General features: G+C 38.8%; 2 protein-coding genes and 1 pseudogene across 2 annotated transcripts; 1 reads left to right on the top strand and 2 right to left on the bottom strand.

Annotated features, from left to right (window-relative positions):
- Nucleotides 1-13,094: 13,094 nt before the first annotated feature.
- Nucleotides 13,095-50,792, bottom strand: rbm18 (RNA binding motif protein 18). Its single transcript, XM_060841059.1, has 6 exons — nucleotides 50,685-50,792; nucleotides 48,748-48,866; nucleotides 30,132-30,258; nucleotides 22,640-22,726; nucleotides 20,195-20,280; nucleotides 13,095-15,507 (listed from the first exon to the last, which is right to left on the bottom strand). The coding sequence occupies exons 2-6, from the start codon at nucleotides 48,858-48,860 to the stop codon at nucleotides 15,333-15,335; spliced, it is 588 nt and encodes a 195-aa protein (XP_060697042.1). The 5' UTR covers nucleotides 48,861-48,866; nucleotides 50,685-50,792; the 3' UTR covers nucleotides 13,095-15,332.
- On the bottom strand, nucleotides 40,433-42,745 carry LOC132826002 (kinesin-like protein KIF24; annotated as a pseudogene).
- A 129-nt stretch (nucleotides 50,793-50,921) lies between the features above and the next one.
- On the top strand, nucleotides 50,922-102,570 carry mrrf (mitochondrial ribosome recycling factor). The gene is made up of 7 exons (XM_060841058.1): nucleotides 50,922-51,006; nucleotides 75,552-75,763; nucleotides 76,542-76,697; nucleotides 79,831-79,949; nucleotides 85,319-85,410; nucleotides 91,413-91,572; nucleotides 101,520-102,570. Exons 2-7 carry the CDS (start codon nucleotides 75,580-75,582, stop codon nucleotides 101,595-101,597), a joined length of 789 nt encoding a protein of 262 aa, XP_060697041.1. The 5' UTR covers nucleotides 50,922-51,006; nucleotides 75,552-75,579; the 3' UTR covers nucleotides 101,598-102,570.
- Nucleotides 102,571-129,494: the final 26,924 nt, after the last annotated feature.

The raw sequence follows: 129,494 nt of genomic DNA, 5'->3' as shown, positions 1-129,494 counted from the left end.
TCTGAAACCAATATGCATCTTGGCCAGTACCTTCAAAGTGAAGTATTGACTGTTGCTAACAAACTCGCATCTTTGCCTTTCTTGATGTACCAAATACAGGTGAAATATTTCTTTGGTATCTAATATAGGTGAAATATTTCTTCATTGGATCATTATTTGCAAAGGTAAATCTGGTTTGCCAATACAAATTCAGAATTTTGTTAGTCTGATCACATTCTTTAGTTATCAATGTATATCTGTCAAATACAATGCACAGATTTAACTGAAGACTATGAGTTGCATTTTCACTTTTGGACATACGCTGCATTCCAGATCTTAGTTCATTTCTTACTGCTATCAGATGGCTTGCACCAAGCTATAGTTAGAAGCTTCATTTGGAAGCTTCAGTGTTCTATTGAATTACACTAATAATTTTGGATCAATTATAACAGAGTTTTATGTTTATATTGCTTCATTAACTGTCTTAACATTGAATTAGTAAGGAACTATTCATAATCGCTCAGCAGTATGGTGGCTCAGTGGTTAGCACTGATGCCTCATAGCACAAGGGACCTGGGGTTGATTTCACCCTTGGCTAAATGTGCATGTGGCATTTGCACATTCTCTCCTTGTCTGCGTTGGTTTCCTCCCACAAACCAAAGATGAGCAGGTTAGGTGAATTGGCCATGCTTAATTGCCCATAGTGTCCAGTTAGATGGGTTAGCATGGGAAATGTAGGGTTATAGGGTAGAGGTTTGGGTGGGATGCTCTTCACAGGGTTGATGTGGACTCAATGGGCTGGCTGGCCTGCTTCTACTCTGTAGGGATTCTATGATTCTAATATTTGGTTTCTGATACCATTTTGCACTTAAACAATAATGTGGGATCTTTATCTATATCTTGGATCTCACTGTTGTGTTTAGCTTTTCTCTACAATTCGATCTACAGTTGGTTATCAGACACATCACACCTTCATTACAGAGCTTCAGCATATTGTGTTCATAATCTATCTGAGATTCAGGTTCCATGGGAAATGTTTGGTTTACCATGTCAAAAAAAGTGAACAAAAATGTACATTAATGCAATTTCCCTTTCATTGGCCTTTGTTTGCATTACAAACAGAAATTCAGCCAATCCAGACTGAACTGAAAGTTGTTTGGGGTCCCTCAAGTAGTTTAACAGCAACTAAACTCGGCAAATAACAGCCAGAAACATTAATCCAGCTTTACAGAGCAGGAAACAGCATATAATTAAGTAGACCAAAGGATTAGTATAAACTTATTCACTAACCCAGCCATTTTCATATTTTGAAAGATTGATATGTTTATCTAGGGCAATAATGTTGCTCTTATGAGTGTAATCAATCTGTGGGTTTTTAAGTTAGAAGAAATTCAAAACTGAAAATTAACATGCATCTGCGTCTGTAGGTTGTCATTAAAATTATTGATGTATTAATCATTTTACTAATTATTTGAACATTTAAAAACTGAACCTTTCAAATTCCCGTAAAATTGTACCTGTGGAAAAGCAAAGTTGCACACTGTTAACTTTTCCTCGAAAGGTACAAAGTTCTGTGATTTCCATTATGATTTCTCGAAAGTTTCTGTTCAATCTTTGGGATGCCTTGTTACTTGTTCAATGTGTGGTGAAGTAGATTACTTAAATTATCTGGTGGTGGAATGACTTCTCAGTCTACAGTGGAATCTGTTCTCTTTGGCAGTCTGTACCTAGCACCAGCAATATGGAATCAGTTCATGAAACCCTTGTAGCAAAACTTACATAAATAAATACGTGTCAAAAATCTTAAGTGCTCGATCACTGAATTAACTACAACTAAGATAATTAATAGTTATTAATTTTAGTTTCTATTAATGCAACATTTCTGGTTAAACTAACTCTAACCATGAAATTGATTGTGAGGGAAATTATTATGAGCTAAATTTCATCCACTCTCTTTAGAAGGTGGAGCTGAAAATTAAGTAGCGCACAAAAGGGATCAACACTGGCACTTTTCATTCAGTTCCTGAAACCTCTGCTGTGGCTGCTTTTAAATTGTAGTGGGGAGAAGTCCTTCCTATCATACATCTTCAATTGTTTTTTGTACATCTATTGTTGATAGTGAGAGTGATAGGACTTTCACCTGAGCCAGAATGTTATTGGTCAGTTGAAGATTGTGCACCAAATACTATGTTGCAGTATTGAGGGAGAAGATTCCGTAGCAATATTCCAAAGTACTACAAAGGAGTTTTCTCCACTTCACAACATGGCCAATACCCATTCATCAAGCAACATTACTAATACTATCTGATACTTACACAGTGGCTGTTGGTGGGAGCTTGTAGTGCTCAATTTGGCTGTAATATTTTGAACATTATTATCATGACTACACTTCAAAAGCACTTCATTGGCTGCAAAGTGCTTTGGGATGTCCTAAGACTATGAAAAGTTTATAGAAATACAAGTTATTTCTTTCTAACATATCTATCTTATTCACTGACCTCCTAACATCTTCACAATCCTCTTAATTTGATGAAAAAAATATATACAGACACTTAGAATTATTAAATATGTGTTTTCCTTCAGCCATTTCAATAAGGTGAATTCAGATTCTTGAGAATAGGGCAAGTCACCCGATGGTAAGTTTTGTATTTAGTGGTAGCTTTGTTTATACCAATTTTTAATTTATATCAATACATTTCTGGTTTAACCAAATCTAAGCATAACATAGATTGCTTGGGAATATATTTCATCTCCCTTTCAAAAACTGAGTCGCACAGAAAGGGAAGAAGTTTTGAACTTTCCATTGAGTTTCTGAAACCTCTACTATTGCTGCTTTTAAGTTGTAGTGTGAAGCAGTCTATGTTAAGAATTGTATTTTTGTTGTATAGTGGTTACATTTATTGAATGGTGAAAATTAGTCGAAGACAGTTATCTCTTTTTTGGGAAGGGATGCTTATTCATGAAGTAAGCAGATATGTTAGCTTGGTGTGGGCAGGAATATCTAAGTAAATAGTTCATCTCCTTTTGCATTTGACCAGCATTTATGAAATTCTCAAGTTGAACAAATTAAATGCCACAAATGTCTGAGGGAAACATTTTTGAAGAATTCTATCTCCTTACCCATTCAATGAATTTAAAAACTTTACCAGCTAATCTAAAGCACCTAACGTTTTTAGGAAACGATCATCATCGATATTTACTGGGCAACTGGGAATATCATCAGAGTTAACATGAGTTCTGAGGAAGGGTCACCGTACCCAAAACATTAACTTTGATTTCACTTCACAGATGTTGTCAGACCTGCTGAGCTTTGCTAGCAACTTCTGTTTTTGTTTCTGATTTACAGAATCTTGGTTTTTATTGAGAATATCATCCACTATTGCATTACTGTCAGGGGTTAAATTGAATAACTCTCAGAAATGGCCACAAAGATTTGTTACAGTCATAGTGTCATAGAGATATACAGCACAGAAATGGACCCTTTGGTCCAACCTGTCCATGCTGACCAGATATCCCAACCCAATCTAGTCCCACCTGCCAGCACCCGGCCCATATCTCTCCAAACCCTTCCTATTCATGTACCCATCCAAATGCCTCTTAAATGTTGCAATTGTACCGGCCTCCACCACTTCCTCTGGCAACTCATTCCATACACATACCACCCTCTATGTGAAAAACTTGCCCCGTAGGTCTCTTTTATATCTTTCCCCTCTCACCCTAAACCTATGACCTCTAGTTCTGGACTCCCTGACTCCAGGGAAAATACTTTGCCTATTTACCCGATCCATGCCCTTCATAATTTTGTAAACCTCAATAAGGTCACCCCTCAGCCTCCGACGCTCCAGGGAAAACAGCCCCAGCCTGTTCAGCCTCTCCCTATAGCTCAAAACCTCCAACCCTGGCAACATCCTTGTAAATCTTTTCTGAACCCTTTTAAGCTTCACAACACCTTTCCGATAGGAAGGAAACCAGAATTGCACGCAATATTCCAACAGTGGCCTAAACAATATCCTGTACAGCCGCAACATGACCTCCCAACTCCTGTAATCAATACTCTGACCAATAAAGGAAAGCATACCAAACGCCTTCTTCACTATCCTATCTATTTGCGACTCCACTTTCAAGGAGTTATGAACCTGCACTCCAAGGTCTCTTTGTTCAGCAACACTCCCAGGACCTTACCATTAAGTGCACAAGTCCTGCTAAGATTTGCTTTCCCATTTTGAATTAAACTCCATTTGCCACTTCTCAGCCCATTGGCCTATCTGGTCAAGATCCTGTTGTAATCTGAGGTAATCCTCTTCGCTGTCCACTACACCTCCAACTTAGGTGTCATCTACAAATGTACTAACGGTACCTCTTATGGTCGCATCAAAATCGTTGATGTAAATGACAAAAAGTTGAGGACCCACTGATCCTTGTGGCACTCCACTGATCACAGGCCTCCAGTCTGAAAAACAACCCTCTACCACCACCCTCTGTCTTCTACCTTTGAACCAGTTCTCTATCCAAATGGCTAGTTCTCTCTGTATTCCATGAGATCTAACCTTGCTAATCAGTCTCCCATGGGGAACCTTGACGAAAACCTTACTGAAGTCCATATAGATCACATCTACCACTCTGCCCTCATCAATCCTCTTTGTTACTTCCTCAAAAAACTCAATCCAGTTTGTGAGACATGATTCCCCACGCACAAAGCAATGTTGACTATCCCTAATCAGTCCTTGCCTTTCCAAATACATGTACATCCTGTCCTTCAGGATTCCCTCCAACAACTTGCCTACCACCGACGTCAGGCTCACTGATCTATAGTTCCCTGGCTTGTCCTTACCACTCTTCTTAAACATTGGCATCACGTTAGCCAACCTCCAGTCTTCTGGCATCTCACCTGTGACTATCGATGATACAAATATCTCAGCAAGAGGCCCAGCAATCACTTCTCCAGTTCCCACAGAGCTCTAGTGTACACCTGATCAGGTCCTGGGGATTTATCCACCTTTACACATTTCAAGACATCCAACACTTCCTCTTCTGTAATCTGGACATCTTGCAAGATGTCACCATCTATTTCCCTACAGTCTATATCTTCCATATCCTTTTCCACAGTAAATACTGATGCAAAATATTCATTTAGTATCTCCCCCATTTTCTGCAGCTCCACACAAAGGCCGTCTTGTTGATCTTTGAGGTGCCCTATTCTTTCTCTTGTTACCCTTTTGTCCTTAATGTATTTGTAAAAACTCTTTGGATTCTCCTTAATTCTATGTGACAAAACTATTTCATGTCATCTTTTTGCCCTCCTGATTTCCCTCTTAAGTATATTCCTACTTCCTTTAAACTCTTCTAGGGATTCACTTGATCTATCCTGTCTATACCTTACATATGCTTCCTTCTTTTTCTTAACCAAACACTCAATTTCTTTAGTCATCCAGCATTCCCTATATCTACCAGCCTTTCCTTTCACCCTGACAGGAATATACTTTCTCTGGATTCTCGTTATCTCATTTCTGAAGGCTTCCCATTTTCCAGCTGTCCCTTTACCTGTGAACATCTGCCCCCAATCAGCTTTTGAAAGGTCTTGCCTAATACCGCCAAAATTGGCCTTTCTCCAATTTAGAACTTCAGCTTTTAGATCTAGTCTATCCTTTTCCATCATTGTTTTAAAACTAATAGAATTATGGTCGCTGGCCCCAAAGTGCTCTCCCACTGACACCTCAGTCACCTGCCCTGCCTTATTTCCCAAGAGTAGGTCATGTTTTGCACCTTCTCTAGTAGGTACATGCACACACTGAATCAGAAAATTGTCTTGTACACACTCAACAAATTCTTCTCCATCTAAACCCTTAACACTGTGGCAGTCCCTGTCTATGTTTGGAAAGTTAAAATCCCCTACCATAACCACCCTATTATTCTTCCAGATAGCTGAGATCTCCTTACAAGTTTGTTTCTCAATTTCCCTCTGACTATTAGGGGGTCTATAATACAACCCCAATAAGGTGATCATCCCTTTCTTATTTCTCAGTTCCACCCAAATAACTTCCCTGGATGTATTTCCGGGAATATCCTCCCTCAGCACAGCTGTAATGCTATCCCTTATCAAAAATGCCAACCCCCCTCCTCTTTTGCCTCCCTTTCTATCCTTCCTGTAGCATTTGTATCCTGGAACATAAAGCTGCCAGTCCTGCCCATCCCTGAGCCATGTTTCTGTAATTGCTATATCCTAGAACCATGTTCCTAACCATGCTCTGAGTTTGTTTGCCTTCCCTGTTAGGCCCCTTACATTGAAATAAATGCAGTTTAATTCATTAGTCCTACCTTGTCCCTACCTGCCCTGACTCGCTTCTGTTCTCAACTGTACCAGTCTCAGATTGATTTCTTTCCTCACTATCTCCCTGAGTCCCACCCCTCCCCCCCCCACCTTACTAGTTTAAATCCTCCCAAGTGGTTCTAGCAAATTTCCCTGCCAGTATATTAGTCCCCTTCCAATTTAGGTGCAATCCATCTTTCTTGTACAGGTCACTTCTACCCAAAAGAGATTCCAATGATCCAAAAACGTGAATCCTTTTCCCCAACACCAGCTCCTCAGCCATGCATTCATCTGCTACTTTGTCCTATTCCTGCCCTCACTAGCTCATAGCTCTGGGAGGAATTCAGATATTATTACTCTCGAGGACCTCCTTTTTAAATTTTTGCCTAACTCTCTGTAATCTCCCTTCAGAATCTCAACCTTTTCCCCTTCCTATGACATTGGTTCCAACGTGGACAATGACCTCTTGCTGGCCCCTCTCCCCTGTGACAACATTCTGCTCCCTCTCTGAGATAGCCTTGATCTTGGCACCAGGGAAGCAACACACTATTCTGCTTTTTTCTCTGCTGGCCACAGAACCGTCTGTCTGTACCTCTGACTACAGAATCCCCTAACACAATTGATCTCTTGGTACCCGACGTACCTCTCGTTGCATTAGAGCCAGTCTCAATACTAGAAGCTTGGCTGTTCATGCTATGTTCCCCTGAGAATCCATCACCCCCTACATTTTCCAAAACAGCATACTTGTTTGAAATGGGTATATCCACAAAAGACTAGTTGCCTATCTCTCTTATCTTTCCTGGAGTTAACCCATTTATGTGACTGTATCTGAGACTTCCCCCCTTTCCTATAACTGCCATCCATCACATACTGTTGCTGTTGTAAATTCCTCATTGCTTCTTACTGTCTCTCCAACCGATCCATTCGATCTGATAAGATTCACAGCCAATAGCATTTATGGCAGATATAATCCATAGTAACCCTTAAACTCTCTTTAAACTCCCACATCTGACAAGAAGTACACATCACTCTATTAAAGGCCATTTTTGCTCCTTCACAATCTACCGACCCAGTAAATAACATCGGCTTATTCCTCTACAAACACAGCCCCAGATTAAATTAATAGTCATGGCTTATATTTTAAGTTTAATCAAGAGACATATCTCCAAAAACATATAATCAAGAAAGAACCCACTCTACTCAATATTGCAGATTCTCTGTAGGCCACACTTAAAACAACGATTAACTTATCTGATTCTGTGCTATGAACTTCGCCCAACAGTTCCTCCAAGATTAGTTGTGAATTTCACTGTTTGTTAACTTTCCCAGATGCACTCCGATGTCTAGCAATGTATGATTTCAAACAGCAAAGGCAGTACTCTGCAGGTTCTCTCTCTCTCTCTCCTGCAATGACCTCACCATGTGCTTCCTTTGTCTGTTCTTTTTTAAACTGCTATTGTTTTGACTTTTTCTCCCCAAAGTTCCAAAACAATGTAACAGCATATAAAACAGTGATTGCTGCTCCAGGAATTCAAGGAAATCACCTCCAGCACCTAAACTACCTCAAAAAAAGGAGCAGCTGTTACAGTCAGAAATTTTTCTCATCCTCCATCTTGGATTACCCAGAATTTGTTATTACACCATGCGTATTGACAGAAATGCAAGTAAGATGCCAGCTTTATACTGCCTACTGCATTATTATGATTTTGGTGTGCTTTTTCACTGTTCATTGTCTTGAATGACTAGCGTTACTTAAAACTAGTTTACTCAGCTTAAAACTGGCTTGTATCTTTTAAAGGTAAGATACACTGAAACTGCAGAATGTGCAAAGATAATTAAGGAAAGTGCTATGCTACAAGTAATGATGACTGATCACAGAAGAGAGAATGGCCCAAATTTTCCACTAGTTGTTCTGCAGCTGGAAGAAATAGATTTACTGCATCTTCGAGGGACTATGCACTTGCACAGAAGATAAAAGGGATAACATAAACAGTTAATAATAGGATTATAGTCCTGGAAATCTGGGTGCAATGTAGAAAGTTTAACAATCTCAAAGGTCACCAATGAATTTTCAAATCATATATATCAAGTGCACTACTATCCTCAACACTGCTTGATTTGTTACATTCCTATCATTTATTTACTATCAATTAATCAGCATTTGCACACAATTTTCATAAGCTCCTTATCCTCACACATTTAGCACTGCTTCAGGTCTCAAATCCAGACCATAAAAATTGCAAACATCAGCAACTGTCCAAGTTTGCACGTTCTCCCCGTGTCTGCGTGGGTTTGCTCCGGGTGCTCCGGTTTCCTCCCACAGTCACAAAGATGTGCGGGTCAGGTGAATTGGCCAAGCTAAATTGCCCGTAGTGTTAGGTAAGAGGTAAATGTAGGGGTATGGGTGGGTTGCGCTTCGGCGGGTCGGTGTGGACTTGTTGGGCCGAAGGGCCTGTTTCCACACTGTAAGTCTAATCTAATCTAAATCAACCTATATATCTTTCATCATATTCATTGACATACTTCCCTCTCTTTCATAGGAGATGACACACAAGGCAGCAGGAACTGGCTGGAATGGGACGAGCATGTGTGCATGCTCTAATGTTATGAAGAGATGATACTTTCCATTATGGGAGGACCATCTAAGGCTGGTTTTTGATTGGGGAAGAGGGAAAGGGGGTAGGGGGTGAAGAATATTGCTGAAATAATGAGGCTGAGAGCTTCTGCATAGTTAATCCTCTTCCTCTCATTCCACATCTTCCTTCTCCTACAATTGTTTCTGAAACGGATGTTGTGGTAGAGTGCTCCCTACCTCTGAATGATGAGGCCCAGATTCAAGTTGTACCAACTCCAGATGTGTGCAATTATATCTCTGAACAGGTTGATTAAAAATATCTGCTATCAATTATGACTAAGAAACTGCTCATCCAGTAATACACACCTATTATTTTCTTCTTTTTAAATCTCACACAGCTTTGCTTCTTTTTCCTTTCAGATACCTAAGAACTGTAATTTGCCCAGGTAGTGGAGGCAGTGCAAGCAGCTAATGAAGATAAGCCACAAAAAGAAATCCAGATGCAGGAATGGTGCTCAGGCAGGGGTCAAATAATGTGTTTGTTGTCATGTAATACATGTATGCAAACAATCACTCAAAGGGATGTGATGGGTGGTACAATACTGAGGAACCACATTGTTGAGTATAACACCAGCAAAGACTACTGTATGAAAAATGCTTTGAATTCCTTTCACGAAGGTGGGCATTGTTACTCTTCATTATACAGGTCATTCTGCTATAAACACAGCAGTCGGGTTCTTGTGACCTCACACTGTGGAAAACTGCTATACCCGTTCAGTAGAACGTTCTATTCACTGCCAAGAGGAAGACCTACTCATTCGGCATGTCTCAAATTAACTGGGGGTCAGTGCTTAAGAGTTTAAGACAGCAAAAAACTTACTTCACAACTCTTTCACCATTCCTGGTGCACTACTGAAATGTCAATGAACTGGAGAAAGCACCAAAATGTGTAAAACTAAAGCAACGTAAAAGTGGTTAATGACCATGAAACGAGGAAAGCTTCAAACATCTGATTCCTTATTCATAGCAGATCACGCTTCATGGCCATATCTAATAAAATCAAAATTAAAACTTTTTGTGCTGTAAGTCAGATTTTTAGTTTCTCTTTGAGTTAGCTAAAGAACTAGTTCACAAAAATCAGATTGGTTTGATAATGCTCTGTGGAGACTTGAACAAGGTTAAGGGTGGCCTTGACTTTGTAAAGTTTCCTTCAACAAATGTTTTGAGAGAGTCATAGCTATTGCAGCTCAAGCATCCTCCCAGCTAGATCTGTCAGCAGTGCTGTCCAGTTTAACATTATGTACACAAACTTGCAATGATTGTGTCACCTTTTTAAAAGCCTATTAGTTTCAATGAAATTACATCTCAGCAAAAAACCTCTTAATAGTGTGAACAATATTAGTGAAGGTGAGCCCAAAAGGATAATTATATATTTAGGGTCACCATGTTCTTCATAATGTTACATATCTCAAACCTTCAATTATCCTTGGGTGATATTTGAAATAATTTTAACATTTCAAATTTCAAGAACTCACATGATTGCAAGTCATGCATTAACATTTATAAATAGATACACAGAAAATAAAGACAGGGAAGTCAAGTTGAATTTTTATAAAGCTTTGGTGAGCCATATCTAGATCTGGTTGCCAAATTTTACTTAGTTGAGCTTAATCTTCCAACTTTTCACATGCGCTACCAAACATCAGATAAAAGTCAATAGAATGAGTATGTACAGTCTTTCAAAAATTATTTGTAGTAGTGCCCAAATTAGAGTTAGTGGAAAGAAAACCTACTGTATAGCTTTAAAAAATTCCTGCAATTTTATTGTGCCCTTCAGGCAGGTCAAAGCTGGAGACTAGTTAACCCGATAGCACTATGCTGACTTTCCCTAATACTGTAGCAAATGTACACAAGTATTTCATTTACTTATTTTCGGAACTGCTAAGGTTTTGTATTATACTTTATAAAGGTCACATCCCTTTTTTCCCCCCCGGGGCAGGTTGCACACACCGATTCTTGCAATGCTAGAACTTTATCTACATATCACCTAATTTAATGCGAAAATAAGCAAATTTCAAAGTAAATAAAGGTATTACAATTGTAGCCTCAAACTCAATTACCACAGAATTTTAAAAAGCTCAACCAATACTGTCAGTAAAGATATGCTGTTTCACTTAAAGTTTGTGCTGACAGACATTTTATTGAGCTTTTTATTTTGAATTATTGTTTAGCACAGCTAGAATTTTATAACGCAGTTTATTATTCAAGCTTATTAAAACATGAATTACAAGAATACTTAAAATTAATTTTTGTTGGCAAAATTGGCATTGTGATTGCAAACTCACTATTTAGTTGTTAAACAGGGTCAACTGATTTTTCTTTAACAAATCCCATAAAGAAAGTTCCTTCCATCCAATTTAATTTCAAAGCACTCATTTGATTAGATTCCCTACAGTATGGAAACAGACCATTTCGCCCAACAAGTCTACACTGATCCTCTAAAGAGTAACCCACCCAGATGCATTCCCCTACCCATATTTACCCCTGACTAATGCACGTAACACTGGGTATTTTAGCATGGCCAATTCACCTGCCCTGTACATCTTTGGATTGTTGGAGGAAACTGGAGCACCCGGAGGAAACCCCCATGCAGACACGGAGAAAATGCACAAACTCCACACAGACAGTCGCCCGAGGTGGGAATCAAACCTGGGTTTCTGGCGCTGAGGCAGCAGTGCTAACCACTGAGGCACTGTGTCACCCCTGCGTTTGAATGCAACATTCTCAGTAAGATTTCATTGACCTGAGCAAACCCAGCTCAGTGATATTTAATCATTCAAGGAAAATATGGCATTGCACCATAAATCAAATGGACAGCTTTTCCACAATTTAAAGAATGAAATCAGCAAGAGATTGGTATAAACAGTTTGTTGGGGAGAGTTGACCACAAGCATGTCAATGGCTGTGAAGGGTGGTGATCACATTGTGGGGTGGTGATCACACTGTGGGGTGAGTATGGTGAGACCACTGGAGGATGGGGGGATAGCGATCATGGCAGTGATTTGAGCTGTATCAGGTGGGTGCGTTTTGTTTGGGGGGGGGGGGGGGGGGGGGGAAGGGCAGAGGGAGAGGGAAAAGGATGGAAACGGGGGTGGGGTGGCGGAAGAGGGGTATTGGGCAGGACCTGTGTTTACTGCGGCAGGAGTAATACACAGGAAGGTCTACAGTGTTGGAGCTGGATGCACAGTATCTGGGAAGTGTCTGTAGTGGATGGACTGCTTTGACTTTTCACCTGAACTACTGAATGATGTCTGAGGAATGGTTCTATGAACATCAGTCTAATCAACTGTTTTACCAAAGGGAAACAAAATTCACAGGCTTTCGAAAACCATGAGCAGTCCATCCTGATCATGGTATTAGGATGATTCTACCAAAACACTTGAGAGCATGATAAACTGATTTCTGTTGTGCCGTTTCTATATCATTTTTCTTTAAAGTAATATAGCATGATAATTTGCTTTGAATGGATGCTATGAGGTAAATCATTAGAATATGCAGCTCCCTGAACTGTTTTAACTGTATTTGTACCTGTACCTCTGTATTGATGACTAAACTCAAGATTCATGCCACTCATCTGTCAGTTACCACTGCTAAGAAATGAGCTCAGGCCAATTGCAATGCACATTTGAAAGCTCAAGTCCAAACTTGAAGAAACACGTTATACCAATTTCAGGTCACAAGCCTGATTACTTTAAAGTCTAAGACATAACAGTGACAACTTGAATGCTGGAAAATTACAACAGCCACTGACTTTAATGGGAGAAGGGGGCATCTGCTGTAGAATGGTCAAAGTACACAGCATGTTTGATGTGCTCCAAAAGCACTATCCCTACAAAAATAATGCACTTTGAAAATTAAAGCAAATTATTTTCCTGATTGGAATGAATTTAATGGACTGTTGGTAATGCAAACCATAAGAGCAACAGTAGATAAATACAACAGTAAACATCTTTTCAACAGATATGGAAGCCTGGATCATTAATACATCAACAATAGCCACAATGACTTCATGCCAGTTTTCCACATAAAATACCTAGTTTATTGAAAAGTGACGTTGGTGTAATCAGTGTTGATCAGATACACAGACAAATATAATTAAACCAGTTTGAAATATTTATTTTTAATAGTTTCCAAAAGATAACAGGTTTTACAATAACAGAAGAAATTTGCTATACCAGACAAAATCTAGAAAGAAAAACAACTAATACATTCCATTTACTCTTCAATGTTGAGCAACTCAAAGTTTAATACGTTTACCTAAAATATTTTTCATTACAAGTCATAAATAATAAATTTTACACAAAGAATGACATTAACATTTTTCCATTATACACAGACAACGTCTTTAAAAGGGGCTTAGTCATAAAATATATACAGTTTCTAATTCAAAGCATGATTTGTTCCAGGGATGACTCTTCAATGTACAAGTAAAAACCGGGTTAAGAATTGGCCCCTTACCCAACCTATAGGACTCGACCCATTGTGATTAGGAACATCCAGTCACTTTGGGCCTAATTTGTATACCAAGGATTGCAAAAAAAGGAAGCAATTTTACCACTTTGGGTGGTTTACATGAGGAAAAAGCCAGTCAGTTCCTGAGATCAATTTAGTGGCTTGGCTAAAAATAAGAGACTCAGTCTTCAAAAAGCTGGGTCATAGTGCTAAAGACATCTGGCTAGCTAAAACAAAATCTGCACTTCAACCCCATAATATTAACCAATTTAATTCCAAGGCTGCTTGAAGTAATAGTATCAATTTCTGTAAATATTTACAAATCCACATTCACACATTGCAGTACATGACTGATATGTTTAGGTCACTGTGTGGCAAATATTTTGTGACAAAGGATCAAAATTGCTTTAATGTCTTTCTGGTATGGGATGGAGATTAGTGCATCGGATGATAAACCTCTCATTACATGCAGCAAGCAGTGCATTTCACAATCCCCAAAACCCATACTGTTACAATTCACGTCCTCAGCAAGTATATGCCAGATCAAGGTCTTCACTAGAAAGGTATGGATATCTTTAAAAATACAATAGGTCTTGTCTTATTTAAAAAAGAAAGTATTTTTCACTTATTCTTCAGTGAGGTCTGTCACATGCTATATCTGCCAACCCCAATCCACAAGATTGTGAATAATGAATAAAAAAAAAATGGTTGACAGGATCACGGAAGATAAAGTTGCTTTATTTGTAAAGATTATGTTGGATCTATCATGATTCAGAATAGGCAGTGTAGTGGTAATGTCATTGGTCTTGCAATCCAGTCGAATGTCTGGGGATATCCATTCAGACTCCATGACACATGGCAAAATCTGAATTCAATAAAATGCACTGAATAAAAAAAAAACTTGCCAAATGGCAATGATATAGCCACCGTCGCTTGTCTTAAAAATCCACCCGGTTCAATGCCCTTTATTCTGGTCTACATGTAACTCCAAATCCACAGCATTGCCAATGACAATGAACACGATGTGCAATAAATGCTTACCTTGCCAGTGATGCCCACATCCCATTCATGAATAATTATAAAAAGATCAGTTGCGCAATACCAGGAATTTTGACTTCCAAGGCTTACGTTAGCTAAGTACCATGAGAGTTTACTTAATTACATTTAATTTCATGATATTTTACCATTTCTGTAATTGGATCATTACCAATTCGTACTTAAAAAGAAACTTTAATATGGCCATTTACAAGGTGTAACATGTGACCTGACAGTTGAATGTTTAGCATTGTCACATTAGAACAAAAAATTGACTTGTGGAAAAAATAGCCAGAACATATTATTTTGGAAATATCATCTTAAATTGAATTGCGTGTTCGATTGTAACTACACATTCCGTATAAAACTTTTATTTCATTTGCCAGACTTTCCATGATGTATATTGCCATCAAATCTGCAACTACATTTGCATTCTTATTCTAAATTTGCAAGCAAACAGAAAGGGAAATGTCACCATATAATCCAGGGATTTTACCAGCAAACCTTAGTTCAGTCGAGAACTGCAAGATTATGGATGCAACTTACATGATAAACCACAGCAAAATACCCTTGCACCACAAAATTGCAAGAAATAGTTGAGACCATTATTTAAGTAACAGCCTTATTTCAGTCACAGTCAAAGTCATGGTCTCAGTTTTAATTAGCATGGCCAAAATTGACACTCACATTAGAAATCAGCTTTCTAGGATGAAAGGTTGATGAGCTCAGCACTGCTAATTACTCTGCTGGCATACATTTGAACCATATGCTTTAAAGACCAACAGCTTAAATTTTAAATTTTGTTTAGAAAAATAAATCATATCATACCAAGTCACTGTGCAGTAATTATTGGATTTTACAGTTCCACTGAATATCATATAAAGAAATCTGATAAGAAAGACTCTGAAGTACTCATGGTGTTAGTCATTGCTTGGATTTCCGAACAAGTCTAGAATAGGGAGCAGTTCGTGATTTGTTGCCAGGTACTTTGTCTGTGGGTTTATTGTATGAGTAAGTTGGGGGCCCTGTATACTCCACATCTGGGTTTTCAGCCATCATTTTAAGCTTGGTTTCAATTGCTTTTATTTTTGCACTAATGCTGCAAATAAAAAGAGATGACCATTAGAACAAGATTAAAGCCCCTTAATCTACATTATATCCTGCGGCTTTGAAAAGTCAATGGCGAAGTGACTTTTGAAATCAAGTAGCTTGCTATTAACATAATAGCTTAAGATATTGTTTGCTGTACTTTAGAAAATATAGATACGTAATGTCAAGCATCAAAATGAAAGCTGTCCTAAAATGTTTGAAGTTTTCATTTGAATACAAAAAAATTAACAATGGAATATCCCTGGTGGCGGAAAAAGCTAAAATCTGTTGAACAGCAGTACCTAGAATTCAAACATCTATAATACAAGATTTGGGTTTTTGGTATCTTTAAATAACCTGCATGAAAAATGAACTGCAATAATGATCCAACTACATCTAGTAAATGGCATCTATTCTATTCCCCCTCCCATTTTTACATAACACACTTCAAATGATATCCACTGTAGAACTAATTATTTCAGTCTATGAAAGTACAATAGCAATCAGAGTACGGAATTTAAATCTTTTAAATTTACAGAGACTTTGAAGACTGTCCCCTCAACTTTTTAAAAAAAAAACGGTTTACAATTTTACAGCGGACCTAATGAAGCTGGAAAATTTCTATTGAGACACCTCCAGCATGGGGTCCATACAAGAGAAATACTATTTTCTATCTAATTTTGCCAAACAGGAACTCTAGTTCTTAGTTTGATTTTATAATAATATAAAGATTTGTTTATGGGATTAATATGGGATCTACAAATGTGTTAGATAATTTCAAATCTAGTTAGACTATATCACTGAATTTAATTTTCCTGTGAATGGCATGAGACCATGATCATTATTGCAGTCTTGGGTGCTGACTGGTGCTGCAGAGACATCTGAAAACACCAGCAGCTGAAAAAAAAACAAGGATATCAATCTCCCATAAACCTCACACCACTTATAGTTAATACAAGTTTTAAAGCACTGACTGCACAATCTTAGGTTAGATTCAGTGTAACGAAAACCTTGCTCATCATCTTCTAGCTAGTCGATCAATAGTGAACAGGTTTTTCATTAATAGGTTGTGTCCTCTGTTTAGTGATAAGAGTAAAGTTGGTCTCAAAATGCACTGAGCAAATACATTTAACAAAGTTGGACAATATGGAGTATATGTGGTACTTTAGAAGTGGTTGTTTTGTCCCTTTGATGTTTATAGAAATGAGTGAAGAAAACAATCAGCTGGTCAAAGCAATCATTTCACATCTGTAAAACTTACATTGGATGACTTATTTCCTTCCCACTTTTTTTTGGTTAATTCTGATCTTGCTCAGTTCATTATCATCATCACACTCAGATCACAGATCATAGAGATGTACAGCACGGAAACAGATCCTTCAGTCAAACTCGCCCCTGGCAACCAGATATCCCAACCTAATCTAGTCCCACCTGCCAGTACCTGGCCCATGTCTCTGAAAACCCTTCCTATTCATATACCCATCTAGATGCCTTTTAAATGTTGCAATTGTACCAGCCTTCACCACGGCAGCTCATTCCACCCTCTGCTTGAAAAGGGTATCCTTAAAGTCTCTTTTATATCTTCCTTCTCTGACCCTAAACCTGTACTCTATAGTTCTGGACACCCCCACCTCAGAGAAAAGACCTTGTCTATTTACCCTTTCCATGCCCTTCATGACTTTATAAACCTCTAAAGATCACTCCCCAGCCTCTGATGCTCCAGGGAAAACTGCCCTAGCCCATTCAACCTCTCCCTACAGCTCAAATCTTCCAACCCTGGCAACATCCTTGTAAATCACAACATCCTTCCGATAGGAAGGAGACCAGAATTACACGCAATATTTCAAAAGTGGCCTAACCAATGTCCTGTACAGCTGCAACAGGACCTCCCAACTCCTGTACTCAATGCTCTGACCAATTAAGGAAAGCATACCATACACCACCTTCACTACCCTATCTACCTGCAACTTTACTTTCAAGGTGCTATGAACCTGCACTCCAAGGTCTTTGTTCAGCAACACTTCCTAGGGCCTTACCATTAATTGCACAAGTCCTGCTAAGATTTGCTTGCCCAAAATGAAATCATCGCATTTATCTGAATTAAACTCCATCTGCCACTTTCCAGCCCATTAGCCCATATGATCAAGATCTTGTAATCTGAGGTAACCCTCTTCCCTGTCCACTACACCTCCAATTTTGGTGTCAGCTGCAAACTTACTAACTGTACCTCTTATGCTCACATCCAAATCATTTATATAAATGACAAATAGTGGACCCAGCATCCACCCTTGTGGCATTCCACTGATCAGAGGTCTCCAGTCTGAAAAACAACCCTCCACCACCACCCTCTGTCTTCTACCTTTGAGCCAGTTCTGTATCCAAATGGCTAATTCTCCCTGTATTCAATGAGATCTAACCTTGCTAACCAGTCTCCCATGGGGAACATTGTTGAATACCTTACTGAAGTCCACACAGATCGTATCTACTGCTCTGCCCCCAATCCTTTTTGTTACTTCAAAAAAGACAAAAAAAACGCAACAACAATTCAATCAAGTTTAGGACATTGATTTCCCATGCACAAAGCCATGCTGACTATTCCTAATCAGTCCTTGCCTTTCCAAATACTTGTAAATTCTGTCCCTTAGGATTCCCTCCAACAACTTGCCCACCACCGACGTCAGGCTCAGTGGTCTACAGTTCCCTGGCCTGTCCTTATGATTCTTCTTAAACAGTGGCACCCCGTTAGCCAACCTTCAGTCTTCCGGGACCTCACCTACGACTATCGATGATATAAATATCTCAGCAAGGGACCCAGCAATCACTTCCCTAGCTTCCCACAGAGTTCTAGGATAGACCTGATCAGGTCCTGGGGATTTATCCACAGCAGAAAAGCTCTAGAACATGTAGTTTAATCTTCTTCACCCTATGCAATTCAGTGAAGTTTGTGGAAATACAGATGATCTAAGTTGCTATTATTTATTATTTTGAAACTTTGTTGATGTCAATTGGTCATTTGACTGTGCGCATCCCAGCTGAACCAAATCCTACATCAACACGGACACTTATAACAAGGTGTGAAGCTTGGGCTGAAGCAGAAACGCTGGCTGATGACATCTCCTGACCTAACCCAATGCCTTAAGACTGATTTTAGAGACAGATGTACAGCACGGAAACAGACCCTTTGGTCCAAGTCATCCATGTCAATGAGTGCAGTTTCTCCAACAAATGAATTGAACCATATAGGTCTTGGATTTTAACTACTCAACGATATTGACTGAAGGTCAAAAATATGATATTCAACGTATTGTGCGAATTAAGCATAATTTAAATGTCAGTTGATAGCATCGTCACCTCAGTGGGGAGGTTTTGGGTTCAAACCTCACTTCAGAACTCAATATTACATTGAGTCTATGCTATGCTTTCAGAGGTGCCACCATTTGGATGAAACATTAAACCAGTGATCTGAAGCCTCAGATATTTAGAAAAGATCCCAATGGCAAATTTTGATAAAAGCAGGGGCCATCGTCCCAGAGACTTGACAATAATTATGCCTATACCAGGATCACTAAGCCAGATTTGATTGCTGCTACATTTGTTAGTGGAACCTTACAGGTTGTAAAAATTAACTAGTCTTTCCTACATTACAAAGATTACATTGCAAAAGTACTGCTTTACATGCTTTGAGATATCTGGAGATCACAAAACTTACTGTTTAAAAGCAATTGCAACCACTGTGCCATCAATTTAAAAGACTTCACTATTAAAGAATAACATTTTCTTTCTTAGAGACTTGTTAATTTGTTAGATGAGTGAAGAACAGAAAAATGCAATTAGAATGGGCATTCATTGCAGTTTGTATTGAATCAGTTTAGCTTCTGTCATTCAAAAAGAAAATGCGACAGATGCTGGAACTCTGAAATAAAAACAGAACAAACTGGAAACATTTAACATGTCAGGCAGCTTCTGTGAAGAGAGCAAAGTTATTTCAAGTTGATAACCCTTTGTTGAATAAAAAACATTGACGCGGAGTTTTTTCCCCTTCAAAGACATGACCTATGAGTAGCTGCTGTAATTGTTGAAATGTGCTACCTATACATGAGAACAGCAATGAAGCATAGTGAAAGACATGACACAGCTATAGTTTAAACTGCTTCAAGGCTCAAACCTACATTCAAAAGAGCAAAAGTAAAGACAATCAAGAAATCAAAGAAAAAAGAAAATATGCATTTTTATAGAATTTCACGTCCTTTACCAAGTACTGTTGAAATGCTGTCATTTGCTATAGACCTTGCACAGCAAGGTCTCTACAGCAATGGGGCAACTGATCAAATGACAGTTTAGTGTTTGGTTGAAAGATAAATAATGGTCTGGAAGGATAGAACTTTCATCCCCTTCTTTTAACAGTGTCATGCATTATTTCAGCTAATCTGAATGGGAAACCAGACTCTCAATTTAGTGTCAGCTGACAGACAGCAACTCCAGCTGCACAACACTCCCTGAAATGTCACCTTAAATGTGCTCAAGTCTGTGCAATGGAGTTTAAACTTAATCTTCCATAGAATAGAATACGGGCCACAAGAAAACTTGAGGTTCCATTCCATGTAAATATGCCTTAAGCTTGGATAGTGACTCTTTTCAATTTTGGAGACTTCAATGTGCTTGTGACTAAATGGCTTAAATAACGTTCGCTACATTACCTCAGGTTGGACTGCACTGGCTCAGTGCTTGAGGAAGGCTCCAGACTTATTGGAAGAATCTTGTCATTTTTATATTGATCATATCTCTGCATAAAACAGGAAAACGTAGACAAATTTTCATTAGATCAGAATATGCATTCTAATTTATAGCAGGAAGAAACAAGGCCTGCATAAACAGTTAAAGAAAAATACATGATACTGGCATGAAAGATCACTATTTTAGTCAAGTAGTTACCCAAGCTGCTAGTACAAACACCAATTATAATTAAATAAATTTCTCTAACTGTAAACAGAATGCTGCATTTATTTTGATCCACAAATGGAACCAGTTCTTAAAATGGTGAAACATTAACTAACCTACTTATGGGTGAAACAATGAACTGCAGAATTGAATAATTGCCCACAGCAACAACTAGATTTTCAAATGTGTGATATGAAAGTATCAAAGTTATCCTGCACCTTCAGCAAAAACAACAAAAAGTTATCAGGGATACAACATTGGATCTCTGTCCTGTGCACATGTTCTTGGCATTGGCTCTATCCCCATAATTGGAATGCATTTTATTCAGGCATGTTCAGATAAAGTTGACTTTGCAACACAAGATATATGTATTGTACATATGTATGTGTGGGGGAGGGTGAGGACATTGATTTTGCATAAATATAACAATTCTCTAGCCAGTGCAGAGAATCCGGCTCAGGTCAAAGTGAACAGGTCACAGTACCAATTCCACCAGACAATTGGCTCAAGAATTCCACAAGAAACGCATTTCCCCTGCTAGAAAAACACCCGGGTTCTGTATTGAGCTTGCACTTTCAATTGTTATAAGAGGTGTATTCTAAATAGAGTGATATATTTAAATAGAATTATTACATGCAATTCAGTGGAGATTGTGCTCCTAAATCATTTATACTCCTTCCACCTGTTCCTTAACTAATTTTGAAAAATACCAATGTATTAAGAAAAGGTTTTTAGCTGAGTACACTAAACCTTGTTATTTACCACTAGTTCTTGGGAGTAATAGCCTTTCACTATACATTAGATATTATTTGGGTAGACAAATGCAGTACAAATTGCAGTGCTGAAATGTTTCTCTAGCCTGACTCTAGAATATCATTACTTCAAAACATTTACAAAGAAAAATATAAAGAATGCAGTTAATAGATGAGTAAAAAACAATTCAATGTGTCCAACCGAAATGTACATGCTAAAGTACTGAAGCAAAAAGATATTAAAAAGCTGGTTTCGGTAATTATCAAAATAGAAGGTGCAATTTTCAATTCAGCTGTAGGGTTCCCTTGAACAGAAAAGTTAGAAACATTGTTTGGAATCTTCAGTTTCAAGGCCCCTGAAACAGCACCAGCATGTTCAATGCTTCCTCAAATGTTTTATTTGGCAGTTGTTCAAACTTGCTTTCTAGGTGGAACTTTTGAAATGTCCTGCAGCTGTTAACTGCTCCTTGCCCATGCAATTTTCATGAAAATAACCAGGATCCTCAATTTACCTAAGTTCCAGGTCACAATTAGAATGCTATAGAACGTTCCTATTATTTGCAACAGCACTCAAAACATAAATTAGCATAGTTCAATAAATTAATCAGTCTGGATGACTGCTGCAATCAAAAATACGGAACTTGACAAAAACAACCTTTGTTAGAAATCACATGAAAGGAACTAGATCCGATCTTATTTTCACTATTTCAAACCCAAGTTAAGAACCAGAACTTGCCAATTTGAAAATGTAATTAATTTTAGGGAAAAGAACAGCTTGCGTATTTTCTTCCTCACCACCCATAATGCAGGCTAAGACCACTGACCATCAACAGAACTCATTTTCTCACATTTATCGGAACAATTTTAATCTAAAAACACATTGCAATAAGAGCTTGATTTCTACTTACATACTTTGGCACATGAGAGACAACAGCTTGCTGACATCAGTATAGAGCACTACTGCAATATGCAATTCATTAGTCATAACTATTGGATAGATAACCAATGCCAAAAGTCTTTGAAGCTTTGGACACAATTTGTCAGCGACTGAAATACTTCTGCTCTATCCATGAGACTGCTTGTGGTTTACAAATGTTCAAGTACCAAAATCTTCAGAGACCAAAAATGGAAATTTACTTAACAAAAGGCCCTAACATATTTAAACTAAATGTTCAAAAAGTAAAACACTGCCACTAGAACGACAAACTGATCTCTAGGTATGAAATTTTGCGCTTACACCAGGATTGAAGGCAAGATCTGGATTATTTAATGGTGCCAATTACAGCATTGGTTGCGCTAATTTTCTACAGCTTTAGTTCATTCAGTTGGGTGCCAAAGCACAAAATGACTAAAGTATAAAATTATAACCCTAAAGATTAAACTCCGTCTGCACTTTTAAATCTGAAATCTTGCTGGAAAATAAGGAATTTTACATTCAAAAACAATATTCACCTTCACTTGTGCATGAGCCCAACGCACTACCAGTTTCTTGGAGAGCGCAAGTTTGCCATTTAAGCACTGAATGGCGCGTTCAGCTTCCTAAAAGTAACAAAATGATGAAACTAAGTTAATAGTGTGGAAAAATAACATTTGTTTCTTAAGAACCTCACTGGTGTACAGTCATCAAGTAATTTAAGATTAATAGTCAGTCTTAGCTTAGTTTGCAGTACTCCTGTGTTTTAATATGAAAGTCTTGGGTTCAAGCCCCAAACAAGACAAGAGTACACAATCTAGTTGGAATGTTTGTTCATTACAAAGGAAGCACATCTTTCAGTTGATATGTTAAAAAAGAGGCTCTGTCTATTCTCTTATGGATATAAAAATCCAACACAGCCTAAAGAGATGCATAGGATTACTTGTGGCTAACGTATGTCTATGAATCAACACCTAAAATAGTTAATCAATTGTCATTTGTAACTTATATGGACTGTGTCTAGCATCACATTAGTTGCTACAATTCATTCGTAATTGTGCACTTTGAGAGATCCTGGAGTTGTGAAAAGAGCTGCAAAGATGCAGGTTCATTATTTCTAGTTAATGAAACTATATAAAAATGCTGGAAGGGTTGGCAAAAATTGAGTAGTTCGGTATGTATTTGAAACTGTATCAATATTCTATAAGGAAATAATTTCAGAATCAATCCAGGAAGTTTTTTTGACACAGTTAAGTTTAAATCATTTTTATTTCTGAAACTAAGAAAAATTGCATGGCAGAATAGGACAAAAAACTATTCACTACAAGTTTTTGTAAAACTTCAGCTTTTCCAAGAACTAACATCTCAAACATGATAGCTATTAAATAATTACTCTGAACATCCAAGTAGAAGTCAAACAATTACAAACTAAGCAAACAACTTAGTTTAGGTAACAAAAACAAAACGATCTCAGTAAATATTCAATGTCATAGCACTACGTCTTGAGTACTTGCCATGCATCAAATAATGAAATCTACCTGGAAACTTGGAATTGAACATCTGCTTACGCAATCTGGACATGTGACAATTTCCAACAATCTTGTACAATTATTTGCAGAGTACTTTCAATGCAGTAACCATCAAAAGTATAGAAATAGCCCTATTGTTTGATAATGGTGAGCAGCAGATTCAAAAAGTGTGGTGCTGGAAAAGCGCAGCAGGTCAGGCAGCATCCGATGAGGAGAGATGGTTTGGGCAGAAGCTCTTCATCAGGGATGCAGGGGAAGCCTAAGGGGGTTGAGAGATGAATGGGAGGGAGCTGGGGAAAGTCAGCTGGGAAAGTGATAGGTAGATAATAAAGGTTTGTTTTGGGGGTGGGGGGGGGGGGAAGAGGTGATGGAGAGGGGTTGGAGTGGAGTGGAGAGGAAAGGTGGGAAGGAAGATGGACAGGTGGGACAGTGCCGAGTTGGAGGGTTGGATCTGGGATATGGAGAAGAGAGGGGAGATGAGGAAACTGGTATAATCGACATTGATACTGTGTGGGTGGAGAGTCCCAAGGCAGAAGATGAGGCATTCTTCCTCCAGGCACCGGGTGGCTTGGATTTGGCAGTCGTGGTCTAGGACTTGCAAGTCCTTGGTGGAATGGAAGGGGGAGTTGAAGTAGTTGGTCACAGGGCAGTGGGATTGTTGGGTGCATGTGCTGGAGATGTTCTCTGAAGTGTTCCGCAAGTTGGTGTCCTGTCCCCAATGTAGATGGGACCACATGGAGAGCAACGGACACAGTGGATGACATGTGTGGAGGTGCAGGAAAATCTCTAAATGTGGAAGGATCCTTTGGGGCCTTGGATGGAGGTGAGGGTGCAGGTTTTTATACCTCTTGCAATAGCAAGGGTAAGTGCCGGGAGTGGAGGGACGGTTTTTGGGGCGTGTGGTCCTAACGAGGGAGTCGTGGAAGGAATGGTCTCTATGGAATGCTGATGGGGGAAGGGGGAAGGAAGAATTTGACTGAGGTGGTGAAAATGGCAGAGGTGGATACATTGTATCTGGAGATTGGTGGCTGGAAGGTGAGGACTGGGGGCGGGGGTTCTGCTCTTGTTGCAGTTGGAGGGGTGCGGTTCAAGGGTGAAGGTACAAGAGGTGGAGGTGGTGTACTAGAGGGCATTGTTGACCACGTGGAAGGGGCAATTGCAGTCCTTGAAATAGGCAGCCATCTGGGATGTTCTGGAGTGGAAATGCTCCTCCTGGGAGCATATGAGGCAGAGGTGGAAGAATCGGGAGTAAGGGATAGTGATTTTACAGGAGGTGAAAGTGGGGGGAGGTGTAGTCCAGGTAGTGGAGAGAGTCAGTGGGTTTAAAGTACATGTCTGTACTGAGTCGGTTGCTGGAAACGTAGATGGAGAGGTCCATAACAGGTTCCAGGTGTCCGCGATGGTCCAGGTGAACTGGAGGTCAGGATAAAAGGTGCTAGTGAAGTTGATGAACTGTTCAACCTCCTTGTGAGAGCATGAGGTGACACCAATATAGTGATCAATGTAGTGGAAGAAAAGATGGGGAAAGGTATCGGTGTAATGACGGAAGACAGACTGTTCCACATACTTGAAGAACAAGCATAGCTGGGGCCCATGCGGGTGCCCATGGCTACCGCTTTGGTTGGGAGGAAGTGGAACCCACTGTGCTACTTGGACAACATTCACAAGTCATTTGAGGTTCAATCATTATTTAGGATGCTATTGTAACCCCTTAATTATTATAGCTTTGACAAACTGCAGGTCAAATATTAAATACACCAGCTCAATTGCTATTATTGTAACTCTATTCTGAATGGGTGCAACGAAAGATATGCAACTCTGAAATCTCACTTAAAAGACATGTGTGCCAACTTCACCTGAAACCTATATATTGCCTATTTAGTCAATTTAATGTGATAATATTGCTAGATTTCACAGCCAAATGATAAAGTCATATGATTCAGCCAATAGCAAACCGAATTGGGTAGGGGTTTGGCTAGTACTGCAAAGTTTCTCACTGAACTGTCTCAAAAATCTTTGTTTTATTGTTTTGGGAATTAATTTGTTTTTCCTCAATTGTTTTGGGAAATTGAGAATAATTGAGCATTCTGCTCTTAGTCAGCAGATAACAAATTTAGTAGAAATAATCCTTATTAGATCACCAATATTACTAAACTTCAAATGCTTACAAGATGCCAGAGAATGCATTTTAAAACATTTAAATATTGGAAAAATAGCTGTACAAATGAACCAGGAGCCAGGATTTTTATGGCCTAGAATTCATAGACCAGCAGCTAGTAATTTCACAAAATTAAAAATGGAAGAACTTGTCAATATATCTGTATGAAGAGAATCATCAGACAGGAGTGTGAAGATTCAAGGGTTGCATGCTTATTGTAAGAGCAGATATAAGTGAGCAAATTCATTGCCTCAGTTTTTACAATGAAGGCAGATACTGAAATTCAAACATTGGTGATTATTTAAAAAGAGAGATGTTTGTTACACGGTTACTTAACTCTAGATATTTAAGTAACTGGGATCTTTTCATACACTCATTGGAAAATAAGAATCTGGTTATATTATAATTTTCCAGAATACTTAGGAATGATTAAATTGTGCCAAAGTTAGCAAAAACAAAAGATTAGTAAGGAAGTTACAGATCAGTTAATCTCACATTGGTTATTAATAAACTACTCAACTGTACACATTACAAAGCTCACAATGGAACCCGAGTTATGGCATTTCAGCACAGATGTAAAAGCAAAAAGCAAGTTGCATTTGACCAGCCTCACAATGAATTGAATAAACACCAGTGGAAGAATGGAAGTTGAAATGGATTTTCAAAAACATTTGGAAAAGGTAAAAAGTTGACACTCAAGATAGAATTAAAGGGAATGTAGCAACACAGAAGTTGTTGGAGGGTGTGAGCAAATGATTTGAAAGATGTGGCAAGTAATATTTTCTATGGTTCTGGCTTGGTGATGATCTTACGTAGTACATCCATAAATGATGTAAACGCAGGCCTTGATAGATCAATATGATTCGCTAATGACACCAAATTGTACCGTTGATGACAATGAGTTTTTGATCACAGACCAAGTTCACTTCTTCCCATTTCTGTAACATCACAGAACTCTGCCTGATACTTTAGATCTACAGCTGATAACTTTTTTCATGCCTTAATTAGTTCTAGACAACTATTCCAATACTGGTGGCTCACTCCACATTCTGAATCCTCTAAACTGGAGGTCATCTAAAACTCTGCCGCCCGTACCCTGTTCACCAGAACCCAGTACTCACTAACCTAAACTGATTCCCAGTAAGCAATGTCGCCATTTTAAAATTTTTTAAATTAATGCCTGGCTAACCAACTCTAACCTATGTAATTTTTTTAGCATTACAATGCTCAAAAAGGTATCTACACTAAGTCACTTCTGGTCTCATGAATTTTTGATTTTAAACACTCCAAACATAACCACAGGTGAACTGCCAAAGACTTCAATCGCTGGAATTCCCTCTGAATCAGTCCAATTGCTTGTGCCTTTCCTTCAAGATGCTTCTTGACTATATTTGTTCATCTGTCCCATAGTCCCTTATGTGGCTGGATGCCAAATTTCAATCTCTTCCAACACACTGTGGAACAGTTTACTATGTTAAGGCAGCACATAAATACAAGTTTTGATTATTTCAGGTTGCAAAAAGCTGTAGCAGGACATGGACAGATTAATTAGCTATAAGAAGGTCAGAGACTGGGCAGATGCAGTTCACTGTAGAAAATAAAAATATATTTGGGAAGAATAAGGCAAGGAAATGCAGATTTCAAGATTCTAAGATGTTAAATGGAACAGAGAGATCTTATTTTCGGACAATCATTCTTAAAAAGATGGATATAGGGCCATCAAAATGGATAAGCAAATCCTTGGTATGTCTATAAATACAGAATACAAGAGAAAGGAGTATAGCTCTTGTGCTGCAGTGATAATGTCTGAGCCAGGAGCTCCAAGTTCAAGTCTCACTTGATAACATATCTGAACACCAAGCTTAGAAATATCTACAAAAGGATAAAAGGAGTAGCATTGGAACTACAGGACCACAATCTGAGATTACTGTGTAATTTTGAGCACCCTCAAAAAGAAAAGGTACATTGTAGATTTGCTATAATATCATTATGAACAAGCTGGTAGACACATTTGACAAGTTAAATATTTTCACTAATGCTGAAAAGAGCAAGGTACCACCCAATAAAGAACTTCAGAATTATAAAAGGTTAAGCTAAAGATAAAAATTGATAGATCATTTCTATAGGGTAGTGACAGTTAACAAGTGGACAGAAATTAAAAGGAGGTGGGAAAGCATATCTTATTTAAGACTGTGGTTATATGTTGAAGGCACTGCCGCAGACCATTGGTGAAACAAAGTTTAGCAATTCTCTTATAAGTAGGAATTAAGTAATTACTTGAAAAAATATAATGGGAGGGGGAAAAAAAGTATGCAGAGAAAGGAGATGCTCGAGATGACAATACTAACACAAGCTTCAAGCAAATGGCCTGTTTCTGGACCCGGACATTTTATAATTCTTTGAAAACAGGGTAATATACAATTATGATTAGTCAAATACCATTTTAAAATGCTTTATTAACTCATTGGCCTCAAGGGTGTAGCACAACCAACATGGATGATTACTGGAATGAGAAATATATATTCAAGCAGAATTAACTCCTGCTTGCTTTCTTTAGAATGGGGGCTTCTTGGTGACAATTTTATTTTTTAAGAATACTGAAGATGACTGACATAATTAAAGTCTCCTTAAAAATGTGGGCCAGGCAACATGAAGTAAATTTTCACATAAAATGCTAGGAAGTAACTGGTCCAATACGTTTCCCAGGAAGGCCACCAAAGAAAGAATAAATTGAGTGAACGTGTATCTAAAAACATTTCTGAATACAGCTCAAGAAATGTGACAAGGTTGATTGGATTTCGATCCTATGAAAAAGACAAAAGTTATTGGGCTGAATTGATGCTAAAGAGAATTTAATTTAACACCTGCAGACATTTGTAATCATGTCAGACCCACATACCTCACCTTACAAAGTGCTAGGATCTACTTCAGCACTACACAACCTATGTTGTGTACTTCACTCAGGGCTAATTTCAGGTCTAGAAAGCAAAAAGTTAGCCCAACATAATTAATTAAGTCTCACTTTAACATTATAAACATAAATCAGCATTCGAAATGAGGTTGGTTGTCCTTCACAGTCAAAACTGTTTCTGATTTGAGGATTCTCTTTCTTTGTAGAAAAGTGCTAACTACACCTTATTGGTATGTAAGAGGAACTGACGTCAATAAAATAAAATACTTGAGGGAGGTCACCCAAGGTCACCAAGTATTAAGGTCTGTACAGTTGACTGGTAAACAGACTGGTTCAGGAGTTTTTCCTCATGTTTGTTGCAAAGGTTATTTTCCTTTGTCGCTACCATGTTCAAATATGTGAAGCTTTCTCCAAACTAATGGTTTATAGAATTTCAAAAGATATATTAGTTATTTGTGAAAGTAGAAATTCATATACACTAAATTTTGTATTATATCAAACTTGGCTTAATTCCTAGAATTAAAAGTTAAAAACAGTTGCCCACGATAATATTCAGTGCAGTGTGAAACAAATTAAGTGCTATTAAAATTACGTGCTATTATAACAGTGTCTCTGGCTAGAACACAAAAGGAATTGTTATTCAAAGCTGTGTAATATAAATATTAAAAATTACTGAAATATTATCTAAATTTAACATACAAAACCTTGGTAATTTATTAATTAGTCCCCTTTATGACGGTATGGATATGCTTCTGAAGCAGAGACTGGGTCAGAAGGCTTTACCTGTCATCTTATGGGTTGCGCTCAAAAGTATCAAATTTGATTTCCAAAAATGAACCTTTACATTTTAATTTAAGCAATACGTATGTGGCACTGGTGCACACCTCCATATACAAAGTGTGACCTATTAATTAACTAGCCGATACACCAAGCCTTTTCCAACTGGACTAAGTTTTCATGACGAGGGTAATTGACAAAGTTGTCGAAAAATAATTTGTATATGGTGGGATCAATAAAAGTTATAAAGCGAAGTGTGAAGTTTGGAGGTAATAGGATGCAAGCTATTGGAAGGATCAGGTAGATGGAAAAGACAGCTGTGATAATAAAAGAGACTAAAGAATGCTGCAAGAAAATGGACAGATGGGAAATTAAAATGACACTAATTGTGATGGATAAAATAATTATTACTGTTTTATGATGCACAAACCAATTATTTGAAAACATTTTTCTGCTTCCTTGTTAAATAAAATTGAAGTAGTTTTTGTATTGGGGTTGGACATAAGTGCTGTCAAGTCAAGTACAGACAATAGCATTACTATCCAGAGTTATTTAATTTCCAAGTAAATAGAACCAATCTAAACACTAAATTTAAGAGCTTTGATTTGATTTTTAATGGCCCAAAAGGAATAAACAACTTTGAAAAAAATACCTACCTCTTTTGTCTCAAAGTTGACAAAGCAGTAGCCTCTAGGTTGCCCCTCAAGCGGACCCGATTTGTGAAAAAGGAAGTCAAATTGCTTCACTTTTCCAAATTTCTGGAGTAGCTTTAGAAGGTTGTATCTGAAAGATGAAAATACCGTTAATAACACTTTGGCTGCTGATTAAGATTTGAATATTAACAAATTCGAAAGAAATCTGTAGACATACACTATTTTAATGGTAGCCTGAACTGTAAATGCAAATGGATTTTCAAAAAAGTGGAGGATTCGGTTTTAAGCTTTGCTCCCATTCCAAGCTGAAATGTTTTACTAGGTTCACTAAACACTAACATACAGGAACCTGAGATCAAAACGTCAGTAGCATTGCTGAAATCTCTCATGCAACAGAAGAAAAACAAGTTTAATTCACTCAACCACGGATAAACATTTCAGCAGGGTACAGAAGCAGCATAAAAAAGTGAGGCTGTCACAGGAGGGCATATTGAGTTGCAGAAATGATCAAGTGTAAAACAGAATTTTTTTATTTTGTCAAACAAAAAGGGAATGTATAACAAGGGTAACATGGCTGGGAAAAACATAATTGGGGAATAAATTTAATTTTCTCCTGCCTGCAAATGGTCAATAAAACTATTAACAAATACTCTCACATGTAATCTCTTTCTACCATTTTTCTTTCCCTTCAATTAATTAGGAGCTTTCTTTAAAAAAAAAGAAATTTTGGCTTTTCTATGTGTCATCAGGACTATTTTTAAAAACACATTCTCTGGTTGACCCCTCCCTGCAAAAATATGTTCATACATTAAACAAGTCTGGTTAGATAGGTGCTATTTTTGGGGAAAAAAGCTCTCCACTAATACAGATTGTGCAGACTATCATGAAACAGCAGTACACAAAAGCTGACACTTCTACTCTGCCTTTCAGGAGAGATTTACAGAAGGGAAAAAGCAAACTTACACATCTTTCTGGAAAATAGTTTCAAAAATGGTTTTGTACAGCTATTCATTTTTAGGACCGTCTTCTGTTTTGAAGGCATGGTCAACAGGCAGCAATGGATTCAACAGCTGCAAACAACTTGTCAATCAAGCAAGCTATTTCCATCTAATTCACTGCCAGTTTTCAAAAACATTTATCAGTGCCTCCAATTTTAAAGAGCTATTGTAGTAAATATGAACCCCCCTCTTTTCATTGAAGCAATAGACGACAACTTTCTATAAGCTTTCAGAATCACAATGGGAAAGCCTTAACTGGGAAGTTGATAACGGATCTATATTGAAAGCTAGTAGTGAGAAACAAAATGCAGCCAAACATCACGACTCTATTTCACTGGCAAACAGAGCCAAATGTCAATGGAAGTAATTTTTCTTGCTCTGCCTTCATTCTTAGCATACAAAATTTAATTTAGAACCAAAACAGATTAACTTGACTTTAGTTTATTACCAGGTTCTCTTATTTGTCCTTCAGCAATAACCTTCACTTGCAGGGGGACTCACCTTCCCAGACACTATTCACTGAGATTGAATATATATAAAGTTTTCACCAAGAGGGTTTAAAAAAAATTGCAAGGAATGCACAACACAATAGATATATGGATTTTAAGAGTTACAGAAATAGAACAAAGTTTATACCCATTTATGGCTTGTGGAATTTTAACTATAATATAATACAGAAGTATTATATGCACAGGAGAGGTAAGGAGTTGTGCTGAAAGAAAGATCATATTCTGAGACAGTCGGGCAGGGCTGAAAACCAAAGGGAAATCAAAAACCACAGAAAAGGAGTGAAAGCATGACATTGATTTAAAAATACGAAAGAGAGAGTAGACAAGTGTTCACATACCCTGTACAGAACAGCCTCGGTTATTCGAACATTATCAGAATTGCTAATGCACCAAAAACCAAAAGGTAAAATCTTAGATAAAAAATCTTGGTGCACTAGAAAGTTTGAGCAGATGGCGATTGTATTTGGTTTATACTCAATACTACAACAATTATGTTGTGAGGAGATGCTTTATTTCAGCTGATCTTCAAATCCTCACATTGATACTTCGATAATAAACCACATGAAAACATTTCTTGGGCACGCCTGTTGCAATTTTTAAGTTTTCTTTTTAAACTCTATCCAATTTAGGAAACCACAATTCCAGCCCAGTCTGGTCCAAGGAGGCCACGCTGCTGCTTGCCAGTGTTGGATAACCCGGAAGAGGTTGAGATTTATTTTGGAACCTTCCTGGTTCAGGTGGATCAGATCGCTATGACAATTAGTGTATCCAATGAACTTTCACAGGAGTAACTCAAGCTGACACTTTGAAAATTCTTAAAATGAGATTTAAAAATTAAACCGCTTTTTAGAATGTATTTAATTGCAAAGGGCAGCAAAAAAAGTCACACTTGTTTCTTATGAATAAGAAAAGTTCCAGCAAGTACTTGAGAATGCCACCATTCTTTATGGTGTAGCCAAAAGCATTCAAAAACAAAGGCAGAAATGAAAAACACTTTATGCATTGGCATATAAAGGAAACCTAGTGAAAATCCAGATGCATAGCATTATGAAAAAAAGCGGAAAGAGATAGTTATAAGGAATAAAGCGGAGAGCAGGGTGGAACTATAAATGAATATTTTCCAGACTTGCAGGATGTGGGGAGCAATAAGCCACATTATGTGTGTAGGCCTTCTTTTGCTTTCCATTTATAAATTATGAATTAATACATTGCTTTGACATTGACACAGAATAACAATTTGCTGATTGAGGCCATTGCAAATCAAAGAAGAATGGAAGGCATCACAGGAGAAAACGGTTTAATAGAGTGAAAAGTAATAGATGTCGCTCATTGCGTAAAAATGCAGTAAAAGTTTAAAAACAAATGGCAAGATTATAAGGGGGGAGGGAATTGCAGAAACAGAAATCTTGGCATGCAGTTAATTAGGAATTTAAAAGCTACCTGAAAATAACATGAAATGCACACGGAATTGTACACAGGTATATTTCGCACAAGTGTATACACACAGGGGTGGCATGGTGACTCAGTGGTTAGCACTGCTGTCATAGTGTCATGGACCGAGGTTCGATTCCAGCCTTGGATGACTTCCTGTGGGGAGTGTGCATACTCCTCCTGCCTGCGTGGATTGCCTCTGGATTCTTCTCAGTCCAAAGATGTGCAGGTTAGATGGATTGGCCATGCTAGATTGCTCAAAGAGTTGAGGGATGTGCAAATTAGGTGAATTAGCCATGGGAAATGTGGGGTTATGGAGATACAGTGAGGACTAGGTCTGTGTGCGATGCCCTTCCAATGGGCCAAAAGGCCTCAATCCACACCGGGATATTTAATAATAACAGCAAGCTTGTGACATTGCTGAGTTTGCGTAAAACTTCAGTTTGACTCAAACCATAATTGTTCTGGAGATCTTGAAAAAAAGATATTACAGAAACAAAAGGATGCAAGGCAGATTCCTTTTGTAAATAATCAATGCAAGTGAATCTATGATTGAAGATAGGCTTCCCCTTCAAATGAGCAGAACAAAATTGGGGAAACTATTGGGAGGTTTTGAACTTTTAAAATTTGAAATATGAGATATTAAGATTTTTTTCCCACTGGAAAATGATATTGTAACAAAGCAGGAGGGTAATTTCAAATACTATAGATAGCCTAACCCATTCAGCAGGGAAAAAAAAACTTAAAAGCCTGATGAATTCAACATGGATAGCATATGTGGACTAAATATTGGGACTGCACATCACAATAAGTTACTCTGCAAGACTAAATGCAGGAGTCAGTGCGAAATGGTTAGAATAGGTTAAGAACTCACTCCATCCCCATTAGCAAAACGTTTTTATGAATAGTATGGATTTCTTTACAGGCCAGTTCCAAATGCCACTGCACATAAACCCGTGGTAGGGTGATTGCAGAGTATGGTCTGTATGGAGGTGTGGATGCACAGAGAGTGTGACAAAGTCTGGCAGATAGTATTTAAAGGGCAATGTTAAGCATGTGGGAAGGACCAACATCAATATATCTGTACTTTATGTGGAACAGATAGAGATTGGCCTTGGAGCTCTCAATTCTTCTGAAGTCAGGTCGAATATTGAGAAACCATAGCTAAAGCAAAGAGTATAAAGCTGAAATAAAAAACAAACTGGAGAAACTCAGCAGGTCTGATAGCATGTATAGAGAGAAAACAGCCAAATTTTGGCTCCAGCGAATCAAAAGGCAGGACTATTTAATATTTAACAAAGCAAACCATTTTGTACTTATATACACCTTGGCTAGAATACCTTTAGACATTTGGACCCCTTATATTGGTGGTGATTTGAGGCTTTGGAAAAAGTTCAGTGAAGGATCCAAATGCTTATTATATTTTCTCAATGCAGACTTTAACAGTGACAGCAGTCACAATTAACATGCTCCCAGCTGCCCAGAAAGGAGTGGCAATGTGTAGTACTGCTGGCTAAGTTTGTCTTCTACTTCCTGATAACTGATGTGAACGTGAGTCATAACAGCAGCCTTCCCAATTCTCCTCTTTCCTCTTCCTCTTGTTTTCCGCCTGGCACTATTGCAACTATTCAAACTTTTTACCATTACAGTCAAGGTTTCTTTCAAAACAATAATATCTCAAACACTGAATGCAATAAAACAGCAGTCAACCACATACGCTAAAATCATTAGAGTGATTATACCCTGAGGAACAATGTTAGCTTATTCTGACATAGCTCCTCAACATAGCATTAAAATTATGAAAGCTGAGACTTAGCTTAACAGCAGCAACTTAAATCTACTTCTACAAATTCAACTTCAGTGTCATAATCTAATAAAGATTTCCAAATTTAACATTAGCTCTTTTGGAACTTGAGCAATAATCCTACACCAAACAAAGCAAGTTTTTCCAATTTATTAAAAAACATGTTGAATTACTATATTATATTCTTGATAATGACAACTCTACTAAACATCTGTAGGAAAACAAACATTTGTAATACAGATTTATTAAGAAGGTGGAGAGAGATACAAAATAATTAAGTAATCCATTAACCACACAGTTTGCTTTAACCACAACGACTGATACTATTATTATAGTATGATCAGATCTACCTCAAAATTCTAAAGACCATTGCAACTCTGTTTTAGAACGGTTTCCAAATTCCAACAGCAAACATTGAGCCTGCAGAGCTGAATCAAAATTTGCACAACTTACCTAATGAAAATACAACTTCTGTTTCTCACTTTTTTTAAAAAAGCACCAGAATATTTTTCAGGTTCAGCAGGCTACAACTGCAGTTAAGCACTCACCCCTTTGCTGGCTTAATAGTTGAGCAATTCAATTCTGAAGGCAAACAGAAATGCTGTGGGGACAGTTTCCCAGCTTACTGATAACATCACATCCTCACATGATTTAATTTTCTAAGGATTAGAATATTAGATAGTAGCTTAGAAGATAAAATTCTCAAATGCTTTGTTTTTAAACAAATGAAAAAGGCAGGTTAACAGCAATGAAACATTACACAGAAATTAAATCCAATATAAATTGGACAGTATATTGCCTTTGAATATTAATGATAAAGTGTGTTTTATCGCTGACTGTTCAGAATCTTCTGATCCCTCTCACTGGTGATTTAAATCAAATTAGAAGTGATTTAAGTAACAAAGACATGGGAATTTAAACCTGTACAGAGGAACCTCGATTATCTGGCATCCAATTATCTGAATTTTGGATTATCTGGCATGATCACCATGTCCCGCTGCTTGGCTAAACTGTTATCTGGTATTTGATTATCCATAATTTGATTAACTGAACGGAATACTCCCCCGCCCGTGTCCTTCGGATAATTGAGGTTCCTCTATATACCTCTCACTGAAATAGGGCTGTCAACCACCATCAAATAAAACCCTCAAGATGCTTGTATTTGAAGGAGGTTGCAGCGCCATCTAATACCCCAATCAGAAAAAGCAAACATCCTGCTACTATTGCGTATTAAAATAAGTTGGACAATTATCTTCAATGTCTTAATTATGACAACAGCCAGAATATAACCAGTAATGTTAAACAGATTTTTATTTGTTACTATAGCACTGAATTCACTATAGGAATATTGTGATGTGCTATCCTCAGACAACCGCTTGCAGCTTGATTGCAATGAAAAGTGCATGAGCGGAGATGTATTTCGTCTTGATATCCTGCACTCAGACAATATTCTTAACATCCACACACAACTTGTATATTCCTGTAACCTGCTTCCGTAAGACCAAACAGCATTCGTACTGTTTGAATACTCACCAGTAGAAACACTGGCCTGGATAAATTGATGGCCAGATAGTTGCTGTTGTGCAGACTGAAGTTCTAGCCCAGATTCTGGAGAATGCCAGACACAGCTGACTGTGGGAATTTTGCCTGGGAAATTGAGAATTCCAATGGGTAATTTCCCTTTGTTCAGCCCTTTGAGAAAACACTATAGAATTGAGGCTTCCACTTCCATCAAGTTAATATTACCCAGGAAAATTTAAAAACTAAATCAAAATGCATTTTTTAAAATTAAACACCTAGTCTGCCTCCTGGGTAACTTTTAAAGTGACCCCCTCAACTCTGCCAACTAACTCCCATTCCCCAACTACATTGTCCCCAGCTCTATAGACCCTCGAGCCAGCATTATTCCAGACCACAAGACCCAACGTTGCTCTACAAACCTGTTGCCTATCAGCCCAAACACCCACCTCACTCAGGCAAACTCACCCTCCTTTCTCCACCACTGATCATTAAATCCTCCTGGACTTTCTGCTGGCCCTGCCACACCCACCACTGCCCAACCTACCCTATGCACTATTACTTACCTGACACACCACCATTTTAGCCACACTAACACTTTTCTTACCCTTTCAGTGGCCGTTAAAGTGTCTGGCTGTGCTGCTGGACATTTTACATCACAGATCATGGCAACTGACTGCTGCATAAGGGAGTGTGGCTTGACTTCACCAAATGATGCTCCGCGATTACGGAAACTGCTGATTTTGTAATTGCTCAAGATTTCTAAGTGGCTGGGATAAAAATTCCCAGCTACAAACGTGGAACTTATGTGAACGTAAAGATAAAATGAGTGAAGTCACAACCTAACTGAGTGTGCCACCCTCAGAATATCTGGGCCAGACTTCTAAATGCATTGCAGAGAAATAAAAATCATCCTAGAAAGCACTTTTATGCTTTTAAGGTTTGTGAAGATTTGTAGCTCGAGTTATGGTTGAAGTTGTTGGTTGGTTTGCCAAGCTGGTTGATTTTCTTGCAAATGTGTTGTCTCCCTCCTGACATCTTCAGTGCTATCTTCACTGCTGCCTCACAACACCTGAGACCCGGGTTCAATTCCCGACTCAGGCGACTGACTGTGTGGCGTTTGCACGTTCTCCCTGTGTCTGCGTGGGTTTCCTCCAGGTGCTCCGGTTTCCTTCGACAATCCAAAGATGTGCAAGTCAGGTGAATTGGCCATGCTAAATTGCCCGTAGTGTTAGGTAAGGGGTAAATGTAGGGGTATGGGTGGGTTGCGCTTCGGCGGGTTGGTGTGGACTTGTTGGGCCGAAGGGCCTGTTTCCACACTAAGTAATCTAATCTAATCTAATCCATATAGTCTCCAGATGAAGTGCTGTTGTTGTGATCTGCCCTGAATTTACATGGTTATGTCTGCTGTAGCAGGTAGTTCCAACTTGTTCAACTGGTTTTGTACTGTGGTGGTTCTTAGATGGGGTCTATTTCAATGTGTTTGTTTATGGAGCCAGGGGATAAATATCAGGCCTCCAGAAATTCCTGAGCTCATCTTTTTGTCGTCTGTCCTGGTATGGTAAGGTTGTTCCAATTAAATTGGTGTCCTTCACTGTCAGTGTGCATTGATATGAGGAAAGACTGGTCATATTGCTTTGTTGAAAGCTGCTGCTCATGTATTCTGGAGGAGCGTTTCCAGTCTGTTTTACCCATGTCATGTTTCTCACGTTTGCCACATAGTACTTTAATAATCACATTTGCCCTGCATGTTGCGGGTATGGGATCTTATGTCCTGGATAGTAGCTGACAAAGTGTGGCTGTTGGTTGTGCAGTTATTATTCCCAGAGGATGTAGAAGTCTCATCGTTCATTCTGAGACATTTTTAGCATAGGGTAGGGTATTTGGGGCAGTGTCTTCCTTAGTTTGCCAGGCATTGGCAGATGAAGCTGATAGGGCACCCATTATTGGCAAAGATTTGTATAGGTGTTGCTCTTCTTTGCCAAGTTTGGGGTATTGCAGTATTACACCTCATTAACACAGGGCCTTGACATAACACTGGATTTTGAGATGGTTAATGTTGTAACTGAGGTTCTCGTCTGTATGTGCAGACTTTCTATACACTTTAGTAAGGAAAGTGTATGTTTTAGAATGTCTAAAACAGGAGTTGGTTGTTCTCTTCGCTGGTCAACTTGATCCCAATGAATGTGCTGTTGAGGAGGTATGTGTAGTTTCCAACTTGGACCGTTTAATAATAACAAAGGTATCGTCTATATATCTGATTAATAGTTTGGGCTGGATCTGGGGGAAGAGCTGTGCTTTCTAGGTTTTGCATTACTGCTTCAGGAATGAGCCTAGAGATGGGCAAGTCTATGATTTGTTCATACACCTGGTCATTAAAGACAAAGTGGGTGGCAAAGACTAGGTCTAGTTTTTTCAGAATATTATCTTTGCTGATAGTTTCGTTGTCAGTCTGTGTTGCCCGTTTGTTCAGAAGTGCAGTTAGTGTTTCCTTTGCTAGTGTTATATTGCTAGACGTGAACAATGCTGTAACATAAGACCATAAGACATAGGAGTGGAAGTAAGGCCATTCCGCCCATCGAGTCCACTCCGCCATTTAATCATGGTTGATGGGCAATTCAACTCCACTTACCTGCATTCACCATGTGGCCCTTAAATTCTTGATGTCACAAGGAATGATCAATCTCTGCCTTGAAGACATTTAGCGTCCCGGCCTCCACTGCACTCCGTGGCAATGAACTCCACAGGCCCACCACTCTGCTGAAGAAATGTCTCCGCATTTCTGTTCTGAATTGATCCCCTCTAATTCAAAGGCTGTGCCCACAGGTCCTAGTCTCCTTGTCTAACGGAAACAATTTCTTAGTGTCCACCTTTTCCAAGCCATGTATTATCTTGTAAGTTTCAATTAGATCTCCCCTTAACCTTCTAAACTCCAATGAGTACAATCCCGGGATCCTCAGCCGTTCCTTGTATGTTAGACCTACCATTCCAGGGATCATCTGTGTGAATCTCCGCTGGACATGCTCCTGTGCCAGTATGTCCTTCCTGAGGTGTGGGGACCAAAACTGAACACAGTACTCCAAATGGGGCCTAACCGGAGTTTTATAAAGTCTCAGTAGCACATCGCTGCTTTTATATTCCAACCCTCTTGAGATAAGAGACAACATTGCATTCGCTTTCTTAAAGACAGATTCAACCTGCATGTTTACCTTTAGAGAATCCTCGACGAGCACTCCCAGATCCCTTTGTACTTTGGCTTTATGAATGTTCTCACCGTTTAGAAAGTAATCCATGCTTGTATTCTTTTTTCCAAAGTGCAAGACCTCGCATTTGCTCACATTGAACTTCAGCCATTTCCTGGACCACTCTCCCAAACTGTCTAGATCCTTCTGCAGCCTCACCACCACCTCAATACTACCTGCCTGTCCAACTATTTTCGTATCATTGGCAAACTTTGCTAGAATGCCCCGAGTCCCTTCATCCAGACCATTAATATATACCGTGAACAGCTGCGGCCCCAACACCGAACACTGTGGGACACCGCTGGTCACCGGCTGCCATTCCGAAAAAGAACCTCTTATCCCAACTCTGTCTTCTGTCAGGCAGCCAATCCTCAATCCAAGCCAGTAGTTCACCTAGAACACCATGGGCCCTCACCTTGCTCAGCAGCCTCCCGTGTGGCACCTTATCAAAAGGTCTTTTGGAAGTCTAGATAGACCACATCCACTGGGTTTCCCTGGTCTAACCTACTTGTCAGGCATTGGCAAAGAATTATTGATAATTTGAAAGATGTTAATTTTTATTCTGAGGAGTATTTTTGGAGTCAGTTGATAAACGACTTAAGTGCTCTTGACCAATACTGTTTGGTGAATATGCTGTTTGCAGTTAGCTCCTGATGAATGGGCAACTGTGCAATCTTCACTTGTATTCCACAGTGATGGAATTTTATTGTTGACTTCTGCCCTTAGACTAATATGTTGTGTCTGAGAAAATAAAAAATTCTTGAACTTTATTTCTTCCACTTAGTTCTCCTTTTGATGCTTCTCAGAAGGCCGATTGAATACTATGATCAGTCTGATTTTCTCTATCATTCAACCATTGATCGTAAGAAGAATCACAATTACTACTACATTCATCTGACCTTTGGACCGCACACTGCAATGACAAAATATATTTAATTTCCTCATCATCCATTCTAATTTTAGGTTGATAGAATTGCCTGAGAAGTTCCTTTATCAGTTGATAACCAAGCTTCTTTTGTATTAACGGTGATTGTTGAAGTTGATGATAAAGATGCAAATGTCTTTCCCGTCCCTTTTGCAGGAGGTGCATATTGACAGGTGACTGTGGAGTCTTGAGACATTTTCAAAATTCTCAGAACTATTTTTTTTATTGGACGAACAGTTATTTATTACCTGTTCAGTACAGTGAAATCTAGTTTTTGAAATGATTTCTTTCTGAATGGGATAAACAGCTTGAACTTTCACATTTTTAGTTACACTAGACTGGTTTTCTGAAATTAAATCTTTCCTTTGCCCATGTTGAATTATCTTGGATGTTCCAGGTTTGGGGTTAGTCAGAAAACGCTCTTTAGTCCTACAGCTCTTATCAGTTGAACCCTTATCCTTTGAACATTTTTTGATACTTAACGAACCTTTCTTAAGGATTTCCTTATTGGGTGTATGTGACTTCACCACATGCCTTTCGAGGGGGTCTGCAAAAGCACATCTTTATTTGCTATTTTTGATGTGGAACACAGAACATTAGGTGAATGAAAAACTGATGTTGATTTTGGCTGTATTGTGTTTTTAGTCGATTTTCAATTTCATATTTTTCTGTTTTGATTTTTTTCTCCATGTTGTACAGGGTGTTTCCTTAATACGTTTCGGAGATGGGCTTCTAGCTCCTTGACATCCACTATGTATTGTGCTGGATGTTTTGGTTCCTCTCTTTAGTTCTTTTACCCTATCTGCATAGCGTAAAGTGCTCAGTATGTGTATTCTGTAGCTACATGGCTAGGTGAAATATTAGCAATCATACAGGTTTTAGAATTCCCAATAAATGAGTCTTTCAATATCAGTGGAAGCTTGCTTTGCCAAAAGGGTGTGAGAGGATGTTCCTGGTCCAAAGCTCGAATACATTCTTTTAGGGCCAAGAGACTTTGATTTATTTCAGCTCCTTCTATTTTAGTTTGTCAGAATCCCTGGCATCAGCAGCTCTCTCACTCCCAGCTAGGTCAACGAAAGAAATCCTTCCAATTGTATAATTTAGGTTTTTAAGCTGGACTTGAATAATAGCACGTGAACGTGAGGAATCTGTATTTATCCCAGAAGCACCAGTCGTCCGTGTTTTACTGCCCCAAGAAATCACCTCTAACAAGGTTTGCACTGCATTCACTTGAATTTCACGCAATCCCACAATTTGTACTGTGTGGTTGCCATCTTGCCTGGCAAACAATCTTTTCCACCTATTCAGCAAGTCATATAGTTGGCCAGAGTATATCTCATAGAAGCTTATCCAGATGAAAAGAGGTCTGTCTCGCTCGGATGTCTGCAATTGTGTGAAGATGACCTCAGCAGCAAGCCCTGGATTTTGATCAGTCCGAATCAGAGTATACGTTTTTCCAGCTCCAGTCTGTCTGTATGCAAAGCACGTTGCCATTCCATTGTTGGACATACTGCTTCAAATCAACTGCTTCCTTTTTCTCATGAAAAAGGACAGATGTATTTTCTGCCACTTTTGCAACATCAATTTCTCCACATCGCACTTCTCGTACTCCAAGATCGCTTTTGAACACAAATGTGGATTTTTTTCAACCTCAATCCATGCCTGTTCTTACCCAGGGTTCACAGGCCTCAAGACAGCATGTGGTAGCCCATAATTATATCCTGAAACATGAAAAATCATTTTTGTATTTTGGATTGTTGAGCAATCAGCTTCCTTCTCAGGAAGAGAGAGTGCATATCCTTCAGACATAAATTGACAGGTAGCTGGTCAACTGGTGAAGGAGGTTTCGACAATCCTGAAGGAGTATCCTGAAGATGATTTTCAGATGATAGCTGAGGATAGCTACTGGTTTCAGAAACCTGACTGATATTGTCCCTTTTATGATTAGGTATGTACTCAAAGTTCAACTGACGCCGAGGGCCAGGTTTAGTTCTCTCCACAAAAGACATTAAGTGAGTCTGGCTGGGAAAAGTCAGTACTTGCACTGGCATCGTGGTCCTCATTTTGTACAGCTTTTATAATTTGAATGAGTTGGAATAAACGCTTTTGATCACACATGCTATGCATTCCCAGCACAGAGCAAACATTCATGGTCAGCTTAACTAGATCTTGCGATTTCAGAAAATCCATTGCTGTGAAGTGAGTTTAATACTGCTCCAGTCCAGTTTCACGCAGACATTTGTAAAGACGCGAGGACATTCTACCACTTATAATGCCACAACTTTGCAGCATTCCCTCATTCTGCCTTTCTCCCTTCTACCATAACAAGAACGCCGCTCGGATCCATGGCAACGCCGCCAGTTGTTTGAAAGGCACACAACACAGCGTGCACGCACGCTGCGACCCCGCACATGGGGTCAAATGGATACCCTACCAGTTTCATCTGCTGATGTCTGGCATACAAACACCACCAAGAAAACACTGACCCCAAACACCGACTACCCTATACTACATTAGAAACATCTTAGAACGAACAAGACTTCTACATCCTCTGGGAATAATGACAGTACAAACCAACAGCCATACTTTGCCAGCTACTATCTCTGACAAAAGACCCCCTACCCATAATATGCAGGACGAATGTGATATATAAAATACTATGCGGCAAACGTGAGAAACATTACGTGGATCAACCGGACAGGAAACTCACCACCAGAATACACGAGCATCAGCTTGCCACAAAACGACACGACCAATCCTTCCTCAAATACAAACTGATAATGAAGGACACCAATTGAACTGGGACAATGTTATGATACTGGGACAGGCAAAAAGACAAGCTTGGGAATTTCTGCAAGCTTGGCATTCATCGTCTGGTTCCATAAATAACACTTTGAAACAGACCCCAACAGATCATACCGTACAAAACCAGAAATAGAACCACCCATCACAACAGACAGAACCGTACAAATTCAGGGCAGGTCACAATGACAATTCTTCATCCAGAAGCCACACAGCACTGATGATGTCACCCAAGAGGAAGACAATGTTTGCAAGAAAATTAACCAGCTCAGCAGACCAACCAACTTCAACTTGTATGCTTAACAAATATTTTGGAACATTTTAAAGAGGTTCAGCAAATATTAAAAATCATTTAACAAACTATGAAGTCAAATTGTATATATGGAACTTCAAATGGCCAACAATGTGGCACCAAACAGTAGGCTGATGACAATGATTACTAAAGTATAGTATGATCAAGATCGAGTCAAAACTACAGCTCAATGAATAACAACTGAGTTAAGTAATCAAAGTAAACAGCTAGGCTAAAATATAGTTTTTCAGATTAGATGAAGGTAGAGTAGAGGGGGAGGTACTGGGACCAATGTAAGTCATCAATGGTTTTAACTGAGGAATGTTTCAAAGTTTATTGATTATAAACGACAGAAAGTGGGCCGAGTGAATAATACATTAGAAAATTTGCTGATTTGGAAGTGGGACACGAACTTTTACACTTTGAGAAAAAGACAGCCTACCACTCTTCAATGAGAGCAAAGTAACGTTGAAATCACTCCTGGATTGTTCTTAGAGAAACAAAGGGCAATATTAGTAGCTGTCAAAGCACAAAAATTTGTAACTCAATTCCAAACCTACATTGTCTGCATTCCAAGATTCTAGCCCTGAACCCCCAACTATGTTATGACAGCAATAGCAAGCCAAACCAAATCAAGCTATCGCTGGATTCACAAAACAGTGAACTCAAAACATTCAATGACCCTCAATTATTCACTTGGCCTAATCAGACTTCATAAGTGACAGACAGGGTCATTGAATCAGTGATAGGGCACAGAAGCACATCATTCATGCCAACCAAATATCCGAAATAATCCAGCATTTTGTCCATATCCATCTAAAATCTTCCTATTCATATACCCATTCAAATGCCTTTTAAATGTAATTATATCAGCCTCCACACTTCCTCTGGCAATCATTCCATACACGTTACATCCACTTGGAAAAGGTTGCCCTTTAGGTCCCTTTTGGAAAATTTGTCAGTGGCTCTGCAATTTGTTCTCTTTTGTCTCTTAGCAATCTAAAGATGTATCCAAATCGGACCTGGTGACTTCTCTACATGAAATAGAATCAGCCTTTTTAACCCCTCTTGACCTGTTACTGTACTGCTCAGTTGCTCAACACCTAGGCCATTTTCTATTTTAGTAAAAACTAACCAAGGGTGCATTTCGCACACCATCTATACCCATTGCTTCAATGAGCAGCTTATCCTGCTTGTTCCTTAAAGGTCTTACTCCAACCTTATATACTGTTAAATTTTTGAATAACATTTTACTGTTTGTTTCAGCACAACCTGCTATCCTTATTTCATGCTTCCTCTTAGCATTAGTAATTTCAGTCTTAGCATCACGCCTGCATTTGAAATACTCTTCCTGATTTCTAATGTTATTACTGCAGTATCGATCATATGCCTCCTTTTTCTACTATGTTATCATTTTCTCACCAATATCCTTAGTCATCGGTGATACTCTAGCTTTCATGACATGTATTTATTTCTCATGGATATGCACCCTACTCATCTCTCTGGAGAGCTGACCTGATTGTTGTTAAGTAATTCATGCTTTCAGGAAGCCTCATCTTATTTGATATGCCCACTGACCAGGAAGTGGGTAATAGGCTACCTAAAGCACGTAGCACATTTGGCAGACTCCAAAGAGGAGAATGGAATACAGTCTTGCAGCACAAACCAAACTCAAAGCATACAAAGCCATAATCCTCATCATCCTTCTGTATAGGCTAGTATCATGGGTGCTGTACTGCTTTCATGCCTGACATTTGGACCGCTTCCATCAGTGCCACCTCCACGGTGATCTTAAGATGATTTAGCAGGACCGCATCACAAACTTTTCAAGTCCTGGAAATCACCAACATCCCCAGCATAGAAACCACTCTTCTGTGAAGACAACTTGTGTTGGGTGGGTCACACTCAGATGGACAATAGATGCCCACCCAAGATCATGTCATATGGAGAGGTGACCATTGACAAATTGAACAGATTGGCCCCATGCAAACATTTCAAGGCTCCCTTACTGCAGAAATTCCAATTTGTGCACCACATTGCTCACTGTCTGGTTATGACGGTAAAAGTAATGACTGCAGATGCTGGAAACCAGTAAAATCAACGTTTACTGCTCCTCGGATGCTGACTGAACTGCTGTGCTTTTCCAGCACCATTCTAATCTAGACCCTGCCTGGTTATGATGCCTGGTGATACTACATCTGAAATGTTGCACATACTTTGAGAGTGAGTGAAGAGCCAGCATGACACAGAGGAAGGATAGCTACAATTGTTCTCAGCAACAATCTTCAGTTGCACACATTCTTGGAGAATGATCATAGACAGGTCTGACTAACCTCTGCTAGGCCAATAACCAATGAGTACAATATCCTAAAACCTTCATCTGCAAAGAAATACCGAAAAAAGACAATTGACAAGTAACAGAGTTATGTTAAACTGCAGGTGACTCTGGTGGTGCTATGCTTGAGAACTGTATACAATTGTAGTCAAACTATTAAACGAAAAGAAATTGCAACACAGGGATAATACTAGACCAGAGAAATGATTGAATTAAAAAAAGTTAACATTCTCTAGACCTCTTATTTAAAATTAAAAAGGTGATTGGATAGCAAAAAGAAGGAAATATTTCCATTTACGGCAGAATTTAAAACTAGAGTCACGCATACAAGATAGCGAACAATAAATCCAATGAGGAAAAATATTTTCATGCTGATTAGAATGTGAAGCACGAAAACAGGGAATGGTTGATGTATGTGGTTTAGATTTTTTGAAAAGGGAATCTAGACTAGTGCATAAAAAAGGATTAGAAAAATACGCTGAAAGGTTGGGATGTGGCAGTCAGAATGAGAGGGGTATGCTCACTGGGCCAAGTGGCCAATTTCTGTGCTCTATGAAATATACTATGCATATGGTACAGGAAAAATATATTCTTTATAAGTTAATATGCAAGCATCTTAAAACACCACAAGTATTTTTAAACTACTTTAGGTTTGGCACATCAAGCAGGAACCCACAAGTTGAAATATCAGGTTGTTACTGGTTCTGGCACAATGCTGCACATATATTAGTGCAATAGGTTTAGCTTGCTTTATAGGCTATTCAATATATGATTGAAAATATGCAGACTGAATCACAGAACAACAACAGGGTGGAAACAGGCCATTTGGCCCAAAACGTCCACATCAACCCTCTGATGAGTAACCCATCCAGACTCATTCCTCTACCATATTGCTCAACATTTCCCTTGACTAATGCACCTAACTTACATATCCCTGAACACTATGGGCAATTTAGCATGGCCAATTCACTATCTTAGGTACAAAATCTTGGGAATAAATGATGTAATCTATCTGGATTTCCAGAAGGTTCTTAAAGTGCTTCAATGAAGTAACGAAGAATTGATGAGGGCAGGGTGGTAGTTGTGATCTATATGGACTTCAGTAAGGCGTTCGACAAGATTCCCCATGGGAGACTGGTGAGCAAGGTTAACATTCATGTAAAACAGGTAGAACTTTCCATTTGGATACAGAACTGGCTCTAAGTTAGAAGACAGAGGGTGGTGGTGGAGGGCTGTTTTACAGTCTGGAGGCCTGTGACCAATGACATGCCACAAGGATCGGTGGCACTATTTTTCATCATTTAAAAAAATAATTTCGAAGTGAACATAAGAGGTATAGTTAGTAAGTTTGCAGTGGACACCAAAATTGGAGGTGTTGTGGACAGCGAAGAAGTCCACCTCAGATTACAACGGGATCTGGACCAGATGGGCCAATGGGCTAAGAAGCGATAGATGGAGTTTAATTTAGATAAATGTGAGGTGCTGCATTTTGGGAAAGCAATCTTAGCAGGGCTTATACACTTAATGGTAAGGTCCTAGGAAGTGATGCTGAACAAAGACCTTGGAGTGCAGGTTAATAGCTCCTTGAAAGTGGAGTCACAGATAGATAGGATAGTGGAGGAGGGGTTTGGTATGCTTTCCTTTATTGGACAGGGTATTGAGTACAGGAATTGTGAGGTCATGTTGCAGCTGAACAGGACATTGGTTAGGCCACTGTTGGAATATTGCGTGAAATTCTTGTCTCTTACCTATCGGAATGATGCTGTGAAACCTGTGAAAGGGTTCAGAAAAGATTTACAAGGATGTTGTCAGGGTTGGAGGATCTGAGCTAAAGGGAGAGGGCGAATAGATTAGAGCTGTTTTCCCTGGAGTGTCGGGGGCTAAGGGGTGACCTTAGAGAGGTTTATAAAATTATGAGGGGCATGGATAGGATAAACAGACAAAGCCTTTTCCCTGGGATGGGGGAGTCCAGAACTAGAGGACATAGGTTTAGGGTGAGAGGGGAAAGATATAAAAAAAGACCTAAGGGGCAACTTTTTCACGCTGAGGGTGGTACGTATATGGAACGAGCTGCCAGAGGAATTGGTGGAGGCTAGTATGATTGCAACATTTAAAAGGCATCTGGATGAGTATATGAATAGGAACGGTTTGGAGGGATATGGGTCGGGTGCTGCAGGTGGGACTAGATTGGGTTGGGTTATCCGGTCGGCATGGCCGAGTTTGACCGAAGGGTCTATTTCCGTGTTGTACGTCTCTGTGATTCTATGGAGAATGCTAAATAAGATAAGACCCCATGAAGTTGGGGTACAGTACTGGCATGGATAGACGATTGGCTGACTGGCAGAAGGCACAGAGAGAGGGGATAAAGGGATCTCTCTCAGGATGGTAGGCAGTGACTAACGGAGTTTCACAGAGCTCAACATGAGACCACAACTATTCACATAATATATTAACAGTCTGGCTGAGGGAACTGAAGGCATTGTTGCCAAGTTTTCTGATGATACAAAAATAAATTTAAATGCATTAATAATTTTAAATTAATAATTGATTGCTCCCCATCATGGTATAACATGCTTGAATGTCACATTTAAATTATTTTAATGCTACTCCACAGGAGTCAGGCATAATATAGGACTGAATTTATTTAAACATGCAACAGAAATATGAAGTACTTTGCTGTTTAGAATAATGTTTATAAATAGCAGTGTCATCATCGAGTCTGAATACAATTGGAAAATAAAAAGCAACAATTACAGCACTTACTCAGTTAACCTGGAATCAAGATTGCCAATCCAGAGTCGATGTCCCTCTTGTGAGGAGCTTTCAGATAGAATAGAAGCATTTTCCAGTGGAAGAGATTCATTTTCAGTCCCCATATGTCACTAAAAGAAAGCAAAACTTTATCACAGTCTCAACACTTCCCGAAGTGCTTAAGTACTTTTGAAATGTGGTCTGCGTTGTAACATAGGAAACATGGAACAGCAAGGTCCCCAACATGACAAGGAGATAAATGGTGAAATTAACTTTTTAAAAGAGATACTGGTTGGGGAATAAGTATTTTTCAGCACCCCAGTGAGAAATGCTAGTATTTCTTTGAATCATGTTATTTGATTTCTGATGTCCATCCAATGGTAAATGGGGCTTTAGTTTAATGTCTCATCTGAAAGATGAGAAATCAGACTAAGTATTGCACTGGTGTCAGCCTAGATCAAGTGCTCAAGCCTGTGGTGTGCAACTTGAACTAGACAACCTTCTGACTGAAAAATGAGATCTATTCTGACACTACAAGAACAACTAACAGATACATTGAAAAGTAATGCTAAATTAGCAATTAGTTTCAAATAGTGATTGAAGACAGACAATACAAAGTATTTTTAATTGCACTCATTACTTTTGTAATAGCCAACTTACAAAACACACTGGCCAAATTAAGCTACTTTCCAACAGGACAATACTATTCTGACCTCAAATTACATTGCTTAGCATACTTTATCTCAGTTTAAGAAATGGGCAAACACCATCCTCTCCCTATGAACCAACAAAAATCAGAAAACAATGTGAAGCTATCACCTATGGATGTGGATGACATTTGTTGGCATGGGGATGTGCAGGGGAGAATCTAAAATTTGTTATTTCTCAGCAATGATTGAAAATACATTTGGAGGGTTCATGGGAAGCTTCGAGAGACAGGACACAAAGTTGCATCGTTGATGGTCAGAGGTCAAATACAGTAAATGACAAATAGTTTTGCAAGTGCTGTAGCAAAGGTAGAATGAGAATAAACATTGACCCATGCTGGATCCAAGATTGTGGAGGCTGAGGTGATAACACAACGAAATTTAGGAGGGAGACCCTCAACCAATTCATTTAAGCAACTAGGAGAGCCTGTTAAGAACATGGGCTGTGAAGTGCAGTTTGCAGAGGTTACAAAAGTAAGGAAGTGATTAAAGATAACAACTTAAGCACATGATAATATTGTTGCTTGACACTGCTATGTTCTCCCTTATTCCAACTGGCAATGCTGAGCATTATCCCATTTTGCCTGAAATGCATTTTTCTTTACAGAATTGCGCTAATTGGACAGCTAGTTACATTTTATATAAAGGATTTATATCATACCTTTAGTTTAGGGGGAAAGCACACGAAAGGGCTTCACAGCAGTGCCATCAGACAAAATTCAACACCCAGCCATTTAGAGACAGGTTACCAAAAAGATTGCTCAAAGAGGCAGATTTTAAGAACCACCCAAAGAGAGGGGGGGGGGGCGGTGTTCAGTAGGAAATTCCAAAACATCTGGCCTTCGTAGTTGTATGGATGGGAGACGGAGAGGGAAGAAAGATAAACTTAGGACGAATTGCAAAGGACTGGCATTAACATGATGGGTCAAGGGGCCTTTCTCCCTTTGTCCTGTGGCTACTGTACGGCCATGAAACAGGCTCGTCTGCGTCGGTGGGTCGAGATTAATCCCCGAGTGGGGTAAATCTCTCTCACTGCGAGAGTAACTCCTGAAGAATCAAGCGTAAAGGAAAGGCCGCTCTAAGTTACTGACTTCGCCTCGGGCCCAAGTTTCTGGCTCCTCCACTTCCGCTCGGATTCCGGGCGACCGCTTAAAGCGGCGCCATTTGGTTGATTTGAAACTCCCTCCACCCAGCGGCATTCCAGTTCCATCAAATCCTCCCCTCCCTTACGCCGTCCGTTACCTGTCCACTCGGGTGAACCTTTCATTCCCGCGTCGCTCCCAGCTTCCCCCTTTTATTACATCCGGTCCTAGTCAACGGCCTAACCTTTCACCTCGCGGCAGACTCTTCCGGTTTGTGCCGTCACTCAATGGGCGGAAAAAAAAACCACATTGCCCGTCGGGCGACGCGTGGCGTCCTCGCGCAGCCTTCACTGCGCAGCCGCCGGACGGAGCATTCTGGGTGATGTAGTCCCTTTGCCCTGTACACACAGTGGGTTTGCGTTGGCCCGGATGTGGCAGCAGGGTGAACGCCAGGAGCAACGGAGACTCTTGAAACTCATTGGGTAGGTAGTTGATCTTCGGGTCTCATTGATCCCATTGGCAACAAAAACAACAATAATAACGGCCACTTTAATAGAAATGTATTGCATTAAGGTGAAACAATCCCCGATTTTAACTCTTTTAAATCTCTTGAAGTCTCTCCGCTTTCAGGCCACATTGTCCTTCAGTGGTAATACAGTTCCGCAGGGTCAGGTTGCTAACAGATGTCAGTGATCAGCCCCATGTGTTTATAAATTGTTATGGTTCATAGTAATCATATAATTTAAATAATAAGTATAATGGGGGAGTAGCTCCAGGGGTAATTGTTCTTCCGCGCCTAAAAACATTGTCTCCTCTCCTCGTAATAATGTTCGGGAATTTGCTTTAGTTTCTGTGGCGGAGCACAGTATTTACTCTCCTTTCGGTTGTTCAGAAAATTGGCCGACCTCATTTTGATGATGAAATTGATGCAAATTGTTCTATTTGCGTTAATGAAAAATACATTTGTAGAGATGAGTGAATAGCATTTTTGGAGTTCTGCAGGTTTCCGTCAACTGCATAAAAAATGTTTAACACATTACTCTTCCTTATTGTACATGGCTTTCCGGTTTCATAATTTGTGCACTTTTGTTCACCTAATCATTGGAGAAGTATTATTGCCTTTGAGATTCCGTGATGAGGTGTTTCTGGCGAGGTCATCATTTGTGGCCCATTCCTCTGGGCCCTTTAAGTCTGGGGTCATATAGAGGCCCGACCGGGTGAGGACGGCAGATTTCCTTCCATCTTTCTTATTAGTGGATTCACGGTCATTCAGCTTTTAATTCCAGATTTTTTATTTTGAATTCAAATTAAATAATTTGTCATGGTGTGATAAATTGATTGATAAATTCTTGATGTCACAAGGAATTAAGGGCTACGGGGAGAATGCGGGTGAGTGGAGTTGAAATGCCCATCAGCCATGATTGAATGGCAGAGTGGACTCGATGGGCCGAATGGCCTTACTTCCATTCCTATGTCTTGTGGTCTTATCTGAACTTTGCTTCCCAGAATGTTACTTGGGTCTCTAGATTAATAGCTGAAAATGTGTTGCTGGTTAAAGCACAGCAAGTCAGGCAGCATCCAAGGAACAGGAAATTCGACGTTTCGGGCATAAGCCCTTCATCAGGAGTGAAGAAATCTCTAGATTAATAGTCAACTGATAATACCACTAGGCCATCACCTCCCTTGTAACGAATAAAATCAGAAGTAACACAACACCAGCTCATAGTCCAATAGATTTATCTGAAATCACAAGCTTTTGGAGGACTGCTTCTTCATCAGGTGAAGTATGGGGAAGCGTACAGACACAGAATTTATAGGTAGAGAGATAATTGCAAAATAATTCCAAGAGTAATTAATAGTGTCAAAAGGTAATGCAAGTGGTGTGAGTGGCGTGTCAACAGGCTGAATAACAAGTCTTGTTATTGACACTCCACTCACACCAGTTGTACCATCTTTTGACACTCTTAATTACTCTTGGAATTATCTTGCAGTTATCTCTCCATCTTTTCATTCTATCCCTGTGTGCTTCCCTCCATTTCACCTGATGAAGGAGCAGCCCTCCGAAAGCTTGTGATTTCAAATAATCCTGTTAGACCATGAGACATAGGAGCAGAAATTAGGCCAATCAGACCATCGGGTCTGCTCTGCCATTCAATCATGGCTTGTAAGTTTCTCAACTCCATACTCCCGCTTTCTCCCCTTAACCCTTGATACTCAAGAATGTTTCTATCTCGGTTTTAAATATACTGAATGACCTGGCCTCCACAGCCTTCTGTAACAACAAATTCCATAGATTCAGCACTCTCTGGCTGAAGAAGTTTCTCCTTATCTCTGTTCTAAAAGCTCTTCCCTTTACTCTAAGCCTATGCCTTTGGGCCCCAGTGTCTCCTACCAATGGAAGCATCTTCCCAACATCTATTCTGTATAGGCCATTCAGTATTCTGTATATTTCAATTAGATTCCTCCCTCATCCTTCTAAACTCCATCGAGTATAAACACAGAGTCCTCAAACATTCCTCTTATGTTAAGCTTTTCATTCCTGGGATCATTCTCGTGAACCTCCTCTGAACATAATTCAGGGCCAGTACATCCATCCTGAGCTATGGGGACTAAAGCTGCCCACAGTACCCCAAATGTGGTCTGATCAGAGCCTTATTGAGCCTCAGTAGTACATTCCTCCTTTTATATTCAAGTTCTCTCAAAATAAATGCCATTGTTGCATTTGCCTTCCTAACTACTGACTCAACTTGCAAGTTTACCTAGAGAGAATTCTGGGCTAGAACTCCCAAATCTCTTTGCACTTGAGTTATAAATTTTTTGCCCATTTAGACAGTAGTTTATTTCTCTATTCTTCCTACCAAAGTGCATAACCTCACACTTCCCCAAGTTGTATTCCGTTTGTCACTTCTTTGCTATCTTAACCTGTCCAAATCCATCTGCAGTCTCCCCATCACCTCAATGCTACCTGTCCATCTTCCTATCTTTGTAATGTCTGCAAATTTATTCAGCATATCCTCAATTCCTTCATCTAGATGATTAATATATAAAAGTGAAAAGTTGTGGTCCCAACACTGAGCTTTGCAGAACACCACTTGTCACTGGCTGCCATCCTGAGAAGGACCTGGTCATCCCTACTGTCTTTCTGCCAGATAGGATCTAGATTAGCACGATGCTGAAAAAGCACAGCAGGTCAGGCAGCATCTGAGGAGCAGGAAAATCGATGTTTCGGGCAAAAGCCCTTCATCCGGCCTTTCTGCCAGATAGCCAAGCATCTATCAATGCTATCACCTTGCCTCTGACTCCAAGGGCCCTTATCTTACTCGGTAGCTTCCCGTGAGGCACCTTGTCAAAGGCCTTCTTGAAGTCTAGGTAGATAACATCCATAGGCTCTCCTTGGTCTAATCTGCTTGTTATTTCCTCAAAGAATTCTAGCAGATTTGTCAGGCATGACCACCTGTTGATGAAACCATGCTGACTCTGCCCTATTTTATCATACGCTTCCAAGTATTCAGAAATCTTATCCTTCACAATGGATTCCAAAATCTTACCCATAACAGAGATTAGGCTAATTTGTCTGAAATTTATCGTCTTTTATCGCCCCTAAACAGGGGTATCATGTTAGTGATTTTTCCAGTCCTCTGGGACTCTCCCTGATTCTAGCGATTCCTGAAAGATCACTAGTAACACCTCATTACTTCTTCAGCTATCTTCCTTCGAACTCTGGGATATAGTCCATCTCGTCCATGTGATTTATCCACGTTCGGACCATTGTTTTTCTAGCACCTTCTCCTTGGTGATGGTGACCATACTCAGCTCTGCCCCCTCACTCTCTTGAATTTGAATTTTTGGGATATTACATGTGTCTTCCACCGTGAAGACTGACACAAATTGATTATTCAGTTCCTCAGTCATTTTCTTGTTCCCTACTACTATCCCTCCACTACTATTTTGCCCTTTATACGTGTAAACAAACTGTTACAGTCTTACTCTATATTACTGGCTAGCTTACCCTCTTTATTTCTTTTTCTGTTTCCCTCTGTTGGTCTTTGTAAGCATCCCAGTCCTCCGGTTTCCCACTGCCTTTCGCCACATTTCTCTTTTGGTTTTATGCTATCCCTGACTTCCCTGGTCAGCCATGGTTGCTTCATCCTCCCTGTACCATGGTTCTTTTTCCTAGGGATGAATTCCTGCTGTTGGACTATAACCTGATGTGTGACTTCTGACTTTGTCCACCCAGTCCAACACCTCCACATTACTGTGAGTAATGAAGAGGATTATGTGTATTAAATAATCGTAGTACTGAGCAAAGATTAAGGAAGTTAATCTGTTTGGCAGAGACTTTACCATTGTGAAGTTGATTTTTAATAAAGATGAAGCTACATTTTTCACTAATGGAGAATTCCAACATCCAAGACACAAATTTAAAAGTTAGGAGAAAAGAGATTTGCTTGTTCTTTGGAGAATAAACTGATTGCAAAATTTTATTTGAAATAGGACAGATTTATTAAGATGCTTTTTTCCTTTTCCTTGTCCCTAAATCTCTTCTTCATATTTATGCATCTATTTATGAGCGTCTTGTAAAATGTCCTAGACATGTTTTCCACAGAGGAAATTATAACATTAGTTAGTATCCTAATGGGACAGTGCTTTAATTTGTGAAACACGGCGTATGAGTACAAGTCCTTTCTTTCAGGGACATCCATTTTTCTGTAAGTTCCAGATCCGAGATCTGATTTGGATGTTCTTCCAGATCCGATTGAAAACTTAGCAGTTAATGAAGCAGAAGGACTGCATGATGCAGTTGATATTGGCCTCTGATGTCTTAGAATAGTCCAGTTAACCTAAGTCTACATTTTTCTAGTCATGGATTCAGAATAAAATATAATACAAGTAATTTTAAGCAGCTCACCAAAGCCAATGATATAAAGGCATTGAATAATCTATGGCTCGGAAGGAAGACATTTGGTCCATCAAGTCCGTACAAACTCTAAAGCAAACCAGTCAGATTTGTTCTTGTACTTTCTGTTCAGCCTCACAAGTTTATTTTCTTTTCAAAGTATTAATTAACTCCTCTTCTGCACCCTTGTGGACAATGGGTTTCAGATCATTACTACTCACTGTCTTTAAAAAGAATCTTATTCTCAATTTTATTTTTTACCCTTTGTTTTAAAATTATTTTAAAGAGATTTTTCATTATTTATTAAACAATGGAAGGGGCTGATACATAAATGTAACATCCCACAAGAGACAAAGATGGGCAACCAAAGCTTGAGCCCACTGGTTGATTAAACACAGAAATTTAAATATGACAGAAATAGAACTTCAAATTTTTTTGAAGGGTAACTTGTTAATGAATAATTTTTCTCACAAAATATATGGTAATTAAATAGTGCATTTATATGTTAAATGCAACTTTTTTATAAAATGAAATGTATATTCATATAAAACTGGTGGGCATGTTATTGTAATTGAAGGACACAAGGCTGATTCCAATATCAGGACTTTATTTTCAACGCAAGTTGGTACCTCTCTTATTCAACATTCTCTAGACTGGCAGCAACAGTGCTTCCAGTTTGAATCATCCTCCAATCTCATTCCCTACAATACAGTTTTTAAGTACCATTTTAAAAAAGTTAGTATTTAGTAATATTAAGTGGTTTATTGCTACAGAGGGAATAGTCACTAGTTACCAACATTTGCTAATAGTCATGGTTAGATCTGCACCTCCCTGTCACTCTCGGTACTCCACCGGGGATGCTGTCATTCTGAAGCACCTCCTTGAAATTGTCTCATCCTTCCGAGAATGTCACTGACCAAAATGGCCAGACGGAGCAGGCAGAAGGCCACATGCCGGGCTTCAGTCTCTGTTTGAGGGGAACGCACAGGGCTGCAGCCTTGGATAATGTGCTGGATATGTGACCTCCTGTTGTCTAGCATGTCCTCTGTTTGGCACAGACCTGGTCCCAAGGCTGGTACAATCTGTATTTTGCTAGGCCTTGTACTGAAGGTAGATTCTTGATAGGGAGTAAGGGAAAGTTTGTGAGAAGCCAATAAGCCTGTACACGTCCCAGCATTTAAATCTATGTGTAGGCAGAGCACATCTTAGCCTCTGATTTACAGAATGGTGAAATGGAAGATGATAGAGATAAAAAAAGCAAATAAAATATCAATTGAAAATAGACCTTTCCAACATTAATCAAAAATATCTAATTACAGGAACCATACTTCCTGTGTTAGATAGAACTGAAATAATCTTTATTTCTGGTATTTAAGTTACTGGGTTTTGTTTTGTTAATTCAAAATATAGTTTCCAATAGAATAAAGCATCCAGTTATTATGATGCATATTGCTTGATGTTTGTCCATTAATGACTTCAATCATGGCACTGATGCAGTAACCTGCACCTGTATCATTAATGTCATCTAGAGTTTGACAAGCTGAATTTATTTTCCATTAAACTAGACTTCAAAAGATAAAAGGAATGCAAAACCACTTTACTTCTAATTTTTTTAGTGGTCAGCAGTGGCTGTATTAAGTGAGGCTTCATTTTGATTTCATACAAATGTTTCTTGTATAAAATTCTGTGGCAGAACTGAAAGAGGCTTAGCTCTTACAGTTGTCAGCTGCAGATTTTAATTCAATTTAAACATAATATAGCACTTCATATTAATTGGTTAGGGTCCATGTGCTTCAAGATTTTTGAAATTTAAAAAAATTGTTCTTTCTTTTCTCCTGCACCCTGGTACTGTTTTACATAGTACTGGCCATATTCTGATACTTTGCCAAAGCTTGGCTATGCAATCTAACAGGTCAGCCATCAAATGACAGTATTGGCAAACACATACATCTCCAGTCAGGCTGCTGTATTCCATTCAGCAATCATAAATTGTGGCTGATTTGCTCAATTTCTAGTTCAGTGTTACTTTCAATCGAACATTTATGGAACATTTAAATCTGTAATCTTAGCGGAAGTTGTATATGAACTGGGGGAGTCTTCATCTGAGTGTGGTTCAGAAGCAAGGATTCCACTTTTGAAACAAAGACTTCTGAAGTCTGCAATTTTTGAGAAGATTTGTAGCTCAGGTTGAGGTTCTGTTTGTAAGTTTGTTCACTGAGCTGGAAGGTTTGTTCTCGGATGTTTCATCACCATACTAGGTAACATCATCAGTGAGCCTCTGGTGAAGCGCTGGTGTTATGTCCAGCTTTCTATTTATGTGTCTTGATCTCTTAAGGTGGGTGATATCATTTCCAGTTCTTTTTCTCAGACAATGGTAGATGGGGCCCAAATCGATGTGTTTATTAATGGAGTTCCAGTTAGAATGCTAGGCCTCTAGGAATCTCTGTGCGTGTCTCTGTTTAGCTCGTCCCATGATAGATGCATTGTCCCAGTCAAAGTGATGTCCTTCTTCATCTGTATGTAAGGATACAACTGATAGTGGGTCATATCTTTTGGTGGCTAGTTGGTGTTGGTGTTGGCCTGTATATCCGATGTAATGTTTATTACAGTCCTAGTAGGGTATTTTGTAAATGACATTCGTTTTGTTGGTTGTTTGTATAAGGTCCTTTTATGTCATCAGCCGCTGTTTAAGTGTGTTGGTAGGTTTGTGGGCTACCATGATGCCATGGGGTCTGAGTTGTCTGGAAGTCATTTACGAGATGTCTTTGATGTAAGGTAATGTGTCTAGGGTTTCTGGGCCTGTTATGTCTGCTTGTTTGGGTTTGTTGTTGAGAAATCAGCGGACTGTGTTTATTGGGTACCCGTTCTTCCAGAATATGCTGTGTAGGTATTTTTCTTCTGCTGTTTGCTGTTCGTGGGTGCTGCAGTGTGTCATGAGTCATTGAAATAATGTCCTGTTGCAGCTCAGTTTGTGGGTGTTGGAATAATTGCTTCTGTAGTTAAGTATTTATGAACCAAGGACACAAACACCAGACATTACCAACTTCATCAGTAAAGACAACATCCTCAAGCTAGTAGACCTGTGCCTCACCATCCACTTTATGTTTAATAACAAGACCTACAATCATTGGAACATCATAGGATCACCAATATCAGGGTTCCCAGCAGAAGCAGTAATGCACAGACTCGAACAAACAGCCCTTCCAACTATCTAAACCAAACTTTGGGTCCACGACATGTCTGACACCTTCAACATCACAAAACGGAAAAAATTAAAGAAAACCTACAACACCCTTACTAACACAAAATTCACAAAAGAGGAGGAGAATGACAACAGACTCTCATTCCAAGATGTCACAGTAGAACGAACAGTTAATGGAGAACTTCAAACCAGCATCTACAGGAAAACAACACACACAGACCAAATACGTAACTACTGTAGCAATTATCCCAACACCCAGAAACGGAGCTGTATCAGGACATTATTTCAATGAGCTACAACACAAAGCAGCACCCAGGAACTCCAGACAGCAGAAGAAAAATACCTACGCAGCGTATTCAGGAAGAACAGGTACTCAATAAACAGTCTACTGATTTCTCAACAACAAACTCAAACAAGCAGACACAACAGACCCAGAAACTCTAGCCACATTACCTTACATCAAAGACATGTCTGAAAAGACTTCCAGACTACTCAGACCCCTTGGCATCATGGTAGTTCACAAACCTACCAACACACTTAAACAGCGACTAATGAACCTCCAGGACCCTATACAAATAACCAGCAAAACAAATGTCATTTACAAAATACCATGCAAGAACTGTAATAAACAGGCAGAAAACTAGCAAGTCGGATACATAACACCAGCTATCCACCAAAAGACATGAACCAATATATCACAAGTATACTTACATATAGACGGAAGAAGGACACCACTTTGACTAGGACAACGCATCCATCGTAGGACAAGCTAAATAGAGACAAGCATGGGAATTCCTAGAGGCCTGGTATTCTAGTCAGAACTCCAGCAATAACCACATCAATTTGGACCTCATTTACGATTGTCTAAGGAAAAGAACCGGAAATGATATCACTCACCTTAAGAGACTAAGACACATAAATAGAAAGCGGGACATAACACCAGTGCTTCACCTGAGGCTCACTGATGATGTTACCTAGTCTGGTGATGAAATATCTGAAAACAAACCTTCCAGCTCAGTGAGTAAACGTACACCCACTTCTGAAGTCATTATATGATTTGTAGAGCAATGAACATTAGTTATCCATAAAGTAGAATTGTTATGTGACCAATCTGACTGTGAGCTTCAGAGTAAATTGGTTAGTGGCATGTTGGTCGTATATGGAGATTTAACAGAGAGCAGTATTTGTGGCTATACACTGTAACCCTGCTCACAGCCTACCATACATTTTCCTTCTACTGCTCAGTTATGGCACTCAGCTCAGAACATTGTGTATTTAAGTTTCAGTACAAAAATGCGATTGAACCGAAGGAGAGCTATCTTTGAGTCATAGAGTCATACATATGTACGACACGGAAACAGACCCTTCGGTCCAACTTGTCCATGCCGACCAGATATCCCAACCCAATCTAATCCCATCTGCTAGCACCTGGCCCATATCCCTCCAAACTCTTCTTATTCATATACCCATTTAGATGCCTTTTAAATGTTGCAATTGTACTGGCCTCCACCACTTCCTCTGGCATCTCATTCAATAGACATACCACCCTCTGAGTGAAAAGTTGCCCCTTAGGTCTCTTTTATATCTTTCCCCTCTCACCCTAAACCTATGCCCTCTAGTTCTGGACTCCCACACCCCAGGGAAAATACTTTGTCTATTTATCCTATCCATGCCCCTCATGATTTTATAAACCTCCTATATAATCATTTGGACGGATATGGGCCGGGTGCTGGCATTTGGGACTAGATTAGGTTGGAATATCTTGTCGACGTGGGCGGGTTGGACCGAAGGGTCTGTTTCCATGCTGTACATCTCTGTGACTCTATGACACCCCTCTGCCTCTGACACTCCAGGGAAAACAGCCCTAGCCTGTTCAATCTCTGCCAACAGCTCAAATCCTGCAACCCTGGCAATATTCTTGTAAATCTTTTCTGAACTCTTCCAAATTTCGCAACATCTTTCTGATAGGAAGGAGACCAGATTGCACGCAATATTCCAACTGTGGCCCAACCAATGTCCTGTACAGTTGCAACATGACGTCCCAACCCCTCCCAACTCAATACTCTGACCAATAAAGGAAAGCATACCAAACGCCTTCTTCACTATCCTATCCTGCGACTCCACTTTCAAGGAGCTATGAGCCTGCACTACAAGGTTTCTTTGTTCAGCAAGACTCCCTAGGACCTTACCATTAGATGTATAACAACTACTAAGATTTGCTTTCCCAAAATGTAGCACATCACATTTATCTAAATTAAAATGCATCTGCCACTCCTCAGCCCATTGGCTCATCTGATCCAGATCCAGTTGTAATCTGAAGTAACTTTCTTCGCTGTCCAAGACATCTCCAATTTTGGTGTCATCAGCAAACTTACTAACTATACCTCTTATGTTCACATCCAAATCATTTATATTAATGATAAAAAGTAGTGGACCCCCAGCACTGTTCCTTGTGGCACTCCATTGATCTCAAGCCTCCAGTGAAAAACAATCCTGCACCACCACCCTCTGTCTTTTACCATTGAGCCAGTTCTGTATCCAATTAGCGAGTTCTCCCTGTATTCCATGAGATCTAACCTTGCTTACCAGTCTCCCATGGGGAACCTTGTCGAATGCCTACTGAAGTCCGTATAGATCACATCTACCACTCTGCCTTCATCAATCTTCTTTGTTTCATATTGGAGTTAATTAGTTTTAGATGAGAAATTGAATTAAGACCAGGTCTGTCTGTATAGGATGAATTAGAAGATACTATGACCTTTTAAAAAAAAGAGCAAGGGGCCCTCCTAATGTCTTTGCCTACACTCAACCCTCAACCAACACTATCCAAAATATACATTAATTTGTAATTTTTTGTTGCTATACATAAGTTAGCTTTCATGATTACTGATATGGATGTGATTGCACTTCAGAACAAATTTATTAGTTGGACATAACAAAAACCAAATAAATGCAAATATGTAGAAAAAAGCACATGGTTAATTAGCTGCTGCATTGTAAAAGCTCAGTGACTCTCAAGTTCATAGGTATGAATGAGCAGGAGTATGTGGTGTGGAACTATCTGATTTTGAAAGGTTATTCCTCCTTGTGCTCAGATGTGTTCTCACTTATCCCATGATAGCAGTACTGAACCCATTCCAGTGGGTTCCTATTTTCTAATGGAAAAGTGAATTTATTTCCTAAATACAGAAATGGGGAGATGGTGGTGCAGTGGTAATGTCAGTGGACTAGTACTCCAGAGGCTCAGATTAATATCCTGGAGACCTAGGTTTAAATCCCAACACTGCAGCTGATAGAAACTAAATTAAGTTCATAAAAATAACAAAGATTAAATTCAAAGGCCATCTTGGTAATCAGAATATGAAACTATCATCACTTGACATAAAAACCCATCCAGTCCATTCTTTAGGGAAGGAAATCAGCTATCCTTACTTGGTCCGGCCTAGATGTGAGCTGAAAATGTGTTGCTGGAAAAGCGCAGCAGGTCAGGCAGCATCCAAGGAACAGGAAATTTGCCCGAAACGTCAAATTTCCTGTTCCTTGGATGCTGCCTGACCTGCTGCACTTTTCCAGCGACACTTTTTCAGCTCTGACCTCCAGCATCTGCAGACCTCACTTTCTCTCCGGCCTAGATGTGACTCCAGATCTACAGTCAAGTGATAACTCTCAACTCTCCTCAACCTGGGGAAGGTGGGACCTCTATAAAAAGGATGGGCTACACCTGAACCTGAGGGGCACCAGTATCCTTGGGGGGAGGTTTGCTAGTGCTCTTTGGGAGGGTTTAAACTAACTCCGCGGGGGCATGGGAACCAGGACTGTAGCTTTAGGGTACAGGACCTTGAGTGTAGGGAGGTTAGGAATAATGCAGCGATCTCTAAGGAGGGTGCCTGTAACCAGAAGGGTGGATTGAAGTGTGTATACTTCAATGCCAGAAGTATAAGGAATAAGGTAGGTGAACTTGCAGCGTGGGTTGGTACCTGGGACTTCGATGTTGTGGCCATTACAGAGACGTGGGTAGAACAGGGACAAGAATGGCTGTTGCACGTTCCAGGGTTCAAATGTTTTAGTAGGATCAGACATGGGGGTAAAAAAGGGGGAGGCTTGGCATTACTTGTCAAAGATAGTATCACAGCAGTGGAATGGACGATGGAAGAGGACTTGCCATCTGAGGTAGTTTGGGCTGAGGTTAGAAATAGGAAAGGTGAGGTCACCCTGTTAGGTGTTTTCTACAGGCCTCCTAATAGTCCTAGAGAAGTAGAGGATAATATTGCGAGGATGATTCAGGAAAAGAGTGAAGGTAGCAGGGTGGTTGTTATGGGGGACTTTAACTTCCCAGATATTGACTGGGAGAGCTATAGCTCGAGTTCATTAGATGGGTCGGTGTTTGTACAATGTGTGCAGGAGGGTTTCCTGACACAATATGTCGACAGGCCAACAAGAGGGGAGGCTATATTGGATTTGGTTCTAGGTAATGAACCAGGCCAGGTGTTAGACTTGGAGGTAGGTGAGCACTTCGGGGACAGTGACCACAACTCGGTGACTTTTACTTTAGTGATGGAGAGGGATAATCGTGCGCCGCAGGGCAAGAGTTATAGCTGGGGGCAGGGAAATTATGATGCAGTGAGGCATGACTTAGGATGTGTGGATTGGAAAAACAGGCTTCAAGAGAAGAACACTAATGAGATGTGGGGATTGTTCAAGGAGCAGCTACTGCGTGTCCTCGATAGGTATGTACCAGTCAGGCATGGTGTAAAGGGCCTTGTGAGGCAGCCGTGGTTTAGTAAGGAATTGGAGTCCCTTGTGAAAGGGAAGAAGGCGGCATATGTAAAGATGAGGCGTGAAGGTTCAGTAGGGGCGATTGAGAGTTATAAGGTAGCCAGGAAGGAGCTAAAGAGGGAGCTAAGAGAAGCGAGAAGGGGACATGAAAAGTCTTTAGCTGGTAGGATTAGGGAAAACCCAAAGGCTTTCTATAGGTATGTCAAGAATAAAAGGATGACTAGGGTAGGTATCGGTCCAGTCAAGGATAGTAGTGGGAAGTTGTGTGTGGAGGCGGAGGAGATTGGAGAGACATTAAATCAGTACTTTTCATCAGTATTCACTCAGGAACAGGACACTGTTGCTGATGTGAATATGGAATCACAAATAATTAGAATGGATGCCCTGGAAATATGCAGGGAAGAGGTTTTGGGAATATTGGAAAGGATGAATATAGATAAGTCTCCTGGGCCTGATGGCATTTACCCCAGGATCCTATGGGAAGCTAGGGAGGAGATAGCAGAGCCATTGGCCTGGATTTTTATGTCGTCATTGTCTACGGGAATAGTACCAGAGGACTGGAGGATAGCGAATGTGGTCCCATTGTTCAAGAAAGGGAGTAGGGATAGCCCTAGTAACTATAGGCCAGTGAGTCTGACTTCAGTGGTGGGCAAAGTCTTAGAGAGAATGGTAAGGGATAAGATTTATGAACATCTGGGTAGGAATAACGTGATCAGGGATAGCCAGCATGGTTTTGTGAAGGGCAGGTCGTGCCTCACAAACCTTATTGAGTTCTTTGAGAAGGTGACCAAGGAAGTGGACGAGGGTAAAGCAGTAGATGTTGTGTATATGGATTTTAGTAAGGCGTTCGATAAGGTTCCCCATGGTAGGCTAATGTTAAAACTACGGAGGTATGGCATTGAGGATACATTAGAGGTTTGGATTAGGAATTGGCTGGCTGGAAGGAGACAGAGGGTAGTAGTTGATGGATTATGTTCATCTTGGAGCGCAGTTACTAGCGGTGTACCACAAGGATCTGTTTTGGGACCATTGCTTTTTGTTATCTTTATAAATGATCTAGAGGAAGGACTTGAAAGCTGGGTAAGCAAGTTTGCGGATGACACAAAAGTCGGTGGAGTTGTGGATAGTGAGGAAGGAAGTGGTAGGTTACAGCAGGATATAGATAAGTTGCAGAGCTGGACGGAAATGTGGCAAATGGAATTCAATGTAGCTAAGTGCGAAGTCGTTCACTTTGGTAGGAATAACAAGATGATGGATTACTGGGCTAATGGTAGGCTACTTGGTAGTGTGGATGAGCAGAGGGATCTTGGTGTCCATGTACACAGATCTCTGAAAGTTGCCACCCAGGTAAATAGTGCTGTGAGGAAGGCATATGGTGTACTGGGCTTTATTGGCAGAGGAATTGAGTTCCGGAGTCCTGAGGTCATGTTGCAGTTGTATAAGACTCTGGTGAGGCCTCATCTGGAGTATTGTGTGCAGTTTTGGTCGCCATACTATAGGAAGGATGTGGAAGCTTTAGAACGAGTGCAGAGGAGGTTTACCAGGATGTTGCCTGGAATGGTAGGAAAATCTTATGAGGAAAGGCTGAGGCACTTGGGGCTGTTCTCATTGGAGAAGAGAAGGTTTAGGGGAGATCTGATAGAAGTGTATAAGATGATTAGGGGTTTAGATAGGGTAGATACTAAGAACCTTTTACCGCTAATGGAGTCAGGTGTTACTAGGGGACATAGCTTTAAATTAAGGGGTGGTAGGTATAGGACAGATGTTAGGGGTAGATTCTTCACACAGCGGGTTGTGAGTTCATGGAATGCCCTGCCCGTATCAGTGGTGAACTCTCCTTCTTTATGGTCATTTAAGAGGGCATTGGATAGGCATTTGGAAGTTATTGGGCTAGTATAGGTTAGGTAGGATTCGGTCGGCGCAACATCGAGGGCCGAAGGGCCTGTACTGCGCTGTATCCTTCTATGTTCTATGTTCTATGTAAGCCATTCAAGGGCTGTTCAGGATAGGCAATAAATATGGCCTTTCTAGTATTGCCCACATCCCATGAGAGAAACCATTTAAAAAATATGAACAACAGATATGTTTATTAGTCAGACATCTTTTTGTTGGAAAGGTACTGCATAGAGGCTTAATACAGCTGTAATTCTTGTAATTGTAAAGGATGATCCAGTCTTTGTAAATATCTGTAAAATAGCGTATAACACCGTGCATAGCTGAATCAGTGGTTGTGATGTATGTGACGGTACCAAATACTGCTATATACCATTTCTCACATTTACATCCTTCTTAAAGTGCAACACCAGCACTGCATACAGTACTCCAGCTGAGGTCTAATTAGTATTCTAGACAACTTAGTGCCTACATAGCTTGGATGTTGCCAGGAAAAAAACATAATGCAAGTGATTTTGTTATCTGAGGATGCTGTTCTCATGCAGTTCTTCAGCCCTATGGGAATACTGATAGGGATTTCTTCCTTCCCAAGTTTGTAAACCTTGTCCTAAACAACAGTCATCAAAATTCTGGAAAGATTTCATGTTGGACAGATTTGAATGGCAATAATATAAGGGGAGAAAAGGATGTTCAAAGAAATGTCTGCTGTCAGTGCAGTAGAACAAAACTTCCCAGTTTTAAAACATATGGTGATCCCATTTTTATGCTAGAAAATTGCCATGGCATGACCTCAGAGTCAGAAGCAAAGCAGTGGGAAGGGTGGTGTGCGAGAGGAGAGTGGTGCAGGGTAACATATAAAGGCAGCAGATTGGCATTAAGTGTCTAGAGACAGTGAGGACACAATAGGCCATGTTACCACATCCTACACAAAAAATTAATCTCGTTTAGGGGGTGTGAGTTGTCAGACTTGGGGGAATGAGAAAGTTGTCAGAATCAAAGAGGGCGGTGATGGGAAAGGGGAAGAGCATTCAGTGTCACATTGAGAAAATGTTATCAGAGCACCAAAGTGGGAGAGCCACAGAGAGAGAGATGAGTTTTTAAAGCCAGTGAACGAGAAAGACTTGTACATGACTTGTACAGCCATCAGGTCAAGGGGATGGACAGAGCATTCATAGCAGGGGGATGAAAGGGGAGGGTAAAGGCTGATGAAGCAGTTGGGAGAAGGTGGGGAGAGAGTGCGATTGGAATAGTGAGACAGGGAGAATGGTGGTGACGGAGAGATGTAGGAGGGAGAGCACAGACTAAGGAAGTGGGGTGCAGCTAGGAATAAATGAATTCTTCAACAATATTTGCTGGCTCTGATAAGACCTCAGAGAAAATTCTCTGTGGATGTGCTATCAGAGTTATGGATAGAAATAAAAATCCATGCAAATGTACCAAGCGCCATGGAGTTTGTCCCAGGATTATCCCATTGCTGTCTTGAAGCTCATGATCCTGATTGCTCCTGAATGGGAATCATAATCCGCAGTCTGGAAACCCTAAACTAAACAATCAGTGCAACAACAACAGCAACCTGTCTTTAACAGATAGTCCAAACTTGACTCGGCAGTTTCTCTACAGCACATGTTGTTTACATTTATAATTTAGTGTGGGACCTCATTTTCCTAATTAGACTATTCAAACACAATTCTTCATGCTTGTAATATGCAATCTTTTTGTTTCCTTCATAGGTGTGGAACAAAAATAAATGTAAAATACTTCCGAGGTACAATTATCGTATCCATTACTAGAATATTAAGGCTATGGTGTATAATTTGGATTATATTAGGACATACGTTTAGCTGTTGTACTCATGATGAGGTTGTTTTGTGACTTAGGAGACACACAGGTAACTCATTCAGTGATGTGCTTAAAGAATGATCTGTTGTTGTATTAATCCAGAGTTTTAATCCAGAGTTTACTTGGAAACGAACTCTATTTCTATACCTCAAGTGCTTTCAAACTATTGAGGTATTTTGTGTACTCCGTGACGCTTGCAGCTTGGAAAATTATTTGAAATTTGCTGATGCAATAATCAACTTACATCTATATAGCACCTTCAATATAGTAAAACATTTAGTGATACTTCACAGAAGTGTTAAAACCTGCAGTATTAGTCAATCATTTGGTCAGTCTGATGTCATGTATCGTAGCCCTAATTTCTGTGACACAATGGTAAGATGTGAATTTGCAAAAGTACTACCTCATAGGTCGCTGGAGCTTTGAAGGTTATCCCAGAAATAGAGAGACCATCTGCAAATAAATCACCATTCTTCTAATGGCTGAGTTGAGCAGTAAAGCAAGTTGCATTTTGCACCACAACACAGGAAGAGTAGAGCAATGATACCTTGCAGAAAGAGGACATGAATTACAAGGAGATGTGAGAATGTAAAGAAAAAATTCTGCTGGAAGAAATTTTCTGAGATTGTCCGAGGCATAGTATTTTTACAACTGTATCTAATTGTGCAGTTGGAAAAATGCTGATTACATTTTGGGGAACTGAATTACAAAGTTATATTCACCAGTTAAGCCACCTCTCATACTTAACTTACAAGGGGAAATTACAATGTAATGTAAGAACCGAAGATGTAAAAGAGCTGCTTCTAGAATGAGATTACAGCACAAATTCTAATTATTAATGAGTAAAATAATAATTAAGTTACAAACAATAATAGTGGCTGCCTTTGAGAATCTAGTTTCAGGAAGAAAGGGTTAAATATGCAGCTGCACGAATATAGTAATTACAGATTTCATTGGGAATTACGATTGTTAATGAGCCTTAAATCCTTAATGCCGATGCCCCACAATTGCACCATTCTTCTTTTGTTTTGGTGTTTTACTTAAAATACTTTTACACAGCATATGTGCTTAGAAGTTATATTAAAAACCTAACTATACATTGAGATAAAATGACAAAAATAGTTAGAAAAGTGCATGAAAGGATTTGAATGAACCATTATGAATAAAGTGAAGGAAACATTAAAATGTGCATCTCATTTGCTCCTGAAGCACTCTATATGTGATTGCTTCTGTATTTGAAGATATTAAGAAAGGTTTTCAGTTAAAACTTTGCATGACATTTTGTATATTATCCAAAGTTAAAATCAGGTTGCTAAGGTTAAAATGAAGCTTGTATTGATTGGGGAGTGATCTGTGTGAGATGCTTTTATTCAAATGTGTTAATATCAAATTTGAAGTAGCTGTTTCAAAGCAGATTTTTTTTGGCATTATTGCTTGTACAGTATTTAAACCCATTAACTACAATAGCACATCCAGCCTGCTGGGATATATTTTCCCACATGCTGGGCTCCTGGACTCAGGTCGATTATAATACTGAGGGGTAAGAGTATAAATTGATTTATTTTCAACAAGAGAGCCACCCTAGATCACTGTTGGGCACCTTCTAGTAGCCAGATCCAGAGCAGTGTAAACCTGGGAAATGGTTCATTAACAATTCTTTTAGTAGTTAGGAGGCAAAGCACTTAGCTAGTGGAACTATAGCAATATTTTTTCCACCAGGTTCTGTCAAGTTGCTATATGTGGTGAATATTAGTAGTTAATGAATGATACCTGCAGCGTACATGCTGAATATATGATATCTTGGTGGCTACTGTGAGTTAGTAATACATTAAGAGTTCATTTGACGTCAAGCTAGAGAGCAGAAATTCACAGTATCTGATCTTTTGATACATAAATCACAGTTAACATGTTGTACTATCCTCTTTGTAGGTCCTTTCTGCTACAGATTTTGTCAAAGGGGCTGGAAATTTGATCAGGCTCTTACTTATAAAAAAAATCACAGCCACGTTCTCTGTTTTGGTAGATACAGTCTAAAAGTTTTGCTGTCAACAAATCATTGGGAATTTTACTTTGATTTCAGAACTGATAATGAATTAGTTGTATGCTTGCTGCAGTTTGAACTGATGAAGAAAAATCTTTAGATTGTTGGAAAATCTTGCTAAACTATTCATAGTCAGTCCTCAAGTGACAAAGTTGGCTCATACATTTTCCATATTCTGCACCCACAAAAGACAAGCAAGCTCTTACAGCCAAAGTAGAAAATACTGGAAATAATCAGCAGGTCAGGCAGCATCTGTGGGAAGAAAAAAACACGTTATTTTAATAGCTTTTCATCAAAAACTTTGGTCTGATCTGATGAGCATTTCCAGCAGTTTTTTGTTTTTATTTCAGATTTCCAGTTCCTAGGTGAATTGCTTTTGTAAGAATGAATGATATTTATCCTCATATTTTGTTTGCTTTATATTTTTACGTTATGTTTGTTTGCAGAGTGTTCAAAGCAGTTTCAATTTCATCCCGTCCTCTAACTTGAAATATGAGTAATAATCCTGATGAGTGCCATAATTATTAACAAAAGACAATAATTGTGTGGAGAATGACAATATATATGGGTGGTTAGAATTAAGCATTCAATATATGTTATGAAGCAAACGAATGATCATAAGTAGATAACTATACCCAATATTTGTTTTGCAGTTGTGATCTACAAGCTTAGATTTAATTCCATAAAGGAAATATTTAATTTTGCAGCAGCATTTTAACATGTTTATGAAATATGTTCTATCATTTCAATATGTTTGCCTCACCTTGAGCTCTGTTCGGAGGATAAGGGACACATCTATCTGAGAATGTGATGGAGGCTAGGAGGTCATCATTGAGGAAATCCTTTTTTATCTACAGTGTTTTGTAGGTTTGATTCACACCCTTAGTCTTCAATTTGAACCCCATGAATAGGTTGATGAAGATGAAGTCAGCTCAGTGTTGGTTCATAATCACCCTGAGGAATACCAGGTTTCATTTATTACTGTTTTGCTGGACCCTCACCAACTTCTACAGATGCACCATTGTAAGCATACTGTCCACATCCATAATGGCCTGGACACTAATTGCTCTGCCCAGGACTGTATGAAAGAACAAAACGTGGTATTCCATCCATGGACTCCATTTACACGGTTTGCTGCCATGAAAGGGTTGCCAACATCATCAAAGACCCATTGTACCCCGGTAATGATCTCCTACAACCTCTTCCATCATGTAGAAGATACAGAAGCTTGAACACGTGCACCAGCAAGTTCAGGAACAGCTTCTTCCAGGCCGTCATTAAACTGATGAATGGACTCTCTACCCTCAAATAATGCTGATCTTGCTAACATTGATCTCACCTAATGCACACCCTATGTAGTGTAACTCGTATGCCTCTGACCAAGTTTTCTTTACAACCTCTGATCTATACATTCTTGCTTACTATGATCTGTGTGTACTGCTCATAAACAAAGCTTTTTACTGTACTTCGGGAGATGTGACAATAAATCAGTCAATCAATTTTATGCATCCTGCCCGCTCACTTCTCAGTATCTTGCCTCTTTTACTGCTGAAAATGTCAGGAATGGTTTTGTTGATCTAGTTCTCATTCTTGCTGCTGCCACTTGTAAAGCCATTACTTCTCATGCTGGCTCTTTGAACACAACTACTACATCACATTAAATGTCAAAAGCTGCACCTGAGATTTTGGAGAGCTGCATGTGACTAAATGTAGGGAATGTCAAGCCTGTTGGTTCTGGAATCAGTGAAGACTTTAACTTCAGATTTGTACTACAAATATGATTGTAACCTTGTTCTACTGCTTTCAGGAAATACCATGTTTTGCATAAATAATAGGTGCTCAGGAGACATTATAAGACTGTAATCTATTTGCCACAGAGGGAGGTTCAGACCCTCTCATCATATCCATACCATTCGTGAGTTGAACTGGAGTTAGAACTTCAGAATTATCCCTCTATTTTTCTAATGGCTTTAGGTTTATGTAAGGATTTTAACAGTATAAGTTCCTTTTGTTGCCATTTTTATATACACCTTAATGTTCACACAAAAGGATTTGCAATTCTGATGTGCTTACCACAAGTACACTATGTATTCTGTAACTAGTGTGCAATAAGTAGATTCTGCCTACATAGTCATAGAATCATAGAGATGTACAGCACGTCGATCAACTCGTCCATGCCGATCAGATAGCTTAATCAAGTCCCATTTGCCAGCATTTAGCCCATTTCCCTTGAGATCCTTCCTATTCATGTACCCATCCAGATGCCTTTTAAATGTTGTAATTGTACCAGCCTCCACCACTTTTTCCGGTAGTTCATTCCACACACGCACCACTGTCTGCATGAAAACGTTGCCCCTTAGGTTCCTTTTAAATTTTTCCCTTCTCACCCTAAACCTATGCCCTTTAGTCTGGACTCCCCCACCCCAGGGAAAAGATGTTGTCTATTTACTCTATCCATGCCCCTCGTGATTTTATAAACCTCTATAAGGTCACCCCTCAGCCTCTGTCACTCCAGGGAAAGCCCCAGCCTATTCAGCCTTTCCCTGTAGCTCAAATCTTTCAATCCTGGTAACATCCTTGTAATTCTTTTCTGAACCTTTTCATACATATGAATAGTCTTTAGCAGTGGCATCATTACTAGTTTATTTCATTAACAAGTTTTTCAGGTTAGTGTTAACATAATTAGTGAATAAGAACTTTGCATGATTGGGCAGTGGTGGTTAGCACTGCTGCCTCACAACACCAGGGACCCGGGTTAAATGCCACCCTCAGGTGGAATTTGTGTGGAGTTTGCACATTCTCTCCATGCTGCATGGGTTTCCTCTGGGGCTCTGGTTTCCTCCCACAGACCAAAGATGTGCAGGCCAATTGGATTAGACATGGGAAATGCAGGGTTACAGGGATAGGTTGGAAGGGTGCTTCCAGGTGAGATGTTCTTTGGAGGTCGGTGTGGACTTGAGGGGCCAAATGGCCTGCTTCCCCACAGTAGGGATTCTATGATTCTATTCTATGATAATTGATTGATATTCTCCATCTTAGACAAAACAACTGGATTGATGGAAATACTAATTGCTGGCGATGCAGTTTAAGTTAAGAACTCTGTTCATAGGGTTCAGAAAACTTTATGGAATTCTGTGAATATTTTTACAAAATATAAATGGTTGTTGTGGTTCTGTTCGCCGAGCTGGGAATTTGTGTTGCAGACATTTCATCCCCTGTCTAGGTGACATCCTCAGTGCTTGGGAGCCTCCTGTGAAGCGCTTCTGTGATCTTTCCTCCAGCATTTGTAGTGGTTTGAATCTGCCGCTTCCGGTTGTCAATTCCAGCTGTCCGTTGCAGTAGCCAGTATATTGGGTCCAGGTCAATGTACTTATTGATTGAATCTGTGGATGAATGCCATGCCTCTAGGAATTCCCTGGCTGTTCTCTATTTGGCTTGTCCTATAATAGTAGTGTTGTCCCAGTCGAATTCATGTTGCCTGTCATCTGCATGTGTGGCTACTAAGGATAGCTGGTCGTGTCGTTTCGTGGCTAGCTGGTGTTCATGGATACGGTTCGTTAGCTGTCTTCCTGTTTGTCCTATGTAGTGTTTTGTGCAGTCTTTGCTTGGGATTTTGGACACTACATTGGTTTTGCTCATGCTGGGTATCGGGTCCTTCGTCCTTTTGAGTTGTTGTCTGAGAGTGGCTGTTGGTTTGTGTGCTGTTATGAGTCCTAGTGGCCATAGTAGTCTGGCTGTCAGTTCGGAAATGCTCCTGATGTACGGTAGTGTGGCTAGTCCTTTGGGTTGCGGCATGTCCTCGTTCCGTTGTCTTTCCCTTAGGCATCTGTTGATGAAATTGCGCGGGTATCCATTTTTGGCGAATACATTGTAGAGGTGTTCTTCTTCCTCTTTTTGCAGTTCTGGTGTACTGCAATGTGTTGTGGCCCTTTTGAATAGTGTCTTGATGCAACTTCTTTTGTGTGTGTTGGGGTGGTTGCTTTCATAGTTCAGGACTTGGTCTGAATTTGCAGGAAGATTGTTTGTTCTAATCTTTGCATTACTTCTTCTGCTATGAGTCCAGAGATGGGTGAGCCCATGGGTGTGCCGTTGATTTGTTTGTATATTTGGTTGTTGAATGTGAAGTGTGTTGTGAATTCAACCCAAATTCTGGGTCAGATATGTGGATGATACCTTTGTAATCATTTAAAACACAGAAATAGAGAACACACACCAGATCATCAACGCCACACTCACAGGAATCCGATTCACGAGAGAGGAAAAAAAGGACAACCAACTCCCATTCCTAGACGTGATGTTACAGAGAACACCGAATGGAGAATTCACCACAAAGGTATACAGGAAAGCCACACACACAGACCAAGTCCTGAACTATGAAAGCAACCACCCCAACACACACAAAAGAAGTTGCATCAAGACACTATTCAAAAGGGCCACAACACACTGCAGTACACCAGAACTGCAAAAAGAGGAAGCAGAACACCTCTACAATGTATTCGCCAAAAACGGATACCCGCGCAATTTCATCAACAGATGCCTAAGGGAAAGACAACGGAACGAGGACATGCCACAACCCAAAGGACTAGCCACACTACCATACATGAAGTGCATTTCTGAACTGACAGCCAGACTACTGCGACCACTAGGACTCATAACAGCACACAAACCAACAGCCACTCTCAGACAACAACTCACCAGAACGAAGGACCCGATACCCAGATGAGCAAAACCAGTGTAGTGTACAAAATCCCATGCAAGGACTGCACAAAACACTACATAGGACAAACAGGAAGACAGCTAACGATCTGTATCCATGAACACCAACTAGCCACGAAACAACACGACCAGCTATCCTTTGTAGCCACACACGCAGATGACAAGCAACATGAATTCGACTGGGACAACACTACTATTATAGGACAAGCCAAACAGAGAACAGCCAGGGAATTCCTAGAGGTATGGCACTCATCTACAGATTCAATCAATAAGCACATTGACCTGGATCCAATATACCGGCTAATGCAACGGACAGCTGGAACTGACAACCGGAAGCGGCAGATTCAAACCACTACAAATGCTGGAGGAAAGATCACAGAAGCGCTTCACAGGAGGCTCCCAAACACTGAGGATGTCACCTAGACAGAGGATAAAAAGTCTGCAACACAAATTCCCAGCTCGGCAAACAGAACCACAACAACGAGCACCTGAGCTACAAATCTTTTCAGAAACTTTGAATATAAATGGTATACCAGGAACACTTAGCTAGACTTTAGTACTGCTAATTGACATGAAACAGTTAATACTGATAAATGTATGCATTCAGAACTGAATAATGTTGGTTGTAATAAGAGGGGAAAATCTTTGTGACTTTGGGTGATAACAGATGATAATCCTGTCTGTTTTAGGATACAAGGTGACATGTTGAATTTAAACCTGTTCTTTGACCTTTGGCACATGTATTCATATCCAGTCCAAATCAATGAACAAATGCCTCATTTTTTTCTGTTACAAAGGTACTCCATAAAACAAGTTTGGACAGTTTGAACTCAGTTCCTAATGGGCATAGATCTACAGCAGAAAACGGCTTGAAATCGAACACTAATTAACAATCTAACTCAGACCACCAGGAGGTTTGTGTGAAAATTGGAAACATTCACACCCTGTATAGGGTTTGCTGTTGTGAAAATTGGTTTAAGGTGCATTGAAGGATAGAGTGGAATGAACTTTCCTTTGCATCTGGTGTGTGTTATACCTGAACTGGAAAATAGTTCAGTAAGTGTTAAAAGTGGAAAAGGTTTATATTTCCAGCACTGACCTCCGTCACCTTGATCAGCATCAAATTCAACTCAAAATTGAAAAGAATTAAGACATACCTTATTAGAGACTAATGCAAATTGTTCCAACTTGCAGGATATTTCCCAAACTTCATGATCTTCCCTCTATCTAAAGCAGCAACATGAACTTTGTTAAAGCATGTTAAGGCTTTGCTTTCTATCATGCAAGATAGAAATTAATGTCATACACAGCGTAAATGTTTGGTGCAATAATTGCTTGGCACTACCTTTTTTGAGGCTGTATGTGGTTTAATAATGCATTGAATTGGAGGTAGCTATTTAGGCCACGTGTAAAAAAGACCTTAAAGAGAAAAGCCTGGAATTAAAAGAGTTTTGCTCTGAATATTGGAAGTTGTTGAAGGGAAAGTCTGACTTGCGACACTGGGAATAGAGAGGTGACTCACTGACTGTGGACTGGGAAAACTAAAATGAGGGAGCAAAATGAAATTAACAAGCTGCTGAAAGCTCCTCAGTCTTGTGTGAGTTTCACTGAATCTTTTTGAACTTTTCCTCAACCCTGAAAATGCCTTTCTGTTATACTCCAGGTAACAATTAAAAGCAGTTTCCTGCACAATGTCGATTGTGCTGAGACAGATGTACCAACTAGGACCTTCACTGTACAAATTCCGGCCGCTTTTCATGCGCTCAGCAGTGGAGAACCGAGTGGGACCAGCAGCTGTGTTCCTGAACAGCTGCAAGCAGTGCGGTGCCCTGCTTGAATCCCTGAGTCGACCACTTGCTACCAAGAAAGCCAAAGGTAACAACTTGCCTTTTTTACTTCTCCCTGTCTGATAGTATATGTTGAAATTGAAAAATTGTGAATTTTACTGTTGATGAAAAATGCCTATGTCATTACAATTGTGATACTTAGAAAGTCATCTGGTTCATTTTACTTTCTAGTTTCAACTGGTTATGTTGAAGTATTGGTTAAAATTGCAATCTTATTTTGGGCTCAAAATCCTTTCACCTGGGAACCTATTTTGTAGGATGCAAGTGAGTGGAATAAATACACAACTTTTGGCTCCCATCTCTGAATTCAAAATACGTTATGTTCCTGCTTGTTTATGGGTTGCAAATGTTTACAAGGTTTTTCCAAGTAATTGCTAAAGATATCTGTTGGTTATACTGCCTGCAAGATGCAAATACTACCACGTGAATGTAAGGAGGTTATCAAATGTGAATATTTGCCAATTGAGTTCAGTGAAGATTTTAATAAAATTCTTGGAACATAAGCATCATTGCAGTACTGTATGCAAATAGTAGTCAGCAATCAATATAACCCTGTTTAATTTGATATTCAGAATATAGGAGTTAAAATAAGTGAACTAATTACTGAATAACCTAAGTGCAATTCATGTACAAACATAAAATGACCTCATCTCAATGTTACAACTGTGGCAGGTAAACCAATGTAAATTTAGCTGACTTCAGCTATTTATAGATGAGCTCCCAATAACAGGTTATGGTAAGCTTATATTAGCTTATAATGTATTGTACAAGCAGACTGATGTACCCAATCTGATTATAAATTACAGTGAAAACTAAAGGACAACAGGGTCCTCGAGTGAACATCAATGCTGCTTTGGTTGAAGACATTATTGACCTCAACAAATTAAAACAAGATATGCTGGAAATCGTAGACAATCTCAAGGATGATTATGGGAAGAACCTAAATATAAGAACTTCACCAGGTAAGCTTTATGGATGTACAATATGTCTTCATAATCTAAAATATTAATCATTGATCTAATTCCAAAACTAGAAAAATTTAAAAACTTGGAGCTTTAGAAATAATACACAATTTATTATAATTATAGAGTGTGTGTGGGCTTATTCATGTTGGTTTGTTACTTGGCTGGAACTGATTTTATTTCACAGTGATCTTTCCATAGCTATTCTACAGGTATTGCCACATGTCATTCAGAGATTTAAAATTGTCACTCACTACTTCCTACAAATATTAACCAATGCATTTTTAAAAAAATGCCATATACAGCCATCAATTGTCTACATAGCAGTACTATAGAGCAATCTTAAAAGCAGTTTCCTGCACAATGTCGATTGTGCTGAGACAGAAGCTGCTGTTGGCTAATGTGGTAAAAGTGGCTACCAGCTCACTACAATCAAAATGTATCTTCTTATCAAAAATGCACAGTCATGACATGCAAGACTAAATTGGCCTCCATTTTACATAGTTTTGTTCATTATGCAACAAGTTGATTTGATTCCCCACACAATATGTTAAATACTTAAGTTGCTGCTCAAGTAATCACATACTGTTTGGCAATAATTGACATTCATTTCCACCACTGTGCATTTCAGAGAATGCTCTTTGCTGGTGGGTCATTACTTTTATATTCAAGTGAGTGAATTAAGTGTTCCTGGATTTGCTGAAATCTGCCTTGGAATAAACTTCACTCTGCTCTTTGAGTTCTAGGAGCCGAAAAGTCCAGATGGATGATTGCCCAAACTTCCTATTTAAGAGATGTGTGGTGTAAAACTCTGAGAGCTTCCAGAAATTATTGACTGAGAACCATGTTTTTGACCAAAATGCACAAGTTTTCACTTTCACTTTTGGAGAATATGCCAACTAAACAGGAAGCCATCCACAATTATTATCTTTTCACAATACCATAACAAACACAATTTTACTTCTCTTTTTCAAAAGAGTGTTGTTAGATTAAATACTATATACTTTTCTTCATGATTATGGTCTTATGAAAATGAGTAAATATCAGTTATTATTTCCAAATTCCTTATTTCAGTGATCTAAATTTAAAATTTCACAGAAAGGGGAATGTGAAATGTTTTAATTCTAGAAGTTAGGCATTTAATAATACATCTTTTAAAAATCATATCCGTTTTGAAAAGGAATCTAAATATCATCAGTTCAAGAAAGCAAATGGTGTCAGCTATCCATATTCATGCTTCCCAATTTTTTTATCTGCCTTATTTTAATTTATAAAATTCAAATACTTGGAGCATAATCATGCTTTGGATGTTCTGCATTATAATTTGGTCACTTTATGTGACCTTCCTGAGCTCCTCTTTACCATGGTCTTGACCAGGAAGAATCCATTTTTGCTAATAGCTTCCTGAAAATGGTTTTTGTAGGAGGCATATGTCAAAACCTTCTAGTAGAAGTGTTTGCAGATGGTTTTCTATGTAAGCTGACAGGTAACAGCATCTCAAAACAGGAAAAGAAGTGTTCCAAGTATCTAGCACTTTATCAAGTACTTAATTCTATTATTTAACGAGTTGATTTTTTTTTCACCTTGGTTGATTGAATGCTAACATGAAACTTCCAAGTAAAAATTTCTAATTGTACAAAACTGCAGACTTGGGGAGAATGAGCTGCCAATGATAAAGTTAATTGTAAAATGTTTCTGCTGACAAGTTAAGCGCATCAGAAGTTATAGCATGTGGAATAGTAGGAGTAAAATATTACCTATCAAGTTAAGTGCTGAGGCACCATTCTGTACTCCCTTATTTATAACAGTCAATAGAAATTTTGATACCTGAAACTTTAATTGCCACGCAGTATGGCAGGTAATAAACGATTCAATATCTATTTGCTCTGCTCTCACAATAATGCAGTTTTTTTTAGCTGTAAATGAATGGGTTAAAATAGGAGAACAAATGACAACTTGGGTGTGAATGATTGATTGCTGAATTGGACTGCTGGATCTTTTAATTTATTCATAGTAGAACAGTCTTTAGGTACCAAAGTTCTTTTAGGAAGAAATGTGAGGTTCTAAACCTGGAGCTACATTTCATCAATATTTTTGTCCATGTTAGCTATAAATAAATAGTATAAAACTTATTATTATAATGACCAAACAAGCATCAGAACTATTCAACCAAAATTTATTTTAGTCACATCTGTGTAGTGAGCTATTAATTCAAGTAGATTTACAGAACATCTTTAGCCCTTTTTGTCTCCTGAAAGGTAGTCATAAAATCAAGGAAGACTTTCTGGAAATTAAGACCACAAATATTCCATTTTAAAGATCAGATATTTGCAAGAAATTCTTCCTTGCTTGTTTTTGCTGTATGATGTCCCATTATCAATAGGATTCTTGAATATGTTTACTTGAAGTAAACTAATTTATCAGTGATTATTTTATGTCTCATTCATTTTTACAATAACAACAGTAGCCCAAAATAGCACCATTAATATCCTGCTGTGTGGAAGTTGTGGTGAGAAGTCTTGAGACCTACAGGATTATATCTGGGTTCTGTCATTGATTTGTGTTGACAGCAGCTCACAAGTCACAATTATCCAGCAACTTGGAACTTTTTTGTATTTTAGAAGAAACTTATTTCTGATCACAAGAAAGAAAACGATAAAAATGTACAATCAGCAGCTTTAGGATTCCATTGTTTTCTGCTTATTCCCAAATTTGCTGCTCTGTACTTTCAGAACATAGCAGTCAGCGAGTTGTTGCATGCCATCTGTCATTAATTGGATTTGATTTTTTAAATTTATTAAGAGAAAAAATGGGCAGAATTCTATTACTTTTAGGAGATTGTGACTCTCGACCAAAGTTTATCTTATAAGTAGGATCAAGGCGTATGAATTTTGAAGTAGATTAATGGGATCAATTCTAAATTGAATACAGGGAAGACTGCTTTGCAGTTGGATGAATATTCCAGTTTAGGAAACCTGGTCAGCATGGACAAGTTGGGGTAAAGGGCCTATTTCCGTGCTGTATGACTCTATGACTCAATAGAAATGTTATCTAAAATGTTCCATTTTACATTTACTTGATCTTGTTTGTTAAATATAGTCACCATTCACTGAAACTGTGATATTTTCTTTAGGTGCTTTGGATCATATTGCCGTTACTACTAATGATGGAAAATTTCCATTAAACCACCTGGGACAAATCTCCCTGAAGTCCCCTCAACTCATCCTAGTAGATATGATGAGTTTCCCTGAGGTGAGTTAATGTGTAGAATATACACAATATGTTTGTGATATTTAAGATTATTATTTGTGATAGGTGCCTTTTAAACCTATATTTAAAATGTAGTTTAGTATTGGTTGGGGCAAACAGTAGAATTTTGTGTAGGTTATTGTGTAAAGAACTTGAATTTCAGCAATAAAATATAACAGTTCTTTTGTTATAGCCCATGTTTGTTAGAAGAATAGAATGTACATTTTTTAAAAAACTAATGAACTGATGATCATAGTTCAAAATCACTTGAAATCTTATCAGCCCAAGGCATCAGAGCGTGGAGAAGCTTTATATTTAATAGTCCACTAAATTGATATTCAGATTCAGGCTATCATTTTTAAATATAACCAATTGAAATAAATACACAATGGTTGTAAAACTCAACAGATCTGAAGCACTTACCTCAATTTCTCCCTCCCTACCTTGCATGCTATTGACTGAAATGTGAGCTCGTGAAGACATACTACCCCAGGCCTCTGTCAATACTGGTATCTACAAGCCATAAAGAGTTGTGCCCTCCCTTATTCTTGATGGGAAGTGCACTTATCCCTCACAGCATCCTGAAAGTTGGGAACTTGTTGTGTGGAGAATCATGGGCATTCAGTTGCAGTAGCTTAGCAGACCGGTGCATTCTGGTGCCTTTTCACTGCTGAGTGATGTGATATGAAGTATTTTCCAGTCAGTAAAAGTACTGTGAGCCTTTTACAACATTTTAAATTTTTCCAAAACTAGGAGATATTTGGAGAGGGCAGTGTAAAATTGTATCCAGTTGTATTTAATGATTATTAAATTGTGGGAGTACTTTATTGCAATTAGCTATTGGGGCAGAAATGATACGATTTAAGAATTAGAATAAGTACTAAAAGAATATATAAGGATAATGGAAAAAGCTGGAATAAAATGACATTAAAAATAGTTGAAGAGCTAGCATCAGTCTGGTGAGTTAGACTGCATAGCTTGTGCTATAATTTGCATGATTCTGACCAATTTTACATAAAGTATTCTGTCAGATATTATGATCGTTCCTTATTTTCTAGGCCACCACCAAAAAAAAAGGCTATTCAGTTAAAATCCATGTCCTATTACAATAAAACCTTTTGTTTATTATATGACAAGATGATGGATTGTTCAAAGCCTATTTTAACCTTTAAGAACTCAGTTCCAAAGCATCTTTCATGAGAAGGAAATAAGCCACACTTCCAGCATAGATTGTCTTAGTCAGAAACATGTTTGCTCGGTAAACAGTGGTCGTGCAAAAGTGCCCTGCCTGTTCTGATAGCATTGTTTACTGTTATGAATGTAGTTAAAAAGACACAAATGTTGTTAGTAGAACTGTCATAACAATTAAGGTTCTGCTTTTTTTTCTATCTTCATGAACTACCATTTGTTTCGCCATCCAAGCATGCTACTCTTTGGTGACACTATTTCATTCCTGAATGTTCTACCTCATGTGGATACAGTTCTGTACTATTAGCAACCCTGCAGTAACTCAAATAAATGGTGAATCTAAAACAAGAGACCAAAAATTAGGATCTGGTCTTCCAAAAGTGAAGTTAAGAACATTCCTACATATGGATTATGATGGAAATTTGGAACTCTGTGCAAATGGAGGAAGATGAGGTCATTTGTTAATTTTAAAACTATGGAACTAAATAGCCTATTCCTGTTCCTATGTTCCTAAATTATTTGCAATGTATGATTATAAATGAGTATTAACAGGCTATTTATCATTGACAACTTTGCACCTTTGCCTAATTCTGTCATCACCTGAAGCAAGTTGATGTATTTCACACCAAAAAGGATTGGGGCAAATAACTGATTTTGTTCATTTTCTTGAAATTCCCATAGGTTTATGCACTACTGTATCCTTAATGGCTGAGTTGGAATACAAAATTACTGCTAACTAGTAACATTTAGACAAATCTTATAGTACTGTGATTTTTCTAAAGTCTGTTTTTACATATTGATGTAACTGCATAAGATTTCAGTTCCACAACTTTACAAAATGTTACTGTTATACAATTAATACCATGCATAAAGGTAAGCATAAAGTGGTTTATCTTTATTTCATCACCACTTTGCTGTCTGCTTGTGACTATTTGTCATATCAAGACATTGGTGTTTCTGCTTTCATCACCAGAAATTCAAGCTGAGCTTAGTATTGCATTCTGATTTGTCTTTGTCTTTGAATAAAAGGGAGCTGGTCTGTCAGAACAATCCTGATTTGTATCTACAGTAAGACATTTATGCAAGGATGACATGATACTTAATTATTTTGTCTCTGAACAGTTTGGGTGTTTTATTCAATGTTAAAAACATTTAGTGACTAATTAAGTCAGTGTATTTGTAGTCCATGCAATATTCAGAAGGTAATTAACACAGCCTCCCCTCATTTAATTTGGCCTAGGCTTAGAGAAAAAAAATTGTGTACAAATAGTGAAAATCTATGATAAGTTTTTTTTAAAATTATAGTCAGAGCTTTAGTTTTCCTAACGATATATTGAATACTTCAGATTGTAGATTGGGATCTAAATTGGCTTTTTTTTAGCATTCTTTCTTTCCTGATAGCACTGAGTAGGGCAAATGGACAACATAACAACTTTTATTGGTAAACGTCTCTTCTGTAATTTGTAACTGTAACTGAGCTAGTAATTGAGAATATTGTAAAGATACTTGAGGCATTCCCAAAAGCATTGAAAAATAAAAAGACTAGAACATGCACTGCAACTTCATTTGTTGTTTTGGACAGTTTAGTGAACAAACCATTTAATCCCACTTGTTTGGAGTTAAAAATAAACAGATGCAGAAAAAGCCTATAAGTAGTTTAGTTAATTAGTCTCAGTAAGTATGATAATTTACAATATCTGGCTAAAGGATGCACAAGCATTAATAGTGAAGTTATCCATTCCCTTTACCCATAATCGATAGCCGTGCCTTCACCCAGCTACACCACATGTTCTAGCATTCTCTCCATCAGCCCATCTACTTCTCCAAGTGTATTTCTTCATACAATCCACTCTGTCTATGTTCTTTCACTCTGTGTCTATTTTCTTTTTGATTACACTTCTGTAAAGGAGATTTTTTTTTGAAATTAGAAACACAATATGTACTAATTACTTGTTCATTTAAAAGGTCATTTCTGCTATGTTCCAATTATTTACTGTTTGGTGGTTAACACTGTGCTTCAAAAGAAAACCATCACTTCAGAAAAGGTTGTTTTTGAAGCATTATGTACATGTCCTGCTCATTCATTTACCATGGGAACCATTAGCGCAGTACAAGCAAAGTGTGAGATCTTTACTGAGATTTACAAGTAGCTTTAGCTTGGTTTTTGACATCTGGCTTAGAAACCACCTCTGCAGGAATGTTAAAAATATCCCTCAGAGGATATCAAATGTTTTTATTTGTACTCAGTGCCAGCATAATTAACATTCTTTGTTTCTCCCCAGTTTTCTTTCATATTTCGCTGCTTTTCTCTTCAAGATTGACTTTTGCTTGATTATTGTTTTACAGAGACAGCAGTTTTTTTCACAACCGACTGACCATTTTTCCAAATGAGTGATCTTAGACAAACAATTTGACTATGTAAAGCTTCAGAATCCATTGATACCCATTGATACAAGGTGTTTACATTTTGCAATAAGAGTCACATGACAATGATCAGGAGTGAGAAACTTGGTTAACATTTTTTCTCCCTTACTCAGGGACACTAAGATTAATTGTTGTTCCTCAGCTGCTTTCATGACTGATTTTACCTAGACTGGGGATTAGTTTTTGTTGTATTTCATGTGATAGCCTTGTTTGATTTTTTTTAAAAAAAGTCTATTGATTTCAATCTTGAGAATTTAAGCTGACCCAGCATCCACAACATTTTGGGTAGACAGCTCCAGATTACCACAACAGCATGTGGAAACAGAGCTTCCTGGTTTCACTGTCAAACAGCTTCCACCTCTTTTTAACATTATGCTCCATCATCTTTGATTATTTTCCACCACACAAGATCATTTCTTTGTATCGATGCTACTGAATCGAAACACCTCAATTAAATAACTCATCAGCTGTGTACGATCAAGAGAATGCAGGCCATATTAATGCAACCTGTCCTCATAATTTAACTCCTTAAGCTTTTGTATAATGCATTATATTCTCGCCAAGACCTCTCCAGAGGTTCAGTGCCAAAAATCAAATATAGTTCTCCAGTTGTGGTCTGACTAATTTCCTGCACAACTAAAACATTGCCTCATCACTTTTGAGTTCTAGCCACCTTGAGATAAATGCTAAGAATCCATTAGTCTTTTGGATTATATTTTGTGCTTAGGGGTACAATACAGGAAAACTCAGAAAAGGTGGCATCTTTTGCATGTCTCTCAGGATATGGATTTGGTAAAATATTAGTGGATACTTTAGAGCAGACCAACTTTTAAACTGTGTTGCAGGGAGATTCATTGCCAAGAACAAGGGACAATGAGACCAAATCTGAATGCAAAATTAGATTATTAGCTGGAAATCATATCTCACTACTTAGACTTGGAGGTATTTCTGTTGAAGTTTTGAGTTCCTGTTTGCATTGGCAAAGAGTGCCATGGTGGACACTGAGCTTCGTTACTTGATGCTGATGTGTATCGTTATTGCTACTTTGTCAAGAAATAATTTGTAGTTGATTAATGCACAATTCTGTGTCCAGTACATAATAAAATAAATGTTTAGCACAATTAGGGGCAAATCTGGTTTTGATTATGACGTTCTTTTTGTTCATTGCCTTCCGATCAGTCCCAAAATTACTCCTTCTAACTACCTACCTGAGTTTTTATTGATGTCAGATCAGTATCTTTAAACAATTATGTAACTTGCAGTTTTAGAGGTATTCAGATTTACACTTCATCCTAAATCTGTCTGAGATTTTCGAAAGTGGATTTATTTCATTTAGCGCAAACACTGTATAAAACATTAGATGTCTAAATCAAACTTTTTAAAAAAAACTGCGATTTTAAAAAAACCTTGGTCTTGTAACCATTCCCAAGAGCATTAATTTGTGGTTTCTAAAATAGATGGCCTCAAACCATTGAAAATATGTTCAAAGAGGCAGAACTTTTTCTCTTTCAATTTTTTTTCCCCTTCCTTTCTCCTCCTCTGCAATACCACAGTTTTATCCCTGTGTGTGCAAGGGGACTTAGCTTGCAATTCACAGTGGGATCAAAGCTTCTTGGACTGAATTTAACTTCCTGATGTTCTTGGTGAAAGAGGTAAACGTTTCCATGTTCTGGGCAAATAGATTAGCCGGACGGAGACGGAACAGTCATCTGTAAGTAATTATTCTGCTAATGCCCTTTACCTTTTGATCTGGTTCACAGGCAACGATGGCTGCCACCAAGGCCATAAGAGAAAGTGGAATGAACCTGAACCCAGAAGTGGATGGGACTGTGATCAGGGTGCCAATTCCTAAGTAAGTAATTTGAAGGTTATACCTAAGGTTTCCGTCTTTGTCTGCTGACTGTCATTACAGGGCAGTTGCTGGCAAAAATACTTAAGGCAGAAAATCAAGTTGTTGAATTACAATGCATATTTTCTTGAAGATTATTTCTGTTTTGTTTTCTCTATTCAGGCAAATAATACAAATTAAATCCTTTAACTACTATTTGTTAAAATTTAGAATACTCTATCAAATGCAAAATAATAATATATTATTTGATGCGTGGATTTGAAAATTACAAAGCCAATTCAAGAACTTGAAAATAAACTTGGTGATTCAAATGCTCACCAAAAAAACTCCAGTTTAAATGCTGCCAGGATGAGATAATTATTTTAAAATTCCTGGTTCCTAGTTTGAAGCAATGTAATCGTTTTGTCAAGTTTACTGATCTCTTCTAAATCTGTCTTAAATTCAGGACAAGTGGAATATTCAAAAACTATGCTGTAATCATTGGGGATAATCAAGTTATTAAAACAAGACTTAGTTTGTGTTCATTTAGAATACCACATGTCTTCTTTTAATCATGAACTCTCACACAATTTGAGTTAAGCTGTGTGATCCATTTTACTAATAATATTGTATAATTGAGTGTTAACACAGACCAAAATCATCCCTTTGTTATTCAACATGGACCAAAAATCTGCTGGTAGTTTTCAATTAGACAAATTTTCAGGCCAAAAGTTTTGAGTGTGCGTAATTAGTTCTTTAGTCACTGTTGAAGCATCACCATGTAATATGTAGTAGCAATAATAAATGGTGATTTAATGTTTCAGAATGCACATTTTTGTTGCTGTGCCTTGAATATGCTGAACTGCCTGCTTCAGTGCCATGCATTCAGCCTGAAGACAATACCATAGATAGGGATGAATCAGTGGCAAAGGAACATCAAGATGGCTTTGGTTTTCCCACTGTTGAGTTGGAGGAAGTTGTGACATATTCAAAGGGAGACATCAAATAATTAGAGTGACAGCACAGAGACAGTCGCCCAAAATGCTGGGGTTGTACATCCAGCTGTCATTGTATAAGTATAGAGTGACCCTGTTGCCCTGTCTCTGAGGTTCAATATGTGAATGAAGAGGAACAAGGTAAAAATAGCTCCTTCGGGAACACCTGTGTATGTGATGGGGAAGGAAGAAAAACCATTGCTAAAGTTTCCCAGGTCACGTTCCACTAAATAGTAATTGAACCATACAGTACCAATTAGCTATAAAGCTCTTAAGTATTTGAAAAGACCCAGTAAAGTTTCTAGTAGGCACAGAACTACAACACAAAGCAACTTAGACATAGGTTTAGTGTAAGAGGTGCAAGATATAAAAGAGACCTAAAGGGCAACCTTTTGACACAGAGGGTGGTGCATTAATGGAATGAGCTGCCAGAGGAAGTGGTGGAGGCTGGTACAATTGCAACATTTAAAAGGCATCTGGATGGTTATATGAATAGGAAGGGTTTAGAGGGATATGGGCCACGTGCTGGCAAATGGGACTAGATTAGGTTGGTATATCTGGTTCAGCATGGATGAGTTAGAACTGTTTCCTTGCTGTATATCTCTATGACTTTATGACTCTATAAGTCATGCTGCCCAAATACCACTCAGGTTTTTCAGTGTCTACACTAGCCAAGTGTTGGTTCCTTTAATATATTTTGTTTCAGACCCAATAACCAAAATGCAAGTAACTTTATGCAGGGAAACCTGTGTGTAGAGTGAAAATCCACTGTCCAGCTATACACAGGTTTCACTTTGATCCCAACATCCAGTTAGTTAGTGCATCTATATTGGTACCAGTAGGTTCTATCTTGTGGAGTAACCAATAATAAGATACTTTATTAAACATTTTCTATATATTTATGTCATTCATCAACAACCTTAATGGCTTCCTCAAAATGCTCTTAGTAAATTTGTCAGGCATGATCTATCCTTTCAGAAATCATGCTGCACATTTCTCATGAACCTTTCTTTTTCTTAATGTCTATAAAGAACATTCCTTATCCTTCCTGCCATCTTCTCAATTAGGATAGTAGTCTGACAGGCGTAGTTCCTTATCCCTTTTTCATCAATTATCTGCATAAGGTGACTTCCAGTCTAAAGAATCTGGGCAAGGAGATCATTAAACATGGAACATCTCTTTAATTTCACTAGCGGGATATCATCCAAACCTGCAATGTTATCAATTTTAAAGTTTTTTAATCTATCCAAATTGACTTAACTATCTAATGTTAATGTTGCTTTTCCATTCTGATCAGTCTTCATTTTGGACATTCAGGAGTAGAGGCTGATTCAAGATTGTCATTTAACATCTGTAGCATAATCAGAGAATGTGTTTTATTTCAGTATCCTTTAGAGCTATATACAGCTATTTAAGATATTATTATCTTGCTGTTCCATGCCACAGTTGATCAGGTGTCATATCGGAATAAAATTCATTGGCACATTGTAACCATGTCGGTTAACTGGCTTAGTCAGTGTTTCCTTGAAGTTACAAATTTGATTAATGTGATAGTGTAATGACTTGGCAAACAGCAAAAACTGGTATTTGTACAGTATCTTGGAAAAATAAAATGTCTCCACTGGATAGGAATATTAAACAAAATTTGACATCAAGCGGCTTGAGATATGAGAAAACATGACCAAAACTCTAGTCCAAACAGGTTGTTTTAAGGGTTTCTTAAATAATGAGAGGAAGTTAAATGTTTTAAAGAGAGAATTTCAGAGGCCCAGCAACTGAAAGCCGCTGAAATGATGAAAATTGCGGAGTGGCATGACTACTCAGAGTAATGCCATGATTGCAAAGGAACATGGAAATAAAAAAATTTGAAAATTGATGTATTATTGGCTATTGGTCCAGTACAGGCCAGCAAGCTTATGATTGATAAGTGAGCAGAATTTGGTGCAAGTTAGGATGCAGGCTGCAGATGTTTGGATGTTGTCGCCTTTCACCGGGTGTGTAAGAAAGGTTGACTAGGAGAACATTAGGCCAGTCAAATCTGTTGGTGACAGACGCATGAATAACAGTTAAGCGTCTTACAGTTGTATCTCTGATATATTTGTATTTATTACTTCATGTAATTGTAGTAGTAGTGTACTGTTTGTATGAATTAATGTCTTGTAATTCTAAGGTGTAAGTTAACATCCACACTTTGGCACACAAAACCTTTCAACAATGACAAAACTACTGGGTGGAGAAGACCAAATTATGAGTAGATAAAAGGAGATGTTTGATATTAATGCATATTTATTACAAAATTCCTTACTGCTGGCTAAAAGCTTCAGTGGCAGGGTCCTGTTTTTTTCCCACAATATGGTAGAATCATAGAATAGTTATACAACAGTAGGAAGACCATTCAGACCACTGCTGGAATACAGTGACCTACGTACAGATTTGACTATTCCAAAGCTGTCTTGGCGAACCTCTCATTTTTACTTTCTGAAGGTTGAGGTCATCCAGAAATCTGTTTTGGGCCTCTTATCCAAGGAAAGACATGATGGCATTGGGGACAGTCCAGAGAAAGTTCACTAGCCTGATACCAGGTATGGAGGGACTGTTTTATGAGGAGAGGCTGAGTAAGTTCAGCCTGTACTCATTAGAATTTAGAAGAATGAGAGGCAACCTTATTGAACATATAAGATTCTTGAAAGACTTGACAGATCAGATGCAGAAAGGTTATTTCCCTTTGAGAGAGAGAGTCTTGGACCAGTAGGCATAATCTCAGAATAACGGGTCACACATTTAAGACAGAGATGCAAAGTAATTTCTCTTCTCAGAGGGTAGTGAATGTAAGGAACTCTTTAATGCAGGTGGCTTTTGAGGCTGGGTCGTTGAGTATACTCAAGGCTAAGATAGACAGAGTTTTAATTAGTAAGGGATTCAAGAAAAAAGGATTACCATATCAGGCATAATTTATTTGAATGACAGGGCACACTCAATGGGCTAAATGGCCGACATTTGCTCTTACATCTTATGATCTAATGGTTATTTAGCCCATCAAGTCTATGCTCTGAATAGTTCAACTAATTTTGCTTTTTCCTAATAAACTCATCTTCACATGCTTATCCAATTCTATTCTTAAATACAAAATAATTCCATTCAGTTGTGCTTTATGATGTCAAAAGTTAGAACATGCTTCACACAAATAATTACTTTTGAAGCTCGATGGTTGATGTAGGCAAATAAAAATCTTGCACTTCCCAAATGTTTTTGATTTATATGTGGAAAATACTGGTTTATAATGGTAGGTTCAGAATATTACATTGTATACGATATATTTGACTGCTGTTTACCCCGAAGAATTGTTTTGACAGCTAATCAAAATGAGGGTTGTGATGTACTGATTGATTTATTGAAAAATAATTATAAGTTTCACAGTTTTAATTTGTGATCAATTCTAAATGCAAAGAATTTTGTAATTTTTTTTAAAGAACTGATGGTAAGTAAGCTGTGAGGGAAGGTCATAAATGCTTGTCTTCTAATTTTCTCTTCACAAATAAATTAAGATGAAAAATATTCGTATCTCAGTGATAAAATGCAAAGTGAATGTTAAATATAGAAATCTATTATTTCATCCTTAATATTCAAAAAGGCAAAGCAATTTATAATCAGTATATTTTATTTTAATCTCTGTGTTATGAAGTACATTGTATATAATATATCCTATTGTTAGCCAAATCAAAGCTCGTTATTCATGTAAATAGAAATGTAACAAGTGTTTTTTGCATCCTGGAAAAGAATAGGAACTTTAGATACGGTCTAATCATAGTTATTAAGGAAAATTTGTATTTTAAATTCAAATTGCTTCTTCATAATTTCAGTTGGCCCATTGTAATTATACTAGATGAAGTTCAGAGTCAATTCTAACCACGGATCTTTCAGGGCTACTATTACTATGCGAGATTGTTTTTATAATGAATCTGTAACTCACACTGAGCTAGAGGCAAAATGAAGAATAGCAAAATGTCAAGGTTTAGCCTAGCAATACAACTGATAAACATTTTTGTCATATATATTGTGACTAGTTTGCAAGATGAAAATTGAATATAAATTTGCACTTACTACAATTTCAAGATAAGTTTTTGAGCCCTAAGGACATAAGTCACCAAACTAGCCTAAGCAAAAACCAAATTGTTAAATATCTTCACAGTTGGTTTTACATGTGAAGAGACTTTATACTTGAGTTGTTTTGTATTGAATTTTACAAAAAGATAACGTAAAAGTTAACCCTAGGATCATTGATGATCCACTTTGCCTAAATATTAGCAGCATTTTCCACATTAAATGAATACAATGCTGTAAGTTTTCAATGGTAAAACTTCACAAGTAATATTTGAGATATGTAACCATCAAAATTTAATAGGGCATATCTGAAGACAAGAAATAATATTTTTAAACCTTTGGTTCAGAAAACTTCTGCATTGACATGATGAACAGTAATTCTAATTGATGAGCTGTACATGGAATAAATGAGCGTTGCTTGAAGTTACAGTTAATGTTAATCTTACATGAGTTGCAGGAAGCATGCCGAAGGGAGACCAGGCACCTTCACATGAGGTTGGAAAACATGAGTTACTCTTTACCACTCTTGAACATGTACAAGCAGATCACCGCCAACTCTAACTAAATGGCTTCCGTGCAAATCTACAGTTCACAAATGAAATTTTTTAAAATTAAAAATCTCCTTCATTGGAAGTTGTTAATAATTACAATGAATGACCCTATCAGTAAAATAAAATAATGGCATAATTATTTTGCTCAGCATTCAAGTGACAGTTGCACATTCTGATCAAATATGTTTAGATTAGAAAATTTACCATTGAAAGTACAGAAAACAAACTGGTTAGTGTCTGCATATAGAGCTATTCTAGCAAGATTCTAAATGCAGTTTTTGCTTTTTGAATTCATATAGTGTGTGTATCTATATATGAATGCACTCTTCATTCTTTATGTTTCAGGAATTTGCTTAGATATCTGTAACTATTTTTGCAGAGTGACCAGAGAGCACAGGGAAAATCTGGCCAAACTAGCCAAACAGTTTACAAACAAGTCAAAGGAATCACTCCGAAAAATACGTACTAATGCCGTTGTTCAAGTAAAGAAATCAAAGGACTCTACCTCTGAAGATACAATCAGGCTACTAGAAAAGCAGGTTAGTGTTGCAACTTTTAACAGATGTTGGATACAATTTTTCCATCCCCTATTTCTTTCTCTCTTCATGCTTTAGAACATAAAGAGATTTTAACTGTTTCTTAAAAGCAGTGCGATAATGTTCTGACTGGAGACATTTGTTGTTCCCAATTGAACACAGACCAAGTACAGTATTATAATCTGTGCTTTCTGTAGGTTGACAAAAATAGAATAATGAATAATATTTGAATGCATCACTTAATTGTTTATGGCTAAAAGTTAACATATTTATAAACTCTTTATTTTTTAACCTTTTCTTTTCCCTAATTATTTCTTAATGACAAAATCCTTACAGTGTAGAAAGAGGCCATTCAGCCCAGGAGTCTGCACTGACCCTCCAAAGAGCATCCCATCCAGACCTAGTTCCCCACCCTATCACCGTAACACCACATTTTTACCCTGTGGCTAATTCACTTAACCTGCACATCCTTGGACACTATGGGCAATTTAGCATGGCCAATCCATCTATTGTGCAGTGGATGGTGGGAGGAAACCCATGTAGACATGGGGCAAACATGCAAACTCCACACAGTCATCCAAGACTGGAAATGAAACTGGGTCCATAACACTGTGAGGCAACAGGGCTAACCACTGAGCCACCATGCCCTGCTTATGAATTAGCTGCTGGTGAGAAAAGATCACAAACTGGATCTGGATGTGAAGGATGAATAGGCCCATCCATCTAACTGGAACTTTTAAAAAAATTGTTCATGCAATGTGGGTATTGCTGAAAAGGCCAACGTTCATTGCCCCTCCCTAATTGGCCACCCTGGAAAACATTGGATTTGAGCTTCCTTTTTGAAATGTTGCAGTCCTTGGGGTGTAGAGTAATTTTCAGTAGGGGAATAACAGCTCTTCACCTTCCTGCCCCCTCCATAATCAACACACCATTCTGTTTGAATTAGATGACGATATTCGATGTTAAAAAATAAAGTACAAGAGTAGGGAAGTAATAGTAGTCAGGACTTTGCTCTGCATGACAAAGGAATGGCTGTTCACCTAGAGTGAGGTTACAAAGAAATCTTTTGAGGTTTTGTCATTTAGAAGTTTAAGGAGGGTTGTGGTGTCTGTAAGCAGATCAAGCTGAAAGTTGTTGGGTTTGATTCTTTAACTAGATTGAATAACCTTCACTGAATAGCACTGAATAGCAGTCTGTAAAGCAGGAAAAGTAAAATAAATATTGTTGTTAGTGCATGCATTAAGGCAAAGATATAAGAAAAATAAGCTCAGAATTATTTTATTTAAACATGAGACTTTTTTTCTGAGAGAATGAGACTCCACATTTGTAAATTTTCAAGTGTCAGTTAGTACCATTGATAGATATCATATTGTTTTGTACTCACTTATTTCTGATTACACTAACCCTAACTTTGTCATGCATTTTTAGTCTGAGAGTAGTGAGTAATTACCCCCATTTCTCAGTATTCCAGTGTTTTTTGTGCTGAGTCGCATCAGCAAAGGCTAAATTTGCACAGCTGTGGAAAAATAGCACATCAGTGACAAATGACTTCTAGATTTCCACATGTAATGTTCAGTTACCATAAATTGCTGTCGATTTTGTCCTGTATTAACAATGGGCACTGATAGTCTCACTGTTAATAATGCGATGAAATATGGACTCTTGTGAATTCGGACCAGCAAGCATGAAAAATAAAATTTTCTTCTTCATCCTCCACTCCCTCACAGCAAAGTAAGGAATAGCTAAAGGGGCACAAATTATAGAAATAAGGGAGTGTGTCACGTGAGACTGGCAATGAAATAAAATATCAAAGTAAGTCTGACTAGAAGGGACTCCAATTATGGCTTTAATGCATTCTTGCTTAAATTAATGTTATATAGAACTGTATTGTGTATATTTGATACTGTGTCTTAATTGCTAAAATGCCAGTGCTGTCTGATGTGACCTGCAATCTTCCTGCTGCTGTAAACAAGGAAGGCTTGCTGCTAAGGGTGAATTTACTTGGCAGAGTAACTTAAGTTTTTCTACGTGGTGGCCCAATAATTTGTGTTGAAATTGAAGAATTGTAATATACAGTCAAAGTCGCTTGTAGGTTTTTTCTGGTGGTGAGTCAGACATCACATTGTTACAAAGAAGGAACAGAGATGTGATGGGCTTTCCATTTCTGCAGCAGTTCTAGTAATTCTGTAAACTGGGGGGAAATCAGATCAAGTTAATCTGCAGTGGCAACCGTCCACACTACAGCTAGTGGATTTAGACTTGAATTTCAAATCTCAGATTTTGATCTCTGCAGTTCAGCACAAAAATGGCTTAAGGTTCAGTAAAACTATAAAGGAAAATGGTATTGATAATTTATGAAATTGTTGTTTCAATGGTTGTCATTCCTTAAATAAAGTTTAGAAAAAAATTAACCTCTGAAGTGTAGCTTGGTAATGACATTTGTGTCACCTGTATGCCAGATAAACATTAAAATTTAGGGAGGAGTCGTAGGCACAAACGTGGCCAGTCTCACATTCAAATAGCATAGAGTTTGAAGCCATATATGCATCCACTACAACATTAAGTCTATTCCAGTAACAAAGTAATAGCCTTTTGTTTGTTGGAAATACAAGATTTGAATGTAATGCTAAATGCTTCAGTATGAAATCTTATTGCACAGATGCAGACCTTCAATTTCAGTCCATTAATCACTAATCATCAATGCAACCCCACATTAATAAAATCAAAATAATTATGAAAAGGAAAAAAAACTAACTTCGATGCCTCCATGTATTTGTCATATTTTTGATAAACATACATTATTTTCTAAGCCACAAGATCATCTACAGTTGCCCATGAAATCAGTCAATAAATCTCCCAATTGCATCTTGGCTTTACTTTTATTTTTTGCATTACATAGGAACGTATCAATCTATTTTGGGAGGATGGTAGCTGGACAGCTTGATACATGCCAGAAAGTTTTGTTGTTGTTTGTGAGAGATCTCCCAAAGATGCAAGAAGTCAATGAGTCAAATTAAACCCAGAAGGTGGGAGCACATTTACTAAAGAACTTAGTCAATGGATGGAATGATCATCTGTTCAGCAAATTTAGACTGTGATTGTGGATTACGTTACATAAAATACAAAGGCGTTGTTGCATGCAGAACTGTTCATTATTTTAGTTTGAAGCTGGAAATTATTCTGCACGTTCATGTTTTGTGAGTTCAAGATCCAGTTTGCACAGTGCTCATGAAAACGCATGCGTGTTCTGGCAGAGAATATGCATTCTATGGAGGACTTGAGTTTTTAAATTTTCAGGACTTGGTTTGAATTTCTTGTGTTTAGTTGTGCTTAGTGAGAGAATGAAGGTTTCATACCTACAGATTGGACATGATGCCATATTAGGTATCAATTCTTCTCTCCAATTTTCTGGATTTAGCCTTGCTACAGCAAAAACCATCCATAGTGGGGCCAATTAATCCATTGCAGAGGTTTGCCAGTGTGCCAGTGTGAATTTGGCAGCTTGGAGACACACAACAGACCAACAGTGATTCTTCCTTTGATTTTTTTTTCTTGCTTCCTGCAGGGAAGCACCTGGACTGTGGAAATCTTAACATAGCAGGCCAATTAACGTTAGCATATGTATCATATATATCAAAGATTAAATGCATTCTAAATAAAGCAAAACATAATTATACTGGCATTGCTACATTCATTTTCTGGTCAATGATATTCTAGCCTAAAACCCATTGAGGTTCAGTGTATGCAGTCTCTTGCATGAATTCCTGTAATTACTTCCTCCTGACTGAGTTATTTGATTTTCTTCATCATTTTATAGCTCTTTAACATTTAATTACAATAGTTTCTATACTAGTTGGTCAAATTTGTAATGTTAGTCTGAAATTGCAGAATGTTACGTTGGTGTAGAGGTATAGTTAGTAATTTTGCAGAACAGAATGGTGTAGAGGTATAGTTAGTAATTTTGCAGAACAGAATGTTACTTTGCAGAAGGGGGGTGTTTTGCTTTGTGTTACTTAAAACAATTCTCCCTGACTTTATTGAACTGTGTGTAAATTGTTTGCCATATGGGAGAGTTGGCACAGTGTTTCAAATAATCAAGGAATCCTCCTTTAAATAAATCTTTTAAACTTGGGCTCGGAAATTACATAACCATTTAAAATGGCTTGACACCTCCAAAAAAGTAGTGATGTGAGTAATTTTAATGGAGTGGATTACATTATTGTACACATTAGATTGAAATTCAAAATTAGTGGATTGAGGTTTTCCATTTTTGGCAGTGGTTTCTTTCAAGGATATTTATGGCGAGCAGTCCACTTTGATCCATGTCACCTTTTCTCAAGCAGTTTGCTGTTGTTCACCTTGTTAATTGTGCATTTGCCTTGATGGTGCCTGGCTTGTGAAACCTTGTGGCAGGATAATGCTCACTGTTACTGGGAGTTTGCAACATTCATACAGCTGGTGCCATATTTAAACCCGAGTTCCGCGGTATTTCAGACGCTGTAAGCCGAGGCCTGTGACCAGCTGGGTCCACTACTTTTTGTCAATTATATAAATGATTTGGATGTGAGCATAAGAGGTATAGTTAGCAATTTTGCAGATGACACCAAAATTGGAGGTGTAGTGGATAGTGAAGAAGGTTGCCTCAGATTACAACAGGATCTTGATCAGATGGGTCAATGGGCCGAGAAGTGGCAGATGGAGTTTAATTCAGATAAATGCGAGGTGCTGCATTTTGGGAAAGCAAATCTTAGCAGGACTTATACACTTAATGGTAAGGTCCTGGGGAATGTTCATGAACAAAGAGACCTTGGAGTGCAGGTTCATAGCTCCTTGAAAGTGGAGTCGCAGGTAGATAGGATAGTGAGGAAGGCGTTTGGTATGCTTTCCTTTATTGGTCAGAGTATTGAATACAGGAGTTGGGGGGTTATGTTGTGGTTGTACAAGACATTGGTTAGACCACTGTTGGAATATTGCATGCATTTCAGGTCTCCTTCCTATCGGAAAGATGTTGTGAAACTCGCAAGGGTTCAGAAAAGATTTACAAGGATGTTGCCAAGTTTGGAGGATTTGAGCTATAGGGAGAAGCTGAACAGGCTGGGGCTGTTTTCCCTGGAGTGTCGGAGGCTGAAGGGTGACCTTATAGAGGTTTACAAAATTATGAGGAGCATTGGTTAGGATAAATAGACAATCTTTTCCCTGGGATGGGGGAGTCCAGAACTAGAGGGCATAGGTTTAGGGTAAGAGGGGAAAGATATAAAAGAGATCTGAGGGGAAAGATATAAAAGAGATCTAAGGGGCATCTTTTCCACGCAGGGGGTGGTACGTGTATGGTATGAGCTGCCTGAGGAAGTGGAGGCTGGTACAATTACAACATTTAAAAGGCATCTGGATGGGTATATGAATAGGAAGGGTTTGGAGAGATATGGGCCAGGTGCTGGCAGGTGGGACTAGATTGGGTTGGGATATCTGGTCGGTATGGGCGGGCTGGACCGAAGGATCTGTTTCTGTGCTGTACATCTCTATGACTCTGTGACTCTATGAATCTACGACTGCACTAAGCATACCCGCAATGTTGGAACCGAGAAGATGTCTCAGCAAGATGGCAACCCAGTTTCACAGACAGGAACGTGGAGATGCTGGGGAACTGGGTAGTGAGAAGTAGAGTAGTGCTTTTTCCTCCTGACTGCCAAAGGATGCCATGCAACAAGGCTGGTCTGAAATAGCAGCCTGTATCATTGTGGTCTCATTGGTCCAACACAATGCACAGCAGTTCCAAAATAAGTTTAATAAGCTTCTGTGCTCTCAAAGGGCAAGTGTCACCATTTTCTCTCTGCTACCTACTACTCACTTACTCAAACTCTTTGACTACACATAACTTCTATCAAGGCTCATAGATGACAACTCGCATTATTGCATATCCACTTAAAAGCTCTCATGCACCTGATTCCTCTCCAATACTAACCCATCCTCTCCTCTGCATTTTGCATTCATACACTGGGGAGACCGTACCACCTCTTCTGTCCCTGCATCACCAATAATGGCTCCCCTCCCAATTCTATCATACACAATTGCCCCTTTATGTCATTACTCCAACAAATGTCTTATAACCTGGTTTAGAGGGCAAAGACATCCAGCAGCGTGGTAGACATTAGGTTTGTCATGCTATATGAAGAAAAATGCTGGAGTTTTCTGAAAAAGAGGATTACTGCTCAAGTGGAGATGTGGGGTCCTCCATGAGCAAAGAATTGAGTGCTGTGTTATGCTGCTCTCCCACATCAGTACTAACCCATTCTTAACATTTACACAAGCTCTTAGACCATTTACACAGCTACTGGCCTTTCTTCCTCTATGCAGGCACAAGTGGGGCCCAACATAAATGAGAAATACCTGCAAGTCCCTCAGTGGAGACCCTGCATTCCACCTTTGAGGAAGCAGCCATTGATTGCAGAGAATGTGCAGGCTGGGCTTTACCTGTACCAAATACCAGCTCAGAGATTTGTACCTCAGTGGATTCACTTTTTAGATTAGAATCGGGAGTGCAGTCTGCTGAGCGTATCACTGATTCCTCTCTGCACTTCCTGGAAGACTGCTCAGTACCATGCTGAGAATGATCCAATGGTCTCAGCCATTAATTGTATGGTCAGAATACACAAGCAGTCACAGGTACAGCAGGAAGGTTTGTTAGAGTTTTTTGGTAAATTGGATTGATCATCATTATCAGGGGTGGCCCCTGTATATGTCAATCTGGCTACCATCATGGAGCGGCTATCTATCTGCGCTTACCACCCCTACAAGGGCAGCAAGGGATGGGCAATAAATGCTGATCCAGTCAGTGGTGTTCATGAAGGAATAAAAAGATCGCTGCAGCCATTGGTGCTCAGCATCAATAGCAAGAAGAGAAGGCAATGAGGGACCTCAAGCTCAGTGCAGCTTACCTTGGGGACAGGGTGCTGCCTGCACATGACCAGGAGGAGGAAGAACCACACACAGCACCTGCAGTGTGACTGCCACATAAGCTGCTGTCGGTATGACATTGACATAGCACGGTATTGTGTAGTGATATGCCCATCTCTTGACTGTTAGGTACTCTGAATGATGACCTGTTACTTGTTCTACTCTGTACATTAAATAGCAATGCAAGTCCCAAATGCTGGTAACCTGTAAGTTCAGACTGAATAGCCAGTGTTTTAAAAGGTAATACAAACCACAGGAGCTGACAGTCTCCATCTAATGCAAAGTGAACAAGTACAGAGGAACTTGTACTAGCCAAACAACATGGGCGGGGAGTATTTTGTTTGGATAATCGAATGTTCAGATAACACAGTTTAGCCAAGCATCTGGACTGTACAATCTTGTTCGGATAATCCGAAATTCAGATAATCGAATACCATATAATCGAGGTTCCTCTGTGCTATAGAAGTTATCTAAGAACTATTTGATTCATTGAGCATGGATGCAAGAGATGTGTGGTACTGCGTGCTAAGTGACGGAGCTTTAACATTAGAATCATAAGTATGTCTGAGCTTCAAATTGAAGCGCTGAAGTGGCGTGTAGGTTAGTCCAGAAGTCGCCTCAATAACGTGGTGATGCTGATGGTTTGGTGATGCGCACTTATATGGGTGTATGGGTGAAGAGGACAGTGTCCATAGGGCATGGAGGAATGGCTGTGATGATGTGGTTAAATGAATGCCCAGAGAAACAAGCAGCAAGCTACCAGCTAACTGCTGGGACTTGGTGCCATCCAAATTTAAGACCATAAGACATAGGAGTGGAAGTAAGGCCATTCAGCCCATCAAGTCCACTCCGCCATTCAATCATGGCTGATGGGCATTTCAACTCCACTTACCCGCATTCTCCCCGTAGCCCTTAATTCCTTGTGACATCAAGAATTTATCAATCTCTGCCTTGAAGACATTTAGCGTCCCGGCCTCCACTGCACTCTGCAGCAATGAATTCCACAGGCCCACCACTCTTGGCTGAAGAAATGTCTCCGCATTTTTGTTCTGAATTTACCCCCTCTAATTCTAAGGCTGTGTCCATGGGTCCTGGTCTTCTCGCCTAACGGAAACAATTTCCTAGCGTCCACCCTTTCCAAGCCATGTATTATCTTGTAAGTATCTATTAGATCTCCCATTAATCTTCTAAACTCCAATGAATACAATCCCAGGATCCTCAGCCGTTCCTCGTATGATAGACCTACCATTCCAGGGATCATCTGTGTGAATCTCCTCTGGACACGCTCCAGTGCCAGTATGTCCTTCCTGAGGTGTGGGGACCAAAACTGGACACAGTACTCCAAATGGGGCCTAACCAGAGCTTTATAAAGTCTCAGTAGCACAACGGTGCTTTTATATTCCAACACTCTTGAGATAAATGACAACATTGCATTCGCTTCTCAACCTGCATGCTTACCTTTAGAGAATCCTCGACTCGCACTCCTAGATCCCTTTGTACTTTGGTTTTACGAATTTTCTCACCATTTAGAAAGTAGTCCATACTTGTATTCTTTTTTCCAAAATGCAAGACCTCGCATTTGCTCACATTGAATTGCATCAGCCATTTCCTGGACCATTCTCCCAAACTGTCTAGATCCTTCTGCAGCCTCCCCACTTCCTCAGTACTACCTGCCTGTCCACCTAATTTCTTATCATCTGCAAACTTCGCTAGAATGTCCCCAGTCCCTTCATCCAGATCATTAATATATTAACAAAATTTGTTTGAGGAAGGTGCGGTAAAATTGGAAGTTGCATAGAAATGTGACATAATTAGATAATAATGAGATGCAAATGAATGCAAGTAAGGTAGTCACCGCACATAGTGAGATTTAAACCCGAGGGAGGGAATGTCATAAATATTTTTCTAGAGATCGAGAATGTGCCAGAATCTGGAAGATCGAGAATCTTCCAGAATTTCCCAGTGTTAGTATGCTAATGTTGTTGAACAGAATGAATTGAGCTGAACATGTTTATTGTAAAGTTCGATAGCTTTATACCTTTACGGTTGCGAATAATCCTCTCGCTTATATTTAAATATTGCAGCTCAGGTAAACTGGCAACGAAATTCTAAGAATGCTTTCCAGTTATTTTTTAATGGCCTCATTTATTTTGAACTCTTGTAAGATCATTCATTTGCATTAAACTACAACAATCAACATTTATCCACCACTGGTAAATTATGATGGCTTCTAAAAGACACTGCAAATGTCAGACTTACTGGTTGTTTTCGCCAGAGACCCAGGTTCGATTCCACCCTCTGGCGACTGTGTGGAGTTTTTATATTCTCCCCGTGTCTGCGTGGGTTTCCTTCAGGTGCTCTTGTTTCCTCCCACAATCCAAAGATATGCACGTTAGGTGAATTGGCCATGCTAAATTGCCCGTAGTGTTCAGGGATGTGTAGGTTAGGTGCATTAGTCAGGGGTAGATATAAGATAATAGGGTACGGGAATGGGTCTGGGTGGGTTACTTCTCAGAGGTTCGGTGTGGACTTGTTGGGCTGAAGGACCTGTTTCCACACTGTAGGGATTCTAAGATTCTAATTGTCACCAGAGTACACTCGCAATGGCTTCTCTTCCTGCTCCCACTCTATCCCCCCTGTTACCCTATATTGCCAGTTTGCAGAGGTGGAAATAGGTGGTCTTAGTGATTGGCATGGATAGAATATGTGCTTGGGAGCTCAGCTGGTAGAGTAAAATAGAGAATCAAACATTTCCTTTACCACCTCCAATTTTTCATCTTCATGCTGCCTCTTAGGAATATCATCCAAACGCACATTTTATTACATTAAAGCTGATATACACATACAGGTTGTTGCTGTTGGTTTAAATTCAGATTTAACATTCCAAAAGTAAACTGCATTCAGCACTATAGCAAAGGTTCTTGATTTAAAAAATTGGTTTTCTGAGAGATTAAGTGGTGGTTGCATTTGCTAAGGTCTTTTGTTATTCTTCGTAGATTCAACAGATGGCAGACGATGTTGCTGCTGACATGGACAAACAACTGATGGCAAAAACCAAAGAGCTTTTAGGATGAACGAGATGGGAAATATAAATGGACAAGAGCTGAAAAACAAAGCTGTTCTACCATACCCATTCTCAACCCTCTTTCCCCAAATTGATTCCTCCAGATACTTCCATTTCCATAGGTTCTGACAGTCAGCTGCTTCTGAGTTCGAGAGACCATTTTTTTGTATGCTGTACAGAACCTTTGAAGTGCAGTCACTATTGTATTCTAGGGAACACAGAAGCTGGTTTTCAGCATAGCAAGCACTCAAAAGCAATAATTAAATAAATCAGCCGCTTCTGGTGTCAGTTACAGAGTAGATGTTGGACAGTGAATGTATTTCCCTGTTCTTCTTTGAATAGTAGCATGAAAGGTACTTTTTGTTCATCTGAGGGCACACAGGGCCGTGCTTCAGCATCTCATTTGAAATACAGCACCTCCAGTGTTGCAGCACTGTTCTCAGTACTGCTAGCTAGATTGTGTGCTTTGGTCTCTGTACTGGGACTTGAACACATGACCTTCCAACTCTGAGGCAGGTGTAACCTCCTGAGTCAAGGCTGACACTTGTTAACTTCGCCATTCAATATGCACTAAGTTCTTATCATTTAACTTCCCTATGCACTTCCTCTCCTGGCATCAGTGACAATGAGGTCAGTAGAGAGAACTCAGAACATTTGTCAAACCTGGGATATACCAGGTCAATTTATCTACTTGACAACAGTGACTGTACTTCGTTAATAAAATATTGCTGGTACTTAGTATGTTCTGGAGAGATGAAAGGATCTGCAAGTTCTTTCCTCCTTTTGTATGGCACTATATTACACATTCATGCGTCTCTGAAGATCAGTTATACGTTAAAGAGGTTCCATACATTTTCATTTTACATAATTTCTATTTTGACCTGTACAAAATGAAATTGACACATTCTAAATTGTAATCCTGATCAACTCAGTTTTGTGGAATAACTTAATTTCATTGGCTGAAGTAAAATATATCATTTTATCTATTGAAACATGGCAATGATTGTCAGAGTATCTGCACATGTCTTTACAATAAAAATATATGATTTCTTCACCATACCCTCGCTTTGTAATCTGTAATAGGTGTGACACCATGTTTCATAATTTTAAGACAATAAAATCACTAATGGGCATTTTGTAAATGTTGATTTTCAACAAGTGATTTGTGTAACAAAATTAACTCAAATAGCATGAACATGACTAACAGAATCATTGGTACTTACAACACAGGAAGAGGTTATTTGGCTTATTGTGAGTGGGCTGGCTTGTGTAAGAGCAGCTGTATTTAATCCAACATTACAGCTTTTGTCTATGACTGTGTCAGTTTCTCATGCTCAGTACCTGTCCAAAACCCATTTAAAATTATTTGTGGAAGCATCTTCCAGGTCCTTTCAAATTTCCTTTTTTATTCACTTGTGGGACATGAGCGTTGCTAGCTGGTCACCATTTATTACCCATCCCGAGCAGCCCTTGAGAAGTTGGTGGTGAGCTACCTTCTTGAACTGCTGTAGTCCATGTACTGTAGGTTGACTCACAATTCCTTAGGGAGCAAATTCCTGTATATTGACCCAGCAACAGTGAAGGAATGGTGAAATGTTTCGAAGTCAGGATGGTGAGTGGCTTGCAGGGGAATTTGCAGGTGGCCGTCCTCATGTCCTTCGAGATGGAAATGATAGTGGGTTTTGGAAGGTGCTGTCTAAGGATCTTTGGTGAATTTCTGCAGAGCATCTTGCAGGTATCACACTTCGCTGTGACTTAACATCGGTGGTAGAAGGAATGGATGTTTGTGGGTTTTCTTCTGGATGGTCTCAATCTTCTTGAGTGTTGTTGGAGCTGCACTCATCCAGGCAAGTGGGGAATATTCCATCACACTCCTGACTTCTGTCTTGTAGATGGTGGATAGCCTTTGGAGACAGTAGCTGAATTACTCGTGACAGTATTCCTAGCCACTGTTTATGTTGTGAGTCCAGTCAAGTTTCTCATCAATGGTAACTCCAAGAATATTGATAGTAGGGGATTCAGTGATGGTTATACCATTGAATGTCAAACGGTGTTTGTTAAGTTGTCTCTTATTGGAGGTAGTTATGTCCTGGGATTTGTGTGGTGTGACTGTTATTTGCCACTTGTCAGCCCAAGCCTGCATATGGTCCAGATCTTGTTTCATTTGAACATGGACTGCTTCACTGTCTGGGTAGTCACAAATGGTGTTGAACATGGTGCAATCATCGGCAAAATTCATCTCTTCTGACCTTTTGCTGGAGAGAAGGTCATTGATGAAGCAGCTGAAGATGGTTCGGCCTAGGATACTACCTGAGAACTCCTGCAGTACTGTCCTGGAACTGAGATGACTGACCTCCAGCAACCAGAACCATTTTCCTATGTGCCAGGTATGACTCCAACCTGTGAAGAGTTTTCCCCTGACACCCATTGATGCCAGTTTTCCTAGGGCTCCTTGATGCTATATGCTCACCTCATCTCTGGAATTCAGCAATAGAGAATTCCAGATCAAAACATCTGAAAAAATTTCCATCCCCTTCTCTGTATTTTGTTTTGGTTTTATATCCAAGACTGTCAAATTATGGACCCATTGCTAGAGGCACTAATAGGTTCTTTTCATCTCCTCTACCAAAACATTTTATCATTTTGAAAACCTCTTAATGTATCCCTTAACCTCTCTGTTCCAAAGACAATAGTCCTAAACTTTTCCAACCTCTCCTTATCTCTGGTAACATGCTGGTAAAATTAGAGTGTAATGAGGAAAAGCCTTTTACTCTGAGCTGAAGTATGCTGTCCAGAATTGACCACAATAGTCCCACTGAGACCTAACCAAGATTCATAAAGCTCTAGCATAATCCTTGCTTTAAATTCGATTCCTTTGTTTATAAATTCATGTAAGTTGTATATACACCTTCAAGGTCCTCTAAAAAATATTTTGCATGAAAATAACATGTAAATTTAGTCATCAAATAAATATTCTGAGGTTGTATGTTTAACCTGACTTTAATTTATAATTAAGTGTTAATGGAGGTTTTTTTTTGCAGATGTTAAAGCTTTCATAAATTGAAGAATATCTTAGTTCTTGAAACTTTTAAGTTGAAGCTGAGCACATCTGCACCCAATCTTCACACACTGGTTTCTTGGAAAATGATGACTTTCTTCAAGATAAAAGAGTAAATTTAAAAAATAGTCATAGATGACCAAGGAATACATGGGTGTTTTGTGATGGTTTAGTGATGCACCAGTCAATCCCAATTAATCCGTATTCAAATCTAGTTGCATTTCAAAGGAGGCTCCTGAGGTCGAATTTTACCCAGTCCTTCGGGGATGGTCTGAGAGAGGGGGAGCCAGTCTGATAAAATTACCCATAAAGGGTTTGGGATGATTTATATATCACTCAGCAACAGGAGAAAGAAATAAAGAAAGAACCTGCATTTGGTTAAGACCTTTCACGACCACAGGATTTTTTCAGTCAATGGACTAATTATATGTGGCACTGTTGTTACATTGAGATACAGAAGCCAGCTCATACAAAGCAACTCCTGCAAATATCATCATTGTAACCCATAGTTAATTGGCCCAAAGACCAATGGGAGTGATCATGATTGCAAAAGTTATACACCAATTTTAAAGAATTGGAAACTTAGAATTTGCAACAATAGCATCGAGGTTGCTGACAAAATAATATGCAATACTTGGATGAGAGAAACTGCCAGCAGACATCTTACTTTCTCATGGATGATGTTTGCCCAATTGCTCTAAGGCAGAAAACAAGACTAATCTGTTTCACAATTCAATTCTGAGATTCTAGCTCCTGGCTAATCTATAGGATGTTAGAAGTAGACCCTGGGTTCTGTTCCTGAGTTTGTTCACTAAAGTCAATTTGTACACAATAATCACAATGCAACAATACAAAGGAGTCATTTGTAAGTATAGGGCATGTACATATGTCAGATATTTAAGATTACACTGCTGTATGGATTGCATTCATAAATTAGACAGTCATAGATCTGACATCCCCTCGGTATTAAAGTATTTAATTATGAGAAATGCACCTTGTGAGATAGGAATATTACATGTGAATATTCAGTAAAGTTCAATTTGGTTTTTTCCCAGTCTTAAGGATTTTTACATTTAAAAGTGTGGATTGAACAATGTGCAATAGAAGTGGTGTAGAACCTCCCTGAATCAATTCCAGGCTCTAATATGTAAAGTCTTGCTCCCCACAGACTTTGATGACTGACCTTGGAATGTGAGACATGTAAAAAGTGAACCTGCTATTTTTGTATGAAGCATAAAGTATGTTGCTAGATTCATATCACTTAAACGTGGAGACAAATATTAGACATAAAGGCAGAATTGTCAGTTTTGGGCCAGAGAATTTCACCTGTAGATAGGAAAAAAATTATATGATACTTTTAAAGAAGCATTGTTAATGGTTCCTGCATTTGTTTTTTTGATGGTTAATTGGAAGACAGCAAGGCTTTCTGTATAAAGATTTACTAATGCTCTATTCTACCCTGGGTAGAAATAAATCTTGCTTAATGCAGTGTTTGAACTCACCCATTTACTACTTTGGAGGGTCACTTTTACAAAGGACACAAGTTCAAACAATTCTAACAATTATTAAAGCACAAACCCGATTGTATGGCAACACTAACTTGATTAAGACAAGAATGTAATTCAAATTCCCAAATCAGCATTGTTGCACTGAAATGGTAGACTTATTTATGTAAAGCAGAGGTGTCCAGGAACTCAGATTCTCAAACTACTCATTATGACAAAATAAAAATTACATAACAATGTTACTGAATCATGTTTCTAAATTACTGTAACAAAATCTGAAAACATAACTATTAAAAAATGTTAAATTTTGACAGTAAATTAAATCTTAATATTTGCTTGTGAGGACATTCTGATCATTGAAGTCAATAGGTTTTGTTCAGATTTAAGAAAAAAATAGAGCAGGATAGGTCGAATGTAATTTTGAAATAAATTTTCCTTAATAGATACTTTGGAACAGAGCGTCGACAGCTTTTTTAATCTACTTTTAAATCTGTCTCTACCTTTATTGGTTACAGAAATAACAAAAGTCTGGATCAGAGATCAACTGAGCATGAAAATTCAGTTCTGCCTGCACGTGTTTATCACCAAAAAGATGATTCGGTGTTATGAATGTGTTCTTAGAGGTTTTCTCAGTCAAATAATTAACGTCTATAATTATTTTACAAATGAGTTTACAATAAACAGAAAGTACACTTGATGATGGCATAGCTGACCTTTGTAGTATCTAAGTCCTACTGACGTTTTTAAAGCTGCATAATTTCAACCATATACCTCAAAGTGCTTCATAAATTTTCAAACGTGTAATTCTCCATCTAAAATATCCAGCGTAATGAACTGTTTGCTAATGCACTTCAAAATACAATTACATCAATTGGCATTAATTCTAATTGCTGATACCATAATTAGAGAGTTAAGAGCTCAAAGCCTCTCCACAACTCTCCAGAGTAACAGTAAGGTAACGATTTTAAAAGTTTATTTTAAGTATGATGTCATTATGTATTATATAAAAGAACAGATGCCAAGGAGTTAAAAAGCTGCAATTAAATCTGTGTTCTGCTGATATCTCAATGACATCACTGTAATCCCTCTGCAGAGTTAGATTTATAGCACCCTTCTAGAACAGTATCTATTATATTGTAAACATCCAGCTAAACACTGGCACTGGTGCATGGACCAGACGAAAGCTGTGTGTGATTTGTATGGCATATTTACACAGTGGGGGACACATTATTTATCCAGCTGCTGTCCCTGCCTGTACTGTAGTTAAATAGAATACTGGCTCCTCCTTCACGAATACAGCTTGTTCTGCGATCAGGTATCAGATTTTCTGCTGTGCTGGGCACGCAATTTAACACACAGTTTACAGCAAACGTAATTTTATTTGGCGCATTGCTGCAGCCATGAGAATCAAATGTGACTGCAAGATTTATTTTTAGCTAGGCCTTTAATATCAAGTAGAAATGCAAAACATGTACGTAACAGTTTATTCGATTGTTTGGATTGTTCAGTGAATAAAATTAAAAGGTAGATGTAAAGAAACAATCTCTCCTCAGAGACTGTATTAACATACCTGTGGATACAAGGTGCTTGTTTAAAGCTTTACCAATTCATTTCCCTCCATAACATTTCTCCTCAGTGTCTTAAAAGTGAAATTTTACACCTCTCTGAACTTTGAAAATAACTTTATTTTGCAGTCAAACATAGTGCTATAAAATTGATGCTTTTTGTTATTGAACTCAAATTGAAGCGCAAAGTATTTTACCATAGTTTAGATTTTATGTCTATGCACAAGTTAAACCTTTCTGTTTAAAAAAAGGCTGCATATTATCTTGCAAATCAGGCCGTGGTTGTAATCCTTCCTAATAAACTGAGGAAATTGCACACTGTTTAAGAATTGCATTAAAAAAACATCATTGCTAATAGTGAGAAAATGCTCAATGGTCTTCAAATAAACATAAGTTTATTTTGCCCAGACCCAAGAAAAATGTGGGGTTTTTTTTGCAGTTCGTCTACATATGTCAGCAATTTTACTGCTTTGTGTATTTTGGCTAACAACAGTATTTCATGATAGATGAATGAAGGAAAATCATAAGCCTCTGGCAGTCCCAGGGCTATGCAAATTGCTTTCAGCTGATTACTTTATTTCATTTGACATTTATCAAATACTTTTCAATGGATCCATCGTGGTACTACTGTGCAAGAGTTGCTAAAATAATAATAAAAAATCTCAACTTAACGTGTTAATAAGTTTAGCCAATGCAAAAATGTTAATCTGCTGAAATTAAGACACAGGGCTGGTGACATTTCTCAAGACATCAGAACTTTTCTAATAAAGCATGCTGCTCTTGAATGACTTTGTGCAGTCTTTTGCCCATTCTTTATGTTTTGCCCCAATACTATCCATGTTTAAGGAGGTGAAGATGGCCCATTTTGAAACAGTCAATAAATCATCCCACTTTTTTATTTGGAAATGCATGGGAACAGTAAGGCAACAGTTTATTCTTTGGCTTAAATTCTCTTGCCTCCATCAAGTTGGCTCAGATTGGGAAACTCCATCTCCATTGGGGATGGGGTGGGGGCGAACTAGAGTATCATTATTAATTAACATTAGAATTTTAAGCTGGAAGATGCCCTCAGTAAGATTAGCTTTGGAAATGATGAGTTTCCTTCTCCATTCTCGTAGATTTGAAGGGAGTGGTTCAGACATTGCTTGACATGATCATTCATCTTACTTAAAGTGGGCATAAATAAAGTCACTGTAGGTGACCATTCATAAGAGTGCCTGACTTGTTTCACCCAACAAATACTTTATTCAAACTCTCTTCTACGTTCTGGTATATTTTTACATTAATTTTCTCTCCTTTTAGAAGTGAGACAGTGTTGTTACTGAGAGGCTGTAATCAAACTTTAAACTGGACAAAGTAAGTAAAGCTGTAAATAAACTATTGCAGAAAACCCCTTTTGTGTACATAGGTGGATGCAACTGAATTCTCATCAGGAGGACAAATAGTGCATAACATTGCAATGTTTCTAATGCATGGCAGAAAATTGTTTGGATTTCACATTTGCAAGAACATGGCTAGAAAAGAAAGGCTGTAAAGACAGGTAAGACTTTCTAGATGCAAACACTGCTTGGAATGAACTGTCATAGGAAGCAGTGGGATCTGATTATGTTAGCAAGTTCAGGAATTATTTGAATATGTATCTGGAAAGATATTTTCTGGAGTGGGAGGCATCATGGATACCATTAAAATATTGCAGATGCTGGAAATCTGAAACAAACACAGAGATTGCTTTAGAAACTCAACAAGCCTGGCAGCATCTGTGAAGAGAGAAACAGTTAATATTTTGAGTGATATGACTTTGGAGCTGAAAGGTTTTGGAAAACGTTTTTATTCATACATTTGACGGAGGGGGAGGAGGAGCAAAAGGTCACATGATGTCAAGGCATGGTGGCTTGTTAATGGTGTTGAAAGAGAAAAAGAGAGGCATTGTGGACTGAGATGTTTCCCAGCTACTGGGACTGGTCAGATTGACTGCAGTGGGCTTTTTTTTTCTGGTTATTATTATTCCCAGAGTTGGATTTTGACTTTTGACCCCAACTGGTCACCCATGTTTTCAGGAAAATGGGGGTCAAGATTTCCAAGCTGATTTTTCTCATTGACACCTTGCTGATGTGTATAGATCATCTAGTGGGTGTCCTTCAGTATGCTAATTAACACTGACCAATAACAGGGGCCATTTCTAAACCATCAGTAAGGCCAAAAATGTGGATTGAACAAAGGTAGCAGCCACGTCAAATTATCCTTGTGGTTCTAGAGGAGCACCTATTGTCCACCCACAACCTGTTACTCTTGCATCCTACCATTATCTGAACCATTTTACTTGCCTTTTAGGTTTTGTCACCTTTAGGAAGTGATCCATTTGAACCATGTTTATTCATTCATTTACGGCACCACTGGCTAGGTCACCATTTGTTACCCATTGGTAATTACCAAAGGCCAGCTGACAGTCAGCCATGTTACTGCGAGTCACATGTAGTCCAGACCAGGTAACAATGGCAGACTTCCTTCCCAAAAGAACACCAGTGAACAATCAACACAGTCGCCAGCTGTTTATTGAATTCAAATTTCACCAGGTGGGGTTTTAACACATACTCCCAGAACATTGACCTGAGATTCTCGATTGCCCATTCAGTGACATTACCATGACACCAGTGCCTCCCTCTGTCTCCAATTAGCTGCAACCTGAAGTGGGAACTGTACATCTGGGAACTCTGCATTATAAAATTAAGGGAGCATTCCACTTAATCATTTAGGTCCTCCAATTGTCCTGTGGCCCTTTTAAAATGTTGGTAGCACTGAGGTCAACAAGGCACACAAGATGTTACTAACTCAATTTTGAGGCTGTTACTGGCCTGTTAGTGCCAAGTAACACAAGCAACAGTAACATGCCATCAGTGCATTTTTGGAGTTGCCTTGTGTCGATCATTGGTGGTAGAATCATAGAAAGAGGCAATGTAATCTGTGTGAGCTGTTTGAAAGTGCTATCCAGTTTAATTCCACAGTTCAGTCTATTCCCCATTACACTTGCAAATTAATCCTTTTCAAGTAAATGTTCAACTGCCTTCAAGGTTCAACAGCATCTAATTGTACGAGCCTTTGAGGATCTGAGATAGTGCAGAGGAAATTTGCTGGAATGTTGCCTGAACAGGAGGGGCTGGGCTGCGAGGAAAGATGGGATAAGCTGAGATTGTTTTCCTTGGAGCAGCAAAGGCTGAGAGGGGACCTGACTGAGGTGAATAAAACTAGAAAGGATCATTGATGGAGTGGATAGAAAGCCTCTTTTGCCATTACTCATGGGGTCAATATTCAGAGGAGCCTAGATTTATGGTGAAATGGAGAAGGCCAAGAGAAGTCATAGAATCATTGAGATGTACAGCATGGAAACAGACCCTTCAGTCCAACTCGTCCATGCTGACCAGATATCCGAACCCAATCTAGTCCCACCTGCCAGCACCCAGCCTATATCCCTCCAAACCCTTCCTATTCATATATCCATCCAGATGCTTTTTAAATGTTGTAATTGTACTAGCCTCAATCACTTCCTCTGGCAGCGCATTCCAAATACACACCACCCTCTGTGCGAAAAAGATGCCCCTAGGTCTCTTTTATATCTTTCCCCTCTCACCCTAAACCTATGCCTTCTAGTTCTGGACTCCCCACCACAGGGAAAAGACCTTGTCTATTTACCGTATCCATGCCCCTCATGATTTTATAAACTTTTATAAGGTCATCCCTCAGCTTCGACTCTCCAGAGAAAACAGTCCCAGCCTATTCAACCTCTCCCTATAGCTCAGATCCTCTAACTCTGGCAACATCCTTGTAAATCTTTTCTGAACCTTTCAAGTTTCACAACCTCCTTCCAATAGGAAGGAGACCAGAATTGCACACAATATTCCAAAAGTGACCGAACCAATGTTCTGTACATCCACAACATGACCCCAAAACTGTTTTCACCCAGATTATGTTGGGAGTCTGAACTTGATGCCTAAAAAGATGCTTGTGTGAAATACTACACTTATAGTCTTTAGATATTCACTTACATTGCAATAGCATCCAGGGCTATGGGCTAAGAGTTGTAAAAAGGGGTTCGTATAATCTGACCTTTATTGACTAATGCAGACCCCCATGATGGACCAAGTGGTCTTCTGTGCTGTAAATGTCCGTGAATCCAACCTGCTGCATGAAGAAATTATTCTACAATTGATAGTTTCTCCTTACCGGTTACATCAAAACCCCAGATAATCTGATGCTACAGTTGGTCTCCATATACCTCTGCTGTGTGGAGAACAATCCAACAATCTCTCCACATAACTGAAGTCCCATATTGCTGCTATTTCTCCTTATAACCTTAATGAGGGTTTATTATGGGAATAACTGAGTCGGCCATGTGTAAAGAGGTCTTACTGTGACATGTAAAAAACAAACTTGCAATTTCTTTAAATATTAATTTCAATAGACAATAGGTGCAGGAGTAGGCCATTCTGCCCTTCGAGTCCGCACCACCATTCATTATGATCATGGCTGATCATCCTCAATCAGTATCCTGTTCCTGCCTTATCCCTGTAATCCTTGATTCCACTATCCTTCAAATTAAGTGTGACAAATTTATCCCAAGTTTGAAGAGTCACTGGACTTGAAACATTAATTCTGTTTTCTCTCCACAGATGCAGCCAGACTTTGAGTTTTTCCAGAGATTTCCATTATCCCAAGTCTAATTGGCCTTTTTATTGCAAGAACAGGGGAGATGGCGACGTCGTGGTTGTGTCACTGAACTGGTAGTTCAGAGACCCAGGCTATTGCTCTGAGGACATCCCACCACAATGGCTAGTACAATTTGGATTCAATTAATAATCCTAGAATATAAATCTAGTCTCCATGCCAGTGTCCAAATTAAATATTGTTGCAAAAATGCATCTGATTCACAAATGTCCTTGAGAGAAGGAAATCTACCTTCCTTCCTGGTCTGGCCCTTATGTGACTCCAGATCCACAATAATGTGGTTGGCTCTTAAATGCTCTCTGAAATATCCTTGCTAAACACTCAATTAAAGGGGCTATTTGGGTGGGCAATGCTAGAAACACCTAAATGCTAGATACATTTAAGCAGAAAAAAGAAAAAAACATTATAAAGTGCTCACTGGAACAATATTGCATTCTAGTCACTGCAATTTCACAAACTCTATACATACCAAACTAACAACGAACACCAAAAGAGTAGAAAATGACATTCTATAAGAGCCTCACTTTTCTCCAACAAGTGTAATCCTGAAAACTTTTTAGGTGCAGTATACAATCCAATCTAGATGACTAATTTCAAAGTCTACATGGGCATGCAACCAGAAACTGCATTTAGAACACAAACTGGACAGGCTCGTAGTGATGTGGATGAATCGCCATGGATGTGACAAACAGAGCTTTACTGGAACTGCCCTTATGACAAATTATTGGAGAATAAAAGGACCTTCAATCAAGCCTGCAATTTAGAACAGCACAGCACAGGAACAGGCCCTTCGGCCCACAATGTTTTGCCAAACATATACCAAATTAAACGAATCCCTTCTGCCTGTCCTTGGTCCTTATCCAGTAAAAAATGAGGTCTGCAGATGCTGGAGATCACAGCTGAAAATGTGTTGCTGGTCAAAGCACAGCAGGCCAGGCAGCATCCCAGGAACAGAGAACTCGACGTTTCGAGCGCTCGAAACGTCGAGTTCTCTGTTCCTGGGATGCTGCCTGGCCTGCTGTGCTTTGACCAGCAACACATTTTCAGCCTTGGTCCTTATCCCTCCATTTAGGGCAGGAATTAGAGCTGTGATATCAAAACATCCATCCCTGATGTAGAAAGGCTAATTTCTAATACTGAGTACTGAGGCTGGGAAAGTGCACCATTCCAGAGTACTTGAATCACCAACAACTAATTGCAAAACAACTGAACTCCTATAAACAGCAACGTTAGATAATCTGTATATTTTTGTGATGTTGATTCAGGGATAAATATTGGCCAGAGCTGTTCTAAAACCCTGGAGAGGCACTTTAGCCCAAGACCATGTGACTTAGAAGCAAGCATTCTACCAGCTAAGTTACAGTGGACACTCAATGTTTAAAAATATATAATTTTCTTAGTCTTGGTCCCAGAGCAGCAAGTGTCTCCTGAGCTTGGGTGAATTAGGGAGACTGTTTTTGCTTGCCACTTTTCACCTGTACTTTTATGTCCAAGATGTGGTGGACTATCTGTCAGCATGCACCACCACATCACTGCAGGGAGAAGGAACCAATCTGCTAATGTTCTTGGCATGATGTGCATATTTTGCACTCTCAAAAGAAAATTTATTGTAAAGTAAAGCCAACACTTCCTTTAAATAAATGTAATCTAATAATAGAACAGCAGAAGTCAACAACAGTATGCCTATGTGTGTGATATAGGGGAGAACATTCCAAATAAGTCCCAGATCTCAGCTCACGCAGTTTCTCTCTGAAGCATAAGCAAGTTCAAAGATCTATTATGGGCCCATGAATAAAGATAACAGAAAACAAATGCAGCTCCTTTAATGCTATTGGGAATATATTATTAACATTTTGTAATTTTGTCCCCTTGGCATCCTGCCTGTCTAGCACACAGAAAGGATATTGTGTATTCTACACTTTGTTGCTCATATACATTTACACATTTTACTCATTATCCTACCTATTTTCCATTTGACAGTTATTATGAGCTATTTATAATTTGGTGCTTGGTTACATACAAAATAACCCTTATTTCAAAGGTTAAAGGTAATGTGATTTATTGAGCAGGCAGATATGAGAGAACACAGCACCCTAAGAAATAGCCCCAACTTCCTCATCCAAGATTGTTTGGTGATGCAGGTCCAAGTAAAAGGTTCAGAAGAGTCTCAATTAGTTTGTAAATAACATGGAAATAAGTCTTTGTTGTTATGGCCAAGCTTTTCCATTATCCACAAGCAATCCCAGGAACAGGGATCCTGTACATTCCCCCTGTTTTTCATAAGTAGAATGTAGTTAATTGATTCTTTAGAAACCTCCATGATACCATCACTACCAGTCTATCTGACCGATCTGGAGTTTTTGTTGGATGATGTCACCACATTTTTGGATTTTAAATGTAGATCCTTTTGCAAGATTGAGTCATATATGGCCCATGAATGAGGATTCCCTCCCTACTACCCATTGTCCAATAATCTAATAAATATGAGTCCAGCAATTGAACAGAGACCCTATTGTATTGTATTTTGAGCTGAACAGTAGATATAGTTTTCTCAACTGCAAAACAAACATTCTAATGGGGGTAGATTTGGCTATGAGTTATTAGCAATATATATGAAACAGATTATATATTAAATAGGATACGATGCAACCTCTAGAATGAATTTTATTGCTCCTCCATGGAACATCAAAAACAACAAAAGCAATTCTCCTACAGTAACAATATACAGCAGAACATAATCCCTGAAGTAACAGTTTTCAGCAGACCTACCCAAACTATTTGTTTCTGTAATGGTTCTGGATACTGGCAAGCCATGCTAGATATAAACTCAGACTAGATTGCTCTTGGCTACACGTCTCTGAGTCAAATGGTCTGCAGGAATCACAGACCCTCCCCTCACAGTCCTTGGTCAGGACAAAAGACATTCCAAGCAATGTTTGCTGTTCATAGAGATTTGTCACTTACACTTGGTTCCAAAACATCTCTCAGCTCATGCTGGAGTTGAATGGCTTGACTATCTTCCTGGGAAACAGATTAATCTCTCCCCAAATACTTGAAATGACCTGTGAGATAGGTTGCCATCCTGTAACAATGGTGGGTACAGTGTTCACAAGGCTAATCCTCAGATTTCATGCTACTTTTAACTGCTTCATCTGTACAGCAGGCAGCCATTTGTTTATGTGCTTGAACCTAATTTTAACCTGTGCACAGACAAACATTCATTGCTGTCAGACTGTAAAACAAAGCCTTATGTTGGGAAATAACTTGTTAGCAGCCTGGAACATGATCACAGTGTTAAAACACGAGGCTTTAATGAACAATTCAGTCAACACCTCCCCCACACCCAAGCCACCCTTACCATGTGCAAGAACCAGTACTGGCTGCAAGAACAGCATTATAGGTCAGTTAATGGCAACAGATTCAAAGGTTTTGTGAATAGTAACTCTTTACATGATTACAACAGCTACTGAAAGGTAATCGATGACAGCAAGGATTACTTTATATATTCTTTTAGTTGAAACAATCTAGTGATCACGTTTTTCAAATTTAACTTGAAGCATTCCAATTCAAAGTATCAATTGGAGAAATAAGAAAAGAATGATTGCAGCAAGCTGACAAACTAGGAAAACATTTTATTCATCCAGTAACTAGCTAAACTGTACTGGAAAAATGCAGTTGCGCATTGAAAATGTTAAAACTTTAAGTTTTAGGTAAATGATTTTTGTTTGGGTTTTTGAACACAAGCGTATGTTAACTAACTAGTCAAATCCACCCCTCTTTGTTGCTTAAAAAAACCTCACTATTCAACCAATGCCAGGATATGTTAGCAAATAGTTCTGTTAAAAAGTAAATTTGGCTACATGCAGGAAAGTTAACGATCCTTGTGGGAATGCTGAAATCAATCAACCTGCAAAGCCCATTGACAGCAGTGTATTTTTCATGTCCATTGTTGTCTGTCTGCCAACTGTGGCTGGTTCGCTTGTGTTGCTTTATTTACATTATTTGTTAATAGGAGGTGGGAGTCTCTGGCTAGGCCAATACCTATTGCCCCTCGCTAATTCTCCTCAAAAAGGTGTTGTTAAGATGAGAGTTCTAGGATTTTGAGCCAGTGACATTGAAATGTAATATAGTTCTAAGTTAGGATGGAGGAGAACTTGTAGTTGTCCTAGTCCTACTAGATGATGGAAGTCACAGTTTTGAAACCAGGAACACCACAATCACAGCAGATTTTTAGACTGTGATCATTCTAGATGCATGTCACATCCATTGAATTTCAGTTTCATAACCTGTAAATAGATTTTCTTTCATTAGCTAAGTACAATTTACAGCATCAAAACAGTTATAGCTCGGAAATTCAAACAGATTTGGTACATCAGAGCTGTTCCTATGTAGCCCATAACTTTGAAAAGAATCATGTTCAAACACTGCCAAAGTTCAGAGTGTGTCATCTTTGTTTTACCAATTAATTTTCTTGAAAAATTATATACAACTCAAATGGAATTTTCTTAGCTATAACACACAGTAAACCAAATATGGTGAACTTGATTATACTGTACAGACATACAGTAATACGATTAGCTGTAGGCTGCACTTATTCCAAGTATACTTTATACTGATTCCTTGCTCCCAGGGTTTAGATTCAGAAAACCTCACTGCATTTAGCATTAGTCCCTTCCCATGGTCCCAAGCTGTTGGTAAAACAAACCAGTCTGGTCTGATGCATGGCATTGAACTTTCTTTTGAGTCACAGAATCATAGAGCTGTACAGCATGAAAACAGACCCTTCTGTCCAACTTGTCCATGCCAACCAGACATCCTAAATTAATCTAGTCCCATTTGCCAGCATTTGACCCATATCCCTCTAAACCCTCCCTATTCATATACCAAACCAGATGCCCTTTAAATGTTGTAATTGTACCAGCCTGCACCACACTCTCTAGCAACTCATTCCATATATGCACTACCCTCTGTGTGAAAAAGTTGCCCCCTAGGTCCCTTTTAAATCTTTCCCTTCTCACCTTAAACCTATTCCCTCTAGTTTTGGACTCCCCTATGCTTTTGCTGCTTATTTCTTTCCATTTTCTTTTCATATTGCAACTACAATAAACGTTATCTGCTTTTATTATCTGTTATTTTTTGAACAACTTTGGAAGATAAATTGAAAAGTCATGGGAAATGTTCTGGCCAATTAAGTAAAATACCTTTAATTGGTGATTGGTGATAACGCAAATCAAACATACTTCACAGGACATCAGAGATGTTTTGTAATTTTCTTTTGAGCTTTGGTTACCTTTTCTAACGTAGTTCGCTGTAACTTGTGGTTTATGTTCATTTGCATTGCTACTTTCAACTGTATTGCCAGTCAAGGTAATTTTCTTCGAATAAAACTGTGAGGGAAGGCATGGACACCCTAAGGGGGGATTCTCAGGCAGGTCCAGTTGCTACTGGTAATTTTATACTGCTTTCATGTGGGCCTTAGTTCTGCAGATTTCTCACTTACTTGTGCTGTAAAAATTAAATTTTCACAAATGTTTTTGTCACCTTTGCTACAAAACAGCAACAAAATGGCCTGGATCAAAATTAGAGATAGGCTAAATAATTTTGTTCAGCTTGCTTATCTCTTCTGAAGGATTTTACAGCACAAACCTGAAATATATAGCTTTTATAAGACAACTTGTTCACACCACAGCTGATGTAATGACGCTGTGTTTGACAAATATTAACAGCTGGTATAATCCCATCAAATTCATAAATTAGAGCATTCAATATTGCACTTACTTCAACCTTCTCTGGTTGAACTACACCGACTGTTATCAGTAGTCAGATCATATGTAGTTTTGGGGAAACACTCACTGTTTTAACAATCAAAGCTGTGAATGTTTCATTACTTTATAGGCTGGTGAGCAGGATCAGACAGTTAAAGTTGTAAAATCCCAAATGCTTTCACAATAAGAACATCTCAAGATTATAAAGTAAACACAGAGGTAGCTTCCACTGTGTTAATTTGTGAAAAGCGTTCTGCCTTTAAGACCAATTGATTAATTCTGCAGCCTGGATAAATGTCCCAAGTTATTGAGCTGTTATTTTAGTTGCTCAGTTTCCATGGATGTACTTTGGGAGTCTTCCATTTTCTAATGGGAAGATATTGCAATTTTGGACATGGGATACATATTCGAAAAAAGCGTTATACATTCCAGAGCTAACATATATCAGTCTTTAGGCTGGAGCACAGTAGGTAGCTAGAGTTAGATTTAGAATTAGATTTTATTGTCACTTGCACTCGAGCACAGGGGTACAGGAGTACAGTGAAAAGTGTGCAACATCGCTGGCCCTGGTGCCATCTCAGGTATATAGGTATGTAAGTATAAAATTTTAAGTACAAAAGTGGAGAAATAAAGAAATAAGTTAAAACGTGTAACACTACAGTTCTTTTTAGTATAAAGTAGAAAAATGAAGAATTAAAGTTAAAAGTTAAATATCACAGACTTTCCTTAAGCCACGATCTGGCAGATGCTCCAAGCTGGGCTTTTCCCATGAGGGCACGCTTCCCACTGCACTGAGCTCACTCTCACCCATGCTGGGCTAAGTCCTGCCCAGGCTCTCCACCTGCTGCTTCACTGCTAACTGCCGTCGGTACCCGGATGGGTGGAGGAAGAAGGTATGAAAGTACATTTCAAAAGGGAATTGGATCTAAACTTGAAAAGAAACAAAGAAAAATACTTGCACGACTTTGGGGAAAGTGGAGGGGAGTGGAATGAATTGGGAAGTCTTTCAAAGAGCGTGACAGGCTGAATGGTCTTCTTTGGCATCGTACAACTTTATTATTTTATTATAATCCAAACCATACACAAAAAGAGAGGCTTTTAAAAATGGTAACATTGTTATTTTACTCAATCTCCAAAGATTATTAATCTGAAGGAAAGGAAAAGTACCTTTAGACATGATGAGGCTGTTTGAGGTCAGTTTAATGTAACATTATTCAAATTTGAGCCACTTTGGCTTGGAAGAAATGAAAGAAAAACAACTTTAACACAACTCTTTCTGGATCCAACCAGAGAGGATGGTGCACTGTATTTGGTGTGGTACAAGATAAGATAAATGACCTTGTGTTAAAAGTGCCCTTGGGTGGCAGTGGCAATGATTGAATTTTACACTCCATTTAAGAGGGAGAAGAGTGGATCCAAGGCTAGTGTTTTAAACATTAATTGGAGCTGTTATGAGGGCACAGAAGCAGAGCCAGCTAACATAAAATGGCAAATTAGGTTAAAGGGATAGGTCAGTGGAGACGCAGTGGCAGATATTTAAAGGAATATTTCACAATACACTGCATAGATACATTCCAATGAGAATGAAAAATTCTAAGGGGAAAGATCATAGGTTGATCTTTGATATGGAGAGATTTTATGAAGAGATGTTGAGTAGGTTGGACCTGTGCTCATTGGAGTTTAGAAGAATGAGAGGTGAACTTTTTTGAAACATAGAAGATTCTTTGGCGACTTGACAGAGTTAATGATGATAGGTTGTTTCCTCTTGTGGGAGAGTTTAGGACGAAAGGGAATAATCTCAGTTGTAGTGATCTTGTAATTTAAGACACAGGTGAGGAGGAGTTTCTTCCCTCAGGAGTAGTGAACCTGTGGAAGTCTCTGCCCTAGAGAGATGTTGAGGTTGGCTCATTAAGAAAGTTCAAGCTTGATTTTGGATTGCTAAGGGGGAATCAAGGAATATGTGGGAAAAAAAAATGATCAGATTAGTCATGATCTTTTTGAATGGCAAAACAAACTTAATGGCTGAATAACCTTCTCCTGCTCCTATGTCTTTTGGTCAGATAGAGTCATAGAGATGTTCAGCCCCTTCAGTCCAACCCATCTATGCCGACCAATTATCCCAACCCAATCTAGTCCCACCTGCCAGCATCTGGCCCATATCCCTCCAAACCCTTCCTATTCATATACCTATCCAAATGCCTCTTAAATGTTGCAATTGTACCAGCCTCCACCACTTCCTCTGGCAGCTCATCCCATACACGTACCACTTTCTGCGTGAACAAGTTGCCCCTTATGTCCCTTTTAAATCTCTCCCCTCTCACCTTAAACCTATGTCCTCTAATTCTGGACTCCCCCAACCCAGGGAAAAGGCTTTGTCTATTTATCTTATCCATGCTCCTCATGATTCTGTAAATCTCTAAAAGGTCACCCCTCAGCCTCTGATGCGATGCTGCAGGGAAAACAGCCCCACCCTGTTCAGCTTCTCCCTATAGCTCAAATCCTCCAACCCTGGCAACATGCTTGTAAATCTTTTCTGAACCTTTTCAAGTGCCACAACATCTTTTCGATAGGAAGGAGACCAAAATTGCATGCAAAACCATCTGTGATTAACAAAAAATCTTAAAGTTTGTGGCAAAAAAAATACATATAAAAGGATATGTGACTGATCAGAAGATGAGTTAGAATATTTTAAAAGTCTGAAAATTGGCTAAAAGATTAGTAAGGACAGCCCAAGAGAGAGCTAGCTAAAAATATAAAATCAGATAATAAAAATTTCCATACTATTTTAAAAAAAGGAGTTAACGAAGTGAGTGTTGCCCTATAGGAAGTGAGAGTGGGGATTTAGTAATGGAAGCTAAGGAGATGGCAGACAAACTGAATGGGTATTTTCAATCGGTCTGAACTAAAGGATTCAATATCTTCCCCAAAGTAATGATAAATCTGGAAATGGAAGGGAGAATGGAAGCCAAGAAAATTACAATCATCAGGGACATGGTACTTCGCATAGTATTGGAGCTTCAGGCTAACATGCCCCTTGCAGAGCTCCGAGGTGCAAAGGGATTCTGTGGCTTTGGTGAAATCTTTACTATAATCATTGTTACATTGATAATTATTACTGTGCAATTAAATTGATTTTTTTGTTGGCAACTTCATTGATATAGTGCCTTTTGCATTCTCTACATGTCCCAAAATGGTTTTAGACTGTGAAGAATGTTTTGAGGTTTTAAAAGCATTTGGGAGCAGCATGGTAGCTCAGTGGTTAGCACTGCTGCCTCACAGTGTCAGGGTCTCAGGTTCGATTCCAGCTTCGGCGACTCTCTGTGTGGAGTTTACACATTCTCCCCGAGTCTTTGTGGGTGCTCCAGTTTCCCCCCACAATCCAACAATATGCAGGTTAGGTGAGTTGGCCGTGCTAAATTGCCCATAGTGTTAGGTGCATTAGTCAGGGTAAATATAGGATAGGGGAATGGGTCTGGGTGAGTTACTTTCTGGAGGGTCGGTGTGGACTTGTTGGGCCAAAGGGCCAGTTTCCATACTGTAGGGATTCTAATCTAATAATGTAAGAAATGTGATGGTCAAAATGGCAAGTTTCTATAAACAGCAGTTAGATAAAGGCCAGATCGCCCCTTTTGCATGCTGAGGAATAAGTGTTGGCCAGGACACTGGGAGAAAGTACTTGCACTTCTTTGAAGAATTGGTAGATGTCAGACATTCCAAATTGAGAAGGCAGAACCGTCTGTTAATGTTTTATTTGAAAGACAGCACCTCTGAAAATGCAAACCTCTCTCAGTGCTGCGCTGAAATGTCAGCCTCGATTATGTGCTCAAATCTTTGGAGTGGAACTTGAACCATAATCTGAGGCAAGAGTGCTGCCAATTGACTCAAGGATGACATTTTAAGACAGTGCTCAGAGAAAGTTAATCAGTCGTTATTAGACTCAATTTAGAGAATTAACTTAACTATTATTTTCTCTTGAGCACAGGTATCCAATCCACAAAATTGAGGAATATTAGGTAAATCCAAAATGAATTATGCATTAATTCACATTTGAATTAGGACAAGGGCAAGCATAATTATAAGACAGCACAAAGTTTTTTTCTGAAGCAACAATGATTCTAAAGTATGAAATTAAAATAAAACGTTAAATGTGGATAGGTAACAGCATGGAAACACATTTTTGACTATTCCCCCATGCAATGTGCCTACTAAATGGCAGAATGTGCTATTTTACCAGTGATTTTCCACAGGAGAAGACAGTGGGGGTTGGAATTTATGTATAGGATGGGGAGCAAGATCAGTAAAAACAACAAATATGCAATTATATGGGGCTTTTTTAAAAATTCTTGAGATATCCTTAAGTGATGTATAGCCAATTAAGTATTTTTCATGTGTACACAGACATTGGTATAATGCATTGGGTTATGTTTTTGATAGAATTAATAGTATAGGCTACATAAAGCTTCACCTAATCTGATTATGCCATACAATCTTACATGGGGCAATGAGCAGAATACAGTAATTCTAGATTTTACTGGGAATCTTGAAGCTTACCTCGCAGTCTTAGTAACAATGTCTAGCTAGTTAAAGCAACTCATACCTAATTGCTAGCATCTTATTAAGACATGAACCACGTCTCATGAAGATTCATTAGTACTGTAAGCTAAATAGGTCAGTTGACTCAGTCAAGGGAAAAGGAATTGTTGTACCTTTAAACATCACGTGGTGGGCATTGTTGTTTAACACCACAGAGCACAGTGATGAAAAGATTCATTGGATAGAAGAAGACATTTCCAAAAGACCAAGTAAGTTTACAGTTTTATAGATTTTAAGAACTACTAACACAAACAGACAGCAGCTACAAGCGCCTGAACAAACAAGGAGACAGCAGGAACTCACAGAAAGACCAATAAAGGAAAATTGTCAATGTTTTTACTTCAGCCATATCAAGAAGTGCAGAAGAAGCAGTGTGAACAAGAAAGACCCAGTCACTGATTATTCCGAACAAGTCCAGATTTCATTGAGAAACAAGTGTCTGTTGGAACAGTTCTGATCAGAGATTTGTCAAGACAGTGGGCATATTTTGGAGACAGTTCAGAAAATATTTACCAAGATGTTGCCAGGGCTGGACGGTTTGAGTTATAAGGAGAGGTTGGGTATCCTGGGATTTATTTAAACTGGTGTGTAAGAGGTTGAGGGGTGACTTTATAGAGATTTATAAAATCATGAGGGGCATAGAAAAGGGGAACAGCAATGGTTTTATTTTCTTGAGGGTCAGGGAATTCAACTCTAGGGGGGCATATTTTAAAGGTGAAAGGAGAAAGATTTAAAAGAGATCCAAGCAGTAACATTTTCACACAGAAGGTGGGTTTGTACAGGGAATTATCTGCCAGAGGAAATGATAGATGTAGGTACATGTGTAAGCTTTATGAGACCTATGGACATGTACATGAATGGGAAAGGTTTCGAGGGATTATGGGCCAAAGGCAGACAGGTGGGACTAGTTTAGTTTGGGAAACTTGGTCAGCCTGGATGAGTTGGACTAAAGGGTCAATTTCCATGTTGTATGTCTCTATAACTCTATATCCGAGCTTTGTGACTAATGTTAAAAATCTTTGTTGGACAAAGGGTCAAACTGTAAACAAACACTGTAAAAATCAGGCCAAAATGGAGAAGGACCGAAGTTAAGTAAAGGAGTATTCACAGTGAGCATTGATGCCATAACAAGCAGACACCATGGCGTGGCTCTAGTCAAGAAAATAAAGGCTTTATACCAAGGTTGTATATTGCATTCGTGTTCACCAGAACTAAGCGCTTTAAAAAAAGGAAAACAATAGAGCATTACGTGATTGCATAGGGTAAAAGCTGTAACACATGGAAATACAACAGCATTGCTTTTTACAGAATTAAAAATCTTCAAGGGAAATATTCTACAGCAGCATCGATAAATTTCAAACAATTAAATTCTGCAATAAGAAAACTAAGTGATCATGTTAAGAAGATGTGGCAGGAAAAGTTATTATTGTCTGCAAATTTTAGTAGTAAAGATATGCTAAATAGTACAAGGGATTGGACATCTTGATGAAATAGTTCTTAAGACGCAGAATTGCATCATGTTTAAATATGAAATCACAGGCTGAACAAAATATATACACTACTGCCTTTAATAGAATATTACCTGATGATGTTATGGATCATCAAACATAAAGTGCCAATAGTTTTCAAGAAAATCTATAAAGTTTTGATAATTACTTTAATCAAAGAAATAAATAAAATTCATTAAAGAGCAAGAATTATCAGAAGAGTTCAGTATCTATGGTAATCCATTAATAATTTATTTTAATAGCTACAGAAGATTGGTAAATTGTGACTTTAATCATTTGAAATCAGAATTCAGAAAAGTCAGTATTGTTGGAATTGACAGAATTGTTTGAAGTTTCAATGAACTATTGTCAGCTTTATTACAATCCAAAGAAAATAAACTTTGCAGAAAGCTATTCAGATTGTGCTGGAGCAGTAACCAGAAAGAATTATAGACAAATCCTGAGATGAGTTAGACAACCATAATCACAGAGGAGCAACAGAACCTGTCTACTTTATAAGGACAGGTACCATACCAACACAGCCAATGTCAAGAATCATTGTAAACGAAACAACAGAAACTAAACATTAGTGTAATACCATTGAACAAAAAAAGACTCAAGAACAAGGAGTGCCTAGCTATGATCTATGGTAAAACAAAATTTCGCTTCCAGAGAATGTGTAGAGGCAGGACAGTTTCAGAGCAGTAAATCAAAAATAACGACAAGGATGATAAAGCAATAGAACCATCAACATTAGAAAAGATATTTCAAAGACTATTTCTATTTTCTAACAAATGAGAAAGTAAACTGCTTTCAACAAAAATTGTGGATTGAAGATACTGCAGTTTTTCTTTGAAAGGATTGAGTTACTGGAGCTCATTGTGAGTTGTATCTACAATCTTGCCATATTCAAGTGGTGGGGAAAGATACTAAACACCTCAGCTCTGTGGGTATATGTTCAGGGCAGGTTTACATTTAGTTATGCATTCAGGAGTGCTTAGTATAGTAAATATTTCTTGATGGGTGAATGACTAAAGCTTTGTGTTTAGATTAGATTCCCTACAGTGCAGAAATAGGTCCTTTGGCCCAACAAGTCCACATCAACCCTCCGAACAGTAACCCACCCAGACCCATTCACCTATTCCCTACTAATACACCTAGCACTATGGGCAATTTAGCATGGCCAACTCACCTAACCCACACATCTTTGTACTATGGGAGGAAACCCACACAGACACAGGGAGAATGTGCAAACTCCACGCAGACATGCTGAGGCTGGAATCGAACCTGGGATCCTGGCGCTGCAAGGCAGCAGTGCTAACCACTAACCACTAAGCCACTGTGCCACCCAGATAGATAACCCAGGAGACACATCCAGCCAGAGAAAGAGAAAGCACCCAAATCTCTCTTACTGTCTTCACACCCCTGCTTCTGTGAGTGGAGAATTAAAAGAAAATTCTGAGTAGCTAGATAGCTTCTGTTTCTGCAGATTTCTTCTTGAAAGATTGAAAATCAGTGTGTACACAGCATTTTGTCCTCAAAAAGTCAAAAGGAATTGGAAGGGAACTGAAAGATCACAAATCATCAACCTCTGCAATCTGAACTGGTGCCAGAAGTGTGCTTCACTGATATTATTGTTCTTTCCCCATCCTTAATATCTGGGTCTCATCTGTCTGTTTTGTATCTATTTGTTCATGAATGAGAAGTGCTTATGTTGTAGATGTACATATTAGCAATTCATGTTTCTTTCTTGACATTGGTTGCAACAAAGTGATTTTCTTGTTAATGATAAAATCCTGGTGCACATATACTTGTAATCTGAATTAGACAGTTAGTGAAAATTGGGCTGTTTAATCAAAATTTCACATCTGTGATGACTCCAGAAATATTGGGTCTTGATTTCAATTGCATTCCAAGGAGACATGATGATATTAATGAATTCCTGGGAAAATTGGTAATGCTAACAACTTGGTTTTGACAAAACCTGCATAAGTCAATGAAATGCTAATTAATTTTAAGCTTGATATAGATAACAGTGTCGAGAGTGTGGCGCTGGAAAAGCACAGCAGTTTAGGCAGCATTCGAAGAGGAGAAGAATCAACATTTCGGGCAAAAGCCCTTCATCTATGACTCCATCTGCAGTCCTCACTTTTGCCTATAGATAAGCGTGTCACTGTTTATCAGATTGAAAAGTATGGCTGAAGAAATAGAATTACAGCCTACAAAGATGAAACTGCACAGTCTCAAAGGCATTACACTCAAGATTAACAGGTGGGCAACACTCTGAAACACAAAACATAAGAGAATTGATAATATGTAAGTGATACAGCATCGATAGTTCTTACTTCTGACCTAAACACACGTCTCTACATCGACATCCTTGAAATATTAGAAAATGCTGTAGCAAATTGGTTCTAAAAGACAGTGAATATGTCGAGAAACAAATTTATTCCAAGTCTATTGAAAGAGAAGCGAGTCAGAGAGGAACTGATCCAGTAACAAACCATTGGTGTCAAACCAGTCAAGGAGCAACTGATAAACAATTTAACTGGACTTCCTATAATTGAGGTGGAACATAAATAAATGTATCTTCTGAAGTTACCTATGTTGGCAGAAAAGAATTGTTTTGTACTGTAACAGGAAGTCTGTGACTGTACTAGACTGGTGGAAATGGTTTCTGTTTCCATCAGTGAAGAAAATTCAGATGAAAGAAATTGACTGATTTTACAAGCCGAAATAAACAATGGGTAACTAGAGTGAGCAGTATAACTTACTTGAGTTTATTGAGGAAACTTTATCTGAAATGTTTCAGACTATGAAACCGCCTGCAGACCAAATTGTTATTGCAGGTTTGAATTTGATGTCAGACGATGAAAAGACATGGGAACATTTCCAATCTTAAAAAGCAGAATATTCAGTACCAACAACAAAGATAATGCTAAATGAACAGAAATCCATTTAGACCATAACTGAGTTCTGGTGCAACAGTAGAACAACCACGGGCAAGTTAAAACATCCAAATAATCAATAATGTGAAGTAAAGAGTTTACATACTACAACATAGATCTAACCTCAGATTGAGAAGAAAGACAAACTACACAAACTGAAGGTAAGCTTCAAACAACTCCATGGAAGCCAAATCAATATCCACAGATTTAGGACATGATCGAAAAGAAGAAATTAACAGCCTCAGTAATGTAGGATACTGCAAAGAAATAAAAGCTTGTTTCCATTCAGTAGCCATCTTTTGTGGTAGAATTTTATTTTAGATTAAAAGGTCTCCAGAGTTTTAATGGGGCAACTATCTGATTCAGAATTGGATTTGCAGGAATGAGTTCTCTATAAATAACATCACCAGATGAAAGTTTGAAGATCATGCTAAGCAGAGAGTTTTGCTGTCCGAATGCTTTCAGACCAAGGTCAGAATCAGAGGCAATAGTCCTCAAATCCAAAGATCCATCAATCATCCAAGTCCAAAGACAACATGTTCTGGAAGGTTTGTGAAAACTCCAGACTAACTGAATAAGTGAAATCAGAGACTTGGTGGGAAACAGTGATAAATGTAATTATGCGTATGCTAACTATGGTGAATAAAGCTGCAGTAAGACATTGTATAAGGCAAAGATTGTGAAAGAGTTAACGTTGAAGATTGCATTAATCTTCATGATGTCATACTGTCTTCCATCGAGAAACAGGGAGAATGGTTCTGGATTTTGGAAGAGGACAGATGTGCCATCTATATTTCCTAATAATCTTAGTAATAGTGTCTAACTTGCTAATATATCTTGAACATAATTATAATCATGTTATCAATCTACATCTTGTTAAGACAGGAGCTTCTTCTTGTGAAAAATCACTAGCTATTGTTTTTATCCCACTGTAAACCAAATAGAGTCTTAGGTCCAGTCAAGTAAAGGGGCATCCGTGTACTCACAAACGCTCCAAACGCAGGAAATACAGTGGCCAATTTACTGAAGTTAACACAGTATTCATAAACAACTGGGAATAGGTTGCCCAGGTGGTCACACTCTTAACTAGCAGCTGCAACCTAGCAAGGAGGGATGTAGGAGCAGGGAAGAAAAAACAACAAAAAGGGAAGTCATTTTAGAATTACTGAATTTCATGTGAAATCAGCCAACTTATATGTGAATGAAGCATGGCAAATAGAAATAAAACAGGCTCTGTGCATCTAGCAAGAAGACATTTATTTCTTATATTTCAGTACCCGTTGGCTACACTGTGCCCAGTTAGTTTGGTTCTGTCTTGTTTTATTATGATACAAAAACAGTTTTCCAGATTACCTCACACTCTGTTAAGTATAAAGTGAACCAACTTAATAATACTTAATATTCCTGATGAAGAACTTTTGCCTGAAATGTCAATTTCTGTTGAATGGCTTTTGCCCAAAACGTCGATTTTCCTGCTCTGCGGATGCTGCCTGACCTGCTGCGCTTTTCCAGCACCACTCTAATCTTGACTCTGATCTCTAGCATCTGCAGTCCTCACTTTTGCCTATTTAATAAAGGCACATTCCATAAGCAAATACTGGAAAAGCCTTAATAGGTAATGTTGTTCTATAGAGGAAGCAGCATACAGGCAGTGCAAGTAGATAGGATTATCTTATCCGAAAGCTTTCGGATGCTGTCAGCATTAACCCTTTCAGAGCCTAACATCAAATATGGCATCTCCAACTGCCCCTATCAATTACCTCCACCCCATTGCTCCTGCCTCAGATTTTCTCCCATCTTATTAGTGGCCTGAATATTCCTCTAATCAGACACTTGCCAAGTATTTATTAGTAATCCTGGTCTCTTAATGGCTTTACTGATTGAAAGCCATTCTTTGAGGCTCTATAAGATGAATCCTGCTGCCCCTGAACTTAATAAATTCATGTTTATGTCATGTTCTCAGTATTGTGACTTCATTTAAAATTACTTCTGTAGCTGCCAGTTTTCCTTACTGCAGTCATGGTACCTGCCTAAGTCAGCAATGCTCCTCTGAGCTGTTGATTCTATGCCCACTTGTACCTTTCTCAGCTTATAACTGGACTATATTTTCAAAACAAACTCTCTTCGTCCATCAGGGATTTCAACTTTATTCATACATCATCTGATGTCCACTCACTCTCAGTTTGAACCTATCAGGACTCCTCCTATATTCCATCAACACTCTGTGCAATCTGTAGCAGCCTAATGTTTCAGCTCCTAGCTCACAT

The sequence above is a fragment of the Hemiscyllium ocellatum genome, chromosome 21, assembly GCF_020745735.1.
Source record: "Hemiscyllium ocellatum isolate sHemOce1 chromosome 21, sHemOce1.pat.X.cur, whole genome shotgun sequence".
In the NCBI taxonomy this organism is placed as follows: domain Eukaryota; kingdom Metazoa; phylum Chordata; class Chondrichthyes; order Orectolobiformes; family Hemiscylliidae; genus Hemiscyllium; species Hemiscyllium ocellatum.
Note: the sequence above shows the minus strand (reverse complement) of the source record. Positions and strands in the feature narration are given on the sequence as shown.

Excerpts from the sequence above, each read along its gene's own strand:
- rbm18 (XM_060841059.1), bottom strand. The coding sequence starts at position 48,860 with ATGGGGACTGAAAATGAATCTCTTCCACTGGAAAATGCTTCTATTCTA. Across the intron at positions 30,259-48,747 it reads CTTGATTCCAGGTTAACTGA|ATACAACCTTCTAAAGCTAC; the intron begins GTAAGTGCTGTA and ends TTCATCTTTCAG. Across the intron at positions 22,727-30,131 it reads TCAACTTTGAGACAAAAGAG|GAAGCTGAACGCGCCATTCA; the intron begins GTAGGTATTTTT and ends TGTTACTTTTAG.
- mrrf (XM_060841058.1), top strand. The coding sequence starts at position 75,580 with ATGTCGATTGTGCTGAGACAGATGTACCAACTAGGACCTTCACTGTAC. Across the intron at positions 75,764-76,541 it reads TGCTACCAAGAAAGCCAAAG|TGAAAACTAAAGGACAACAG; the intron begins GTAACAACTTGC and ends TATAAATTACAG. Across the intron at positions 76,698-79,830 it reads AAATATAAGAACTTCACCAG|GTGCTTTGGATCATATTGCC; the intron begins GTAAGCTTTATG and ends TATTTTCTTTAG.